This window comes from Amblyomma mixtum, chromosome 1 (assembly GCF_055824585.1).
Source record: "Amblyomma mixtum isolate Tamu chromosome 1, ASM5582458v1, whole genome shotgun sequence".
NCBI lineage: Eukaryota > Metazoa > Arthropoda > Arachnida > Ixodida > Ixodidae > Amblyomma > Amblyomma mixtum.
In genome coordinates this window covers 57,376,416-57,520,286 of record NC_143012.1, presented here as the reverse complement: position 1 = coordinate 57,520,286, position 143,871 = coordinate 57,376,416, and the positions used below count along the sequence as shown (strand labels likewise).

At 47.9% G+C, this 143,871-nt stretch overlaps 1 protein-coding gene across 1 annotated transcript; it reads right to left on the bottom strand.

Moving 5' to 3' along the window:
- Positions 1–38,871: 38,871 nt before the first annotated feature.
- On the bottom strand, positions 38,872–112,009 carry LOC149366369 (uncharacterized). The gene is made up of 5 exons (XM_089570576.1): positions 111,598–112,009; positions 72,794–72,900; positions 71,812–71,922; positions 54,271–54,377; positions 38,872–39,093 (listed from the first exon to the last, which is right to left on the bottom strand). The coding sequence occupies exons 3-5, from the start codon at positions 71,891–71,893 to the stop codon at positions 38,872–38,874; spliced, it is 411 nt and encodes a 136-aa protein (XP_089426702.1). The 5' UTR covers positions 71,894–71,922; positions 72,794–72,900; positions 111,598–112,009.
- Between the last annotated feature and the right edge of the window lie 31,862 nt (positions 112,010–143,871).

Sequence of the window (143,871 nt, the reverse complement as noted above, 5' to 3'; positions counted from 1 at the left end):
TCGGCGTATATTGTCGCGTGCAGGTAAGGTATACTGTTGGTCACTTGTTTGGCCAGCGAGGCTAGAGTTACATTAAATAGGAACGGGGGGGGGGGGGGGGGAGTCCTTGAGGAGTGCCGCGGTTGGGGAGGGAGAATGAAGGTGATGATATAGTGCCGAGTGGGATCTGTTCATTGTGTTAAGAAGGCTTGGATGTTGCGCCATATTTGCGACCCACAGCCCGTGGTGGCCATGTTGCGAAGGTTATGTTCGTAGCTAGTATTGTCTCTGGCTACTTTAACTATCTTATCCATATTGCTAATTACATTTCCCTCTTTATCTCTTAGCGCATACATCTAATAGTTAACCTATGCTTAGGGTTTTCTTCACTGATTTTAGGCTACCTTCGTTTTACTCCTACCTTTATCCCTTCCTTTACGGCGCGTTTCGGGTTGTCCACCGAGATGTGCGAGACAGTTACTGCGTCATTTTCTCTCAGAACCAATTCACAAACCAATTTGGTTTTCTTCAGGGCTCTGTTTTAAACCTCGGGAGTCCGTCTCACATACAGGAAGCATCCAATAGCAGGAAGCCTCAACATGATTGATTCCTTGCCGCGAGCTGCCCCCTTCAACTTTGACAGTATTAATAACTCTTCCTCAAAACACGCTAAAAAAAGTAATGAAACTAGTTCCGAAATACGATGCACAGAGCGATCTCCACCAAAGCGTTGGCTCTCCGAATCGGGCGTTACGCCCTACAACTTTGATAGCGCACACCAAACCCTAACTGAAAGTAAAATAAAAAATAAAAAATCACGAAGTAACTAAACTGACCCCGGAGTCCCTTTCTCACTACATGATCCGGCGCCTTTCTAGAACACATTCATTTATGACCCCCCTAGCGTTTCCCACGCTTAAGGACGTTGCTGTAAAACGGAAGCGTCACTCGTGCGACCTCCCCTCCGTGTGTGTGTGTGGGGGGGGGGGGGGGGGGTCTTTGTTGCGCCCCGCGGCGGCCTCTGCTGTCACCGGCGGCTCCCTGAGGAGACGGTGTCGGGACGAGGGAAGCTCTTCGGTTTGCATGCATAAAGGTAACAGAGATTTAGAGCAACGGAGTCACACAAGCGTAGACGTGTACTGGTTTACCGGACGCCGACTGCGCGGGTGGAGCCACTGCGCTTGCGCAGGTGGCGTCTGATAAATCGGTATACATCTCCGCTACGCTAAATGACCCTGGCCTTATGACGAACCGTTCAAAAACCGGCCACACGATGATGCCTGTCTACGCCGGCCGGTGCGGTTCGACAACCCGGCGCCACCGTAGTAGTAGTACAAGACCTTTATTCGGCCATAATTTAAAGGCCGAGCATGTCGACCGCCTGGGCTACCAGAAGTCGCTGTTCTTCCTCCCCTTGAGCGCCAAGCCAGTCGAGCCTGGTGGTGATGGATAAAGAAGGTGGGGGGTAGGAACCCGACTGCTGAGCAGCCGGGCAATAGAAGAGGCAATGGGCCAGGTCCGCATAGATACAGGGGCAGTTGGGACAGGAAGGGTCTGATCGATAGCGATAGAGAAAGAGGCGAGACGGGGTGATAACTGCATTCATTTGGAGGTGCCGAAGAAGGCGAGCCTCCGGCACCGTGAGCGATGGATGAGGGGGAGGGTATAGTATAGTTCCCCTTGCCACCAGCCGCCCTTCCTACATAAGCAGTTACTGCGACGGAGCGCTGTATTTTCTCCCAACGTCAAACGTGCTTCATGCTGACTCATCGACCCCTACGTGTTCCTTCAAAGATTCGACGAAGGCCCTAATGGCACCTATGAGAATGGTTTCATTCCATGGGTCAATGGTCAGCTGAACGCTACACTAAGGGCGAAATTAGCGGTGCGTCGGGACACAATGACTCACCGGTGGGAGGGCGAACAACACAAAAAGAATGCACGCGCATTCCAACTCACAACGGCACAGGCCATGCACAACAAAACTCGAGGTCCAAATGCTCCACGGGGGCGGCTGCAACATGCAGATGTTGGCGAGCAGCGAGGAGAGAATGAGAGAGAGGCGATGGAGAGCCGATGTAAAAAAACTCGCATTTCAACCTAGGCGCCAAAATGGCCTACCTGTTTTCACAAGTGTGATTTAAGAAAGTAGACATTCGTGATCAATAATAAAAGAAGTAGCTGCCAGATGTACAACGAAGCCGCTTACTAATACATATAAATGAATACAACTCGGTTCTGTCGTGCCTGAAAAGCCTTATTCATGTCGCGTGTGTCCTGCAAAATTTGTATGTTTTCTCATGATTGTGTTTCTTATCGAACCGTTAATATAACACGTCTGATCAAATATCCCTCCAAAGCGATTCCTCCCAACAGGGGATTAGTTGTTGTCCACGTAGAAGCCATACATAAACGCTTCGAGCTCTCATGCCAGAATACCGGCATTTCTTCTTGCGTATACTTTGGGTAGTGTATGCAATGTCGGGTGCAAAAAGTGGCACGCAGCATTAGAGGCTGCATGGCTCGGTGCTTCTGCGGCGCCTTTGGACATTTAGGCCAAGCTGGAGCGGCGCTCATTGAAACGAGCAAAATGACTTACCTCTGGATCACAACCGTCTCCTTAGAACACAGTACACCGCATATCTAATATGCCGTAAGTATTTGTTACCAAGCTTCTGACATGATTTTCGGGGGATAGATTTTTATTTGCCTGCTCAAATTTGTTTTTTTTTTATTTTTTTTTTTTGGAAGTTCGGCATCCGACCTTAACCTCACAATATGAGGTTGAGCTGAGATGTAGTGAGGTCGCTAGTGGCCTCTGCAAAATGCGGTGAGGGCGGCTGAGGACACCTCAACCTCAGATGACGAGGTTGAGTTGGGCATTTGAGTTGGGGTCAAATGCCCACCTCAGCATAGAAACACTTCTAGAACAGCTACCAGAGCCGCATCTGTTAGTCGGAGAACTCCTCTTTCTGGGGAAGTGAAGAAGCTAACCCCAGAAGTCGCATTTCAGAAGATTTTATTCTGTGCAATAATGTGTGCCTACTGAATTCAGGAAAACCCATGTACTGCTGTCCAAGCAGTGGAAAAATGAGCGGTTTATATTTACCGTTTAGTTCACCATCAGCTTTTACTGATATTAAAACGGATGTTGTGCATAACCCACGCGGAAAGGATCACTTGCCAACAATTATTATACCTCAAGATAAAACTGTACAACAGCTGTATCTTACCGGTACTAACCTACAGGGCACAAACGAGGAGGCTAACGAAAAAGGTTCAGCTTAAGTTAAGGACAACGCAGCGAGCTCTCAGGACCAATGCCACTCCGCTAGACCCGACCACTCTGTGGAGGTCGAGAAGAACACACTCAGGTATAGCCCGCAGGCAAATCGTTTATTTGCGGTCTCCCAAAACACGATGGCCTCCCTCGGTCGCGCGCAGGCAGGCAACGGGCACGGGGAATGCTCGATGTCACCTCGAAAGGCCGCGTTTGTCTCATTGCTCCGTCCAACCCGTCACGTCGCTCCTTCAATTCTCTCCCCGTGGTGGGCTGCCCGCGGGGCCATCGAATACTCGAGGGGGAAAGGAGGGTCGCCCACGTGACGACGCGTACGCTTCTTCTCTGCCACTCTGAGAGAGCCGGGAGGGTAGAGAGAGAGAGAGAGAGAGAGAGAGAGAGAGAGAGAGAGAGACTCTTTTATGAAATACAGAGAATTTAGCCAGCGTTTCAATACCGCTGGCATGCTACTCTGCGTAGGGAGGGGGAATTTGGGAGATAAAGGCAGAAGGAGAGCAGCGTGGAAGAGGTAAAAAAAACGAAGATAAAATGCGGCCATGAAATGGTTACTAGGGACGCATTGGCGAGTATTTATGTAACCTATGGAATGATGGAGTACATAGGCCGACAAATGGGCTGACGAAGTTCACTGCATGAAGAATGCATGAAGGTAACGTGCAAGTGAATTTAAAGCTTATCGAGATGTACAAAGTCTTTTAAATATGTAAATAGAAAGTTCATTGAAAGTGTCTGTTGCCTGAAGCAGGCTAAGGGACCTAAAACTTTGTCCATTGTTAGGGGCACTGGGCAGAGCTTCTGCATGCAATGTTCATAGTACGCACATCTGGAAACACTTTATCACCGACTTCGTCTGATGCTGCATATACAAACGGCTTGCGATACTGTTTTGGACAAATTAACAGTCCGCATTGTGACAACTGTGCCTCGATAGAAACTGTGGAACGTATCCTGCTTGAGTGCCGGGAGGGTAAGGGTCGCTGTAGGCCACTAGAGAGAGTTCGAGAGGATATGCGCCGCCTAGGGCGGTCGAAGGGTGAACTGGATGCCCGCAACTATTATCCCCAACCGTTCCCAAACTAGGTCTCCTTATACCTACAGTAACTAGGCGGTGAGTAGCATTGGAAAGATAGTGCCTTCCTGCCTGACATCCTTCCGTATTGCAATTTTATTGCTGTCTTTATGGAGGACAATGGTGATGGGGAAGTCGTTGTAGATATCTTTCAGTACCTTTACGTAAGGCTGTTCTGCACACGGATTTCGTAATGCCTGCATGACTGGTGAGGTCTCGGCTGAGTCATATGCTTTCACGTAATTTATGAAGGCCATGTGTATAGGCTATGGTAGAGAGAGGGTGGGGTAGATGGTCCTTGGCGATCACAAAATGAACAAGGGAGGGGAAAACCTCAGGTTGCTTGAGCCAACGTTTCGACAAGGGGACTTGTCTTCGAAGACAAGTCCCCTTGTCGAAACGTTGGCTCAAGCAACCTGAGGTTTTCCCCTCCCTTGTTCATTTTGTGATATGTATAGGCTGGTTTTCCTCTGCGCATTCCTGATCACCTTATTCATAGTGTGCATATGGTCTATTTTAGGGCAGAATTTACGAAGACATGCCTAGTAATTTGGTTCATTGAAGTCTTAGGTTGTCCTGAATCTATTAGTGATTACCTCCGTAACCACCTTGCAGCACCATGAGTAACCTCATAAGATTTCAAGTCCTTTACTTCTCCTTTCTTATGAACTAAGATGATGCTAGCGTTCTTCCAAGATTCAGTCATTTCTTTCTCTCTTCTTTCACTCCCACCTTTATGGCTTACCTCATGGCGCGGTTGGGGCATCCGCGGGGAACTGAATGCGTCTTTACTGGAAAACAGTTTTCTCCACATCGTCTAGAAGGCTTCTGTTCATCTTGCTCTGCACCCAAAATCCTTGTGCGACGGCCAGTTCTCTTCCTACCCATTTCGGACTTCATAAAACTCCATAAGGACCGCAAGACTGCCCGGCAGCCCGAAGAGCCGATGGCTCCTGCCACAGGCTATAGCATTCCCCACCCCACGATCGACCTCTCTCGAATTATTCCAAACAATCTCTCCCATGCAATCTCTACCCGATCCCTTTCTCTACTCTCGAGCCGCTTACTGGCCCGCTGCTAGCCTGGATGCCACCCTATCCTCCAGCGCCCAGAGAGGCGCATCCGCCTATTGCATCTTAGAATCTCGCTCCCCTACTCCCACCACCCACATGATGGGACCTTACGCTAACCCTCACTCTACCAGGACCCTTGAACATCAACTAGTTGCTCATGCCGTCATCTCATTCACCGGGGCCGCCGCGGTGGCTCAGTGGTTATGGTGCTCGGCTGCTGACCCAAAATACGCGGGTTCGATCCCGGCCGCGGCGGCAGATTTTCTTTGGAGGAAAAATTCTAGAGGCCCGTGTACTGTGCGATGTCAGTGCACGTTAAAGAACCCCAGGTGGTCGAAATTTCCGGAGCCCTCCACTACGGCGTCTCTCATAGCCTTAGTCGCTTTGGGACGTTAAACCCCATAAAACCAAAACCAAACCAATCTCATTCACCGAACTTTCTTCCTCCCTCTTCTTCATCATATACACTTACTCCATCAGTTCGCGCTTTACATTTTACACCCACACCATAGACCTCTACGATAAACTCGCTGACGCCTTCCTCTCCTTCAGACCCGTCTTAGTAACCATTTAGTCGATACCTGGCCGCGGTGGGATTATAGGCGATCAGCTGGTACATAAGCTGAGCCGTGAGACTCAACACCGGGCACCTGCGATCCCTTAGTCAAGTGCACCATCGGAGGGTGAATCCCTCCTCTAAAATAAACAAATCACGCAACATGTGGTACTCTCGCTTGCATGAATCCTTGCACACACTTCTTTCTCTCGACCTCATCCCCTCCATTACTCGCATCCCCATCTCCCTAAAAATTAATCTGAACACACTGCTCTCTCCAGTCAGGTTACAGTCTTTTCGGACGCGTTCCGACTCGTCCTATGGAAACTGCCCCCTTCCATACGCCGACCTAGGACACTGCCACTTCCATTGTCTTATCGCCCTCCCAATCCCTACAATTCTCCCAAAATCCACCTAGCGTGCCTGGCTGGGATCGGCACAGCTGGCCGACTAAGTAGCCCTGGGCGCTCTCCCAAGATCGGGCTGCTCTACTCTCCACCATGCTTTTCATTACAGTAATCCATCCAATATTCCCTTCATAGGCTGTTCTAGTGTGAACGCAGTGGTATTCTTCGTCATTGAACCCCAGTCCTCCGGCTCAATAGCCGAACACTCTTACCACGGAACTAAGGCAAAATGCAATATCAGCCACGGTCCGTGCACTGTCGGGGCGCGTTAAAACGTCGGGTGGTCCAGATTATTGTGCAGATCTTCACTGCGGCGTCTTTCATAGCTCATGAGCAGTTTGGGGACGTCAAACGGCACGCAGCATGCAGCACAGTCACCTTATAAAAGCCGAAGCTGATCCAGGGATTGCCTGGATCTTGCCGTCTCTGTATTCGTTGCCATCGCAGGGACATGAGGCCATGGGGATCTGCATGCTCTTAATTCCCTTACTCCCCCCGGTAACAAATTTGTGCAGGTCACTGCTGTATGCGAGCGCGGGGTTGGATGACCGGAGGAGCAGGAGAAGTTGTCCACGCCGCGGCGCCTGGAACCTTGGACGGCAGAGCTCACCGTCTCCGAGAACCTGCACACGGTGAGCACATCGCGCAATTCAGCCAAAGTTAAAATGCTGCGGAATCATCTAAATGCATAGTCTGCGGGAGCCCAACTGTGGAAAGCGAACTTTTTTGGATGTCTAGAGTATATGAACTCCCCTTACTGTCGCAGTTGTATTGTGGCCATGATGTACAGGTGCGGCCAGAATAATACGGAGCACGCGAAAGGCGGCCAAGCCAGCAGAAACTGCATCTAAGCGCCACCTATCAGCACAACAAATACACCCGTGGCTATCCGCGCGCAGCGGGAGCGCCTGCCGCCGAGCCGACCTCTTTTCTGCAACCCTGCCGTTATCACTGTTCGAAAGATGCTGAGCTGGTTCAGGCAACACCGCCAGGTGCTGCCTTCATCCAGGCGCGCTCACTTCAGCCTCGGTGTCGACTAAACTGCAAAGCGGTGGCCGCGCGGACTGAAGGGCCGAGGTAACACGTAATGCCAAAACGGCTCTCTTGTGCCCGTTTACTGCGCGCGCCGCTCCTCGATGCGAGAAACGGGGTAACGAAGCGCATGGCGCTGTCAGCAGAGTATCAGTCGATCATAGAGCAAGGTACTGCATGCTATATGCTGTGATGTTGATAGGTCTGCTGAAAAAGTGGGTCCGTGCTACCGGCGCCATCTCGCCGCGTCCAAATGAAGATATTTCCGTTCGCAACTGCTAGCGGCAGCGCGCATAAGCACGTTTCCGCTGCTCCGCGACCCTTCCTGTGCTCCGTATTATTCTGGCCGCACATGTACATGAACTGTAATACGGCAGTCGCTTTCGATATGATAACGGACCGGTCATGCTGATGTGTGTGAGTCCCAAACCGAATTTTGTGTGACTGCTGAGCGGTGTCATTGGTGAAGGATGAACATTATGGTAGCTCACAGTGCCACGATGCTAAGGGATACGAAAAAGAGCACTCAAAGAGTCCGCTTTTCTTCTGTTTCGAGTGTTTTGTCTTCCCTGTGTGATCATTTTTTAAAGAATACGATGAACCTCATAACTAAAAATAAAAGGAATCGCGGGTTTCGCGTCTACTACTGATGACACGCGCAATATCGCTTAAGATATTGGCTCACACCAGAATGGGGTGAGACTGATACAAATCCGATACCGGCATGCCTGTGTACTTTCTTGGAGGGCAACTGCAACGCCTAGTTGGTGCGATACAATGCTGTCAAGGTTCGTCAGTTCAACTGCTTGTTTTATCCTCTAATGTGCGTAGTTGGTGCTGCGCCCTGTCTTTTCGGTTCCTTTTCTTTGAGCTGACATGGACTGTCCGATAGAAACGCTCTTCCCAACGAAAGTCAGGCGCATCTATGTTCTCAGGTTCTTTCTTGAAAGAAATAGTCTTTTGTTGCTAATGGAGGCTGAAAAATTGCGGCTGTTAACTGCTTACGCAATTTTTTTAGCTAATGAGAAGGAGCCGTTCCATTACGCAGCCTCCATCAGCGATAACCTGCGTTGGTTAAGTTCCCTCTCGGGCTTAAGGATGGCTATGCTCATGTGAAGCTCACGAGGAGGCTAACGCTGAGTGTCCTACGGTGGTTGTTTAGGCTAGTGGAATGCTCGTTCGGGGTTTTGCGGCCTGTACAGGTCCTCCTCAGTCTTGCTGTACACGTTATTTGGCACCTCTGCACTGCTGCTAGCACACTTCACTCGAACGCATTGCGCACTATAGTAGAAGATATACGCGCAGTGCAAAAGCAAAGCGGTGACACGTCAGTGGGGAAAAAAAAAAGTGTGAATCCATGTGCGAAACTACATATGCATGAAGTATGCGAACGACTGGGCGCTGTGTGAGTACTTGAAGCCCCGGGGCCTGCTGAACTAGCTACAGGTGAAATTAGCGATGACACATTGGAATGATACGTGAGTCACGGATACCCTGCGAAAATGCTGAGAATTATTCAGGGATTGGGTGCGGTGTCGGGCGTCGCAGCAATTCAGCAGTGTGAAGAACCCCTAGGAAAGCACCAATTTGCACTGGCTCGTTCTACTTTGTAGTCGTATGGCTGCGCTTGGATGGATGCGATTTAGTAATTACTACCTTATTAGAAATCTATTTCCCCTTGGGGGATTTCCCTAAATACTGCACTATTCCTGTCTTCTAAGGTTTCTATAGAGGCGTGCTGATTGAATGCATGAATAAAGAGAGAAAAAAAAGCCCAGAAACTGAAAAGAACAAAGAAAATTCCTGAAGACAACCGTAGCAGGCACCGGGCTAACCGTGACGACAGATGACAATGGGCTACAGTTTCAAACCCCCGTAACGAATTTGCGCAGGTCACGACTGTAGGCAGACACGCGGTTGGATGACTGGAGGTGCAGGACACGTTTTCCACGTGAATCTTTGGACGGCAGACCTCTCCGTCTCCAAGGACCGGCACACGGTGAGCACGTCACTTATTGCATTCCGTGCGACAATACCGCAGCGTCAACGAAATGGTCTGTAGAAGCAGCAGGAGTGTGGAAATTGCAAACTTGACTTGGCTGCACAAAGCACGTGCGCTTCCCACACTCCCACAGTTGTGTGGTAGCCAGGGTGTTTATAATCTATCTCAAGGCAACGATGTTCGGTATATGAACGGACCAGTCATGCCCGTCAGTGTGAGTTTCGGTCTGAATTTTCTATGACTGCTGAACTGTGAGCATTATGGAAACACACGGCGCCATGATGTGAGGAGAAAGAGGCCTAGCTTCTCTTTCGAGGGTGTCAGTGCCCGAGCAGTTCGTTTTGTAAGACAGGATGAACATCATAATCGCAAAGGGGGAGAAAAATAAGGAGCGCGTATTTCGCGCTGACTGTTGACGACGCGCAGAGACATTGCAGAAAATCATTTGGAGATAGCGACGGCCCCACGGAAACGTCTTCCCTTGCAATCGGGCTCATCCTTGCGTTGTTCCCGCGGAACAGGAATTCCTTGATGCGGGAGGCAAAAAAATACTGGGGTTTGTAACCGCTTATGAAGTGAATGAACGTAGTGGCCACATTATACGCGGAAAGCTTACAAGAAGGTTAGGCCCTAGCGTCCAATGGTGGCCATCAGGGTGCTGCGTGGTTCCTGGTATCGTGTTCTCTCCGCCTTCTCGGTCGGGTTTTGCCCGTTGTCCGGCGGCTGCCGGCACGGCTCACTAGAACAAATTATTCGCTTTGGGGACCATAGAGGAAGACACGTACAAACTGCGAAAACGAAGTGCCCGCAGTAATGGTTAACTGGCTAGCAAAGCAGCAATTACCACCAACTCGTTCTGCACTGTTTAGTTCACGCGGTTCTACTGCAAAATTATAAGATATCAACATAACGAAAACCGGCGCTGTGGCCGCTGAGTCGGAAAGACGCTGGTTCGATCCCGTGGCGATCACGTTTCCACGGAGGAGGCATTCTAGAGGCCCATGTGCTGTGCGATGTCAGTGCACGTTAAAGAACCTCAGGAGGTTGAAACTTCCGGAGACATTAACTAAGGCGTAGCCCATATCGTGAACATGAAGACAGGAGGGACTCCGACTTACCACTTTGTTTAATGAAGGTATCTTTATATTTCTATATCGATCGCCATACTGCTGCAGGTACCGGGGAAGGCCACAGCAAGGACACATGGACAAGACATCCGAAAGACACCACACGCTTTTTTTTTACTGGACGTTTTGTTTCATGAGCGTTCATGAAACAAAACGTCCAGTAAAAAAAAAGCGTGTGTGGTGTCTTTCGGATGTCTTGTCCATCCCAGTTCATGAAACAAAACGTCCAGTAGGAAAAAAAAAATTCGCTGTGGCGTAGCTTGGTTAAGCCCGGTAATTGCGAAAGCAATATCCGTACCTACGCCATGGTACAGCTGGTAGTGTAGCTGGTGGTGGTGCTTGTGGTTAGACTTGTGGTGATGCATCGGTTATACAATCCAATCCAATCCAATCCAATCCACTCCAATCCAATGTAATCTAATCTAAGCTAATCCATTCTAATGCAATCAAGGTCAAATGAACGTCAATGGTGGTCACCGCCGCGGCACGGCAAAGGCGTGAAAGTGCAAGTAGTATTGCTTTCGCAATAAAAAGAGCGTGCGTGGTTGCTCCGGGCTTCTGCGGTACCTGCAGCAGCGTGCGCACTCCTCCCGCACTTTGTTTCTTTTTGCCCAAACAACTTATATGGTTCCAGAATTTCCTTGGCCCACCTTTAGCTGCGCGATCTTCAGCCACCGAGCGATCAGGGGATTGCTTTACTTTACTTTGGACGAGGACCTATACATGCAGTTTCTATTATCAATAAGATTCCAATTTTCGGTCTATTTCCTGTTGAGATATAGCAGCGCCTTTTTTCCCTCTGTTTCCCTGAAGCCACCCGTCGTTGTTCAACGACCTCCTTAATTTCCTTATTCCATCAGCTTCGTGGCTTCCTCTTCCCTTCCCAGTGGTTTGCAACATTGCTTGTTTCATTTCCATACTGCTGAGTAGTTCTAATTATAATCCCATTTTTCCATGGGGCGTTTCTCTTTTGCTTCCTCAACGCCTGCTGCTATTACAGCTAATTGTTGGACGTTTGATTTTGCGTTCCTGTTTTTTGTACATTTCTCTTTTCATCAGGGCACGCATCTGCAGAATAATACATTTCCACTTCCCAGACTATACTCTCCCTCCTCGACTATTTCCACTTTTGCAAGCTCGATCTGCAGGGTGTTTCACGTAACTTGAACCAAGGATTAAAAAAAAGTAATGTATCGGATCGGGGTGCAACCAAAGACATATTGTTTCCCGTCGTGTGGCGCTCCACAGTGTATCTTTAAAATTCTGTTTAATTAGTTAAGCAGCGAATTAATTAAGCAAATTTCCTAATACTCCCTTTAGAGGCACGTGCGTTCTGTTAAGTTTGTAGAGGGGGTTGACAACGAATCGATTCAGTTTTTTGTAGCAACGTACCTCCTCCTGATCATCAGCAGCCTGACTACGTCAACTGCTGGGCCAAGACCTCTCCCGTGCCTCTCTAATAACCCTGTCTTTTATTGCGAAAGCAATACTACTTGCACTTTCACGCCTTTGGCATGCCGCGGCGGTGACCACCAAAGCAATACTACTTGCACTTTCACGCCTTTGCCGTGCCGCGGCAGTGACCACCATTGACCTTCATTTGACCTTGATTGCATTCGATTGGATTAGATTGGATTGGTATTGGATTAGATTAGATTACATTGGATTGGATAGGATAGGATAGGATAGGATAGGATATGATTGAATTGCATTGTAATGGATTGGATTGGATTGTATAACCGATGCATCACCACAAGTCTAACCACAAGCACCACCACCAGCTACACTACCAGCTGTACCATGGCGTAGGTACGGATATTGCTTTCGCAATTACCGGGCTTAACCAAGCTAAGCCACAGCGAATTTTTTGCCAGCCGCGGAACCCGTATCCCCGCAAACTTCTTAATCGCATCCGCTCACCTAACTTTCTGCCCCCCTCCCTTGCTGCGTTTGGCTTCGTTTGGAATCCGCTCCGTTACCCTGAAAGACCAGTGGTTATCATGCCTTCGCATTACATTCCCTGAAAATGAAAATTGGTTTTGAGGAAAGGAAATGACGCAGTAATAGACGATATGCGAAATTGCTTGGCGGTCTGGCAACACCGCGCCCACAACTTCCGGTTTCCATCTTGGCTCGCTCGAGCTCGTCAAGCTGGTGCATCGTTTGCTATGCGTACTTTCTTCTTGCGAGTGGAATTTCAACAGGCAAGCTTCAGCTGCTGCGTTGTTTTCACAGCTGATCTTTGGCCAAATGTAGGTGCTTTCAATAAGCGCCAGCTTACTCCTACCGCGTCCTCAGCTTCGCTTGAACTCTGGCGCTGATGATCGCAATAATCGGCACTCGAAAGTGGGTTGGAAAGTCGAACCGTGACCGTGTGCTGTTGTCGTTTTAATGCTCGCATTAAAGCACCAGTTCAAGCATCACGCATTATCATGGCTATTTTATTCCCAGGTGGACGCGAATTCGTCTGGTAGGGTAGCGAGCGGTTATTTTGCGGTGAGTGCGCACGTGTGTTGACAAACTTCTGTGACAGTGCGAACTTTCGTTTGCGCCGACGCCAGGAGCTTCGTGCATTGCAGTATAATCACACAAGACCCTCGACCAGCGGCGTAATTCGATTCCTTTACTGTAATGTGCAATGCGCATCCGCGGTTTTCAACGTCACCGTTTCAGAGCCCGGCGTCGGTTGATTTTCGCCACAATTCGTTTAAACCGCGTCCTGCTTAAGACGCAGTCAGTCGACATTAACAAAAGGAAAGTAGGCATGCACATATAATTCAAAATATTGTAAGCAAAGACGCAGCTTTTTTTTTCACATAAGCACTGAGCCACCGCGGCGGCTTGATTAGAGAAAGAGGCTACAGCTGTAGGTGCATGCACGGACTCGATACGCTAGTCAAGCTGTGTGTGCAGGGACGAAATTAGCACGTTCGGTTGCTTCCGAAACTTAATTAGCTTACTCCCAAACTTGGACAAATGGCTTTGTTGCGAAGCAAGTTGTTGGAGCTTGCCACAACGATAATTTAAATCTGATGGCCTGAAGCGTTTTCAGAACACTGTTGCAGGTACTTTCTAGCTTAGAAATGCGTCCCTCCTTCATAATAATGTAGCTATATTATTCGCTTCTTTTTTTTTAGATTTTCGTCGCCGCAGATATCGAAGGTATAGGAATCCTCAAGAAGTAAACATTCGCACCTCAGTTTTTATACGTAGGGTGTACTGCTTCACAAAGACTCCTTAACGCGCATAACATATGCGTATGGTCCAGAGAGTTTGCTCGCCCTTCTAAAACTGATTGAACACGGGAAAAACTTAACTGAACACGTAGCAAACTAAGCAGTAATCGGCATATGGTTCTTCGATTGAACTTATTTCGCCACGGCACGAGCGATTGGCCCGCTCAAAAAAATTACCTTCTCTATTACGTTGTTCAAGTATGCGTCTATATATATTCACACCCGACCGGAGAGTTGATAAATGCACGAAATCGGCTTCTGATTTTGATCAGAGACAACAAAGGCTGTGGGCCTTATCTTAATTTAAACGCAAATCACCTCGAGAGATTTGTCAAAAATCAGCGCACAAAGCGAAAGCTGCGCACTGATCTGCGTACTGACACATGATACCTCGCATGGCGTTTTGTGTTACTAAAACGTTGGGACAGAGTAAAAAAATAGAAAAGCGAAAAGCTGGAACGCACCTAGTTCTGGCACGCATCGTAGTGTCTTTTCACAGTGGAGAGGGTAGCGCAACACTGCATCGGCATTTTACTTTTCAAACGAAGCGCAGCCGTTTTAACCCAACGCTGGGCAGCGGTTTCGTTTTCTGTACCGTACCAACATGGAGGACTTAGTTCTCGGAGCGCCGAGAGATGGCGCTGCGCATTTCGCATATCGTCTATTGTCTCACATATCTCGTTGGACACGCTAACCGCGCGGTAGAGAAAGGGAAAAAGGAGGGAGTGAAAAAATAAAAGTGGTGGTGGTGGTGGTGAAAAGCATTTATTCGGCTATATTTACAGAGAGGTGCTCCGGGAGAGGCGCCTAGTGGGTCTCGCCCCTTACAATACTAGGCGGAGTCCCTCATTATGGGACCCCGTTGGTCATGACCGCTGCGAAGGTCCGCCGAAACAGGGCCTGTTGGACGGATTTTTATTTCATTATTTATTTATTTATTTAATAATACTGCAGGCCACTGCTTGACCCAAGCAGGAGTGAACTTACATTGTTACATAACCAAAAGAATAAAAGTAATATTAGCAGCACACGGATACCAAAAGGATAAACTTATACAATGTCAGCAGCGCACGGGTACCAAAAGAATAAAACCAAAAGAATAAACTTATACAATATTAGCAGTACACAGATACAAAACATACATATAAGCAATATTAGCAGGTAAGTAGACGATTTAGCGCATCAGAAAAATTTTGCGAGGAAAAAACAGATTCCGATAACGAATTGCAATCTTGCACTGTTCTAGTGGGAAAAACTGTATTTAAAGGGACTATGAAACAAATTAATTGAGATTATGTAAAGATAGGCAATTTATGACTCGTCACTCCAGCGGAAGAATTTTTGAGCTAGCATCAATAACAACGAAGTTATAGGCGATTAAAAAACACCGTCCTCCTCTCCCCCCTCAACTCGTACGCGCGGGGCACAATAAAAAAATAAAGAAAACAGCTCCGGGACTGGGCTCCGCACATGAAAACGTCATTCGCTGACGTTCGGTTTACAACTTCCGGTTGTCGCACTCCCGAGGAGCAGCGTGCGTCGGCAGCGTCTCTCCGGTCTCGGCGCTTTCTTGGATTGCGGCGCGCGTCGGGTTTCTTTGCTAGTTGGCAGAATGGACCCGGACCTGTTCCCGGCTCACACAATGTTTTATTTTTTTTGTGCGCTGGTTCGGCCGTCACACCGATGCTGCCAAGTCTTGGCGTGAAACACCGTGCATATACTGAGCCTAGCTATCGAATGATGTTGGACACCTGGCTGCGGGATCGCAAAATCGCGCCGCCCGACTTAGAACACAAGGAACATACGGTATTACGGTCGTAAAACGGACGGGAGAGGGAAAGAAGGTCGGGACCGAGTCTGCATGTCGAAGCAGCAGCCGAGTGTGAACCGCAGCAGTAGGTAGCCGTCAGGCCAAGGCCCTCCGCGACAGCTAACGCTTCGAATTCGTCCTGTGCCCTAAGTAAATGCGGCACCTTTTTTTAAGTTCTCGTAGATAAAATTGTCTTCCATCGCAGATCATATCGTGTAAACGTTCATACCGATCGCTGTTAGCTGGAAACTAACTTTCCCGGCGGGAAGAAACAGTGTCAGCAGCGACTTCGGTCGAAGCTTCAGGTGCTTGACATTCATGCCTGACTGTCGAACGAGCGCTGGGTTATAGTAGTAAGCGTCAGGTGCGAAGTGTCGACCGCAAACGCGGAGTCTTCGGCGGGCGTGCGACGCTGGCAGTCCGATGCGCTCCATCCAGGCTGCTTGCTCACGCACGTCTCTAGGAATAACATGCCTGAGTTCAACACCTCGCCAGTCACTGGGTTTGCAGCCGACGACACAGCAAGGCGAATTCATCTTGGGCGGTCGAAAAAGGCACTGCGAGTGGCTCCCGAACTCGCGACAGAAAGAGGCGGCAGAGGTAAATTAAAACCATATGCGCGAAGGCAATGCCCTCGCTCGCGCTTGCCCGAGGGGGTCGCGCGGCAGCTCGAGCAGACGATTTTCACCGCTACCGGAAGTGTGCCCGTGACGTCGAAGCTGCCGCGGCTCTAGCGAATGACAGCGTGTGGTGGCCTGCCGACGTCATGGGACTAGTGACGTCTGTTTTCCTGATTTTGGTTTCAGAATTGCTCCCTACGAAGACACCAAGCGGCCCGCGAGTTTTAAAAAACACGATTTTTAAAAATTCATAATAAATTGCCGGCTCAGTTCCGAAGACTCATACTTGGTGTCAATGCTTCTGAGCATCACTTCTAACATTTACAAGCGGCTTTTAATTCTTTTCATGGTCCCTTTAAAACTTAGTTTTGGCGAAAAGGGGAGTAAGTGAATGTTCATGAACGTTCCGAGTCCTTCTCACTAGAGGACGCTTAATGCACTCCGGAAGCTTCAGTTTATTTTTACCTGTTAAAATATTAAACAAGAATACCAATATATTAATCTTTCGGCGGATTTCTAGTGTAGGAATCTTATTTGACATCATTAACTGCGAAGGAGAGTCTTCCCTTTTGTATTTTCCGTATATAAACCTTACCGCTTTCCTATTGACTTTTTCAAGGACCATTATGTCCTTTCCACGGAGGACATAGCCGAGCAGGGTCGCCTCCCAGTCCTCTCGGGTAGGGGAACGGGTGATTGGGGGGAGAGAAGGATTTTTCATGCATGCCCAAGCCATGTGGAAGGTGTCGGCCACCTCCCCACAAAATGAGGAGCGGCCGTCAAAAGAAGGATTAAAGTGCTTGATAACCGCCGGGCACAGAAGGGTGTTTGTAAAGAGCCTGAGGAGAGTTCGTTCGCCAGCTTCACCCAGTCCCTTCATAGGAACCGAGAAGCGCCGGCGTGCGGCACGATAGTGCTCAGTAAAATCTTGAAAAGAAATAAGAGGGCTGTGATCTGGGTTAAGGTCCCCCCAAGGGATGCCTGGTGCCCGGGCTGCCTCATGGGCGGCTTCGTTACATGGCATGCCTTGGTGGCCGGCGACCCATATGATTGAGCGAAGAGTTGGATCGCCGTCGCGAGTACTATGGTGAAGAATTTGGTAGAAGGAAGGAAGAAAGGTGCCGTCGTGGTGGCGGAAAAGATCAACAATTACACAATTACACAATTACAGAGATGTGATTCGGGTACGGCCCTATTGGCACCTTCCCCTCACAATACTAGGTGAAGCCCCTATTCCGGTATCGCACTGGCAAGGAACGCCGCCCTCGTCCGTTGAACCAAGGCCTTTTGGGTCTTGAGGTCTTGACAGCCGAACAGGACCGCCTCCCATTCCTCTCTGGTGGGGTTGGGGGGGATAGATGGGTTTGAGTGGCACCCTCAAACCATGCGGGAGGTGTCAGCCACCTCCCCACAGAACTGGCACGCGCCCTCAAAGGATGTGTTAGAAAGTAGACGAGCTCCTCACCCACTGAGCCACCGCGGCCCCGCCCAGGCCCATTTATTCCCCTTGAGTTCGTCTACGATGTCCTTTGCCAGTTGCGCCACCGTATCTCCGCAAGCTTCTTAATCTCATCCGCCCACTTAACTTTCTGCCGTCCCCTGCTACGTCTGCCTTCTCTCGGAATCCACTCCGTTACCCTTAAGGACCAGCAGTTATTTTACCTTCGCATTACATGCCCTGCCCATGCCCATTCCTTCTTCTTGATTTCGGCTAAGATATCATTAAACCGCGTTTGTTCCCTTAGCCACTCCGCCCGCTCCCGATCTCTTAACGTTACACCCATCATTTTTCTTTCCATAGCTCCATTCGTCGTCCTTAGCTTAAGCTGAACCCTTTTCGTTCGCCTCCATGTTTCTGCCCCATAAGTGAGTACCTGTAATATACATCCGTTGTATACTTTTCTCTGGAGGGATATTGGTAAACTACCATTCATGATATCTGAGAGAGCCTGTCATATGCGGTCCACCCCATTCTCATTCTTTTAGTTATTTCATTTTATTTATTTTCTTAAAGGCCCGAAGGCATTACATAAGGGAGGACGTATTGTTGCAACGGCGTAAGGCGATGTGAACATGCATAACAGAAACTCAAACATGCAAACTCACATGGCAAGGGCTCCAACCATAGCAGGATCGGACAGCAGGTGATACACCACTCTTGAAAGACAGATTAAACAATATTGGCTGCAAAGTGCGCTTAAGCGACCAGGATATTTATAAGATGAATTTTTATTTTCTTGCGGAATGTTTTGTGATCAGTGCATGAAGAGATGTCGTTAGGCAGTGAATTCCAGAGCGCTCCCGCGTTGGAAAAGAACGGGTTGTTGTAAGCATACATGCGGGCATACCATGCATGCAATCGGGTTTCCGTGACTGAGCCGTAAGGTCGTTCGTAGTGGCGTGGTTAATAGAGGGTGGCGTGTTCTTGTGTTATGACAAAATGTATGACGTAATCATAAGCGGGAAACGACAGAGCGTGATTCCAGTGTTGAGAGACGGAGGGACTGCTTGAGGGCGGTGACGCTTTTCTCTTGAGTAACATGAAGTAATGAACCTAGCTGCACAATTTTGGATCGATTCCAAGTCAACGGTGAGATATGATTGCCATGGGTGCCAGATGGATGATGCATACTCTAATCTGTCCGTACAAATGTTTCGTACGCCAGCTGTTTTATGTTAGGACATGCAGATTTCAGATTTCTTCTCTGGTAGCCAAGTGTGAGTGAAGCATCGGAGCAAACAGTTGTAATGTGGGTGACCCATGAAAATGATTAAGCAAACAAGGGCAGGGGGTTCGGATCCCACCGGCGGCATGTGTTTGTTTTTTCTTCTGCTTTTCTTATCAATTACCTTTAAGCGATAACATATTCAGTAATGTTCTAAATTGATCAACACCACAAAATAAATAAAAAAAAGTCCCCTGTGTCCGTTGGTTTCTGTCCCATGAAAATGATGGTGTGAGATGTACACCTAGGTAATTATAAGATATTGCAGCGGTGATCGGAACTGATAAGATACTGTTAGTGTGATGCGATATGGTGGATTTGTGAGTGAAGGCCAATGATTTGCATTTAGTAAGATTTAATGGCGCCTGCCATTTTTCGCACTATGTTGCAATAACGTCAAGGTCCTGTTGCAAAACAAGGTTATCCGTAGGGATATTTATTGCATTATAAATGGCGAATCATCCACGAAGAGTCGTAATTTGCATTGAATGTTAGAGGGTAGGTCGTTAAGGTACATTAAGAAAATTAATGGTGATAGGCCGGCACAAGACACACTTAGCATATCCAGAGCTTTCCATGTGTACTATGTTGGAAATAGAACTGAATACGAATGCAAATAGTAGAGCTGAATTATTTTGAGGATCGACTATTTTCACCTAAACATATGCATCCGGGTATATGAACGATTGGTAAACGAAAGGTAATCTGGATGTAGTGTGCATGACGAGACACTCATCTAAGATTTAATGAAAGAGCGGCCGCCGAATATCGCCTTTTCAAAACTCTAGAACTCTATTCATTAGTCGTCGATTGCCTTAGACACCACTCCTGAACAGGAAGGAAAACAGCCCTCAAAAATAGCCGGAAGTCTTATCGACGAATTCTTCGTCACAGCGCAAAAAATTCCGTTTGCCTTTAGAAAGTAAATGCTTCCAATCAGATGAATGATGATGTCGAACTTTGTTGAAGCCCAATATACCAGGCGCGTCACCTAAGACTTTACATTACTTAGACAAATAGGTTTTTCGAGTTACAGGAGCGATTTCTCCGGCACAGCCTTGTCAGCGGTGTAGTACATCAGGATTCAGACAAGACGTGCAAACTTGTAGGCTGGTGAACTTCTACTGCATACATAACTTTCTAACTCTTACCGTTAGAATCCGTATTATTCAGAGGTGTGTAGCCCACCCTAAGTGATATAAATATATATTTTTAGAAGTTAGAAAAGGCGGTTAGCTTCCGCGCTGTGGCCCATCAAATAATGCCTATTTCGCGCCAAAATATGTGCGCTTTCGGAAGCCTGCAGGGAAAAAAATTCCTCTAGTGTAGGTGACTCGCCGAAATAGTCAAATGTAGGGCAGTAAACAGTGGCTTCAAGTATTTGCCATGTGTCCTCTACCCAGCTCAGGTACCTCTGGAGTGTCCAATGGCATTGCTGGATCTTCTAGAATACTTCATGTTTGTTGAATCACGCAGCCGACCATAACCGCGTTTTCGAAATTCCAAAAAGTGATTTGGATAGTATTTTTGGTGCGCTAGACGCCTCTAAGCAATTACGATGTTTAAAATACCTAAAAAGTTAGCTTTTAAATATTGATTAACCAGACTGCTAGTTAGCGGAACACTGCCGATATACCCTCGATGGAATTCAGGAGTTCGTTTAAGTTATTGTCACGAAGAAGACGAAGTTAGCACTGGTGCGGGTAGGATCGCTCGCGCTAAGCCGATCGTCATTAAAATCATCTCTGTCATCGTTCGTCACACCTCGTTCTTCGATTGGTGGCGATGTAACAATATAAACCCGAAGTCTAGCTCATTGCGGCTCGCCTCGATCAAGAAAATGTGGGCTGAACTGCTTCATTCACATAAGAAGCAACAGGCTGTGCAACAAGTTTGAAAGGCCTGAGGTACTGAGGTATGCGAGTGATTCTCGCCGCCGCGCCCTTAAGTCACACCTCGTTAAAGCGGGTGCTTGCAAAACTACTGCCCTCTCACTCACATGTGGAGCTATACGGTGTGTCTCGAATGCTTTATAGACGAACTTTAACCTGATTGTGTAGCTGTTATGCACGAGGGGGCGGAAAGAGTAATGGAGATAGCTCCGTCCAGTACCACTTTAACGCATCCGCAAAAAGAAATTGCTCATATTGAAGCAACTAAAAAAATTTTGTGGTCTTTCGCAAGAAGTATCAAGAATGTAGAAGTTATAGGTAGGATGATAATTTCATAGACCACGACCCCATGCATGCGCTAGATTGACATCGAAAAGCATCTACAAAACAGTCGTTCATGCTCGCTAATTGCCTTTTCTTCGCATATGGTGTCTGATTAAGAATAGACTCAAGTACTAAATATGTGCCATTACCATCATTCAAATTTTTCCTGCTCAAGAAGGGATACTTCAGTCAGATCAAGATCATTTCATTCAGAAAAAAAGTGACAATATTTGCGAGTTCAACACTGTGCCCATTGTGAGGTGAACAAATTATAGGTGCTCGAGAATCTATCTCAAAGCCTACGAGAGTTTCCAGGGGTGCGGTTAGTTGCATTTCCTTTACGGCCTCACCTTGCGACACAGACGGCTAATCAGCTCTGCTACAAGTGCGCATGAAGCTATGCCACAACCGATCACATAGGCGTACATGTAATCATAAAACGGCATGTCAAAGGACATCAGAAGACTTTTGTCCGGGGTCAGCGGAGTTAGCCTTGCAGCTTTCGCAGCGGTGATACCATGATCTTCCAAGGCCAAAATCAGCCGCCGGTGCTGGTGTATGCATGAGAATGCAATAAATTGAATCCAACAAAGTCTGTCTTGAGTCGTTTAGTGAAGGAAAACATGCAGGTGTGGGGAAAATTCGTCGTGAGTGCCGCCCCATGCAAACTGTACCGACATACACTCATTGTGATGTTCCGTTCGAGGGGTACATACATAAATATGGGAATAACCAGTTCGTGCGGTACGAGGGATGTCCCGAAATCATAATCCGCACAGAAATTCACAAATGTTTGGTCACTTGATACGCGATGCATCTAGAATACCAGTCATAGTAAAAAACCTGGGGGATAACGAACAGGGCTCAGCTTATGTTAAGAATAACGCAGCGAGCTATTGTTTGCTTTATGGTTTATGTGGCTTCAACGTCCCAAAGTGACTCAGGATGTGGAGAACGCCGTAGTGAAAGACTTGAAATTTCGACCACCTGGGGTTCTTTACCTGCAATGACATCGCGAAGTACATGCGCCTCTAGAATTTCGCCTCCATCGAAATTTGACCGCCATGGCTGGAATCGAACCCGCGAACTTCGGGTTAGCTGCCGAGCGCCATAACCATGGAACCGCCACTGCGGCTGCAGTAAGCTATGGAAAGGAAGATGATAGGTGTAACTTTAGGAGATTGGAAGCGGGTAATGTGGGTGAGGGAACAAACGCGTGTTAATGACATTCTACTCGAAATAAAACGGAAGAAATTAGCCGGGGCACGGTATTGCGAAGCAACATAACCGCTGAACGGTCAGCGTAACGAAATATATTCCAGCGGAAGGCAATTGTCTCCTCATTAAGGCAAGCGTAGCAGAAAGATAGGCGGAGTGATGAGATTAAGAAGTTTGGGGGATAGGGTGGCAGCAACTGGCACAGGACATGGTCGATCGCAAAGAAATTGGAGAGACCTTTGCCCTTCAGTAGGCGTAGTCAGGCTAATGATGACGGTGAATAACGAAAAAAAAATCCTGTAAAAAGAGAAGAAGCTGAGGACAAAGGCCGAGGCCGTTATCTGGCACCCCATATACTTTTGACCCACCCATACTGTTTGTCGGCTGACTCTTCAGTTCAATTCTTATGCTGGCTGTAAGGTTTTTGAATAGTTTTCTTGTGTTTCCCTCTGCCTTCCGCATCATCTTGGCATGATGATCATGGATACATATATAGAAAATCATTTTTACGATTTTTCATATCTTTTTTGATCTCAGCCTGTAAGACTCCTCTTTTCCCAGAGCTTTCGATATGAGATAATCACGAACACAAAAATTATTGTCAATCATCTTTGCCAGTCTTTGCTTGGTCGGTCTTAGTCGTTATGAGTGTAGATTTTACTATATCAACCAGCGGTCGTCGGGAAGGGAGCTGGGAACTGTCAATGTTGAAGGGGAAAATATTGAGCTGCTTCATGAACATCGCCGCCTGTACCGTGCGATATCTTCGGCGTACGTACGGCACAATGCACAGTGTTCTGCCTCAGGCAAACTAGTTGTCAGGAAAGGAGACTTCTGCAGCGGTTTTTGGACCCAGAACAATTTATTACTTAGTCTGCTAGTCAATTGAGGAAAGGAGGTGTTGCCTAATATGGCGCTATTTTCTACATTTTATTGTTACACTGAGCTACCATTTCAGTTTTCTACAATTTTAATTTACCCATAGCTCACAACTTATACGGGCGGCGCTCAATATCTTTTATCGGGGCAAAAGTTGGAATACCATTCCGTGTTACATGAAATACACGCTAAACTTTGTTTCTAAACTAAAACGGCACTATCTCAACAAGCAATTTGATGCACCATGCTTAACACATGTTGTTGTTCATAACAATGCTGCATTAGGGATTGTTTAACTCTGATAATGTTTGTAATGAATCCATCACTAGCCACAGCAGCTAAGGATCCAGATGGCGACGCAGCAATTTCTGTATCAATTCCACCGTGAATAAACGTTCTGCTTCTGGAGTCCCTTATTCAGGGACCCCATTGGTCTGGACCGCCACACGAGCTCGCTGAACTATTGCTTATTGGTCCATTAGGTCCAGGCAGCCGAACAGGGCCGCCTCCCAGTCCTCTCGAGTAGGGGAATAGGTTGGGGGTGGAACAGAAGGATTTCACTGGCATGCCCAGACCCTGTGGAAGGTGTCAGCCACAACCCCAGAGAAAGAGCAGAAGCCAGAGAAGTAAGGATCGAAGTGTTTGAGTATTGCCCTGCACAGTAGAGTGTTAGTATGTCGGACGCCTCAGTGGAGGGCTCCTTAATTTTCGACGACCTGGTGTTCTTTAATGTGAACTGACATAGTATAGTACAAGGACCTCTAGAGTTTTGTCTCCATCGAAATTCGACCACCGCGGCCGTGATCGAATCTGCGCCTTTTGGTTCAGCAGCTGAGTGTTATAACCACTGAGCCACGACGATGGCTTGCATTGATCTACTGTTCCCAATTATAAACCACGGCGTACAAAAGTATGCGCAGCTATACAAAGACTTGTTACGAAGATCTATCATTTTACTTTTTTTTTCAAATGCAACTGTGAATAAACGATTACGTATTTGTTTTAGTTTTTGTTCAGGGGGAACAAAACTGGCAGATGGTTGGTTCGATTTAGCGTACATTTCCGTCACTGGTCGGTCGTAATCACATGCATAGACGGAATATTGTTCGGGGTGAAACATGTGGATACACTACCGTGGTGGATGTTTCTTGGCTACTTAAGAAGATCCGCATTTCCGTGAAATTTAGGAGAAGACGTTGAAATTGTGCTGTTGCAATGTTTAAATTTTCCATCGTAATAAAATTCAGTTTTGTTGAAAAATATCGCGAGGACTTGTAACGTCTCTTCATTTAGGCGCCTGTCTTTTTTGGCCTGTTACGAAACGAATTTTCGTTTAATAAGTTTTCTTTTCCCGATGGCAATGCTCACTAGAATCAAGTTATTCAAATGATACATATCGTCTATATTATAATGAAATTCCCAGCATTATCACACCGCCACCGGTATCTATAACTGCAACACGAAAAAAGCAAAATTTTTTGCATGCCAATGTTGAATCAGTTAAAAAGGGAAGCAGTAAAAGATAAAGAAAACAGGAGGCTTCCCCATTTCTTTATTTCCCTTGAGCTATTAACAGTTCATAATTTGGTCGAAAATTAAATGATGCCTTGATTTTTCATGCCGCTTTACTTCGGGCACAAGTATCATTTGATAAACTGTTGTTTCGATTACCATTTCAACCTAACGTCAAGACCATATTGTGGAACGTATTCTTACCTCGTGAGAAGCTGGCCATGCGCTGCTGACCAGGGTACACCGGGAAAGAATGTCTCTTCCCCCAACACAAATCGCCTCCTTATTGCGAGGGCTCTCAGATGCTTGTTGCACAAGATGACACCCGCATGCGTTACTGACTGAATTCTCGGAACACACTTATGCCACACATCGTCACTGGCGCAATTTCGGCCACAGCGGTTTAGGGATCTGCGAAGCGCTTCTTAATAGGTCACATTCCAGGGCGCTTTCTGAATGTGATTCGCAATGAACGTGTTGAGGGAAGGCCTTACCTTCTTTCGATCGAGCAACGCTGCGAGCTCGTTCATGTTTCTAACCTTGGCCGAGTACTCTGGAATACTTCGCGAAGCAGTGATCACAGTTTGGGTGAAATTAAAAAAAAAAAAAACACCGATCATCCACACAATCATCAAGACTCTCATGGATGTACTACGCGAATTGTGGCACGAGGGAGTGCTGCGAACGAGGTGTGAGCTCGGAAATAAAATAACGGCAGCGGATAGATCTGAAGGCTCGTTCGGATGAAACCGCTTTTGGAGACACATTAATAGGCTGAACTATTTGCAGACGACTGCGTGCTCTACCAAGAATTCAAAGATAATAACGACCAAATTAAGCTTAATAGTACTCTGAAGAAAGTTGTACAATGGTGCGACACATGGAATATGTGTATTAATGCAGATAAAACAGTGTCAATGTGTGTTACAAAGAAAAAAAGAAACTAGATTTTCCATACTCCCTAAACAGGACCACACTATCCCGTGTCACTTTACATCAATATCTTGGTGTTCTAATCTCCTCTGACCTTACCTGGACAGCGCATGTGCGAAAGGTAACTAACACGGTGATGCAGAAATTGTTCTTTATCGAGAGAGTACGGTGACAAGCGACTACTGAAACCAAACGCCTTGCTTACGTCACACTTATCAGACCTACCTTAGAATATGCAAATATTATATGGTTCCCACACACAAAAGCCAATATCTACTCACTGGAAATGGTCCAAAGAAAAGCTGCACGTTTTTTATTTAACCGCTACGGCCGTTTCCATTCAGCCACAGAGCTTTGCAGCGCGCTGGTCTTCATACTCTGACAAGTAGAGCAAAACGGCAGCGTTTGAAATTACTCAATCTTCTTCTTCCCAACTCATTCGAACTAAATTTTTCAGACTTTCTAGATCTAAGACATACGCGCCAAACCAGAAACATACACTCAAATAGGATACAGGAATTTTCTTGCAATAACAACTCGTTCTGGTATTCTTATTTTCCGATGTCCGTACGCGAATGGAACGCTTTGCAACCATGTATTACCGCACAGCCAACATTCGAAAGTTTATTGCCCTCGCTGAAAAGGCAGTTCTTTTTTGTTATACGCATTGTTGACCCTGTTTCATCATGTATATTTGTATTCTATTTTTTTCTCTTTTTCACCCCACTCCTGTAATAACCGCTCTGGGGTTCGCAGTATTCCAAATAAATAAATAAATAAAGAACAGCACACGGGGCCAGCAAGGCGGAGAGCTGGAAAAATGAGCGCCAATTGCGCACAAACGAAGGGCGTACGGCTCACCATCATACAGAGCGAGACTGGTGGGTATGTAGCGTAGGCGTACTGAAAACAGTGAGATGGACAACAGGGACCCCGTCCGAGAAGCACAAAATCGACACGCCTGTCCACAAGCAGAGAATTACTGTCCGATTTATTCTTGCATCGCTCAACCAGTGTGTTGTTTAAAGTTTCGTAGGCCTCTTTAGCAGATAAAACCTTTTGGTCCTGAAATTTTATACATGAGACGACAAACTTGTCAAACACTGTGTACTCAAATTTTCTGCGCTTGGGATATATGCCAGCCGGCATTAACGATCTGGAAAAGGCTGCTTTCGGACTCAAAAATACTTTCCGCATTTCGCATGTCTTGTGCCCTTCGGATGGCGCGTTGATCTCTCCTTCGGTGACCGTAATAGACCCTTTACAAAAGTTAGCGCCATCTAGTGAGAAAAACATGAACAGCGCACGGCGGCCATGTTTGGTTCAGTCCGTCCGCGCCGCCCGGAGTACTCGGAGGACAGTTCACTGTACCCGGAGAGTACGCGCCAACGTGAGCCCTCGTGGAACTCGTGCACGCACAGCGAGCTTCATTGGAATTCCCGCAAGTGATTGCGTCATTTGTTGGCATCACAACAGTCGGTGCTAGCACCAAGCTCCATTCGGAATGCCAGCATGTTGCTGCGTGCCTTTATGCAGCCAACGCAGCGTCGTAGACGCGCACGGAAACAAGGTGTGTATACGACCGTTCGTTTGCATTCTTGATCGGCTTTACAAGTGTCACTTGCAGCATGTCAGGCATTACGGCATGTACCTCTGACTGGGAGATAGCTCATAGAACGCGATCGCGATCACCTGAAACAGCGAGGTTGTTTTGCGTGCAATGGAGCCTTGTGAACTTCACGAAAGCTTGTGCAGAGATGGAAAATGACACTGGAGAAGGAGCAATACATGTGTAACGAACGCTAAAGCTCGAATAGATCCGTTGGAGCCTTTTGTACGTGGATTGCATTCGCCATTCTCTATTTGACTTATTACAAGGGCATGATTACCGAAGCTAGTTCTCAAACCATTGTGTGAAATGGCCGTGCATTGTGCAGATGGCAAAATGGTTGCCTAGGGCGCCCAAGCTGCCTGTTTCACGCTACAAAAGCGCCTGCCAAAGCCGCGGCGTCCTGTAAAGCAGGAAAAGATGAGGCATCACACGTGTAGCGTCATGCTCACATCCAGCCCGTTTCAAAAGATGTTATCGCCTGATGACGCGTCGAAGTCCGGTACGCGTCCAGAGCGCGCAGCTCAGGTTTGTAGTCTGTGCCTATGAATACTTGCCAGGGCGATCTACAAAATAACAAAGCTTGCGTTTCACTCTAGTGGGTTTTCTCGAATCCCATGACGGTTTCTTAGTTGACAGCCACCGGAAGAATCAGTTGGTTTTGTAAAGATGACGATTTCTTGTTTATTTCCTCTTTTAGTAGACATTTCAAGCTTTAACCTCATATGCAAGAGCTGAAATGGGCGGCCTCGGGAAAAGGGAACTGTGCTGAAATGATAAGGAATTTTAAAAATCAGCTATCACCGCGCCATGCCTCCTTCGCGCAAGAGTTCGTGTGATCAGATTTTCCAGTATTGCTATAAAGTATAGCATCCACAGCTATAATGTGGTGCTTGTTGACAAAACCTGTTTATTATTTGTGTAGGTCACCTTCCATGATTTCCCAAGCAACCTGGCTTTGAGAAAGAAGTGGATTATTGCAATACGCAGAGATGCCGGGAAAGACTTCACTATAACGCATCACACCACGCTTTGGCTCTCAAAATATGCCTCTAGCCGTCGCTGGCAGAAACCGTCAGGGACAAAAGAGAGGGCCCTAGACCAGGAAAGGACCTCGCTTGACATTGAAAATCCGTTCCACGCACAGTACTCTTGGCGACAACGTTACAAGCACGGATACAACGGCGGGCACTGACGGACGGACACGGAGCGGACGGTCGAAGCGATCCAAAGATGGCCGCCACCGCGGGGTCAGGCGAGGTCAGCGTGCCTGTCACTGTTGCCAGACCTACTTTTGTAAACCCTCTATTACCTGGCACGAATGACCAGGAACTTTCTGTAGCACGTCCTTGTGGTTCTCACCTGAAAAGACCCAGTGAACATTCGAGTGGTATTTTTTCAATCGCGCAATCTCGTGATATATACGAGTCGGGAGTGCCCTGTTCCAAGGTATGAAAACTAAGCCTGGTCTCGGAAACTGGACGGGCTGAGTTACGTATGACAGTGTGACAGGTACGGGGTTGGCTGAAATAAGCTTGCCGATGCGCTGAGTATCATCGCGACCACACAGTAAAGCCACACGGTATGATGGCGAGCTCATAGTCTTCATAACGTCCAGCATTAATGGACCAATCTCTGACTTTATCACAGCCGCCGAAAGGCAGAGGAAAAAGACAACCTTTCCCATACGCGTGCAATACGGACCCCATTCGTGCGGTTGTGGCTCACGACGTGCCCAGAGGGACTAAAAATGTCGATCGTATCCAGAAGCAAAAGATAAAAGCGATTCCTACCATAAACTTGCTTCAAAAACCGGATCATAAAGCACTGCTAGAAAACTAAAACAGCCTAACAGGATCCATGTTATGTGAGGTAGCGGAAAATGGGACAAGGGACAGAGCAACAGGAGACAGGAAAGCCTACCAGGAAAGGCAGATAGGTACTGACGACTACCTCATGAAAAGATGCATGCCGCAGAGGAGGGTCTGTGGCGTGTGAACAAGAACGAGTCTCATGGATGACAACAATGCCCTCGCATTGTGTCTTATCGCGTTTAACGGACCGTCGATCGCTTTCTGTATGCTTTCGTCACAGGGAGGCTGTTTTCAGGTCCCCTAAGCGCGGAGTTGTCAATAGCGGCTTCGCTTAGGAAACTATTGCCGAGACAAAACCATCTTTTCGATCCACCACTGAAGGTGTTCGCATGTCATGTTTCCTGAGGCTGCCAGCAGTCCAAGAAAGCAATTGCGCCATCAGCCTATCATGGAAAGAGTGCAAATAATGGAAACGGTTCAGTTTGGATCTTCAAACAATGATAACGCTAGCACAAAAACATGTACTCGAACATGTGGTGCTTAGACGGTTCTCATTTCTGTAAGTGGAGCGAAGAAACTTCAAAAGCCCGTCTCGATCAGCGCGTTGAGTAGTTTGAGGGCAAGCATCTATTTTTTGTCCTCTAAATAAGATAGCATAAAACTCTTTATGTCCCCTTAAGTTGGCACAAGTCGCCAAGGGTGGAGACGGTACTCGCTATGATTAACCTTATAATTATGTCCTTCTTCTGCGTGCCGGCCCGATATGTGAAAATGGCGCTGCTGAGCGGCCACTTCTTCAGTTCATTCTATTACTAAAAGACGTCAGCCGTAGCCCTTAAGGTTGCGGCTATGTGAGCTTCTCATTTGAAAGAGAAAAGGGCGAAATAATGTAATGAACGGCGCCAACGCCGGCGCCGGAAAGATTTTTTTTTCGACATGTGGAACTAACGCTTTTATTTTAAAAGGAAACGGCTCACATCAATAAACGACCGCGTTTTTGTACTAGAAAAACCTGCGACCTGTTGTTTTTCGAAGCCTTCATTTGTTCTTTGCGCCGTTCACCACGTAGTGTAGCCTTGACAACTGCAGCTGCGCCCAGAAAACGGAACTATGGTCACATTTGCGTGTAACCTTCTGAACACATATTGGGCAGTCTGTGCACAAATGACACCTACACTAGTCTCGCCTCTGACCCTACAGGTGTTCCTCTCGGAGCTTTGAATTTGTGTCTAACCCATTTTTACCAGGCGCTCAGCAACACATGGCACTGTGCTAATTAGCTAGCGGATGATATGAAGTCGCATATCTTATATGGATATGGTCATCTTAGACGAAAAGTGTTTTAACAGGACGCTCTTTGCATCTCCCGAGGTATCCATGTGTAGTATGTTGGAAATAATACAAAATTATAATGTAAATACTACGACGGAAGGATTTGCTGTACATCAGAATGTAACTAAGGATTACTGATTGCAGGATGGTTAACAAATATCGATAACATACATTTTCAACAATTTTTGTTCCGGTCCTCAATTATTGAGAGGCCTGTAGCCTGCTGTAACATACAGCGACATCAATTTTAAGAATTTTGAAAACGTAGTTACCCCTGGCATTGTGGCCCAACAAATTTCGCTGTTTTGACGAGCTGCGTGCGCTGGAGACATTTCTTTGCCTGCAGGCTTCTCGAAAGCGGAAGTATTTTGGTGAGAATTTCATATTCAATTCAATTAGAAATTCAAAAAAACTGATATGGATATTATTTACTAGGTGCTACACTCCTCTCAATAATTAAGAAGCATAACAGTAATAGAGTAATAGTTAAAAAGTAAACTATTCAGTATTAGTTAACCCCCCTGCTAGTTAGCACTTCATTGCTATACTCCGATCTACTACACCGCTGATAATACCATGCCGAAAAAAGTGCTCTTCTAACTCAGAAAGCCTTTAAAAAATGTGTATTAACTTAGGTGAGAGACCCTGCATATGGGCCAAATATATGTATAATTTATTGTGCCTGCTCGGGGCCGGAATACGTGTAGGACGAAAGTGTAACAAAAAATTGGCTGTGGCTTAGCTTGGTTAAGCCTGGTAATTGCGAAGCAATACGTGGTTCTGCTGCCGTTCTTCGTCTGTCTCCGTAGCTCGCTGGTGCTTTCTCTTTGCAACCTGCCGAAGCGTATAGGCTGGCGTAGTGCAACAGTTATACTTTCTTCAAATGATTGTGGAAACAGATAAACTGTGTTAGAGACGTTTACACTAATTGCATTTTGCATTTGGGAGTTTGCGTCTGAGAAGCGGTAACCGTATCGTCTGCGCAAAACCTAAGGAATGTTCAAGTCTAGCAAGCGAACAGCAGTTCACAATTTGTAGCAGGGTTCGGTAAGTGGTGATGTAATACGTGTACTTAGGGCAGGTAGTAGCTGCTCACGAAAGGGAAAGGTAAATAACTAGAAGAATAAGAATGGGGTGGAGCGCATATAGCAGGTCCTCTGATATCATCAACTGCAATTTAACATTTGATACCGCACCAGAAAAGCGTTCAGCTTAAGTTAATTAAAAGGCGACGAGCTATGGAAAGAAAAATGACAGGTGTAACGTTAAGACTCCTGAAGCAGGAAGATTGGGTGAGGGAACAAACGCGGGTTAATGACATCCTAGTCGGAATCACAAGGAAGAAATGGGCTTGAGCAGAACATGTAATCCGAAGGATAACCGCTGGTGCTTAAGGGTAATGGAATAGATTTCAAGAGGAGGCAAACGTAGCAGGGGGCGTATGTGATGACCGCAACTGGCAAAGGACAGGGTTAATTGGAGAGACGTGGGAAATGCCTTTGCCCTGCAGGGGGCGTAGTCAGACTGGAATACGTCTATAGCAGCTGCACAGCTACCATAGTCCTCCACAAAGTCAGAAATAAAATTCTAATAAGGAAGGGCGTCAGGCAGGGAGACATGGTTTCGCCAATGCTATTCAGGGCCTGTTTACAGGAGGCATTACCAAACCTGGATTAGGAACAGTTGGGGATGAGAGTGAATGTAGCAGACGTAAGTAGTCTGCGATCCCCAGATGTCACTGCCTTGCTAAGTCACCCAGGAGATGAAGTGGAAAACATGATCAATGAGTTAGACAGGCAGTATAGAACGGGTCATGAGTGGGTAATAACTAGAAGAATAAGAATGGGGTGGAGCGCTTATGGCAGGTTTTCTCAGACCATGAATGGTAGTTTATGAATATCCGAATTGGTACAAGGCGCAAGGGTGGACAGGACGAACGAAGCACGAACACGGACAAAGGGGGGAGATAAATGAGAACAGAAAAAAAAAACTTTATTGTACGAGAAATTCGTGGCACGCCTCAGGGTCCCCGCACGACCCCACTGCACTCAAGTGTTATGATCCTAAGGTCCACAACATTGGCAGCCCGGCCGGGTCCTCCGAGCGGAGCAGGGTCTCTCAGTCCTCCCATGTCTTGAGGTTGTCTAGGTCCCGCGGGAGAGGGTCCGCCTGGCAGAGGGAAGGAGTGAGTCTGTACCAGAATGTTGCTTGTTTGTTATCTAGGGAGGGGGCAGAGCTGGCGTGAGGCCCTGTAGGCCTGCTTCAGCTCGTTGAACGAGTGCATGCGCTCCTTCGTGAATCCCCGATCCGAGGCCACCTGAGCCTGGGCTAAATGGTTGGCGGCCTCGTTTCCGGGATTCCCGGAGTGCGCAGGCACCCATATCAGCTCCACTTGGCGGGGTGGGGGTGCATCGGGCGTGTCCAGTATGTCAAAAGCAGGGACATGAACACGGCCTCGAGAAAAATTTTGTATCCCAGTTTTAGTCACTTAATTTATACCGGGCTTCCATGCGAGTGATAGCAAGTTAAATGGCGGCTTCCTCTGCAGCCTCTGGGGAGGTGTCTGGAGGGTGGATAAAGAGGAGTCCGTCGCAGCTGCTGTCGCTTTATCACCCGTGCAGGCAGCGTCCACCCATACGGCGTCCGGCTCGGAGCCGTACGCTCGATGGAGTGCCATCGCACGGGCTCTGCGGCGCTGCTCATGGTGGGACGGGTGCATATTCCTCGGAGCTTCTTTCGCTGTTACTTGAGGCAATGGGACGGTTTGGTTTGTGAATTTTCGAGAGGAGGTAGAACCGCCCGGGGTCTGGTCTGGCCAGTTTCGTTACTTTAAACATATCCTGGGATCCTGGGGCATCTTTTGTTTTTGAAGGAGAGATCTTATCTGATTGCTGACGTCGATTTCGAAGTCTCCTATGGGGCCGCTAGTGAGTTCAGTGTAAAAATGTTTATTTTGGAATTGTCAGAAACTTTCCTTTAAGTATTCGGTCTTGTCCTTAACAACGATAGAGTCGCCTTTGTCCACAGGCTTTAAGAGTTAAGGGTTTGGCGTTTGTTGGATAAGAGGTTGTTGTGGACTGCTTTTGGTTTTGATTTTGAATATGATGATAGGATATGCTGTTGAATGCCAGTGATGTACATAAGTAAATGTTTACCTCTGTGTTTGTTTGGAATCCATGATTTGCCGGGTGTCCCTGGTGCGTTCATTTCACGGTCTGTTTCGCGGTTTTGGAAACACTCACGCAGGCGTAAGTTCCATGCGAACCTATCTGGTTCTTGGTATAAATGAAACTGACTGAATTTCTCCCGTCATGTGGTTGAAGGTTAGACCTGTAGAGAGTAACTCTCATTCCGAATATTTGAGTGGCAGACTGGATACGTTCACCACGTTATCAGATCTAATGGAAGACTGGCTAGTAATAGTCGTGCAGTTCTTCTCAGGACTGACGTGTTTCTAGTAGGAGGCAGGGAACGGGCACTGTTGTGACACCAGCCTGCCTGGGTTTCCTAAGTACTTTCGTTCTTCGAATTTCTTTTGCTTAATTATTTCTCTCGTCGTGAGATCCGGTTAGCGACGGGTATGCTCCAATTCGATAGTTTTTCGCTGACTGTGTCGTATAAGTAGGTCTGCAATGCATACTGAAAGGTCGCATAGAATACCTCTCTACACAGGCTTCTCGTCGGGATTAAGAGTGGTCATCGCCGCGGTTAGTTGCAACCGCAAACTGTTTGGTACGTTTCCCTCTCATCATCATCATCGCTCATTCTCGTCTTCGGAGGTGTGGCCGCCATTCCTGCAGATTGTGAATAAGGGTATTTCACCTAAGACTCTACACAGCTTTTAAGAATATGCTTGTTAAGCTAGAGGAGGGCTTATACCCGAAAACACCTCGTGTCGGTAATAATCGGGGGTTGCGTAAAAAAAAAAATCTTGTCATGCCAGACGTTTGCCGCGGAATGTTCCGGACGGTGTCATACGATTCAGAGTTTCGTGCAGCATAAATTCACTATTATTACTGTTAGTATTGATCGATTAAGTAGTTGAAACAATTTAAAAAAATTCAAAATGTGTTCAAAGGCGCCAAACTGTCCAGAATGGAAAGCCTAACCAACTATATGCTATCGCGCCACCTTCAAGGTGGAGCTCAAGTGTCCTCTGCAATTTTTTATTCGGCATAGCGGCTTTTATCTTGCAGTATCAACCGGCATGCTGCTGCAGGTACCGTAGAAGTCCGCAATAACAACCAAACACTGACAAGAAATCCGAAAGGCATCACGAACACCTTTTTTTTTTCTACTGGACGTTTTGTTCTTCATGAACGTTCATGGAACGAAACGTCCAGTAAAAAAAAAAGAGCGCGTGTACGTGGTGTCTTTCGGACGTCTCGCCGGTGTGTGGTTGCTGCGGACTTCTGCGGTGCCTGCAGCAGTGTGCGCACTCGTCCCGAGAATTCGGAACGATGAGAAAGAAAAAAAGAAACTTCCTGCCCCGGGGACCCCTCCGCAGGAGCAACGGGCATCCGCCCTCTGGATACCCGGGGGACAGCGAGAAGAAGAGCTGTGCTTAAAAGCACAGATCCTCGCCTTGTCCTCCACACACGGCGGCCGAGCTGTGACGCTGGTGGGATCACCAGGCACCGTTTTTTTCTACAGCCATCCGCTGTGCCAGCGCTGGGAATCGAACCAACGTCGGCGGGGATATTCGCCCAAGCATTGCCAACTGGCGCGCTAACCACTCGGCTACCGTGCGGCTCTGGTTTTTGACGGCGTCCGCGAGTGCTGATAGAAGGGAAGCAAAGCAGACCGAAACTGAGCGTGCGCGGGGGACGCGGTTATCTCGCGATCGGGCGTGGCAGCAGCCGCACTAGCGCGGAAGTGCGATAGCGCGTGGGGCACCAGCCCCGTCATGATATTTCGTCCGTGCAGATGAAAGAGTTGGGAATGCGAAAGCCGCAACTTGAAACTCGATCGGTGCCATGTAAGCGCTGATGGCACCAACATGGCACAGAGTATATCGCTGTACACATTCCCCCAAAGCATTGAAGCACTGTGTACGTATTTGTGCACTGTTTATTAAATATAATACAGGTTTCTGGCCCTTGAAGCCGGACCGAAGGGGCAAAAATAGCGCGAGAAATGAACGCTCAGGCGGAATCGTGTTGCACTAATCCAAAGAGACAACGAAACAGGAAATGGGCAAATTGGTCGAGAGAGACCAGTTACGCTGTCTAGTGTCTGAAATGGAAAGTGAGCAGTGTATACTGATCGAAAAAGATCAGTTATACTATCTAGTGTCTGAAATGGAAAATGAAGAGTGTATACTAAATACAAGAAACCCACTACATTGTATCGTTCCTGCAATGGAAAGTGAACAGTGTATCGAAAGAAACCAGTTACACTGAATACATGAAACCCATTACACTGTCTAGTGTCTGAAATGGAAAGTTAACAGCGTATACAGAATACAAGAAACCCACTACATTGTATCGTTCCTGCAATGGAAAGTGAACAGTGTATCGAAAGAGACCAGTTACACTGAATACATGAAACCCACTACATTGTATCATTCCTGAAATGGAAAGTGAACAGTGTATCGAAAGAGACCGGTTATACTGAATACAAGAAACCCACTGCAGCTGTTTAGTGTCTGCAATGGAAAGTGAACAGGGTATCGAAAGAGACCGGTTATACTGAATAAAAGAAACCCACTGCAGCTGTTTAGGGTCTGCAATGGAAAATGACGAGTGTATACTAAATGCAAGAAACCCACTGCAGCTGTTTAGTGTCTCAAATGGAAAATGAAGAGTGTATACTAAACACAAGAAACCCACTGCCGCTGTTTAGTGTCTGCAATGGAAAGTGAACAGTGCATCGAAAGAGACCAGTTATACGGAATACAAGAAACCCACTGCAGCTGTTTATTGTCTCAAATGGACAATGAAGAGTGTATACTAAATACAAGAAACCCACTGCAGCTGTGTAGTGTCTCAAATGGAAAATGAAGAGTGTATCGAAAGAGACCGGTTATACTGAATACAAGAAACCCACTGCAGCTGTTTAGTGTCTCAAATGGAAAATGACGAGTGTATACTAAATGCAAGAAACCCACTGCAGCTGTTTAGTGTCTGGAATAGAAAGTGAACAGTGTATCGAAAGAGACCACCTATACTGAATACAAGAATCTCGCTGCAGCTGTTTAGTGTCTGCAATAGAAAGTGAACAGTGTATACTAAATACAAGAAACCCACTGCAGCTGTTTAGTGTCTCAAATGGAAAATGAAGAGTGTATCGAAAGAGACCAGTTATACTGAATACAAGAAACCCACTGCAGCTGTTTAGTGTCTCAAATGAAAAATGAAGAGTGTATCGAAAGAGACCAGTTATACTGAATACAAGAAACCCACTGCAGCTGTTTAGTGTCTCAAATGAAAAATGAAGAGTGTATCGAAAGAGACCAGTTATACTGAATACAAGAAACCCACTGCAGCTGTTTAGTGTCTCAAATGAAAAATGAAGAGTGTATCGAAAGAGACCAGTTATACTGAATACAAGAATCCCACTGCAGCTGCTTAGTGTCTGCATTGGAAAGTGAACAGTGTATCGAAAGACACCGGTTATACTGAATACAAGAACCCCACTGCAGCTGTTTAGTGTCTGCAATGGAAAATGAACAGTGTATCGAAATAGACCGGTTATACCGAATACAAGAAACCCACTGCTGCTGTTTAGTGTCTGCAATGGAAAATGAACAGTGTATCGAAAGAGACTAGTTATACTGAATACAAGAAACCCACTGCAGCTGTTTAGTGTCTCAAATGGAAAATGAAGAGTGTATACTAAATACAAGAAACCCACTGCAGCTGTTTAGTGTCTCAAATGGAAAATGAAGAATGTATACTAAATGCAATAAACCCACTGCAGCTGTTTAGTGTCTGCGATGGAAAGTGAACAGTGTATCGAAAAAGAGACTAGTTACACTGAATGCAAGAAACCCACTACATTGTATCGAAAGAGACTAGTCATACTGAATACAAGAAACCCACTGCAGCTGTTTAGTGTCTCAAATGGAAAATGAAGAGTGTATACTAAATACAAGAAACCCACTGCAGCTGTTTAGTGTCTGCAATGGAACGTGAACAGTGTATCGAAAGAGACCAGTTATACTGAATGCAAGAAACCGACTGCAGCTGTTTAGTGTCTCAAATGGAAAATGAAGAGTGTATACTAAATGCAAGAAACCCACTGCAGCTGTTTAGTGTCTCAAATGGAAAATGAAGAGTGTATACTAAATACAAGAAACCCACTGCAGCTGTTTAGTGTCTCAAATGGAAAATGAAGAGTGTAAACTAAATGCAAGAAACCCACTGCACCTGTTTAGTGTCTGCAATGGAAAGTGAACAGTGTATCGAAAGAGACCAGTTATACGGAATACAAGAAACCCACTGCCGCTGTTTAGTGTCTACAATGGAAAGTGAACAGTGCATCGAAAGAGACCAGTTATACGGAATACAAGAAACCCACTGCCGCTGTTTAGTGTCTACAATGGAAAGTGAACAGTGCATCGAAAGAGACCAGTTATACGGAATACAAGAAACCCACTGCCGCTGTTTAGTGTCTACAATGGAAAGTGAACAGTGCATCGAAAGAGACCAGTTATACGGAATACAAGAAACCCACTGCCGCTGTTTAGTGTCTACAATGGAAAGTGAACAGTGCATCGAAAGAGACCAGTTATACGGAATACAAGAAACCCACTGCCGCTGTTTAGTGTCTACAATGGAAAGTGAACAGTGCATCGAAAGAGACCAGTTATACGGAATACAAGAAACCCACTGCCGCTGTTTAGTGTCTGCAATGGAAAGTGAACAGTGCATCGAAAGAGACCAGATATACGGAATACAAGAAACCCACTGCCGCTGTTTAGTGTCTGCAATGGAAAGTGAACAGTGCATCGAAAGAGACCAGTTATACGGAATACAAGAAACCCACTGCCGCTGTTTAGTGTCTGCAATGGAAAGTGAACAGTGCATCGAAAGAGACCAGTTATACGGAATACAAGAAACCCACTGCCGCTGTTTAGTGTCTGCAATGGAAAGTGAACAGTGCATCGAAAGAGACCAGTTATACGGAATACAAGAAACCCACTGCCGCTGTTTAGTGTCTGCAATGGAAAGTGAACAGTGCATCGAAAGAGACCAGTTATACTGAATGCAAGAAACCCACTGCAGCTGTTTAGTGTCTCAAATGGAAAATGAAGAGTGTATACTAAATACAAGAAATCCCCTACATTCTATCGTTCCTGCAATGGAAAGTGAACAGTGTATCGAAAGAGACCAGTTACACTGAATACATGAAACCCATTACACTGTCTAGTGTCTGAAATGGAAAGTGCACAGTGTATAATGAGTAAATGAAACCCTTCACACTCCGTCTAGCTCGTGCAATACTACGCACTCCTGCAAATTTGAAGTGGTCTCGCGCGATGGCACTGCCGTTGCAGCCTTGTGTTCGTAGAAGTCCCTTATATCCTGCTCTCCCTTCATGCAGGTGTGGAAAAGCACTGCAGGCTGAGTAGGAGTCCACGCACCTCCTTGTCCTCGGCCTGAGACTGCATTCTCCGCTCCTCCCATCCGTGCCACGGCCTGCGAGGGTACAGATTACATATGGTCGTTACAACTCCGATGACGCATACCTCATTTAATGCGCGTGACACTGTCATTATTAGTATGGCATCATCTCTATGCGTTAGGCCATGCACATGCCAGAAAATGTCTGCCGTGCACGCATCAGGAGGTTACATACGTTTCGCACACAGAAAGAACACGCTTTTGCGGCCGCCATTATCGAAAGGTCCCTTCCCGACTTTGTCAATCTCTGCGATACGGGGCGCCGGGAATCCCAACGCTGTTGCGTGCTACTGTATACGTGCGCTAAAGCATCCCACAAATTTTTGGCTTGCGCTTCTACACCTACAACAATAAAGCCGTCCCTGTTCAAAAGGTTCTTGGCCATCTTGCCTCGCCGCGCGGACACTTTTTTTCACCGCCGTACATCGCACCGATCGAGTTTCAAGTTGCAGCTTTCGCATTTCGGACTCTCTTTCATCTGGACGGACGAAATACCATCGGGGCTGCTGCCCCACACGCTATCGCACTTCCGCGCTAGTCCGGACGCTCCACGGTCGACGCATAGCACGTTTCTGCTGCCACGCCCCATGGCGAGATAACCGCATCCCCCGCGCATGCTCAGTTTCGGTCTGCTTTGCTTCCCTTCTATCAGCACTCGCGGACGCCGCCGAAAACCAGAGCCGCACGGTAGCCGAGTGGTTAGCGCGCCAGCTGGCAATGCTTGGGCGAATATCCCCACCGACGTTGGTTCGATTCCCAGCGCCGGCACAGCGGATCGCTGTAGACAAAGCGGTGCCTGGTAATCCCACCAGCGTCACAGCTCGGCCGCCGTGTGTGGAGGACAAGGAGAGGATCTGTGCTTTTTCGCACAGCTCTTCTTCTCGCTGTCCCCCGGGTATCCAGAGGGCGGATGCCCGTTGCTTCAGCGGAGGTGTCCCCGGGGGAGGAAGTTTCTTTTTGTTTCTCATGGTTCCGAATTCGCGGGAGGAGTGCGCACGCTGCTGCAGGCACCGCAGAAGTCCGCAGCAACCACACAGCGACGAGACGTCCGAAAGACACCACGTACACACGCTGTTCTTTTTTTTTTTACTGGACGTTTCGTTTCTCAACGTGCATGGTAACCAAAACGTCCAGTAAAAAAAAAATCGTACGTGGTGCCTTTCGGATGGCTTGTCGTGTTTGGTTGCGGCTGCGGACTTCTACGGTACCTGCAGCAGCCTGCCGATTGATACAGAAATGCATCCCAAAAACGAAACGTACGCGCTTTTTTTTGTTCCTATAATTTTTTTCACAACACCGCTCTCATATCCTGAGGTTCCATAAAAAAAAAAGAGATAAAAGGGACGTACGCAGTGTCTTTCGCATGTCTGTGCTTGCTGCTGTCTTTTACGGCACCTGCAGCACCGTGCCCTTTCGTATAACAATATCTGGCACCTTCATCAAAGTACGGAATATACAGCGGCTGCGCTCCTCATTGTCTTTCTCTGTACTGTCTACATCTTCGTGTCTTGTGTTGCTGCTGTATTACCGCGCACACTGCACAACATACACTTCACTAGCTCTAGTTATTGCTTTCCCAGTACGTCCATATCGCCTTCCTACAACTGAGCAACGTAAGTTGAAGGCGGTTATCTCACCCCTTCCAATTATCGCAGTCCATTGCAACTGCCGAATTGCTGATCACTTGCCGCAAAGGTCTGCGACAATCCGGTAGGTGGAACCGTTAACACATAGCGAGTCTTCTCTAATTACTGGCCCCAGACTTGATTGCGCTACGTAGTTGTACATTGTGCAGTTTACGCGGTGCTACAGCAACATTGCATGTCACAAGCATAAGGAAAGTGCAGAGAGAGACCATGAGGACCGCAGCCACTGTAAACAATTTTCCTTTTGTAAAGATGATCTTATATCGTTATACTTATAGGCATGCCGCTGAAAATACCATAATAGACCGCAGCGACCACACATCCGAAATACACTACACATAGACCTTTTTTTTTTCCTTACTGGACATCAGGATATAAGAGCATGCCAAAAAATTATCCAGGAACAAAAATTACACGCGTACGTCGCGTTTCCGGATGTTCGGTCGATGTACGCTCGCAGCTGCCTTCCACGGCACCTACAGCACCGTGGCGCCAATCAACGTCCTACGGTCGCAATTAGTAGATCCCCGCTGAAACTACTCATGCAGCACAGTCGTCCGTATACGCCGTACGTTTGGTTTGTCCCGTGGAAACTCGTTTTTCTCCCGCCGACGTTCCGCCGCTTCGATTTTGCAGTTTCTGCATATTTTGATCTCCATAGCGATTACTTCGCTCTAGAGAAACCTGCAGGCACCTGTGCGCACCTAGAGGAAAACTAGCAAAACCCGACCGCGAGGGCTGTATATAATGAGTGTTCACCTTCAGACTGTACACGTTTTTTTATATAGAATAGGCTTTCTGTCTTCGAAGAGCGCTTTTTTCGGTATAGCACTGTCGGCGGTTTAGTAGAACAGAATACAGCTGCGGTGTGCTATAGCAGGACGGTAAACCAATATTCAATAGCTGTCTTCTGAACTATTGCTCTTGCAAGCCTTGATTATTGAGAAGCCTGCAGTCCACAGTAGCATCTAAAGTCTTTATAATAACAACGGCTTCCCTCAGCGCTGTGGCACAATTAACGTTGGCTGTTTCGACGAGTTACGTGCACTAGGAAGTTTGCTTTGCCTCCAAAGCTTCCTGAAAGCGCATGCATTTTGGCTCGAAATAGCCAGAATTTGTTGGCCCACAGCGTCGAGGGTAACCGTATCTTCGAAATTATAGAAACTGGTATAGAAGTTACGATAGACTACGGGCGTATCATTAATTAACCAGCCCACTTGTAATGGTTAAGAAGATAGCTAATGGATATTTGTTAATCAGCCAGTATTAGCTGCATTGTGATGTACTCCTCAGCTGTCAGTTCTAAGCGGAAAAAAGTGCTCTTCTAACTCAATAATCTCATTTTTTTTAAATTCTGTACAGTCTTCGGTGAAACGCCCTGTATACAGGCGAGGACACCTCCAAGTCCAGAGTCGCACACCACACTAATGGCCTAGCCTTCTAAAACGTTTTCTGCGTACAGTCGTCCACACACCTGTTGAGAGCACTTGCATCATTTACCTGGGGCCTATGACTGAAACTTCACCTTCCTTCACCTCGTAAATGCTCTTTATCGGCAAATAATTCTTTCTCCGTGGTAAGTACCCGAGCATGTATCATTAACCAGATTGCTGGAAGGAACGTGCACAACGGCCCGTCGATGTCTATGAACAAATCGCTCGAAAGGACACACTCGAACACCAGCTACCATCTTCAGTTGTAGATGATAAAACAAGCAGCTGACTTACGAATCTCTGGCTTTACATCTCGCATACTAGGCGCTACAGTTATTCCTCAAAGAGAGCATATTTCGTACTAGATTGTTCTATTTAGGCCTAACAGTTTCGCAGTACCTTCCGCCCTATACCGGTCTGTGTGTCTCCGCCACAGTCAATGCAAAAACCACGCTCATTTCTTTTTTTTTCGCTAAAGTTCATCCTGCCTTCGACAACGACTTGCTCAGGCAAGGCAACCCTCGAAATATAAGGTAGCCCTCTTGTACTTTTCATAATATTCACTCTTCACCGAAAGCACAGCTGTGCACTTTTCGAAAATTCAGTTCGGAGCTGACATTTAGACTGACCCGATTATTCGGGCTAGTTGCTATAGCATTTTCGAAATCGAAACACCGACTTTGACCAACGCGCACTTAGTTACAGCTATTTTATTCTTCAGGCGGGAAAGGCATTTGTAGCATAGCGTTACTAACAACTTTATTTTCAAGCAAACAACAAACGATGCTCCTCAAGGATGGGCTCTTATTTGTGGAACACACTATGATTCTGGGCCTCACGGAGAGTTCCTTCCACTGGCCAGGTAGGTGGGCAAACACTTTACTGGTGAACCAAGTGAGGGAAAGCGTTAGGGGAGGTTTCATTGCCTTGGTACTTATTCCCGGGAGGCGGTCATCAGTCCATGAGTTCTGGCGACCTTCTCCGCGCATTCTACGAGCCTCTGCTGTGAGACCGCGATCTCCTAACCTTCTACGTCTGTGAGGTTCCAGCGAGATGGTGGTTGGAGTTCTCGGCATATATAGAGTATGCGTTCGAAGTTTTCTCTAGGAGCCACACAAAGAGAGCATTCGTGTTTGTATTGACCCGGGTTTATTAAAAGCGGAATGGATATGGGCCTTTGAGAAACTGCTGATTGTGGTTTTGAAGCCGATGCTATGGCCGCCTCTTCGTCTTCGAGGGAAGTGGTTGCCCTTATCGAGCCCGAGGCTTTGTGTTTTAGGTCATATGACACCACGCTTAGGGCGTAGGATAGGTTGCATGTATATTCTGCGTCTTCGTTGTCCGTGTGTTCTTTATACAGGACTTTGGCGCGTGCTGCGCATCCTTCCCGGTTGTGAGTTGGGTGGATGATTAGGTTTTCTTCGATTTGCTTAGGAATGCTGTGGGAGTTGTCCAGAGGGGGAGCCGTTGGTTGAATCTTTAATGCGGCTAGGATGTGTCTGCCCGTGTTTGTGGCGGATAGTCAGTCCGACTGTGCTGTGCGGTGGGCTTCAGTCAGTTCTTGTGGAGTGTTATGGATCCCCATGCGGAGGAGTCTGTTGGTTGAGGTCCCTTCAGGGAGATTTAGAGCCGATTTTTAGGCCTGTCGTATTAGCACGTTTGCTCTTTCCTCTTCTATCTTTGTGAGTTGAAAAATAAGGCAGTGAGTATAACATTTTCAAGGGGTTTCCATTTTTGTGGCGGTCCGCGGTCTGGTGGAGCAGCGGAATTCGGTCAGCGAGTATGCAAGGCCTATACAGGCCGCACACTCCGCTGCTGCTTTGAGGGTTTCATCCATTTGCCGCGGACGTCTGCGTAGAAGTGGGATCCGCTCTAATTTTCCCCCCATGGGTATGAGGGCGATGCCGAAGAGTAGTGGGGATAAAACTGAGCCTTGAGGTGCGCCCCCGATTTCTAGGGCTAACGAGGGGGATTCCGTGGACCCAAACCATGTGTCCGCCGTCCTGTAATTCAGAAAGCCAGTTATATACGCGTGTGTTCTAGTTCTGCTCTCCACGATTTCCGTTTCCCGATTGCTCGGAACTCGGGATGTGGCACTTCCGACATCCTACGTGAGTGTATTCACCCAGTGTGCAAGGTTCACTATCCCAGTAAGGGATTTCTTCCGCACATTACAGAATTTATCCCACTCTGTGCTTTTCAGTTGCCTTTTCACACAGGGTGAGATTGACTTCAGTGCGAAGGTTGTTTGAATGATGTAGTGGTCGCTGCCTAGGGAGATCTGCGTGTTGGTTCACCGACACTGTGGGATTTGGTTGGTGTTTAGCTGCGCGTGTGCTGTTGCCTATCGTTAATGGGTTAGGCCCTCCTTTCGCATAAATGTCCAGAGTTGCGATTCCTTTCTGCAGTTGTGCTTGACACCCCAGCTTACGTGTCTTGCGTTAAAATCTCCTCGGGCTTTTCGCACGGATAATCAGCACTTTTGTAATGACCGCACGGCAGGGGCTTCTTCCGCTTTGGGAAGGAGCTCTATCAAGGACGGAGGGGGAGATGCAGCGGTTTGTCTGGTGTTGCCATCAGGCCTCGCTGCATTTTGAATCCAGTGTACGTTGAGGTGGAGGGAGGCTGAAGCGTGTGTTTTTTAATAAGTAATGATTTGATGGTATATGAGTAGAGCCCACATAGCTTCCTATGCAAATTTGGATGTCCAATCTTCACAAGCACGGGAGAACAGTTCTCAGGACAGCGCATGAGCGCGCTGTTTGCCAGGTATCGAGGCATGCTCGTGAGGATTACTTCCTTAGTAAGCATGCACCTTGATGCGAGAATGCATCGGGCGGTTGGTGTGTGTGTGTTGTGTTTTATGGCACATAGGCAACTAAGGCGATCATGCACCTAGCACAAGGTGTTACGAAAATTTTTCCGCAGAATTTTATAGAAATGTGAAGAATCAGAGGTGGTGTAGGGGGCCTAAATCTTTAGTACTACCTAGTGATCACATAGGGAAGAACTATTAGAAATGACTGATAGTAAAAGCTTTAAAGGTGGTTGGTAACATCAGCAGCTATCCTTGGCTGGGCAAGATTCTCGAAGCTCTCAACGAATTAAATAAAGACCTTAGCCTTCTTCTCAGCAATGAGCAAGTGGCTGAGTTTTACCAAATAGAAAACCAACGAAGCATTCCGTGAGAATTCTTCGCAAACAGGTTTGTCTTGTTTTGTTAGCAGGAAGTTGTTCGTAAAGTGGGTGTGGCCTATTCGGAGATGACAGAGCACCACTTAGTTGCAACATTCCTAGTGCACACATGACTTCCACTCACATAATGTACTTTGTTATTTACTTCGTTGTTCCAAAATGACTGCCATTGTTTTCTTAATTTACACTGTACTAAATTCATGCAACCCTTAAATGGTGTACAATGTTTTTTTTTTCCACGAGCTTCAGCAGTGCACAAATCTGCTCTGTCGTTGCCTTTCATTCTGGTATAACTCGGTACCCGGCAGAATTTTATGTTTTGCCCTTGAGCTGTGGCTATCGTGTGTCACCAAGTAACAGAGTGATTGCACTTCTCGAGTGAGGAGAGGTAAGTACCTTTCGGGAGCCTGTGTAAGTAATACTGTTCGTGAGATTCTCGTTTACTATTTTTCCGGCAGTGAAAAATGGTTACGCACTGAGGATGTCTTAGGGTTTCTTTCCAATTTCCTCGTACAACTGCGCTTCCTATTTAACCGCCCATTTATGAACCATAAGTATAAAAAGCTACTGTATTTTTTCTTGGAGTGCATGGAATTCTTATATAGTATGTTGCTGCGGAGTTTCTTTTTTACAGAGTGAAACTGCAAATTGCAGGAAAGCTGTAACAGGGAGGTGTGCATCTCATCTTTGGGCAATGTCAGGTAATGTGTCCTGTATATTGAGATTCTGGCATATCTATTCGAATTGCAATACCAGTGGCCCGGTAGCTTGCGGTTTGTTGGTGAATAATACTCAACAACGAGATTTCCTTACAACTGGATAGTAGATACGTTTTGGTAGCGATCTTACATTAAAGACATATGCACAGGTTAAAGTGGTTCTTCTGTATCAACGGAGGGTTCATTTGTTTCCGCATAGAGGTTGACTATGGACTATGGGAGGTGTCCTGTATGCGCCACATGAGAGCCCTAGGCCTGAGTTTTGTACTCGATCTAATTCTTTAGGGTATGGCAGACATGCTCAAGCGTACAAGATGAACCCACAATGTAATGAGCAATGCACCAAACTGACAGTTGCAGGCGGAGTGCTCAGGTGGTCGCATTTCTGACAAGAACATCACCTTTTTCTTGTTGTGTTTTGAAGAGCAAGTGGTAGGAAAGGTGATAACTCAATCGGCTGGTGATTAGGGCATCTGTCATGTTAGGGGTTCCCCTCTTCAAAAGGCCGTCATTGAATGTAGCAAATCTGCGAATAAAGCCAGCCGTTAATTTCGGTTTTCTTGTCTAGGAGTTCTATATGAAGGTGGCGCCCAAAGTGTCTTGTATATTGTGGGAATTTCGGAATGCCGTTTCCTTCCCTGGCCGGCGAGGCGCCGTGGAGACGGGGGAAAGCGGACGCTTCCCCCCCCTCCTCACGGGTGAGTCACCAGATGGTCCGCTCTTCCCCAAACTGGTCGCAATGGCACGCCGCCGAAGCGGTCGCTGATTGGCCGAAAGTGACAACGGACAAGTGCGCCGAGATCGGCGGGGACCGGCTGCGGCCGGAGAGAGAACACAGCGAGGGGACGTCAGGTGAATACCTTGCATTTTTCCCTCTGTGTTGTCGTCATCAAGCCCCGTCAGCCGCACGGCCAAGCCAGACGGCAAGGGTCGAAGATCAATCAGCCAGCGATTAGGGAGAACACAATAAACGTTTGGCTCTGGGCAAACCATCCTGTTGTGTGTTGTGTCTTCATTCGCATTTCCGCTGCGCCGCCGTGAGAACGGTCGCGCGTGGTGTGCGATACCGGGAGCTCGGTGTTCACGGCCGAGCAAGAACCCCCACAATATATAGAGGCCAGGGGTGTCTCGTCGTCTTACTTTCGAAGGTGTATGCGTGGGACCCGAGGAAGTTTTCTGATCATTTGAGTGGAAAACACTTAAGGCCCATATTGGTCAGTTTCGAAGTGATAATATCAACTGTCTATTGTAAAGTATCTTGTGCCTCTCCGATGGAGTCTTTTGTCGTCGGTGTATAGTGCCGCGTGGAAGTCCAGTATGTTAGTGAGTTGTTTGGCCAGTGAGCTGACGCTATTTTCAGTAGCAGAGAGGAGAGAACTGCACCTTGCGGAGTGTCACCTTTATTAACCCTCCCCATCCAGAACACTCCACAAGGTGCAGTTCTCACCTTACTGGAAATAGCCGTAGCCCTTTCCTGGCCAAACAACTCACCAACATACCTCACCTAGATGGGGAGGGATGATACAGGTGATGGTATAATGCCGGCTTGGATGTAGCGCGACTCACAGCCAGTGGTGGCGATGGTGCGAAGGATATGGTCGTGGCTAAAAGCCTCCAACGCTTTTTAAATATCCAGGGCGAGAATAGCATGTGTGCTGGCTGTGTGCTTCTTAGGGTGGAATATAGTTTCCTTATGGGATAGTGATATGTCTTGAGCCAAGGGAGTGGGATGAAAGCCAAATAGGTTGTCGGATAGGGATCGTGAGGCTTCTGGAAAGGGTTGCAGTCTGTTGAGGACGACATGTTCAAAGAGTTTTTCCCACGCAACTGATGAGGGATATAGGGCAAAGCATTCGGAGGATGACTGTCTTGCTGAGTTTGGGAATAAAAGTGGTGTGCGCATGTTTCCAGGTGGAGGGCAGGGGTCCATCAATTCCTAAAGTGAGGTGTCGTCAAGGTTGCGGACGACTCTATGTCATGTGGTCTGGTCCGGGGGCTGTAGGGCGGGGTATGGTAATCAATGATCATTCGACTTCATCAAGGGTGGTGTCTTTGTCGAGGTTCGGGTAAGGCGAAGGGCGCCCAGGGCAAGTGGTTCCGTCCCAACTGATAGAATTGTTTTCGCAATGCATATGTCTTGTAGTGTTCGGTTGATGTCAGTGCCCTTTTTCTAGATCAAGGTAGAGAGACGGTTCTCGCAATCACAAAGAGAACACGGAAGAGGAAAGCCTCAGGGTGCTTGCCAGCGTTTCGACAAGAGGACTTCGTATGGCCTAGGTGAACACACGTCCTTTTGTCGAAGCGTTGTCGAGCACCCTAAGGCTTTCCCCTTCCTTGTTCACTTTGTGTCTTTTGTAGATCAAAGTGGATAAAACGTTGGATGTTGTGAGTTTGGGTTTGGCGGTGGTGGGGTCTAGGAGGGCTTAGAGTGTGGTCCAGGTGCGTTTTGAGGCTACTGTAGTAGGAATCCCAGCTGTTTCAAGCGAGGGTGGCTGCGTAAGTTTCCGCGACCTGTGTGTAGACGGAGATTCGGTGGCAAAGTTTGCGGTTGAGGCGTTGGCGGCGTCCCAGAGATGTAAAATGTGTGAGTCTGCCTGTGACGCCGTGGTGAAGGGCTCCGGATATTTTGACCACCCGGGGTTCTTTAATAACCTTTAAATGGGTTAGGACACCATTTTTCAGACTCAAGTTGTTCATTACATTTCGTTCGCTATGCATCTCGGAACAACAGGACAAAATATGGGCTCATTTGGTGCAGCGAGTAATTTGTAATGGAATTTTTGAAACTTCTGCTGTACCGTGTGGTAGTCACTTAAATTACCCATGGAATGTCCGGTCGTGTAAGTGAAGGCTGTGTGAGGTGTCAATGACGCTTCGGCGATGCAGAATCGTCCACCTAAATTTCTACTTCTGCAGATGGGGGCTCACTGCGACACGCCTTTGTGACTCATGTGGAGAAGTTGAAACAATAGAACATTCTCCCCTCTCTTGCCGGCGGTTCGAATTTCAGAGAAAGCAGTATTTAGAGGTCCCTCTGTCTCTACCAGTTCTGCTCTCGTTCGGCGCGAGCGCCAAGGAATTCTAATTAGGGAGTGTTTGCGGCTATACCTTCATGATTACATTATTGCAACAGGTCGGTTCTCTTGTTTACTTCATATAAAATTCTGCCGCATGTCGGAAAAGTCATCATAATCATCAGCAGCCTGACTACAACCACTGCAGGGCAAAGGCCTCTCCCATGTCTCTCCAATTAACCCTATTCTTTGTCAGTTGCCGCCACTGTATCCCCGCAAACTTCTTAATCTCATCCGCCCACCTAACTTTCTGCCGCCACCTGCTACGTTTGCTTTCTCTTGGAATTCACTCCGTTACCCTTAAAGACCAGCGGTTATCTTGCCTTCGCATTACATGCCCTGCCCAAGCCCATTTCTTCCTCTTGATTTCAACTAAGATGTCATTAACCCGCGCTTGTTCCCTCACCCACTCCGCCCTCTTCCGATCTCTTAACGTTACACCGGTCATTTTCCTTTCCATAGCTCGCTGCGTTGTTCTTAAGCTGAACCCTCTTTGTTAGCCTCCACTTTTCTGCCACATAGGTGAGTACCGGTAGGATACAGCTTTTGTATATTTTTCTCTTCAGGGATATTGGTAAGCTACCATTCATGATCTGAGAGAACCTGCCATATGCGCGCCACCCCATTCTTATTCTTCTAGTTATTTCCCTCTCATGATCCGGATGTGCGGTCACTACCTGCCCTAAGTAGACATATTCTCTTACTACTTCCAGCACCTCGCTACCAATTGCGAACTGCTGTTCCCTTGCTAGGCTGTTGAACATTACTTTGGTTTTTTGCATGTTAATTCTTAGCCCCACCGTTCTGCTCTGCCGGTCGATCTGATTGATCATGCTTTGCAGTTCTTGTCCTGAGTGGCTTAGCAAGGCAACGTCATCAGCGAATCGCAAATTACTCAGGTATTCTCCATTAACTCTTATCCCCAACTGTTCCCATTCCAGTCCCCGGAATACCTCCTGTAAGCAGGCAGTGAAGAGCATTGGCGAGATCGTGTCTCCCTGCCTGACACCTTTCCGTATTGGAATTTTATTGCTGACTTTATGGAGAACTATAGTAGCTGTGCAAAAGTTATAAATATCTTCAAATATTTTCACATAACACTCATCTACACCCTGATTCCGCAATGGCTGCATGACAGCTGAGGTTTCCACTGAGTCAAATGCTTTCTCGTAATCAATGAAGGCTATATATAGGGGTTGATTATATTCTTCGCATTTTTCTTACACCTGATTTATAGTGTGAACGAGGTCTATTGTCGAGTATCCTTTACGAAAGCCTGCCTGATCATTTGGTTGCCTAAAGTCCAAGGTTGTCCTGACTCTATTAGCGATTACCTTAGTAAATACCTTGTTGGCAACGGACAATAGGCTGATTTGTCTGTAATTCTTCAAGTCCTTGACGTCTCCTTTCTTATGAATTAAGATAATGTTATCGTTTTTCCAAGCTTCTGGTACTCTCGAGGTCACAAGGCATTGCGTATACAGGGTGGCTAGTTTTTGTAGCACAATCTCTCCTCCGTCCTTCAACAAATCTGCTGTTACCTGATCCTCACCAGCTGCTTTCCCTCTTTGCATTGCTCCTAAGGCTTTCTTTACTTCCTCCTTCGTTACTGGCAGGATGTCCCATTGCTGTGCTCGACTGCCTCCCTCAGAAACTAGATGATTACATTCCCTACTGTATAGATTTGTGTAGAACTCTTCGGCTAATTCAGCTATCATATCCATATTGCTGATGACATTGCCCTGTTTGTCTTTTAGTTCATGCATCTGGTTTTTACCTATGCCCAGTTTTCTCCTCACTGACTTGAGGCTACCTCCATTCCTTAGAGCATGCTCGATTTTCTCCACGGTAAACTTTCTTATGTCGGCTACCTTGCGCATATTTATTAACTTCGATAGCTCTGCTAGTTCTATCCTGTCTGTGGAGATAGACGTCCTCATGCTTTGGCGTTTCATAATCAGATCTTTTCTCCTTAGATAGCTTGCTGGTATCCTGTCGAACCATCCCGCCACCTACTTCTGCGGCGCACTTTGTAACGATAGCTGTAAGATTATCATTCATTGTTTCAACACTACGGTCGTCTTCTTCAGTTAAAGCGGAAAATCTGTTTTGCAGCGACATTCTGAATTCCTCTACCTTCCCTCTTAATGCTAACTCGTTAATAGCCTTTCGCTTCACCATATCCTCCGTTCCCTCTTCAAATCTAAGCTAACACGAGACCTTACCATTCTGTGGTCGCTGGAACGGACCTTACCGAGGACCTCCACATCCTCTACGATGCCAGGGTGTGCACACAGTATGAAGTCTATTTCATTTTTAGTCTCACCATTGGGGATCTTCCACGTCCACTTCCTGTTTGCTCGTTTGCGGAAGAAGGTATTCATAATCCGTAATTTATTTCTATCTGCAAACTCTACTAATAACTCTCCCCTACTGTTCCTAGAACCTATGCCATAGTCACCTACCGCCTTGTCTCCAGCCTGCTTTTTACCTACCTTTGCCTTAAAGTCGCCCATCAGTACAGTGTACTGTGATTTTACTTTGGTCATTGCCGATTCCACATCCTCATAGAAGCTTTCAACTATCTGGTCATCATGGCTTGATGTAGGCGCGTAGGCCTGCACCACCTTCAGCTTGTACCTCTTATTAAGCCTAATTACTATAGCTGCCACTCTCTCGTTAATACTGTAAAACTCCTCGATGTTGGCAGCTATATCCTGATTAATGAGGAATCACACACCTAGTTCTCGCCTATCTGCTAATCCACGATAGCACAGTACATGCCCGCCCTTTAGTACTGTATACGCGTCATCTGTCCTCCTAACCTCACTAAGCCCTATGACATCCCATTTAATGCCGGCTAATTTCTCGAATAACACTGCTAAGCTAGCCTCACTTGATAAGGTTCTTGCGTTAAACGTTGCCAGGTTCAGTTTCCAATGGCGGCCTGTCCGGAGCCAGAGATTCTTAGCACCCTCCGCTGCATCACAGATCTGACCGCAGCCACTGGGGACTGAGGGCCGAGGGTTAATTGGTTTGTTAGTCATGTAAGACTAACGCGCTCGCGATTCATGACGCCGTAGACCAACGCTCACGTGCTCTCTCTCAACTGACCGAGTGAACTGCGCACTCCTCGTAACGAGCGTAGGGGAGTGGGTGGCTCACTGTTCGAGATAGGAGTGCCGAGGGCTGAAGTCACGACAGGAGAACAAAGGCGACAAAGGTCCGTGTCCTTCCCTTTTCTGCCTAGTGGCGATCTCGGCGGCTTCACCGTAATGTGTAAAGGTTGATTTGCAGCGGTTTTCCAGCAGACGGCGGCGCTGTCGGCGAAGCGGCTTAGAGCCGTAAACTTCAAATTGCAATTTTTAGCTAAAATGGCGCACGTACACTCCTGCTTCTTTTTTAAGTATGCATAACAACGGTCGTTGCTAGAAACCGCAATTTGTTGGGAGATCATGTCATCACCCCTTTAATGTACATGCTGCTTGTTCCTGCGTAAGTGCGTTCGGTGTGGAATTCTTTTGTCTGAATGTATTGTTGGACTCCTTGGTGAGTGGTATATGGTGTACGTGAGGTTGGAGATGAGCCTGTGGGTTGTGAATGGCCTTTGGGGTGGGGGTGGGGTAAGCTGTCTGGACCACGTATACCTTCGTGCGTGTCCCACTGACATGCACTGACGGATGAATATGTGAGCAGCGCATCCGTCAAACTCACCAAGAAAGAACACGCCCATACGATATCACAACAGCAATAGCTGTGTGTGCCCAACCTCCGACATTCCTACAAAAGCTTTTCCCGCCTAAAAAATAAAAGAGTTGAAAGCAAGCGCTCGTTCGGTTTGTCGTCTCTCTGCTCCAGGCCTTTGTGTCAAAGTTATCGCTTCACTGCAAGAACCATAATCAAGCATGATTGCTCTCTTATCATACCAAAAAACAGGTTTTCTTGTGATACTTCACAGATATCATGGCTGCAACACAGCTGTGACAGTATGCATGAGGAGCACATACTATAGACGTATAAAAAAACTGCGCTTTCCGCGCTCCTATCGCTACTCGCCCCACTGTCAGAGTTAGTGCTTCGACTACAGACCATTCAGTAAACGCTGCTGCGTTCTCGCGCGGGCTGAAGAGAGTGAGCTGCTCACCGTGTGCCTGTGTTCGGTGAGCGTTGCCATCCGAAGCTGCACTTGGAGCTACGTGGAGAACACGTCTAGCCCCTCCAGGCATCCAACGCCGCGCTCGTGTACAGTCGTGCCCTCCGCAAATTCGTTACGAGGGCTTCAAACAGCAGCCTCTTGGCAGCCCTGACGTCACACTTTTCCACAGCACGTGACTAGCCCGGTGCGAGCTACAGCGAGCGCCTACTGGAGCTGCGTCGGCGCGTCTTTTCAGTAATGCAAGTGTGGATAGCATCGTCGCTTGTATACTACACGGTAGCACTTGAGAGAAAACGCTAGTTCTGTTCGTCGTCTCTCTGCCCCTGGTAATCGTAGTTCCGTGAAAATTATTTATTCCATTGCAAAATCACACTGACAAGCATGATTGGTCCATTAATACACCGAAAATGGCTGCCTTCTTAAAGGTCAAAAACGTATGGTTACAACACAACTGTGACAGTATAGGGAGTGCATACTAAACGCATCCCAGAAAAAATGACAGGGTTTTAACTTGGTTAAACCTACTGGTGCGAAATCTCCAGCTTTTGGCTATACCTGCTTGTCTTAGATCCAAACAGGCTAAGGTCAAATTTCGGGGTGGCCGGGGTCATATTTTGGAACTGACCCGATTCGAATTTGGAGGTCGCCATTGTGTTTGGCCCGGTCAATTATGGTTGGACATCAGTTTTCGCGCAAATCAGCCAAGGTTAAATTTCGGGGGTGGCCCGGCCCAAATTTGAGCTCACTATGTGTTTTTATGCTTAGTTTGATTTAACTTGGCGTCGCTGTTTCTAGGAAACGGTCCAAGAACGAACGTACGTTCGGTGCTGGCAAGCGTATGAGTTTCCGCACTAAAAGTTCACTCTACGCAGTCCTGCTGTTACTCGCCCAACTGTCCGCGCTCGTGCTTAGACCGTACAGCTGACGCTGCGGTATCCTCGCGCGGGCTGAAATGAGTGAGCTGCTCACCGTGTGCCTGTCCTCGGCGACGGTGAGCTCTGCTGTCCGAAGCTGCACTTGGAGAACCCGTCCAGCACCTTCAGTCACCCAACGCCGCGCTCGCATACAGTCGTGACCTGCGCAAGTTCATTAGGGGGGCTTGAAACAGCAGTCTCTTGGCAGCCATGACGTCACACTTTTTCACAGCACGCGGTTAGCCCGGTGCCAACTACGATGCGTCCTTCTAGTAGTGGAAGCACGGATAGCACAGTCACTTGGTGTACTATATGATAGCTTGCGAATTCAATCTGCTGCATTGCAATCTGTAGTATGTAGTATACTTTTGTGACCAGCGAAACAGGACGCCGGGTATTTGCTCGGGTAAAAGTTGTTGTAATAGTTCATTAGAGTGTGGCGCTGACGAACTGTGTACTAGCCTTTGGAAAGGACACCAGTAACTACAGGGCATGGGTCCGTGCGGCACAGCTATCTCGGTCGACATGGACACTTTCCGAGACCGACTTTCTTTGCTCGGGCTATTTCGTCAACGTTGGCTACAGGACAAGTCTCACACTGTTGAGGACTCTCGGAACATCTTTGAAACAAGAGCACTTCAAACCTGATGCTGGGCCTTCCATGTTCTCAAGAAGATTCAAGCGACTAGTAGTACGCTTCCGAAGAACAGATGGAAAGAAGTGCATGTTATTTCATCCCTTAGTGGGGTACCAGCGAAAGATTTGTAAACAAGCGTTGATTCATTTGCCGCAGGAAGCGCAGGGGACACTGCAGTGGGCGATGATTTATTGTTGGACACGTCTTCGAATCCTCTCGACGGCCATCACACTTTGCTAGCAGCCTGCTTCCTTGATAGGAAATAGATTGGATACCATGCTAGCGCAACTAAGTAGGGCGACCATTGGTCAGATGGCTTGGCAACTCTTTGGCCACCGTGTACGATCACATATGTTCCATTCGCTGAACACGCAACATATCCCGGCTAAATATACATGTATGCTGCGTGGGCCTACTTTTGCGACAGTTTTGTGTTGGATATAGCGTTTTAAATGCTCACGACGTGCTTCCGACGATTGACGCCTCTCGCGGCGATTGTTTTTGGCCGGGTCACCACAACGAAAAAGCGTTGGCGTATTCTGCTCGACCTGCGGAAGGTAAGCCCCAAATTCATCTTAGTGTAAGCACGCCACGTGCAAATTCTATTTATTTTAAGCTGGAGTACAGGTTTGGAAGCGGCAGCCAGCTTATTTCTCCTGGGCTGGTGAAGTTTGCAATCGCCACTTTTCGGACTTCCGTGCGCATGTACTTTGATTCATGCTTCCTGCAAGAGCATGCAATATGGTGACGAGCCAACACTTCTTTTTCCCCGTCCAATTACTTTTCATATTTATGTGCCAGATTTTTTTTTAATCCTGTCTATTTGCCTGCGCTGTTTACCAGGGATCGAGGCATGCTCGTGAGGATTACTTCCTGAGTAAGCGTGCACCTTGATGCGAGAACGCATCGGGCGGTTGGTGTGTGTGTGTTGTGTTTTATGGCACATAGGCAACTAAGGCGATCATGCACCTAGCACAAGGTGTTACGAAAATTTTTCCGCTGAGTTTTATAGAAATGTGAAGAATCAACGGTGGTGTAGGGCGCCTAAAACTTTAGTACTACCTAGTGATCACATAGGAAAGAACTACTAGAAATGACTAATAGTAAAAGCTTTAAAGGAGGTTGGTAACCTCAGCAGTTATCCTTGGCTGGGCAAGATTCTGGAAGCTCCCAACGAATCAAATAAAGACCTCAGCCTTCTTCTCAGGAATGAGAAGGTGGATGAGTTTTACCAAATATAAAACCAACGAAGCAGTCGGTTAGAATTCTTCGCAAACAGGTTTGTCAAGTTTTGTTAGCAAGAAGTTGTTCGCAAAGTGCGTGTGGCCTATTCGGAGTTGACAGAGAACCACTTCCTTGCAACATTCCTAGTGCACACATGACTTCCACTCACATAATGTACTTTGTTATTTACTTCGTTGTTCAAAAACGACTGCCATTAATTTTTTTAATTTATATTGTACTAAATTCATGCAATCCTTAAATGGTGTACATTGTTTTATTTTTCTCCCCACAAGCTTCAGCAGAGCACAAATGTTCTCTGTCATTGCCTTTCATTCTGATATAACTCGGTACCCGGCAGAATTTTATGTTTTGCCCTTGAGCTGTGGCTATGGTGTGTCACCAAGTAACAGAGTGATTGCACTTCCCGAGTGAGGAGAGGTAAGTACCTTTCCGGAGCCTGTGTAAGTAATACTGTTCGTGAGATTCTCGTTTACTATTTTTCCGGCAGTGAAAAATGGATACGCACTGAGGAAGGCATAGGGTTTCTTTCCAATTTCCACGTACCACTGCGCTTCCTATGTAACCGCCCATTTTTGAGCCATCAGTATAAAATGCTACTGTATATTTTCTTGTAGTGCAAGGAATTTTTATATAGTATGTTGCTGCGGAGTTTCTTTTTTACAAAGTGCAACAGCAAATTGCAGGAAAGCTGTAACATGGAGGTGTCCATCTCATCTTTGGGCAATGTCCGGTAATGTGTCCTGTATATTGAGCTTCTGGGATATCTCTTCGAATCGCAATACCAGTGGCCCGGTAGCTTGCAGTTTGTTGGTGGATATTAGTCAACAACGACATTTCGGTACAACTGGGTAGCAGATATGTTTTGGTACCGATCTTCCTTTAAAGACATATGCACAGGTTAAAGCGGTTCTTCTGTATCAACGGAGGGTTCATTTGTTTCCGCATAGAGGTTGACTATGGGAGGTGTCCTGTATGCGCCACATGAGAGCCCTAGGCCTGAGTTTTGTACTCGATCCAATTCTTTAGGGTATGGCAGACCTGCTCAACCGTAGATAATGAACCCATAATCTAAGGAGGAACGCACCAAACTGACAGTTGCAGGCGGAGTGCTCAGGTGCTCGCATTTATGATAAGGATATAACCTTTACCTTGTTGCGTTTTGATGAGCAAGTGGTAGGAAAGGTGATAACTCAATCGGCTGGGGATTAGGGCGTCTGTCATGTTAGGGGTTCCCCTCTTCGACAGGCCGTGATTGCATGTAGAAAATCTGCTAATAAAGCCTGCCGTTAATTTCGGTTTTCTTGTCTAGGAGTTCTATATGAAGGTGGCACCCAAAGAGTCTTGTATATTGGGGGAATTTCGGAATGCCGTTTCCTTCCCTGGCCGGCGTGGCGCGCCGTGGAGACGGGGGAAAGCGGACGCTTTCCCCCCCTCCTCACGGGTCAGTAACCAGATGGTCCGCTCTTGCCCAAACTGGTCGCAATGGCGCGCCGCCGAAGCGGTCGCTGATTGGCCGAAAGTGACAACGGACAAGTGCGCCGAGATCAGCGGGGTCCGGATGCGGCCGGAGAGAGAACACAGCGAGGGGATATCAGTTGAATACCTTGCATTTTTCCGTCTGTGTTGTCGTCATCTAGCCCCGTCAGCCGCACGGCCAAGCCAGACGGCAAGGGTCGAAGATCAAGCAGCCAGCGATTAGGGAGAATTCAATAAACGTTTGGCTCTGGGCAAACCGTCCTGTTGTGTGTTGTGTCTTCGTTCGCATTTCCGCTGCGCTGCCGTGAGAACAGTCGTGCGTGCTGTGCGATACCGGGAGCTCGGAGCTCACGGCCTAGTAGAACCCCCACAATATATAGAGGCCAGGAGTGTGTCGTCGTCTTACTTCCGAAGGTGTATGCGTGGGACCCAAGGATGTTGTCTGATCACGTTGAATTTTAAGTTGAAGTTTATTTGTGAATTGATCATTTGAGTGGAAAACACTTAAGGCCAATATTGGTCAGTTTCGAAGTGACAACATCAACTGTCTATTGTAAGGTATCTTGTGCCTCTCCGATGGAGCCTTTTGTCTTCGGTGTATAGTGCGGCTTGGAATTCCAGTGAGCTGACGCTATTTTCAGTAGGAGAGAGTAGAGAACTGCATCTTGCGGAGTGTCGCCTTTATTAACGCTCCCCATCCAGAACACTCCAAGAGGTGCAGTTCTCACCTTACTGAAAATAGCCGTAGCCCTATCCTGGCCAAACAACTCACCAACATACCTCACCTAGATGGGGAGGGATGATAAAGGTGGTGGTATAGTGCCGGCTTGGATGTAGCGCCATATGCGCGACTCACAGCCAGTGGTGGCCATGGTGCGAAGGATATGGTCTCGGCTAACATCTTCGAACGATTTTTGAACATCCAGGGTGAGAATAGCATGTGTGCTGGCTGTGTGCTTCTTAGTGTGGAATATAGTTTCCTTATGGGATAGTGATATGTCTTGAGCCGAGGGAGTGGGATGAAAGCCAGACAGGTTTTCGGATAGGAATCGTGAGGCTTCTGGAAAGGGTTGCAGTCTGTTGAGGCCGGCATGTTTAAAGAGTTTTTCCCACGCAACCGATGAGGGAGATAGGGCGCAGGCTTCGGAGGATGACTGCCTTACTGGGTTTGAGAAAGTGCTGGGCAGCGGTCCATGAATTCTTAAAGTGAGGTGTCGTCAAGGTTGCGGAGGAACCAACTGAAGTGGTTTTCCTGGCTTTGGAATAGAGGTGACCTGAGCGTGGGTCGATTCCGGGGGGGAGGGTGCTCCCTTCCAGTGTTTATCGAAAATTTTGGTTTCGGATTGAGCCAAATTTTCGTCCAGGTTCCGTAATGTTTTGTTGGTAATTTTATCCGCTCCCGGCGCTGACATGGCGCGAAGCTAGTGCATAGCTGCTCTCACTTCCCACGTCGATATGTCTTCGCCGAACACGCGGCTCGGAGGGCTTGAGTATTTGAGGGGTGGGGATATAGCTGTGGTTGTGAGAGACCTTTCTTTTAAGTTCTGGATCAGAGTGCTGTCTTCCACATTTAATTTGTGGACGATGCGGATTCCATTACGTTGTTGGGAGAATTCAGTGTTTTCTGGTTCTAAGAGGCAACGTAAAAGTTTCCACGTGTCTGTCACTCGAAGGTTTTCTTCCATGCGGTTGCAAATCTGGCCCAACTGTTGACGGGTTAGGTGCACTGCGTGCGTTTCAATAATTTTTTCTAAGGCCGCTATCCTTAGTTTGAGCCATTCTTTTTTGCATACTGGAGTGTGCTTCCCACATGTGGAAGAGTCTGCTGTCCACGATTTCCGTTTACCGATTGCTCTGCACTCGGGATGTGGCACTTCCGACGTCCTATGTGAGCGTATTCACCCGGTTTGCAAGGTTCTCTATCCCGGTAGGGGATTTCTTCCGCAGATTACAGAATTTATCCCAGTCTGCGATTTTTAGTTGGCTTTTTACAGAGGGGGAGATTGCCTTCAGTGCGAAGGTTGTTTGAATGATGTAGTGGTCGCTGCCTACGGCAGTTGTGCTTGTAACCCCAGCTTACGTGTCTTGCGCGGATAATTAGCACATTTGTAATGACCGTGAGGAGGGGGGCTCCCTGCTTTTTGTCGTACTGTACGCGTTAAGGATGAACAAGCTGGGGTTTCCTCTGTTTCCAGAAGGAGCTCTATCAGGGACGGAGGGGGAGATGCAGTGGTTTGTCTGGTGTTGCCATCAGGCCTCGCTGTATTTTTAATCCAGTGTACGTTGAGATAGAGGGAGGATGAAGCGTGTGTTTTTTTAATTAGTGATGATTTCATGGTATATGAGTAGAGCCCACAGAGCTTCCTATGAGAATTTGGATGTCCAATCTTCGCAAGCACGGGAGGATAGTTCTCAGGACAGCGCGCTCATGCGCTGTTTACCAGGTATCGAGGCATGCTCGTGAGGATTACTTCCTGAGTAAGCATGCGCCTTGATGCGAGAACGCATCGGGCGGTTGGTGTGTGTCTGTAGTGTTTTATGGCACACAGGCAACTAACGCGATCATGCACAAGGTGTTACGAAAATTTTTCCGCTGATTTTTTTAGAAATGTAAAGAATCAGCGGTGGTGTATGGGGCCTAAAACTTCAGTAATACCTAGTGATCACATAGGGAAGAACTATTAGAAATGACAGATAGTAAAAGCTTTAAAGGAGGTTGGTAACATCAGCAGCTATCCTTGGCTGGGCAAGATTCTCGAAGCTCCCAACGAATCAAATAAAGACCTTAGCCTTCTTCTCAGGAATGAGCATGTGGCTGAGTTTTACCAAATAGAAAACCAACGAAGCAGTCGGTGAGAATTCTTCGCAAACAGGTTTGTCTTGTTTTGTTAGCAGGAAGTTGTTCACAAAGTGCGTGCGGCCTATTCGGAGATGACAGAGCACCACTTAGTTGCAACATTCCTAGTGCACACATGACTTCCACTCACATAATGTACTTTGTTATTTACTTCGTTGTTCCAAAATGACTGCCATTGTTTTCTTAATTTACATTGTACTAAATTCATGCAATCCTTAAACGGTGTACATTGTTTATTTTTTTCCCACGAGCTTCAGCAGTTCACAAATCTGCTCTGTTGTTGCCTTTCATTCTGATATAACTCGGTACCCAGCCGAATTTTATGTTTTACCCTTGAGCTGTGGCTATGGTGTGTCACCAAGTAACAGAGTGATTGCACTTCTCGAGTGAGGAGAGGTAAGTACCTTTCGGGAGCCTGTGTAAGTAATACTGTTCGTGAGATTCTCGTTTTCTATTATTCCGGCAGTGAAAAATGGTTACGCACTGAGGATGTCTTAGGGTTTCTTTCCAATTTCCTCGTAACACTGCGCTTCCTATTTAACCGCCCATTTATGAACCATAAGTATAAAAAGCTACTGTATTTTTTCTTGGAGTGCATGGAATTCTTATATAGTATGTTGCTGCGTAGTTTCTATTTTACAGAGTGAAACAGCAAATTGCAGGAAAGCTGTAACATGGAGGTGTGCATCTCATCTTTGGGCAATGTCAGGTAATGTGTCCTGTATATTGAGATTCTGGCATATCTCTTCGAATCGCAATACCAGTGGCCCGGTAGCTTGAGGTTTGTTGGTGAATAATACTCAACAACAAGATTTCCCTACAACTGCATAGTAGATACGTTTTGGTAGCGATCTTACTTTGAAGACATATGCACAGGTTAAAGTGGTTTTCTCTATCAACGGAGGGTTCATTTGTTTCCGCATAGAGGTAGACTATGGGAGGTGTCCTGTATGCGCCACATGAGAGCCCTAGGCCTGTGTTTTGTACTCGATCTAATTCTTTAGTGTATGGCAGACATGCTCAAGCGTACAAGATGAACCCACAATGTAATGAGGAATGCACCAAGCTGACAGTTGCAATCGGAGTGCTCAGGTGGTCGCATTTATGACAAGATCATCACCTTTTTCTTGTTGTGTTTTGATGAGCAAGTGGTAGGAAAGGTGGTAACTCAATCGGCTGGTGATTAGGGTGTAAGGTATCGGTAGCGTTCGCGGGGGTCATCGGAACGCGGCTGGGGGCACTCAAAGCGGAGCGTCTCCTTTCTTGGAACGCGGCCGCTCGCGAACGCGCCGGGAAGTACGGGTGTCCACCCGACACGCGTACCGAGCACGAATGTATATTTGTGTTTATTTTCATTTGACACGACCGTGCGTTTGGGTTTGTGGAAAGGGCGTTTTGTCCTACGGAAGCTGGAGGGCTGGCCATGCCCTGGATGAACCAATGATGTTAAGGCCGCAACATGATTGGAAGTTACCGAATGTGGGCTGGGCCTTTAGGGCTTTAAAACTGGGCCCCGGAGCCGGAAGCAAGGTTCTGGGCTAAGGTGAGATGCAACGCATCTTCGGCAACGCCGTGTAGGGGCCTCCCCTAGTATTAGCCAGATCCACCTTTTTGTTGTTTGGTTTGTCCTTTTTGCTGCTTAATGTGTCTAGTGCCTTAACTTGTATCTATTGTAAATACTGTACATAAAATTTGAAGTGTTCGCCTTACCCCTGCGTCTCAACTGAACACAAGACCGTCTCTGACGGGCACCCCTGGTGCGAAGAGCTTCAGTCTTCCAGTTGGAACAAACCGTCTCTGGCGGGGCACCGCTGGTGCAATAAGGAAGACGAAAGAACCTGTGAAACTTTACTGGCGCAGTCGACAGGATCCTGCGGCCATCGGAAGACGGCGCAGGAAGAAGGCTGACGGCAGGGAGAAAGGCGACGATCAGGCAACAGCAGCGTTCGAGAAAGGACCTGCGGAGAGACGGCGGCAAGGATGCAAGGACCACGGCAGTAGTCCAGCGACGCGGGACTGCATACGGTCCAGAAAAGCAGCGCGTCGATAACTTGACGGTCACCGGCGGCGGACCAGCGGCGTGCCACAGCTCATCGCAGCGTCCGGGTTAAGTGGCGGTGGACTCCGACGCCAAGGAGCAGGCAATGCGGATCGACGCATCGAAACCGTGAGTTTCCTTGGTCGCATTGTTCACGTCCCTGTGTTCGAGCCGGTAGGACAGTTGAGGAGTACAGACGGCGGTATGGAGGGCTATCCATGCCGGCCCTCACTCGATGTGAGGTACCAGGTTGAGTTAGCGAAGGCGCGCTTAGCGGACCTTCAGGCTCAACTCGCGAAAGTGAATGGCGGAAAGGCGGTGCTTCGCGAGGAAGAACCTCAGGATGTAAAGTATGTCTTGAAGGTTATAGAAGCAAGACGCCAGCAGGTAGAGCTCGAGATCTCTAAGATCAAGGAGAGCAGAAGAGCCAGTGAATCAGCCAGGGAGAACTGCTTCGAGTCCCGAGAGGTGAGGCCGCCTGTGCTGGAAGACAAAGACTTATCCTGCTCAAGCACAGGTGGAGGAAAGAGCAGCCAGGTCGCTGTAGGTAATCAGCCGATATGCGCGGACGCCTCTTTGTTGGCAAATGCCGCAGAGAGCGAAAACGAGATTTCTGAAGGGATCACAGCTTTGCCACTGCGGGCGGCTAGCAAAGAAAAAGAGCAGAACAATTCTGATGGTCTAGGGCCAGTCGAGACCAAATTGTCCGAAACCAAGCAGGAGAGTGATCTAATTCCTGCAGGCTCTATGACTAAGATTGTGACCTCCGACACGGAGCTAGTAACCGGTGAAAATCTGGCGTTGCTGCAAACACACACTGTGTCGGCCTTAGGGCATGAAGTGCCCCGTAGCGTTCCTGGTGACAACAGCTCTACATCCGAGGCAGAGAGCGGAGGTGGGCCCGCTGGGCCGACCGGGCAGAGCGCCGCGCAGTTGTCGAACGCACCCGGTGTGCGCCCGGCCAGGTCAGTCGAGGACCCGGAAATGAGTGGCGACTTGCCGCAAGGCAAGCTCGGGTCAAGTGACTGTCAGGGAGCTCATGGAGCCTCGGAGTTAGACGATGCCACGAAGCCGGCAAATGCCCATCAAGCAGGGAACGGCAACATCAGTGTTTGCTCGTGGAGGAACGGGGCAAATGGTTCCAAGCGAGGCGAAGTAGCAGGAGGCAAGGGCGTGGCTTTCAAATTGAAAGTCGCTGCGTGGAGAAGTACGTTCCGTGCTGCAGTATGCCAGATCAAGAGTAGCAAAACCGGCGTCAGTGGTACGGTTAGACAGGGCAGGGGCTATGCTCCTTATGCAGCGCGCGGCTCGTACCGGCGCGCCAGAGAGAGCCGTCCCTCAGGTGCGTCGTGGGGTCAAAGATTTGGACTTATCGAGGATCAGGACGTTGTTTTCGATCCTGGAGGGCAGCAATTTTTGAATTCTTGCCCTGCTGTGGCACCAGCCTAATGAGCCGAGTGGCAGTTAGGCGTTAATTGTGTTGAGACGCGTAGTGGCTCGAACGCACACAAGGACTCTCGGTGCGACTAAGGAGGCTCACGTGGCCACTTACGGACGTCGTGCGAGTGCTACTGAACGCTCAAGTTGCGAGTGTCTGTGTGTGTGCGTGTGCTCGTTCGCGAGCAGGAGGAGGGTGTCTACTTGGTGGTGGTGAACTGGGTGCAACCCACCAACTTGGACGCTGTGTTACGGCGCACGGCAGGCATGCCACTGGGTGTATTTTAGTGTGCAATTTGCTTGTTTTCTTGGTGCCCGTAAGCATTTTCTGTAATGTGTTGGTGCGCGTGTGCATTATTTTGCTTTTGGTTTTGTCGCTGCCAGTACTTGTGTGGCTGCGGTATGTCACCCACAGGGTGGTTTTGTGACCCGTACCGATCCCTTCTTTTTATAATTCTAAAAGTGGCATTTGAGCCCTTTGTAGAATCTTGGGAAGGGCGTGTAAGGTATCGGTAGCGTTCGCGGGGGTCATCGGAACGCGGCTGGGGGCACTCAAAGCGGAGCGTCTCCTTTCTTGGAACGCGGCCGCTCGCGAACGCGCCGGGAAGTACGGGTGTCCACCCGACACGCGTACCGAGCACGAATGTATATTTGTGTTTATTTTCATTTGACACGACCGTGCGTTTGGGTTTGTGGAAAGGGCGTTTTGTCCTACGGAAGCTGGAGGGCTGGCCATGCCCTGGATGAACCAATGATGTTAAGGCCGCAACATGATTGGAAGTTACCGAATGTGGGCTGGGCCTTTAGGGCTTTATAACTGGGCCCCGGAGCCGGAAGCAAGGTTCTGGGCTAAGGTGAGATGCAACGCATCTTCGGCAACGCCGAGTAGGGGCCTCCCCTAGCATTAGCCAGATCCACCTTTTTGTTGTTTGGTTTGTCCTTTTTGCTGCTTAATGTGTCTAGTGCCTTAACTTGTATATATTGTAAATACTGTACATAAAATTTGAAGTGTTCGCCTTACCCCTGCGTCTCAACTGAACACAAGACCGTCTCTGACGGGCACCCCTGGTGCGAAGAGCTTCAGTCTTCCAGTTGGAACAAACCGTCTCTGGCGGGGCACCGCTGGTGCAATAAGGAAGACGAAAGAACCTGTGAAACTTTACTTAGGGCATCTGTCATGTTAGGGGTTCCCCTCTTCGACGTGCCGTGATTGAATGTAGCAAATCTGCGAATAAAGCCTGCCGTTAATTTCGGTTTTCTTGTCTAGGAGTTCTATATGAAGGTGGCACCCAAAGTGTCTTGTATATTGTGGGAATTTCGGAATGCCGTTTCCTTCCCTGGCCGGCGATGCGCCGTGGAGACGGGGGAAAGCGGACGCTTTCCCCCCTCCTCACGGGTGAATAACCAGATGGTCCGCTCTTCCCCAAACTCGTCGCAATGGCGCGCCGCCGAAGCGGTCGCTGATTGGCCGAAAGTGACAACCGACAAGTGCGCCGAGATCGGCGGGGACGGGCTGCGGGCGGAAAGAGAACACAGCGAGGGGACGTCAGGTGAATACCTTGCATTTTTCCCTCTGTGTTGTCGTCATCTAGCCCCGTCAGCCGCACGGCCAAGCCAGACGGCAAGGGTCGAAGATCAATCAGCCAGCGATTAGGGAGAACACAACAAACCTTTGGCTCTGGGCAAACCGTCCTGTTGTGTGTTGTGTCTTCGTTCGCATTTCCGCTGCGCCGCCGTGAGAACGGTCGCGCGTGGTGTGCGATACCGGGAGCTCGGAGTTCACGGCCTAGTAAGAACCCCCATAATATATAGAGGCCAGGGGTGTGTCGTCGTCTTACTTTCGAAGGTGTATGCGTGGGACCCGAGGAAGGTTTCTGATCATTTGAGTGGAAAACACTTAAGGCCCATATTGGTCAGTTTCGAAGTGATAATATCAACTGTCTATTGTAAAGTATCTTCTGCCTCTCCGATGGAGCCTTTTGTCGTCGGTGTATAGTGCCGCGTGGAAGTCCAGTATGTTAGTGAGTTGTTTGGCCAGTGAGCTGACGCTATTGTCAGTAGGAGAGAGGAGAGAACTGCACCTTGCGGAGTGTCACCTTTATTAACCCTCCCCATCCAGAACACTCCACAAGGTGTAGCCCTTTCCTGGCCAAACAACTCACCAACATACCACACCTAGATGGGGAGGGATAATACAGTTGATGGTATAGTGCCGGCTTGGATGTAGCGCGACTCACAGCCAGTGGTGGCGATGGTGCGAAGGATATGGTCGTGGCTCTAAGCGTCCAACGCTTTTTAAATATCCAGGGCGAGAATAGCACGTGTGCTGGCTGTGTGCTTCTTAGGGTGGAATATAGTTTCCTTATGGGATAGTGATATGTCTTGAGCCGAGGGAGTGGGATGAAAGCCAAACAGGTTGTCGGATAGGAATCGTGAGGCTTCTGGAAAGGGTTGCAGTAGTTTGAGGACGACACGTTCAAAGAGTTTTTCCCACGCAACTGATGAGGGATATAGGGCAAAGCATTCGGAGGATGGCTGTCTTGCTGAGGTTGGGAATAAAAGTGGTGTGCGCATGTTTCCAGGTGGAGGGCAGGGGTCCATCAATTCCTAAAGTGAGGTGTCGTCAAGGTTGCCGACGACTCTACGTCATGTGGTCTGGTCCGGGGGCTGTAGGGCGGCGTATGGAAAACAATGATCATTCGACTTCATCAAGGGTGGTGTCTTTGTCGAGGTTCGGGTAAGGCGAAGGGCGCCCAGGGCAAGTGGTTTCGTCCCAACTGATAGAATTGTTTTCGCAATGCATATGTCTTGTAGTGTTCGGTTGATGTCAGTGCCCTTTTTGTAGATCAAGGTAGAGAGACGGTTCTCGCAATCACAAAGAGAACAAGGAAGAGGAAAGCCTCAGGGTGCTTGCCAGCGTTTCGACAAGAGGACTTCGTATGGGCTAGGTGAACACACGTCCTTTCGTCGAAGCGTTGTCAAGCACCCTAAGGCTTTCCCCTTCCTTGTTCACTTTGTGTCTTTTGTAAATCAAATTGGATAAAACGTTGGATGTTGTGAGGTTGGGTTTGGCGGTGGTGGGGTCTAGGAGGGCTCAGAGAGTGGTCCAGGTGCGCCTTGAGGCTACTGTAGAAGGAAGCCCAGCTGTTTCAAGCGAGGGTGGCTGCGTAAGTTTCCGCGGCCTGTGTGTAGACGGAGATTCGGAGGCAAAGTTTGCGGCTGAGGCGTTGGCGGCGTCCCAGAGATGTAAAACGTGTGAGTCTGCCTGTGACGCCGTGGTGAAGCGCTCCGGATATTTCGACCACCTGGGGTTCTCTAATAACCTTTAAATGGGTTAGGACACCATTTTTCAGACTCAAGTTGTTCATTACATTTCGTTCGCTATGCATCTCGGAACAACTGGACAAAATATGAGCTCATTTGGTGCAGCGAGCAATTTGTAATTGAATTTTTGAAACTTCTGCTGTACCGTGTGGTAGTCACCACCTTAGCACTTAAATTACCCATGGAATGTCCGGTCGTGTAAGTAAAGGCTGTGTGAGGTGTCAATGACGCATCGGCGATGCAGAATCCTCCACCTAAATTTCTACTTCTGCAGATGGGGGCTCACTGCGACAAGCCTCTGTGACTCATGTGGAGAAGTTGAAACAATAGAACATTTTCCCCTCTCTTGCCGGCGGTTAGAATTTCAGAGAAAGCAGTATTTAGGGCGCCCTCTGTCTCTACCAGTTCTGCTCTAGTTCGGCGCGAGCGCCAAGGGATTCTCGTTAGGGAGTGTTTGCGGCTATACCTTCGTGATTACATTATTGCAACAGGTCGGTTCTCTTGTTTACTGCATATAAAATTATGCCGCATGTCGGAAAAGTCATCATAATCATCAGCAGCCTGAATACACGCACTGCAGGGCAAAGGCCTCTCCCATGTCTCTCCAATTAACCCTGTTCTTTGTCAGTTGCCGCCACTGTATCCCCGCAAACTTCTTAATCTCATCCGCCCACCTAACTTTCTGGCGTGCCCTGCTACGTTTGCTTTCTGTTGGAATCCACTCCGTTACCCTTAAAGACCAGCGGTTATCTTGCCTTCGCATTACATGCCCTGCCCAAGCCCATTTCTTCCTATTGATTTCAACTAAGAAGTCATTAACCCGCGTTTGTTCCCTCACCCACTCCGCCCTATTCCGATCTCTTAACGTTACACCTGTCATTTTCCTTTCCATAGCTCGCTGCGTTGTTCTTAACTTAAGCTGAACCCTCTTTGTTAGCCTCCACTTTTCTGCCCCATAGGTGAGTATCGGTAGGATACAGCTTTTGTATATTTTTCTCTTCAGGGATATTGGTAAGCTACCATTCATGATCTGAGAGAACCTGCCATATGGGCTCCACCCCATTCTTATTCTTCTAGTTATTTCCCTCTCATGATCCGAATCTGCGGTCACTACCTGCCCTAAGTAGACATATTCTCTTACTACTTCCAGCACCTCGCTACCAATTGCGAACTGCTGTTCCCTTGCTAGGCTGTTGAACATTTCTTTGGTTTTTTGCATGTTAATTCTTAGCCCCACCGTTCTGCTCAGCCTGTCGAACTGATTGATCATGCTTTGCAGTTCTTGTCCTGAGTGGCTTAGCAAGGCAATGTCATCAGCCAGTCGCAAATTACTCAGGTATTCTCCATTAACTCTTATCCCCAACTGTTCCCATTCCAGTCCCCGGAATACCTCCTGTAAGCAGGCAGTGAAGAGCATTGGCGAGATCGTGTCTCCCTTCCTGACACCTTTCCGTATTGGAATTTTATTGCTGACTTTATGGAGAACTATAGTAGCTGTGCAATCGTTATAAATATCTTCCAATATTTTCACATAACACTCTTCTACACCCTGATTCCGCAATGCCTGCATGACAGCTGAGGTTTCCACTTATTCAAATGCTTTCTCGTAATCAATGAAGGCTATATATAGGGGTTGGTTATATGCTGCGCATTTTTCTATCACCTGATTGATGGTGTGAATGTGGTCTATTGTCGAGTATCCTTTACGAAAGCCTGCCTGATCATTGGGTTGCCTAAAGTCCAAGGTTGTCCTGACTCTATTAGCGATTACCTTAGTAAATACCTTGCAGGCAACGGACAATAGGCTGATTGGTGTGTAATTCTTCAAGTCCTTGACGTCTCCTTTCTTATGAATTAAGATAATGTTAGCGTTCTTCCAAGCTTCTGGTACTCTCGAGGTCACAAGGCATTGCGTATACAGGGTGGCTACTTTTTGTAGCACAATCTCTCCTCCGTCCTTCAACAAATCTGCTGTCACCTGATCCTCTCCAGCTGCTTCCCCTCTTTGCATTGCTCCTAGGGCTTTCTTTACTTCCTCCTTCGTTACTGGCAGGATGTCCCATTGCTGTGCTCGACTGCCTCCCTCAGTAACTAGATGATTACATTCCCTACTGTATAGATTTGTGTAGAACTCTTCGCCTAATTCAGCTATCTTATCCATATTGCTGATGACATTTCCCTGTTTGTCTTTTAGTGCATACATCTGGTTTTTACCTATGCCCAGTTTTCTCCTCACTGATTTTAGGCTACCTCCATTCCTTAGAGCATGCTCGATTTTCTCCATGTTAAACTTTCTTATGTCGGCTACCTTGCGCATATTTATTAACTTCGATAGCTCTGCTAGTTCTATCCTGTCTTTGGAGTTAGACGTCCTCATGCTTTGGCGTTTCATAATCAGATCTTTGGTCTCCTTAGATAGCTTGCTGTTATCCTGTCGAACCATCCTGCCACCTACTTCTGCGGCACACTCTGTAACGATAGCTGTAAGATTATCATTCATTGCTTCAACACTACGGTCGTCTTCTTCAGTTAAAGCGGAAAATCTGTTTTGCAGCGACATTCTGAATTCCTCTACCTTCCCTCTTAATGCTAACTCGTTAACAGCCTTTCGCTTCACCAGTTTCCTCCGTTCCCTCTTCAAATCTAAGCTAACACGAGACCTTACCATTCTGTGGTCGCTACAACGGACCTTACCGAGGACCTCCACATCCTCTACGATGACAGGGTGTGCACAAAGTATGAAGTCTATTTCATTTTTAGTCTCACCAGTGGGGCTCTTCCACGTCCACTTCCTGTTTGCTCGTTTGCGGAAGAAGGTATTCATAATCCGTAAATTATTTCTATCTGCAAACTCTACAAATAACTCTCCCCTACTGTTCCTAGAACCTATGCCATAGTCACCTACCGCCTTGTCTCCAGCCTGCTTTTTACCCACCTTTGCATTAAAGTAGCCCATCAGTACAGTGTACTGTGATTTTACTTTGGTCATTGCCGATTCCACATCCTCATAGAAGCTATCAACTATCTGGTCATGATGGCTTGATGTAGGCGCGTAGGCCTGCACCACCTTCAGCTTGTACCTCTTATTAAGCCTAATTACTATAGCTGCCACTCTCTCGTTAATACTGTAAAACTCCTCGATGTTGCCAGCTATATCCTGATTAATGAGGAATCCCACACCTAGTTCTCGACTATCTGCTAATCCACGATAGCACAGTACATGCCCGCCCTTTAGTACTGTATACGCGTCATCTGTCCTCCTAACCTCACTAAGCCCTATGACATCCCATTTAAGCCGGCTAATTCCTCGAATAACACTGCTAAGCTAGCCTCACTTGATAAGGTTCTTGCGTTAAACGTTGCCAGCTTCAGTTTCCAATGGCGGCCTGTCCGGAGCCAGAGATTCTTAGCACCCTCCGCTGCGTCACAGATCTGACCGCAGCCACTGGGGACTGAGGGCCGAGGGTTAATTTGTTTTTTAGTCATGTAAGACTAACGCGCTCGCGATTCATGACGCCGTAGACCAACGCTCGCGTGCTCTCTCACCTGACCGAGTGGACTGCGCACTCCTCGTAACGAGCGTAGGGGAGTGGGTGGCTCACTGTTCGAGATAGGGGTGCCGAGGGGTGAAGTCACGACAGGGAAACAAAGGCGACAAAGGTTCGTGTCCTTCCTTTTTCTGCCTAGAGGCGATCTCGGCGGCTTCACCGTAATATGTGAAGGTTGATTTGCAGCGGTTTTCCAGCAGACGGCGGCGCTGTCGGCGAAGCGGCTCAGAGCCGATAACTTCAAATTGCAATTTTTAGCTAAAATGGCGCACGTACACTCCTGCTTCTTTTTTAAGTATGCATAACAACAGTCGTTGCTAGAAACCGTAATTTGTTGGGAGATCATGTCATCACCCCTTTAATGTACATATTGTTTGTTCCTGCGTAAGTGCGTTCAGTGTGGAATTATTTTGTCTGAATGTATTGTTGGACTCCTTGGTGAGTGGCATATGGTGTACCTGAGGTTGGAGATGAGCCTGTGGGTTGTGAATGGCCCTTGGGGTGGGGGTGGGGTAAGCTGTCTGGACCACGTATACCTTCGTGCGTGTCCCACTTACATGCCCTGACGGATGAATATGTGAGCAGCGCATCCATAAAACTCACCAAGAAAGAACACACCTATATGATATCACAACAGCCATAGCTGTGTGTGCCCAACCTCCGACATTCCTACAAAAGCTTTTCCCGCCTAAAAAATAAAAGGGTTGAAAGCAAGCGCTCGTTCGGTTTGTCGTCTCTCTGCTCCAGGCCTTTGTGTCAAAGTTATCGCTTCACTGCAAGAACCATACACAAGCATGATTGCTCTCTTATTATACCAAAAACAGGTTTCCTTGTGATACACTTCATAGATATCATGGCTGCAACACAGCTGTGACAGTATGCATGAGGAGCACATACTATAGACGTATAAAAAAACTGCGCTTTCCGCGGTCCTATCGCTACTCGCCCCACTGTCAGAGTTTGTGCTTCGTCTGCAGATCATTCAGTAAACGCTGCTGCATTCTCGCGCGGGCTGAATTGAGTGAGCTGCTCACCGTGTGCCTGTCTTCGGTGAGCGTTGCCATTCGAAGCTGCACTTGGAGCTACATGGAGAACACGTCTAGCCCCTCCAGGCATCCAGCGCCGCGCTCGCGTAGAGTCGTGCCCTGCGCAGATTCGTTACGAGGGCTTCAAACAGCAGCCTCTTGGCAGCCCTGACGTCACACTTTTCGACAGTACGTGACTAGCCCGGTGCGAGCTACAGCGAGCGCATACCGGAGCCGCGCCGGCGTGTCTTTCAAGTAATGCAAGTGTGGATAGCATCGTCGCTTGTATAATATACGGTAGCACTTGAGAGAAAACGCTAGTTCTGTTCGTCGTCTATCTGCCCCTGATAATCGTAGTTCCGTGAAAATTATTTATTCCATTGCAAAAATCACACTGACAAGCATGATTGGTCCATTAATACACCGAAAATGGCTGCCTTCTGAAAGGTCAGAAACGTATAGTTACAACACAACTGTGACAGTATAGGGAGTGCATACTAAACGCATCCCACAAAAAATGACAGGGTTTTACCTTGGTTAAACCTACTAGTGCGAAATCTCCAGCTTTTGGCTATACCTGCTTGTCTTAGATCCAAATAGGCTAAGGTCAAATTTCGGTGTGGCCCGGGTCATATTTTGGAACTGACCCGATTCGAATTTGGAGGTCGTCATTGTGTTTGGCCCGGTCAATTATGGTTGGATATCGGTTTTGGTGCAAATCAGCCAAGGTTAAATTTCGTGGGTGGCCCGGCCCAAATTTGAGCTCACTATGTATTTTTATGCTTAGTTTGATTTAACTTGGCGTCGCTGTTGCTAGGAAACGGTCCAAGAACGAACGTACGTTCGGTGCTGGCAAGCGTATGAGTTTCCGCACTAAAATTTCACTCTACGCAGTCCTGCCGTTACTCACCCAACTGTCCGTGCTCGTGCTTAGACCGTGTAGCTGACGCTGCGGTATTCTCGCGCGGGCTGAAATGAGTGAGATGCTCACCGTGTGCCTATCCTCGGCGACGGTGAGCTCTGATGTCCGAAGCTGCACTTGGAGAACCCGTCCAGCACCTTCAGTCACCCAACGCCGCGCTCGCATACAGTCGTGACCTGCGCAAGTTCATTAGGGGGGCTTGAAACAGCAGTCTCTTAGCAGCCATGACGTCACACTTTTTCACAGCACGCGGTTAGCCCGGTGGCAACTACGATGCGTCCTTCTAGTAGTGGTAGCACGGATAGCACAGTCACTTGGTGTACTATATGATAGCTTGCGACTTCAATCTGCTGCATTGCAATCTGTAGTATGTAGTATACTTTTGTGACCAGCGAAACAGGACGCCGGGTATTTGCTCGGCTAAAAGTTGTTGCAATAGTTCATTAGAGTGTGGCGCTGACGAATTGTGTGCTAGCCTTTGGAAAGGACACCAGTACCTGGAGGGCATGGGTCCGTGCGGCAGAGCTATCTCGATCGACATGGCCACTTTCCGAGACCGACTTTCTTTGCTCGGGCTATTTCGTCAACGTTGGCTACAGGACAAGTCTCACACTGGTTTGGTTTGGTTTGGTTTATGGGGTTTAACGTCCCAAAGCAACTAAGGCTATGAGAGACGCCGTAGTGGAGGGCTCCGGAAATTTCGACCACCTGGGGTTCTTTAACGTGCACTGACATCGCACAGTACACGGGCCTCTAGAATTTCTCCTCCAAAGAAATTCTAGCCGCCGCGGCCGGGATCGAACCCGCGTCTTTTGGGTCAGCAGCCGAGCACCATAACCGCTGAGCCACCGCGGCGGCTACAAGTCTCCCACTGTTGAGGACTCTCGGAACATCTTTGAAACAAGAGCACTTCAAACCTGATGCTGGGCCTTCCATGTTCTCAAGAAGATTCAATCGACTCGTAGTACGCTTCCGAAGAACAGATGGAAAGAAGTGCATGTTATTTCATCCCTTATTGGGGTACAAGCGTTGATTCATTTGCCGCAGGAAGCGCAGGGGACACTGCAGTGGCCGATGATTTATTGTTGGACACGTCTTGGAATCTTCTCGATGGCCATCACACCTGGCTAGCGGCCTGCTTCCTTGATAGGAAATAGATTGGATACCATGCTAGCGCAACTAAGTAGGGCGACCATTGGTCAGATGGCTTGGCAACTCTTTGGCCACCGTGTACGATCACATATGTTCCATTAGCTGAACACGCAACATATCCCGGCTAAATATACATGTATGCTGTGTGGGCCTACTTTTGCGATAGTTTTATGTTGGATATAGCGTTTTAAATGCTTACGACGTGCTTCCGACGATTGACGCCTCTCGCGGCGATTGTTTTTGGCCGGGTCACCACAACGAAAAAGCGTTGGCGTATTCTGCTCGACCTGCAAAAGGTAAGCCCCAAATTCTTCTTAGTGTAAGCACGCCACGTGCAAATTCTATTTATTTTAAGCTGGAGGACAGGTTTGGAAGCGGCAGCCAGCTTATTTCTCCTGGGCTGGCGAAGTTTGCAATCGCCACTTTTCGGACTTCCGTGCGCATGTACTTTGATTCATGCTTCCTGCAAGAGCATGCAGTATGGTGACGCGCCAACACTTCTTTTTCCCCGTCCAATTACTTTTCATATTTATGTGCCAGATTTGTTTTTAAATCCTGTCTATTGGCCTAATCGGGAGCAAACTTCGCTGACAAGGCAACGCGTTATGATCTTCCTCTTTGAGATGAAATTAAACATAAGTTATTTTATCCCCCCTGGTATTGCATTTATGGTGCAAGAACAGATATGCACCAATGAGCCATGCTATTAAAAATGAGTAAAAGTAAGAATGCCCTCATTAGGTTAATTTACAAATAAAGCAAACTGCGTGTTAGAACGACTAGACCAATGGCCCCTGAAAAACCCATTACAAAGGCGAAAGTTGTGATTTTCCGATCTAAAAACAAATTAGTTCACTCAAGCAAAACTATCTTTAAAGTTCTGTCCTTTACAAGTAGTGCCAACGTTCAAAACAGTTGTCTTTAATCAAAATATTTCTTGGGGCGACCATATATTGCACATAACTACAAAATTATCCCAAATTCTTGGACTTCTCTACCGTAGTCGGCAAATACTCCCGACGCTGCGATGCTCCTAATTTATCATTTCCTATTTAATTTCCGCCTTATTTGCTGCGGTTTGGTCCGGGGCGCTACAACTCAGGCGAACTTACGCAAGATACATATAATACAATCCAACTTTCTGCGTCTTCCTGAAAACATCCGGCGGTTTTACCACACCTCTGAAATTTTCCCCTAGCACGGAACCGTTCCCGTACCAAAAATGTTTCCGTATCGTCTGTGTCGAGCTCTGATACAAGAATTGTCTAATCACACTTCTTTTCTTCAAACACTAACTAGATTAAAAAGAATTCCGACATACGCAACAAGAAGCGGGGATCAATGGAAAATACAAATCAACTGAACTACCTATGGCCTGCACCCGTTAGAAAATAGGCTGCCACAAATACTTATTCAAAAGAAAATATTAATCTAGAGGACGTGTCATACAAATGTTTAGTGGAATTGGTTTTCTCGCACACACAACCTTGCTTTCTTCTATTTTTTTAATACCAAAATTTTTGAACGTTGTTATATTGCTTTCCGTTTTCTGCTCTGCCACCCGCCGTTTCATCAAAAAGATGTGGATGGCTGGCTGCACTCTATGCTATTATGTAGTGTCTTTTGATGGTGTAAGTTTCACCTTGAAGTGCTATTTTATGCTCACTTGTGTTGACTTTTTTACCTTTCGTTTTTTTTTTGCATTGTAAAGAACAGTCCTTCTCAACCTATTGTGCTGCTGTCAATGGTCCGCTTTTACTTCGGGTCCCCATCATCATGTCCGACGTGATGGTCGAATAAAGATTATTATTACTTACAGCTCTTGTGTTATACCCGTGCCACACGGGCGAATGTAATGGCATTGAGTACTTATTGCCATAAGTTTCAGTGCCATTTGCGCGGTGTCACACGCATAAGTTTAATGGCATAAGCTTACTGCCAATCGTGACCTACTGAGTTCGCCACAACTCATCGCCTGACCAGTGCGTACTGTCGTCCCCATTTCACATGCAAAAAAGCATGTGACTTAGTTAGTAACAACTTTCTAACCAGTAACAAGAGGTTAACTGATGACTTTCAATCATATGAGGCATCTGCACTGCATTTTTGCTGACAAGGGTGCCGCAAACAACAAATAAGAAAGAACTGTCTCTATTTTCTCGCGTGCCAAAGATATTGATGTACTTGATGTACTGGAGAGCTCATTTTCTACATTTCCAGTTGTGTGTACCAAATGAACATTCAGTTGATGACCTGTGGTGCTCCTTCAGATGAATGCCTTAAAATGTGTGCAAAAATTTGTTCCGGTTAAGCGAAAAGTGCTGCGGAAACGGAATCCCTGGGTAACAAAAGAAATCATGTGGTTAGAACGTAAGCAAAAAAAAGCTAGAAACAACACAAACAACGCCCCACTATTTCAACCTGTAACAGGTTGCTTGACCTCCGTGTATAATTCGCTGAAAAATTAAAGATCTCGTTATTTCCAGAAAATAACGCTAACAAACTTTCTGATGTCTTCCCCTAGGAAGTTCTGCAGCACTTATCGCCGAAAGCGAAAGTTGCACCCAAAATCAGCATCTGTGGTACTCTTATCGCTGACAATTCAAATATCGCAGATGCGCTCATCGAGTATACTTCTTCTCGGTGTTTACGCATGATGACGATATCAGCTCACATTTCCCAGTCTATGAGCCCATTCTGATAATTGGTGACGTCACGATTACTCAGGAAGCGGTGTTAGCATTTTTACTCCACCAAAGTGACCTGGAGCTCATGAAATTCCGAACGCATTTTTTTTCCGGTACGCCTAGTGGCGTTCAAAATATCCATCTTTAATATTCAAGAAGTCATCGTCAAGTGCGGAGCTCCCAACCGAATGGAAGTACGCAAAGATCGTTCCCATACCAAAAACAGAAAATCTGTCCCTCCTCTCGTCATACACGCCAGTTTCCATGCACATGTGCTAAATTGCTCGAATACATAATATTCAAACACCTCCCTATCTAAAATACAAACTTAGTGCTCGAAATGGCAGATGACTATTAATCTTTAAAAGACCGTTGCAATGACTGCTATACGCAAAAAGAACCCCTTAACATTTGGTCATAACATTAACAACCAGTGCTTATCTGTCGTTTCCAGCTACAAATTCTTGGGAGTAATAATTTCATCAGATCTTAGGTGCAAATGAACATGTAACACACACCTACAATAAAGCAATGAAGAAACTTTGCTCTTTAAGGGGTGCGTTAGGGAACGCTTCGCCTGAAATTAAAATTTTGGCCTACAAAACATTTATTCGACCCGTCCTAGAGTATGCCACGATTGTCTTTGGATCCACATACACAATCTAATATTACCAAACTTCAGAAAGTTCAAACAAAATCAGCTAGGTTCATCTGTAACTCGTACAGCTGGCGTACGTCCCCATCATTACTTCTAGAAGCTGCCGAACTCGAAAGTCTCACATTCAGACGTTACCAGGATAGGATGAATTTTTCTATTTACTCTATGATAATCAGTTGGGAATAGACAAAAGTTTATACAATCTGCCAGCTAACCGCCGCTCTACGCGCTCGTATCATACCAAAAAAGTTCTAGATTGTTCGTGCAGGACTAATACAAAATTCCTTCCTTTGAGCACTATTTTCGATCGGAATTGTTATCCGCCGACACGGTCAACTGCACAACGGTTTCGTGATTCCTCTGCGCACTTGTGCCTCCCCCCATCAAAATGACATTAATGTTGTACACAGTATCTTGTATTTTTGTGCTGATTTATCATTCAGCGTCCTGTATCTCTTTGATGTTTTTGAAATTGTTGATTTGTATTGTCCACTCCTGCCTAAGGCCTGATAATAAGGCCTGTACCTGTACAATAAATAAACTTTTACCAGCATTTCTGACAGATTATCTCGGCTTGTATGTGGACGCGCGAGTTTACGGCTACTTTTTCGATTTGTCAATAAAGAGTAGCGGTATTTTCTGGAAAAAAGTTTATATTGCATTTGAACAACATTTCAGAGATAACTCATTAGCAGTGTTTATACTCGGACAAAATTTTAAATGCCTTGATAGCGTTATCGTCATCGTGACTTTTGTAAAATTACGTGATGTAACAGTTCTTGAACTTACGGTGTCTCCCCACATTTGAAATGTGCTGTCAACGCGAAGCAAAAAAAAAAAAAGAGGGATGCGTGTATTCTTAGCCAGATTTACAAAAACGTGCAATTCTTCAGATGCCTGACACAAATAGTACTTTTCGCCTTTCTTTGCAGAAGACTTTCAGCAATGCTATCAGCTGCTTACTGCTACATTTCACACCATCCGGTCAAGGGATGATATTGGTGTTTTTTTGAGACCGTGATCTTCTAGAAGGGATTGTATATATTTGATATATTTGGCAAGTAGTGGCCCCAAACTGCTCCTGCACACTTAACAAATCTCACAGAATGGTCCAGGGAGCTAGAAGCAGCTGAAGTTACTGAAAAAAAAAGGTGCTAGGAAAAACCTAAAATATTAATTGACCAACATGATTGGCCAACAATCAAAGAAACCGCTTCGATTTAACGTGGTGTCAGAGTGAAGGCCTTATGATGACCCAAGGCATTTCCAATGATTGTCCATGCTTGGCCTTCCTTAGAATGGCCAATGGTTGGCTTGTCACCACATCCACGCACAAAGTTTGATTGGTGTTCAGCATTTTGCCAATTATGGAATCATTGGCCACTGATGATTTTCCTTGCTTGGGCCAATAAAATTCTGCTGCTCGGGTGAAACCGCAGTTTCCAGCGCGGTGCACACAGCTACCGTTGCAACATTGCGGGCTGCTTTTCTTCTCTTTTATTGATTTTCTGACGGCTACCCTGTCTGAGGCAAATTGTTCGAAGGACTGAAGGGGCAATAAATCAAACGTGCTTTGACATGCTGCAACCTATACTTTCATTTTAGTGTCAGAGTTAGGTTTGGGGCTGTGAATAACGGAATAAAGTTTTTTTTCTTTACAAATTATGACTTTTTCGAAGGTTTATATTTTCCCTTTAGGCGCACGATCTTTCTGATGGTCCATTCTTTTTGATATGCAAGCCCACGAGCAGCTGCCGGAAGACCCTATGAAACCAGCAACGGAAGAAGCAACATTGCCTGTATTCGTGTAATAGTGGTTCCCTCTTGGCATGTGCACAAATAAATAGAAGTATGCGCTGCATATTGTGGTTGTCTTGGTTAGTGCATTTCCCGCTGCCCAAGGCTGTGAGGCAGTAATACGTCAACTGTAAATATTCAAGTTCCAGTATTTCCCGATTCAGACAGTACAGCTGTAACGGAGGTTGCTTTGTTATGCATGCATAGCTCGTAGCGAGGCTTTGTACTTTCAGTTACTCTTTGTAGCAGGCAACGTCGTTATCTGTGAGCATGTCTCCGAACCTAGCACCACACTGAAACGTGATGATGAAATAAAACTCATTGCTTAATAGACTGCAAACAACAGAAATTGAAAAATGAGGAAAGAGTTTCCTACTGCTGGCTGGACACTGAGAAAGAAACTTCAGCAGCGTTTGTAATTTACTAAGGCGACCATGTTCAGGAAACCAAGAGAAAATCCCATTCATAGAATTCCTCATCAACGCATGGCACGCTTACCAATAACAGAACGCCTGTTGCTCATAAAACGCAGCATATTTTGCACTACGCCCGTGGACATCAGCTGTCTGGTTTCTGACTCCGTGCACTGAATACGTTGTTTGTGCTTTCTACGTGACGTAGCGGTCCTATTTATATTCCTTTTCGTCACTATCAACACACCCACAATACATCCTGGCTCCACGGCTGTTCCCTGCGCGAACGCAGCGACAAACGAATGCTATGCCGCCAATGTTGAAACTTGCTTTCAGTTCCCCAAAACAAATTTTACCGCTCGGTAAGTTCTTTTAACACGTTATGCACGCCAACGTGGACGCACCTGTAGGACACCTAGGGGCTTTTTTCTGGCTCGTAGAGCATTAACAGGCGGGTCATATAACAGTAAGGCTGCGTATAGTCCGGCGTCTTTTATTTATTTAGTAAATAATCTAATAGTTATTTTTGCGTGTTAGTTTTCTACTTTAAATTATATATTTTTATCTACAAACCAATAGCGCCAAAGGCATTATAGTGGGGATGCAGGAAACAGAAAAAAAATATTTATGAATGCACCTTCGCAAGAGTGACACGAAAGCATTATTTCATGTAACCCACAACGCATCTTGAACGTCCCTCTGCCATACAAGATTCTGTGCTTTCTGTAGCATTGAAAGCTCTCTGAGAATACTTAATCAGCAACTTCACTACCTAACCATTATCCCACGGCCAGATTACCGGACGGCTTAACCATATCAACCAGTGCACCAAATTTATAAATCCTTTTATTTTTAATGCTTCGGAAATTAGTTTCGAGAAAAGAAATCACCGCTTCATTATCCTAACTGTGCCGTGACCGGTGCGACCTCGCTTCTGTTACCGCCGTACACGTACTTCTTGCCGTTTATGAAGCATCGCGCGTGAGATTGACCCCGTCGACACTGATTTCTGCAAATTCGCGAAACTCCATACACCTTATTTTTTCTTGCGTACCCCTTGGCAATAATCCTCTGAAACGCTAACTTTGCTTTCTTTTTGTTAATTAACAATCCTTAAAATCTTCTGCTTTTCAGTATAGGAAGCAAAAATCTTTATTAAAGGGCGATCTCTGCAAGATCTGGACTTGTCCAGCCTACGAGCACTTGCCATGTTTACCGATTCAACACTCAATCTCGATTTACACGTATAACTGCTACAGATATAACGAACGCTCAGGTATTACGAACGAAGGTGGTGCTACCAGGGGCAGGAAACTCCGGGTGGTTTCGGTTTTAACTACTGCAACGCCCTTGGCGACTGGAGGTAAACTAATGCTTAGAAGTGAATGATTTCTGCTCACGCACGTAGCGCGATAAAGATGACGGCCTTGGCGAATTGTCTGAGTGACCGTGATACGAAGCTGCTCTTTTTTTCGATGGCAGCGGTGCGAATCCCGCTCGGAGATAGTTTTTCTTTCCTGCTGGATACCGCTGTCACGACGACGACATGACGCTTTAGTTGGCTTCCCACCGGCCGCTATATGATCAACTGGAGCTGATGTTTGTATTTACTGGACAGTGGTGTATATGGAAGTTTCCTGGCGCTACCGTGAAAATAGGCATTAGGACACTGGCAGCGCATCTCAGAGCGAACTGCGGCCGCACGACTCGGTTATAGCGAACGAGGAGACGCCGTGAACTTGCCCCGGAGTGAAACTCGCACTTCCGCGAAGTGCGGAGACCGAAAAGAGTCGTCATCGGGAACACCAGCTCGGAAACAACAAGGTGACGCGAAAAAGCTGCACAGAAGGCGGGATGGAAAATATAGGTAACACCAGCCAAGCGCACGCCGGTGACCTGCAAGTCAGTCGCATACGTGTAAGGAGAAGTGTGAGGTGGGAACCGAACCTACCCTGAGCAAGGTCGAGGATCAACCAACGGGTGCGATTTGAAAAGCCTTGCTGGCACCGCTATTCAGGTTGTATGCGACGCCTGCCCAGTCGGCTGTCCTCCTTTTCTGCTGTTCCGGTGTGCCGACAGCGCGCATACAGCAAACAGTGCAGCTAATACGTTCTGTGCCTGCGTGCACTACACCTCCTCCTTAGGTGCTTGAGCCCAAGAACTACAGATGTCGCTGTCGAAAGTAAACGCGATTAGACGTAGGTCTAATGTTTCTCAACGCGTAGTTGATGTACGATCAGGAACCAAACTCTCCAGGACGCGGAAAAAGCGATCTAGGTCTATAGGCCTGTCAACAAACACCTGCTTTCACTTCACCACATTGGAGCATGTCAGTAATCACACCAGCAAGTTTAGCTTTAATCATCATCATCACCATCAGACTGACTACGCCCACTGCAGGGCAAAGGCCTCTCCCATGTCCCTCCAATTAATCCTGTCCTTTGCGAGCTGCGGCCTCCGTATCCCCGCAAACTTTTTAATATCTTCCGCCGCCCCCTGATACGCTTGCCTTCTCTTGGAATCCACTCCGTTACCCTTAAGGTCCAGCGGTTATCTTGCCTTCGCATTACATGCCCTGCCCAAGCCCATTTCTTCCCCTTAATTTCGACTAGGATGTCACTAACCCGCGTTTGTTACGGAATACTCCTTCCTTTTCCGCGAGAATCTTTCTTTTGGGAAGCTAGTTACCACGCTCTGACTGATTCAGAAAACAGCTGATAACCCTTAACTTCCCGCGTAGGAAACCTGTGCAGTGCCCCTATACGAGTAGCAGTCTGTTCAGGCACATTGATCACCTCAGCAACTTCGTTACTTTACTTATTTGGTCCTCATCCTCACCATCAGTTTTATGGAGTCCATTAATCTCTAGGTTCATGCACCTTCCTTGCCTTTCCGGCTCAACAGTTGCACAAAGATCAGCTATATCTGCAGTACTTGAGCACGTCTGCAGTGCCTTAAGTATATCCGCATTCTCATTAACTCGCCGCCCCTCGTGGCAAAGAGCACCCATGTTACTTTTTCTGCTCCATTGTCAAGTAGACGCCTTGAAGAGAAGTTTATTGGACTGATTATTCATACAAAGCGACCACAGTCCCTCACAAAGACAAAAACAACAAGGCAGCGACTAGTGTCGCTCGGTACAAACAAGCTATGAAACAAGAACACGACGGCGACTGCTGTCGCCGTTCACACAAAATCATTCACAGCACAGAATGTTCAAAGGTTCATAACGTCCAGGCATCGCGGGGGGAAGCACGCTCACTAAATACGATGAACGCGCACCGACACCGCGCACCACACACTCAATACGGCAGGAGCCGCACCGTCACGCGGCCCCGCTGGCGGCGATGAAGCGGGTGCAGCACCGCCGCAGGAACTCGTCTTCTGGGAGGGTCACATGATCTAAACACGCCTGCTGAAACAGGCGCGCCCGAACCCTCTGCAGCATGGGGAACATGGCGCGTTGAGGCCGGCCCCGCAAGGAAGCAACGCCTCTCTGGCGCCACAAAACAAAGGCCCCGACGCACAGCAAGAGCCGCACAAATGCGTCGCGCGGCCTGGTGTGCGAGTCGAGGGTAACAAAAAACATGCGCGACATCAGCCGCCAAAAAGTGCGCGCTACGACGCACTCAAAAAGTTCGTGTTCGAGGGTCTCTGTCGCACCGCACTGGGGACACCGAGAAGAAGGCACCACAGTTTAAATATTTCTCCACTTTACGCGCCGACTGACACGCATTATCACAGCATTATTACAGCTTCTTCCCACGTACCATCGAGTGCTGGAACTCCGGGCCCGGTGAAATTCGTTCATTTCCATTTCCGCAATATTCGGCTGCCATTGAACGTGACTGACAGCGTTTTGTTCATTTTATATTGTATTTTGTATGCACTTTTTATGTTTGCACGCTTTTATGTATGAATATTGCCACGCGCCTAACGCGCCGCGCGGCCTCCGCGCTGAGTCGAAGACGACGACGAAGCGGCGGTGGGCTCTCGTGGCGCGCTGTTCTGTTCTGTGTCGTGGAAGCTGGCTCCATAATTAAAAAAAGGCTCCCGGTCTTGGGTCCTTCTCGACGTCTACCTTCACGGCTTCTCTGCTCGTGACACTGGTGGAGGTGCGGCCGATGCTCCCTACCCCTGAGGACGACTCGACACGCCCGCCTCTTGTGACCACCCCTGTCCATCGTGCCAGCCGGAGGATCCGAGGCTTGTCCCCCGAGGCCCTCCCTTTTGTCGGTGAGCCCTCGACTACCCCTACACTCATGGCGACGCCAATACCCGCCCTGCCACCGACTGTCCCTGCAGCCAGCCCTACCTATCTCACTCTTAAGACCCCACGAACGCCTAAGCCCTTTCACGGTGACCTGTTTGAAGATGCAGAAGATTGGTTGGCGCACTACGAACGGGTTGCGACCTTCAACTGCTGGGACGCCGCTACAAAGCTGCGTAACGTGTACTTTAGCCTTGAGGACTCTGCACGCACCTGGTTCGAAAACCGTGAGGCTACTTTCTCGACGTGGCAGGACTTTCGACGTCAGCTCCTGAGTACGTACGCCAACAGCGACCGCCGGGAGAGCGCGGAGCGTACCTTGTCCTCTAGAATTCAGCTCCCCAATGAGGGTGTTGCCATGTACGTCGAGGATGTGACGCGTCTTTGCCATCGCGCCGATCCGGCCATGCCTGAAGAAAAAAAGCTGCGGCACCTCATGCGCGGCGTGAAAGACCAGCTCTTTTCCGGCCTCGTGCGGAACCCGCCCAACACCGTCGCGGAGTTTCTGGCCGAGGCCGTCCACATGGAGAAATTGCTGCAGCAGAGATCCCAACAGTACGCCCGGCAACTGCGTCCGTCGTCGACACTGTCAACGTTGGACCGATGCGACCATGATCCCAGGACGAATCCGGACTCCCTTCGCGAACTCATCCGTTCAGTGGTCCGCGAGGAGCTGCAGCACCTTCAAGGAACCTTTGCCCCTCGCGTCGATTCCGTCACCAGCGTCACCCGCGAGGAAGTCCGGCAGGCCCTCAGAGCACCAGACGCTGCAGTTTGCCGGCGCCGCAACCGACTCCATACGATCCCGCGCCGTACCCGACTCCGGTCCAGCCAGTCACGTACGCGGACGTCGTGCGCCGCGCGGCCCCATCTCCTGGGCCTTTGCCTTACACCGCACCATTGGTCGCGGTGCACTCTGCTCAGCCTACTCCTTACTGGGCGGATCGGCGCCAGGCACCGCGGAAGACTGACCTCTGGCGCACTCCGGATCAACGCCCGCTCTGCTACCACTGTGGTGAGGCCGGCCATCTCTACCGGCGGTGCCCCTATCGCGAAATGGGACTACGCGGTTTTTCTGTCGACAGCCCCCGTCCACGCCCTGGAGAGCGCCCTCAAGACATCGCCGAGTATGTCACCCGCCAGCGTAGTTCACCATCTCCTCCGCGCCGCGAGTCGCGATCGCCCTCTCCACGCCGGTCTTCGCCCTCTGGGTCCCGTTTCGCCTCAGGACAACGTGGTTCCTCGAGCCCTCGTCGGGAAAACTAGCTCCGGCGGCCTTTGGAGGCGAGGCCGCCGAACGCCGTTCCGACGTAAAGCTTCCACCGCCGCAGCAACTGAATCGCCCCGACGTCGGATGCCGCAACGCTGCGCAGTTTTCCCCGACGCGCCTTTCGACTCGCCGCGATGCCCTAACCCCAATCGCCGACCCGCTTCCGCCGCCGCACGTACCCAATCGCCCCGACGCCGAACGCCGCATCGCCGAAGAGTTTCCCTCAACCCGCCGCTTGAATCGACCCGACGACGCAACCCCAGTCGCCGACCAGTTTCCGCCGCCGCACCGTCTGAGTCATCCACAACAGCCATCGACGGGCCGCGCTGAAGGAAGGGTCTCTTTGGATATCCCTGTTCTTGTCGACACAAAGGAGGTTAGCGCGTTGGTCGATACGGGCGCAGATTACTCTATCCTTAGCGGACGGCTTGCGACGGCCCTGAAAAAAGTGACGACACCCTGGGACGGTCCCGACATTCGCACGGCAGGCGGACATCTTGTCGCACCACCCGGCATGTGTGCGGCCCGGGTTACGGTTCGAGGCTGCACATTCGTTGCCACGTTTCTCGTTCTCCGCGAATGTTCTCGTGATGTCATCCTTGGCATCGACTTTCTTCGCGAGCACGGTGCGATCATAGACCTCCCGAACCGCTTGGTGACGTTTTCTACCGCAATGGCCACAGAAGAACCTGCGCACCAGGGTTCTCGGTCCGCCCTGCGAGTCGCCGACGATAACGTTACGGTGCCACCACGTGCCAGCATTCTCACGAGAGTTACCTGCGACGAGCCACATAGGGGACTGCGGGTTGTCGAGCCTAATGTCTCCCTCGTACTCACTAAGGGGGTTGCGATGGCACGGGGCCTTGGATCCTTTCATGAAGGTTGTACAGAGGTCCTTGTCACCAACTTCTGCAATGAACATCGACATCTGTTCCGTGGCACAGCCATCGCTTACGTCGACCATGTTCAGGAAGTGGCCGAATGCTTTGCTTGTGCGGAGGACACACATGGAGCTGACGCCGAAGCGGTCACCAGCGTAGACATCTATCCTGGCCTTCCACCCACTGAAAAGAGGCAACTCCAGGACCTCTTGCGGGAGTTTGGTGCGTGTTTCACGTCGTCGTCCAAAGTGCGCCAAACGTCGATCGTTAAACACCGCATTATCACGCATGAGGGAGCCCGACCCATCCATCAGCAGCCCTATCGTGTGTCCCCTCGTGAGCGAGATGCTATTCAAACACAGGTCGAAGAGATGCTCACAGACGGCGTCATCCAACCGTCAAGCAGTCCGTGGTCGTCTCCTGTCGTCCTCGTGAAAAAGAAAGACGGGACACTACGGTTCTGCGTCGACTACAGGAAGCTGAACAGTGTGACCAAGAAAGACGTGTACCCGCTCCCGCGTATCGACGACTCCCTCGACCGACTTCGTCAAGCCAAGTACTTCTCTTCGGTCGACCTCAGAAGTGGTTATTGGCAGATAGAAGTTGATGAGAGGGACCGTGAGAAAACCGCCTTCATTACACCGGACGGGCTGTATGAATTTCGCGTCCTCCCATTCGGGCTCTGCTGTGCTCCTGCTACGTTCCAAAGAATGATGGACACCGTTCTCACCGGTTTGAAGTTGCAGACCTGTCTTGTTTATCTTGACGATGTCATCATTTTTTCCGCAACGTTCACGGAACATCTGCACCGCCTCAGGACTGTCCTCAAAGCCGTTCGATCCGCCAACCTCTCCCTCAAACCAGAAAAATGCCACTTTGGGTTCACCGAACTGAAGTTCCTCGGGCACGTCATTAGTGCTGACGGAATCCGCGCTGACCCAGAGAAGCTTGCTGCCGTTGCTGCCTTTCCGGTCCCCTCCCACAAAAAAGCAGACCGACGTTTTCTGGACCTGTGCTCCTATTATCGCCGCTTCATTAGAAACTTCGCCCAGCTCGCCAGCCCTCTGACTCTCCTAACCCGGGATGACACGTCATTTTCCTGGGGCAACGAACAACAGACTGCCTTCGACGAGTTACGACGCCTACTCCAATCACCGCCCATCCTGGCACATTTCGACGACGATGCCGATACGGAGGTGCACACGGATGCGAGCAACGTCGGTCTTGGCGCCGTTCTAGTTCAGCGGCAAAACGGTGTCGACAAAGTAATTGCCTACGCCAGCCGCGCGCTGTCGCGTGCTGAGTTGAACTACTCTACCACGGAAAAAGAATGTTTAGCGGTAGTCTGGGCCGCCGCCAAGTTCCGCTCATACCTCTATGGCAGACCGTTTCGTATCGTCACCGACCACCACTCGCTGTGCTGGCTGAAAAATTTAAAGGACCCTTGCGGCCGCCTAGCACGTTGGGCATTACGCCTGCAGGAATTCGATTTCACCGTCACCTACAAGTCAGGCCGCAAACACACCGACGCTGATACCTTGTCACGCGCTCCCGTCGAACCTCCTCCGCAAGACACCACCGACGATGATAGCTTCCTTGGAGCGGTCAGCACATCTGAGCTCGTTTCCAGACAGCGTGCCGACGCCGAGCTCCGTCTGCTCATCGAACATCTCGAAGGTGGGTGTCCTGAGATACCACGAAACCTAGCTCGTGGACTATCGTCGTTCTGCCTGCGGAGAGGGGTGCTTTATAAAAAGAACTCTATTTCAAGTCCGACAACTTACCTGCTCGTCATACCGTCTGATCTGCGGGATGAAGTCCTCCTTGCCTGCCATGATGAACCGACTTCCGGCCACCTTGGAGTTACCCGCACCTTATCCCGAATCCGGTAGAACTATTACTGGCCCAACCTAACTTCAAGTGTCAAGCATTATGTCCGGACATGCCGGCAATGCCAGCGGCGAAAAAAACCCGCGCTCAAGCCTCCTGGACTGCTTCAGTGCATCGAGCCGCCACAAATACCATTCGACAGAGTCGGCATGGACCTTCTGGGGCCATTTCCTCTCTCGTATTCCGGCCACAAGTGGATCGTAGTCGCCACAGACTACTTGACCCGCTACGCTGAAACGAAGGCCCTTGCGCGAGGTACTGCCGCCGAAGTTGCCCACTTCTTTATGCACGACATCGTGCTTAGACACGGCGCCCCATCGGCCATCATTACTGACCGAGGCAAGGCGTTTACAGCCCGACTCCTACGTGACATCTTAGCGCTTAGCCATACTGCTCATCGACCAACAACAGCGTATCATCCCCAAACCAATGGTCTAACGGAACGGCTCAACAAAACATTGGCGGACATGATCTCGATGTACGTCGACGTTGAACACAAAACCTGGGATGAGGTATTGCCGTACGTCACCTTTGCATATAATACCGCGACGCAGGAAACCACCCAGTTCACCCCGTTCCGTCTCGTGTATGGCAGGGAGGTCCGCATGATGCTAGACGCCATGCTGCCGTACGGCGACGCAGAGCTTCCCCCTGAAGCTGGCCACTTCGTGGAGCAAGCAGAGCAGGCCCGTCAGCTTGCCCGCTTGCACATCAAGGACCAGCAATCCGCCGATGCCCGACACTATAACCTTCGGCACAGGGACGTGCACTACGAGCCGGGCGACCACGTGTGGGTGTGGACACCAGTGCGCCGCAAGGGATTGTGCGAAAAGCTTTTAAATAGGTATTTTGGCCCGTACAGAATATTGCGCCGCCTGAACAGCGTCAACTACGAAGTTGTCCCCCATGGAACTGTGGTCGCCAAGCCTCAGCCTCAACGGCCTGAAATCGTGCATGTAGTGCGCTTAAAGCCGTACTTTTCGCGTGACTGAGCGCTGTGTTCACGCTGTTTCGTACCTTTTCCGCGGGGGGGAATAATGCCACGCGCCTAACGCGCCGCGCGGCCTCCGCGCTGAGTCGAAGACGACGACGAAGCGGCGGTGCGCTCTCGTGGCGCGCTGTTCTGTTCTGTGTCGTGGAAGCTGGCTCCATAATTAAAAAAAGGCTCCCGGTCTTGGGTCCTTCTCGACGTCTACCTTCACGGCTTCTCTGGTCGTGACAATATATATACGCTCTTCATGTACTCCATAGACCCCGCGCAGCTGCAGTGTGTAAGAACAAATAAATAACCTTTTTTTCTCTTTGTTTTAGCGAGGAACCTGAAGTGAAACGCTTGCCCTTTTCCCTGTTCTCAAATGACTTTATTGTGTGTTCTTGATGCATTTGTTTTTTTTTTCTTCTTTTCCTTTTACATTTTTAAGTTCCTGTTATGTTTCTGAACAGGCAAAAAAAAATTTGCCGCCTGCTGCCGGGTTGTGCCCAAAAAGTCACTGATGTCTTTGGCATGCCCGGAAATGTGTACTGTACTGCCTGATGAAAAATATATTATTGTTATTATTATTGTTATTATTATTACTGATGTCATGAGGGAGCAATGCCTGGAGCTTGACGTAATAGAACAGTCAAGCACTGACGAACAGATGACCCTTTTCACTGCAAAAGTCCCCGCAAAGCAAGTCGAGGCCATAGCGTGTTCAAGTTTTTGTTCGGTGTAGTCCTGATGGAATGGCCTGCGACTTCGAAATCTATAAAAGCAATCTATAAAGGTTCGGTTCTCCACCGAGTTGACAGGGAATTACTGCGTCATTAATTAGCGAGCTGCAGGTCATGACTACGCTTAGGCTTCGCTGTGGTTAAGCGATGTAATGCTACCAATGATTTACTTGGGTAATTTCTGACGTCATCAAACGGATGACGGGTGTCCACAGAGATATGCGAGACAGTTACTGCGTAATTTCCTTTTCTCAAATTCATTTCCTTCATTACGGCCCCTCTTTCTGTTTCTTCTTTCACTTTCACTTCACTCCCTCCCTTCCTCTACAAACGGATGACGGGTGTCCACTTAGATATGCGAGATAGATACTGCGTATTTCCTTTCGTCAAATGAAGGGCTCCGCAAATTTCGGCCAACTGGGGTTAAAGAACCCCAGGGGGTCGAAATTTCTGGAGCCCTCCACTACGGCGTCCCTCATAGCCTGAGTTGCTTTGGGACATTAAACCCCAATAAAACAAACCAAACCTACAATTTTCGGTTTCTTCATTACGGCCCCTCTTTCTCTTCACTCCCACTTCCTCCCTTCCTGTACGGTGCGGTTCGGGTGTCCACCGCGGCGGTTGCTAGGCAACGGCCCAAGGCCGGTGCGACCACGGCGAAAGTGCGACCATACTGAAGAGGCGAAGCGGCTGGCGTAGCTACAGTAGTGTAGCTATCGCTACAAAAGTCTATAAGAGAGGAGGCGACACGACAGTTGCGAAATAAATAAGATAGGAAAGTGAAAGATGGAGGGGATGACAGGAAAAGGCGACTGCCGATTCCTCCCGGTCGGGTCAGGCAGGAGGTGCCGCGGGGATGTCCGTATGGATATTTGAGAACCCGTGGTGTCGCCACTCACAAATACCTGCATGCTGCAGAGACCCCTACGGGGGTGCGGCGAAACATGATATACTTTAGAGTAAGTAACTCCGATTCATTGTTTATTAAACAACCTCTGGTACCTCCCTGTATTGGCAATAGCAAATTTGCAGAATTCTACGTGGTAGCGGCAGCTTTCTCATCGAAACGGCCCGCCATCGCTGCGTTCAGTGCATCCGAGCGGGAGAGTATAGGACCCGACATGCCGCCGTCGAGAGCGGTGTCCTCACCCTGAAAGCGGAAGCACGGCCGTCAAGGCACCTAAGTGCGAGCGACGTTGCCCTTGCCTTTATGGTGCAAGAAAAGATATGCACCAATGAGCCATGTTATTAAAAATGAGTTAACGTAAGAAAGCACTCATTTAGGTTATTTGAGAGATAAAGCAAATTGCGTGTTAGAACGATTAGACCAATAGACCCTGAAAAGCGCTTTACAAATTAATTATTAAAACTGCGAAGGTTGTGATTTTCCGATCTAAAAACAAATGATTTCACTCAAGCTAAGCTGTATCTTTAAAGTTCTGTCGTTTAGAAGTAGTACCAACGTTCAAAACAGTGTATTTAATCAAAATATTTCTTGGGGCGTCATATATTGTACATAACTACAAAATTATCCCAAATTCTTGGTCTTCTCTACCGTAATCGGCACATACTCCCAAAGAGTGCGATGCTCCTAATTTATGATTCCCTATTTAATTCTCGCCTTAGCAGCTGTGGTTTGGTTCGGGGCGCTACAACTCAGGAAAACTTACGCAAGATACATATATTACAAAAGAACTTTCTGCGTCTTCAAAACGTCATGCGGTCTTACCACGCCTCTGAAATTTTCCCCAAGTATAGATCCATTTTCATACCTCCCACACTAGCTAGATCGAAAAAATTCCGACGTACGCAACAATTTTAATAAATTGTCAATAAATTGTAAAGCACGGGGTAGGAATTCAAAGTTTTTCAAGTACATTGGCTTCTTTCAAAAAGTTAAAAACGCTTGACTTATCAATAAGAGCTTCTTCACCTAAAATCAATGACGGATGAAAAGGGATGTGTTGGTTGTAAAACGGGGTAAAAAACTTGTTTCTCAGTGTTTCAAGTTCTCTGCACGAGATTAAGATGTGAGTTACTGTGAGTTCATCTGCGCATTTTTCACAGGTAGGTTTGTCTTGTTTTGTTAGTAGAAAGTTGTGGGTAAGGTGTGTGTGTCCAATACGTAAACGACATAAAATAGCTTAAAAAAAGCGTTCCTGATGAGTGCATAATTTCCATTGTCCTAATATTGGTTTTATTAAGTGTAACTTGTTATTTATCTGACTATTTCATATGCTCTGCCATTCATAGAATTCCTCATCAACGCATGTCACGCTTACCAATAACAGAGCGCCTGTTGAGAATACATAGCATATTTTTCATTACGCCCGTGGACATCAGCTGGCTGGTTTCTGACTCCGTGCACTGCATACGTTGTTTGTGCTTTCTACGTGAGGTAGGGGTCCTATTTATATTCCTCGTCGTCACGATTTAGACACCCACGGTTGTTCTCTGTGCGAATGGAGCGACAAACGAATGCAATGCCATCAGTGCCGAAACTTGCTTTGAATTCCGTAAAACAAATTTTAGCGCTCGGTAAGTTCTTTTAATTCGTTATGCACTTTTGGTCCAGCACGCCTACGTGGACGCACCTGTAGGGCATCTAGGGTTTTTTTTTTTACAGAAACCCATAGCGCCAAAGGCATTACATGGGGGATACAGGAAACAAAAAAAAATATTTAAGAGTGCAGCTCCACAAGAGTGACAAGAAAGCATTATTTCATGTAACCCACAACACATCTTGAACGCACCTCTACCATAAAGGTTTCTATGCTTTCTGTAACATTGAAAGCTATCTGACTATTCTTAATCAACAACTTCACTTCCTAACCATTATCCCGTGACCAGATTAACGGAAGGCTTAACCATATCAACGAATGCACCAATTTCATAAACCTTTTTTTTAATGCTTCAGAAATTAATTTTGAGAAGAGAAAAGAAATCACCCCTTGATTATGCTAACTTTCACATCCCCGGTGCGATCTGGCTTTTATTGCCGTCGTACACGTATTTCTTGCCTTTTATGAATCATGGTACGTGAGATTGACTTCGTCGACATTGATTTCCGCAAATTCGCGAAACTCTGTACACCAGGGTGGAAATTTGGGCAAGTCGGTATTGATCCATAACGTAATCCATGCATCCTCTCTCCCCTTGTGTCCGTCGTCCTGGTTTTGCGCTACTCTTACGTTATGAAACTCTGTACACTTTATCTTTTCTTGCACACCCCTTCGCAAAAATCCTCTTAAATGCTAGCTTTTGTTTCTTTTTGTTAATTAGCAATCCTTAGAATCTGCTTTTCAGTGTAGGAAGCGAAAATCTCAATCAAAGGACGATCTCTGCAAGATCTGGACTTGTCCTACCTACGAGCACTTCCCATTGTTACCGATTCAAAACACAAGTTCGATTTACACGTATAACTGCGACGGATATAACGAACTCTCGGCTCTTCTGCATAATGCACTGAGCTAGAAGTGTTTGCCTAGTGCATCTGCTTGGTGTTCAAATGTATCGCCAGCAGTGCTATTAAGAGGAATTGTACTTGCACTATACCCTCCAAGTGCTTTTAGTGTACGGTGCACTTTATGCGTACCTGCGTAAGAAGTTACACAGGAGAGAAACGACTGATAACTTTCAAGTTTGGATATACGTCGAGTACGCCCACATTTGCTTCAGCTCGCTCAAAGTTCAAGTTGTCAATCGTAGGATAATAGCGAAACTTTTACCACGAATTATTTTCGTTCTCACGGGCTTTTCTGCAGTGTGCATCCTGCCCTGGTCTACGTTTGTTTTGTATTTTGCCTGGTATCTTTGGGATGGATTTCTGTGCAGCGCCTATAATACGCAGTGCGACCAAGAATTGAAATTCATCTGTACCTAGTTATGCAATTGATAAAGTGGACAATGCAGCATATTCCGGTCAGCAATCCGTTCTTTAAACTTTTTAAAATATAAAATGGTTTAAAATATAAAATGCTGAGGGCCGACCAGCTATACTACTATAAACTACTTCAGTTCGTACAGCTTCGGAAGCTGCACATTTGCGACAGGGAAGAAAACTCTACTTATCCTTTCCGACACAATAAAAGACGCATGCCAAAAACCAGAACCAATTATGGTAAACAAACAGTTCCTTATCAAATGGCTTCGATTCTTAATAAACTTGAAGGTAACTTGAATTTCACATCTAGTACTAGCACATTCAAAAAGCACGTTAAAGATGTCCTAATAATATCAGGTGTTTTGTGCGGGGAGTGACGAGTACTTATGACATGCATACACAGGATGTATCCTTCTCTTGTACCATGGTTTTTCACTTTATTTTTGTTGTAAGTGTCCTTCAATGCATTGTATAATGAAAAAAAAATCCCTGTATAATATCCTTGCATACTATTGTACATACTGTGTTAATGTTGTGATTATAATGGCATAATTTATCTACATTTGTTTTAATTACGTGACTTACCTTCTTGTTATGCTCAAATTTGTATTGCACTTCCGTCGACTGCAGAGGGACAGAGGCCTCGTCAGGAGCCACAGCCTTCAGCCTCTGCCCCTGCAGCAGATTCTGTAACTGCTCTGCTCAAATAAATCTTTTCAATTCAATTCAATTCAAAGTTACTAGGATTATTTACACTCGGGTTAATATTTTTTGTGCATTTTAAAGATACAGGAAAGTGGTCACTTCTACAGCGATTATCTACAACAGCCCACACAGTAGCTGCAATAGCAAGGTCTGGTTTGGTTTATGGGGTTTAACGTCCCAAAGCGACTAAGGTTATGAGAGACGCCGTAGTGGAGGGCCCCGGAAATTTCAACCACCTGCGGTTCTTTAACGTGCACTGACATCGCACACTACACGGGCCTCTAGAATTTCTCCTCCAAAGAAATTCAACCGCCGCCGCCGGGATCGAACCCGCGTCTTTCGGGTTAGCAGCCGAGCACCATAACCACTGAGCCACCGCGGCGGCAATAGCAAGGTCTACCGCTGGGTGTGAGCTGTGTACTGCATTAAAGTATGTTGGCTCTCTTCTACTGAGTATGCATGACCCTGACAACACAAGGAATTTTTCGACTAGCGCACCTCGAGAATCGGTTCTAATACCTCCCCACAATGGGTGGTGTGCGTTAAAATGGCCGACCAACAGGAACGGCTGCGGGAGCTGGTCAATGAGTTTTTCAAGTTCATCAATGGAAAGTTGATGTCGTGGTATATACAGGCAACATACGGTTATTACTCTGCCACATGTTAGTGCTCGTATTGCCACTGCCTTTAAATCAGAGAGGCCATTGAATTCTGAAACACAACAGCAACGCTTCGACCCCGGCCGCGGCGGTTGAATTTCGGTGGAGGGGAAATTCTAGAGGCCCGTGTACTGTTCGATGTCAGTGCACGTTAAAGAACCGCAGGTGGTCGATATTTCCGGAGCCCTCCACTACGGCGTCTCTCATAGCCTGAGTCGCTTTGGGACGATAAACCCCATAAACCAAACAACAGCAACGCCACCTGATGAGGAGGTACTGTCTTTCCGGTACACGACATGATTTTCCAGAACGTTTCGTTGAGTTTACCGTAGGCAAACTATGTTTGTTCAGCAGGATGCGTTGTTGGGCAAGTTCTTTCTTGTGATTGTTCCATGTGCGCATCCCATCTTTCTAATGACACTATGTTTGGTTGATACTGCGCGAGTATTTCATACACCATCCAGCTTCTCTGTAGCCCTCGACAGTTCCAGTGGATAATGCTTTCGACAACCATAGTTGTAAGCGAGGACGCGAAAACTAGTCGGAGTTATTCGCATTTATCATACTGGTATTACCTGGTATTACCTCCACTGGAGACGCGGAAGCAGATGTGGATTTATCAAGAGGGAGAGACTCCTTCTCGAGTACTTGTATTTTCCCAGAGGTTGTGAAAAGTTGACCTCTGGGACAGGGAATGTTGGCGCAGCCGAAGGCGGCTTGGCGAGGGGGCCCGAGATCGGCGCGCATCAGCGATGATGTATTGCTTGGTTGGTTGGTTGGTTTATGGGGTTTAACGTCCCAAAGCTACTAAGGCTATGAGAGACGCCTAGAATTTCTCCTCCAAAGAAATTCAACCGAGTATGTTGGACATGTTTTACATTCCCGTCAATGAATAATGCACCCTGCCGTTAAGATGTACACCCAAGATTAGTTACTGATATAATTGAGGCCAGGTGGACTGACTAGGCACTATCCGGAAGGGCGGAAGAAAGGAAGGAAGGAAGGAAGGAAGGAAGGAAGGAAGGAAGGAAGGAAGGAAGGAAGGAAGGAAGGAAGGAAGGAAGGGAGGAAGGAAGGAAGGAAGGAAGGAAGGAAGGAAGGAAGGAAGGAAGGAAGGAAGGAAGGAAGGAAGGAAGGAAGGAAGGAAGGAAGGAAGGAAGGAAAAACTATTTCTACTAATGCTTACACACGCCACCTTTTCTCGTAATAGGATCAATAATGCTTTCGCATTTAACAAAGAATTAACCAACCAGATAACATCTCTTTAGTGTGTGGTAAATGTTTATTGGTTTGGTTTGGTTTATCGGGGTTTAACGTCCCAAAGCGACTAAGGCTATGAAAGACGCCGCAGTGAAGGGCTCCGGAAATTTCGACCACCTGGGGTGCTGCACTGACATCGCACAGTACACGGGCCTCTAGAATTTCTCCTCCAAAGAAATTCAACCGCCGCGGCCGGGATCTAATCCGCGTCTTTCGGGTCAGCAGCCGAGTACTATAACCACTGAGCCACCACGGCGGCGATGATGTATTGCGTGCCCAGACGGCGCCCGCCCCGGCACGCTGCGTCAGTGTAGGATCTTCCGGAGAGAAGCGAGAGCTTCGTCTCCGGACTTCAGAGAATGTTGTTTTCTGTAAACTTGATCTGGATTACTTTTTTTTCTCTTTCTGAAACGCCTCACGTGTTCTTGATTACGCGGCGTGTGTCCCGTGACAGTTGCGACATTCTGCTTGACCGGCACTGCAGTTATCAGTTAGGCGCTCATGGGCACCGCACTTCGCACATAGCAGTTCCGTACTCTTGGCAGTTGAAATATCTTCTCGGGTTTGGGATATAGGGACAGACTTTGGATGATTCTGGTTTCACAGTATCTGGTAGAAGCACTGTTCAAATGTTAGGACGATATGGGATGCCACCTCCTCTTCCTCATTTTGCCTCATAGTGATGCGGCGAAAGGCAATGCCACCTTGATCTCGGTAGCATTTCAGGAGATCAGACTCTGTTTCGCGGGTCGGATGGCATTCTGATATGGCACCTTGTACAATGTTTAGATTCCGTTTGGTGGTGGCTGTCACCAGAAGGTGAACAAACTGCTCTTGCTTGAGAGGATGTCAGAGTGATCTTCCTGCGAAACTTCAACCAGAAGGTCATTGGATGAAGGTTTTTTTGTTTTGTAATTTTTTCCTATCGTTCTGTCAAGGGTTCTAGCAATAACAAAAACCGGCATTGCAGTAACTTTGTCGTTATCTACTAGGGAGTGAATAAGAGCACTTACAATGATTGTACCGGTATTGATAAAACACTTTTCTAAAGCAGCCGTATTACATTTCGGAGAGACTAGACAACACGAAAAAGATTAAGAGTTTTCAATGCCGCATTAATGTATTTAAGTATTCGTTTTCCCTACCACAATTCAGGACTGGAATAAGCTTCCGAATGATGTGGTTTGTGCACCTGATTTCCAAAGTGCTGTTAAAATGATAATCTGATGTATTTCTTCCGGGTCTCATGCGTTTACCAGCGCTTTGCCGATGTGTTATCATTCATACTACTTGTGAACTCATTTAGTCTTCTTATGTTGTGTTATCCTTGCTGACATGTTTCCCAATATCTTCTTTGCATGTGTTATTGTATGTAGTAATATCCCCCCTAGAATAATGCCTCATGGACGCTGTAGGTACTTGCAATAAATAAATAAATAAAAAACCACGAAATGAGGAAAGTGTTCACAATGCGGTGGAGTTCTGGTGGAGCCTTCTACGGTGCAGTTCCTTTTCAGGAATTCATCACGCTTTTTGGAGGAGGAGGTGCTCATGTGATATAAGTATGCTGAAGGTTCCTAAAATGTCACCTGCGTTGCACATTCTGGCGTACCACTCTTGTGAATGGAATTGATACATGCGCAGCAGTAAGGATGCATGTTGTGTATATTCCATTGATTTAATCTCTGCTAAGATTTTGTAAATTTATGTTCTCCAAACAGGCTTTTCCTCTAAACAATGCCCAGTCAGCTAAATGTAGCTTCCATCACCGTGGAGTTGTCGGGGTGTCTGCTGGCAAGGTTGACCGTGTTATTATGACTGGGAGATGACCGCTTCCATATGGATCCTCTCGAACATCCCATTTAAAAGCGCTCAAAAACCAACGGTGCACTAAAAGGCAGGTTTAAACAGCTCATTTTGACCGAGGTTGGGGAGCAATATGTGGATTCGCCAGAGCTGAGCAAACAACCATTACTACACAGAATAAAATCTTCTAACCTGACCTCTGGTATCGGTTTTCTCACTTCCCCAAGTAGAGGAATGTGCATTAAGTCAACAACTACCAGGTAAGGCTCAGGCTGTTGTTTTGAAAGGTTTAACTCGCTGTGAGTTTCGCGTCTGTTCATTCAATCTTTCCTCTCCCATCTTTCAAATCTGCTGTGTCTGTCCGTGGCAGGATTGTGTCTCAACTCGAGACAGTAGGCAGGCCCGTGTACTTTCCTTTTCATCCTTCCTACAGTCGCAACAACGACACAACAGCTACTTTCAGATGAGGTTCGAGGCACACTGTTATGGTTTTACTATATGTAAGCCAAAGGACAGGGTTAATTGGAGAGACATGGGAGAGGCCTTTGCCCTGCAGTGGGCATAGTCAAGCTGATGATGATGATATGTAAGCAGCGTGGCTGCTACAGCCTCTAATACAGATTTAAGTTGTACTTCCCGAGCTGCGACTCCATTTTGTACTATAATGGCGACTCCGCCCGAAAGCCTCTCGCCTGCTGTCGATTACGACAAAAAACATTGTACTTCTTAAGAACACTTGCGAGCGGGAGACTTAGGTTTGTTTGTTTCTTTCTTGTGTGCAAACAGCGACAGGATACAAAGAAGCAAATATTTATTTTGTGCCTCTTACCTTGTCTAAAAGTCTTCCGCCATTCCAATGTACTACGAACGCCATTTTTTTTAGTTGTGTCAGGTGCAGAAAATAAATCAGATGTTTGTTCGACCCGTGACTCAGAGCCTCCCATTTTTTGACCCAGCCAGGGATCCTCGCCGACCGTCCGACGTGAACGATACAGAGCTGCCTAGGGTCGTTGTTGTGTGTTGTGTGTCTGGTTTAGTGGCGCATAAGCATCTCAGGCCATCGTGCGCCAAGCTGAAGCTGTAGGAAAATTTCTTTCTGCGGAATTTTAGGTTTGGTTTATTGGTTTATTATGATTTAACGTCCCCAAGCGCCTCAGGCTATGTGGGACGCCGTAGTGAAGGGCTCCGGAAATTTCGACCACCTGGGGTTCTTTAACGTGCACTGACATCGCACAGTACACAGGCCTCTAGAATTTGGTTGGTTTGTTTATTGGTTTATTGGGGTTTAACGTCCCCAAGCGACTCAGGCTATGAGGGACGCCGTAGTGAAGGGCTCCGGAAATTTCGACCAACTGGGGTTTTTTAACGTTCACTGACATCGCACAGTACACAGGCCTCTAGAATTTCGCCTCCATCGAAATTCAGCCGCCGCGGCCGGGATCGAACCCGCTTCTTTCGGGCCAGCAGCCGAGTGCCATAACCACTGAGCCACCGCGGTGGGTCAACGGAATTTTACAAACAAGTAGAAAACCATTACTGGTGTAGAGGGCACAAAACATTAGTTCGTAAATCTTAGTAATGACAAAGAAGTGGAACTTTAAAAATAGCTAGTAGTGGACGTTTTGAAGGTACACTGAAGAGATAGATTTTTCTTCTTCACATGCGGATATTTCTGTTCTAATACCTGTGTTCAATCAAGAGGTGTGCCACAAGCATCTCGTCTGTCACCGCTTCTTTCTAACTTATTGATTCGGGACATCACCATTCATCCTAATATTAGTTTTTGTATACACAGATCATATAGCTTTTTTCGCATCAATAAAGGATATTCACGCTCTTTACCAGTCTTTTCAAGCATACCTGAAGGCTCTTGAAGATTGGTTGGAGCAAATTAATTTATCACTTAATGCAAGCACATGTGGCGTGCTGTTATTTCCGCCAGACATCCCTTTGTACATTTCGCTAGTCTACCGCTCCACCCCAATTCCGCAGGCGGACTTTGTCAAATACCTAGTTGTTACTTACGACCCAAGCTTTGACTGGCGCCTACATATTGGGAATAATGTGATTAAAAGGGAAAGCGCTCTGAGCCGGTTGACACGAATAGGCAATAAACTTTGGAATTGCGCCATGACACGTTACTGTTTCCCTACAAGGCTTATATGAGGCCGATTCTGGAATTCAGTGGCGTCCTGTCCTCGGGTAGCGCAAACTACAAGCTGCAGCCATTAGTCTTAATGGAACGGCATGCCCTACGGTTCTGCCTCGGGCTCCCAAAATCAGCTTCAAACGCTCTCCGTTATCTCGAAGCCCGTATCGCCGAACTATGTTCCCTCTACCAACTGCCCACTTCAAGTAACAGCGCAAGAAACACACAGACGGGACACATAGAACAAGACCACACAACGAGCGCTGACTTAACTTTGTCCCATCTGTGTATTTTGCGCTGTTATTTAAAGATGAATAACCAACAAGCCCAAGCTGCTGTTCTGGCAACTTCCCACGGTGCGCGCTTTACTCAGGTCCTTTTGCCCGGCCCTCGGCGCTGATCCTCCCACCTTTCTAACCCAACCATACCTCCACCTCTGGGAGGCACGGCATTGCCTCGTCCGTCGGTGGCGCCGGCAAAAGCACAACCGAAAACTTAAAAGCGGGCATCGCCGAGCTCACTTAATTAGCGGCTGAGTATGCGGCCCAACTCGCTTACTCCAACTGGGTGGCCCGATGCAATACGGCCTCGCGGCAAATGTCAAGCCGGAACACGCGGCGACTCTTTCGCGCCCTAATTGACCCAACGCAAACACGCACGGAAACCCCAAAACACCTCCAAAGAGCAATACACAGCTTTCAGGGCAAAACAACTCAGTTGGCGCACAAGCTCCGGGACCAGTACTTGTATTGCTTCCGCAGGACTCCCGCGGGCCGGCGTACTCTTATGCAGGCTCTGAGGACGTTGAGCTGGATAAACTGTTCAAGCTCCATGACCTGAGGGCGGCCCTGGCGGTCGGGACAAAATTACAGTAAAATTGTTAGCCAACCTCCCCGACCCGGCATACCCGTCTTTATTGAATTACATTAACTCAATATGGCACGGGGAAGTGCCACTCCCCATCGACTGGAAGACCGCCCTGGTCACTTTCATTCCTAAAGCTGGCAAGGCCATCAACACGGACAATCTCCGCCCCATCTCTCTGACTTCCGGTTTGGGCAAACTCATGGAGACGACGGTACGCGACAGGTTGTCCGAGTTCATGGAATCCAAACACCTTTTCGAAGACGACATGTTTGAGTTTCTCCCACACAGATCTGCATAGGATGTCCTGCTACAACTCAATCGGGCTGTTCTCGACCCCGTCGAGCGCCCACACAATGAAAAGGTCGTAGTCGCCTTGGATTTAAATGGAGTATTCGACAAAGTTACCCACGCGATCATTCTCACCCACCTCTCTCAAACTAACTGCGGCAGAAGCGCCTTTCAATACATTCGGCAATTTTTGACGGACAGAAAATTTTACATTCGAATCCAGCATAAGGAACATGGGCCTTTTCATTTAGGAGCCAGGGGTACACCACAGGGCGTGGTGCTCTCTCCCCTGTTATTCAATCTGGCTATGATGCACCTACCGGCCCAGCTGGGCGCTGTCGCCGGTGTGAAACATGCGCAGTACGCCAATGACATCATCCTGTGGGCCATACAGGGTTCCCTTGGAGACATTGATGCCAACCTGCAGGAGGCGACGACCATAGTGGGCCATTATGCTCGCCGCTGCGGCCTCCCATGCTGCAACTAAAAGTGAGTTTGTGCACATACGCCCCTCACCGAAGTGCAAAGCCAAAATTTCATTGCCTCTTGAGACAGGTCGAATCTCTGAATATATCGAAGTCCGGGTACTGGGGGGCTCCTTATACATCAAGACAGACGGTGAGAAACAACATTGGCCAAACTCCGTCAGGTGGGGGACCAGGTGGTCCGCTTGGTCCGCCGGGTTTCTAACAAGCGCGGGGGTTACGATGTAAGGACGCCTTGCGGCTGGCGCATGCATTTGTAACCAGCCGAATTCTATATTCGACTCCATACCTCCACCTGCGGAAGCAAGACGAGGATTCACTCGAAGTCATCCTCTGCAAAATTATTAAGTGCGCTCTCGACCTCCCCACGAACACCTCCAACAAGCGCCTCCTGGGGCTGGGCATGGTGAACACATTCCGGGAGCTCCGGGAAGCCCACTTGACTAACCAATATACACGTCTCTCGGACATCGTCGGAACGTCGCCTCCTTGCCCGACTACACATCCAACACACCACTCTCATGGAAGAGCGCGTACGTATTCGATCCCAGTGGAGTTGCGCCCTCTTCCCGCGAATCTGAACCGTGAGGACCATAATGGTCGGCGCCTGGCGCGGGCGGAGGCCCTGGCCCGCCACTATGGATCGAAACCCGGCGTATTCTACTTGGAAGCCTCCGGCCACCAGCATGGGGGATGGTAGACGGCTGCAGTTGTCCACCAATCCAAAACAGTGAACGACCTTACTTTTCGAGCCCGTGACATAACACACGCGGAGGAGGTCGCCATTGCGTTGGCTGCATCTGACCCCACTTCAAAAACTATTGCCGACTAGCGAGCGGTCTGCCGGAACGTCGAGCTGGTCTGCATGGGTACCGTATCTAGCCTACCACATTCTCCAAAACAGCGTTTACACCGGGGACCCCGCTCACCGGCGTTTATTTTTATGGGGGGGGGGGGGGGGGGGGGGTTTAACGTCCCAAAGCAACTCAGGCTATGAGGAACGCCGTAGTGAAGGGCTTCGGAAATTTCGACCACGTGAGGTTCTTTAACGTGCACTGACATCGCACAGTACACGAGCCTCTAGAATTTCGCCTCCATCGAAATTCGGCCGCCGCAGCCGGGATCGAACCCGCATCTTTCGGTTCAACCATAACCACTGAGCCACCGCGTGTGTATGGTTTGGCGCCTTTGAATTTAATGATTATATGAAAAAATTGCGTTAATGAAAGGTTTCGTGCTCAAAAATGCTTTTGTCCACAATTGTTGGATATGTTTCTGGCAGTTGAATCAGCGTCGGGGATTTCGGACAAAGGGTCGCACAGTTGTTGCTTTCAGATCTATTCTATCGATTCTGGGAGCTGGCTGTAAGTAAACGTCAGGACTGTGTGTTTTGTGTGCATTCCGTTATCATCTTTAAGGATGTTTATTCGGCGGAATTCAGTGTTCCCTAATTAAGACCCTTCCAACATTTCTTCCTCGGTGAGATTCCGGCTATGGTATTCTGAAATGGCGCCTGTGACTGCGTTCAGGTATCGGGGTGCCTTAGTAGAGACAGCAATGCTTCCCTAGTTTTTACATTTGGGAGATACGAATATTGCGCTTAGTCGCGGATATTGAGGGAAATTTCACGGCTGGCTAGTTTTGTCACCTTGTAGCTAAGGCCCAAGGAATCAGTCAGATTTCGAAACTATGAAGGGGAGTACTTTTCTGGTTCTTAATTGTGTATCACATAATACTTCAGGAACGTTTCTGTTTTTTTTTGCGAATTAAGCCGTTACTTCGGTCTGCACTCTTTTGTGAAAGCGATCCTTTTGTGGGAGAGGGGGGAGCCATAGAATGTATGTGTTTTTCGGCCTTGGCGCCAGCCACCGACCGAGGAGTCCAACGAGGGGATGGGGCAGGAACTTGAAAAAAAGCCCTGCCCTCGCCAGCTGTACACCCCAACTATAATCCAATAAGACGAAAGGCATGGTAGTTCGCCACACAAGGTTAGTCCTCGCTGCCTGGAAAAAAAGTCTATAAGAGAGGAGGAGACACGAGAGTCGTAAGAAAGATGATAGGAAAGTGAAAGATGGAGGGAAGGACAGGAAAAGGTGACTGCCAATTTCTCCCGGTCGGGTCAGGCAAGTGGGGCCGTTTACAGGAAACTGGGGCCAAAGGGCAGTGTTGCCTCCGACGAGAGGCCATAAAATGCACAAACACTCGGCATCGGCTCAACCACCAGGATCCCCTTTTCCCCGGCTAAGCCACGCACGGCTAAGCGCGAGTGCTCGGGCCCATGGTGACGCACTGCTCACTATCATCCCCTTGCAGGGATGTCCCTATGGATATTCGAGAACCCGTGGTGTCGCCGCTCACAAACACCTGCGTACTGCAGAGGCCCCTACGGGGGTGCTGCGAAACATGGTATACTTTCGAGTAACTAACTCTGATTCATTGTTTATTAAACAACCTCTGGTACCACCCTGTATTGGCAACAGCAAATTTCCGGAATTCTACGCGGTAGCGGCCGCTTTCTCATCGAAACAACCTGCCATCGCACTGCGTTCAATGTATCCGAACGGGAGAGTAGGACCCGACATGCCGCCGTCGAGAGCGGTGTCCTCACCCTGAAAGCGGATGGGCGGCCATCAAGGCACCTAAGTGCGAGCGACGTTCCCAGAATCCTCTAGATTATTCACTCATATATTTTGATCCAACACATTCAGACCCCCTCCGCCTTCGCATTATGCTGATAGATATTTTGCGTATGGCATTCAGGTATCCAGCAGAAAACGGAATGGAAAGAAGGGCTCGTTAGCACCTCCTTCGGAGGTTGTGGATTCGGGTCCCACCGGCGGCATGTGGTTGTTTCTTCTTCTGCTTTTATCAATTTCCCACTGATAATACCTACAAAAAAGGTATCCTCTATGATCCTTGGTATCGGTGACTGTTGGCTCCCGTTATGTATTCATGTGTATGGTATCATGTGTTCAACGTGTTATAGAAAGAATGCAACCTCGACCTGCGTAAGTGCAACCCTGTGCGGTATCGGATTGCATTGTAATCTGTATGCCATTTACTAATCGTTATTTTAAAACACGACCAAAGGGTCCCTTCGGAAAATGTTCATAACCACCGTTCAATTAATTATATTTTAAAATGTGTACGCCACACTTCCCGACTAACAGCCGACTTTGTATTTGTGCTGGATGTTGCGGTTCTTTTAACAAATCCACAGGAACACTGTGAAAACGTTTTTTGAATTAGCGTGCCCCCCCCCCCCCCGCCTTCCTAGCCGATAGTTACAGGCTCTCCCTTCCCACTTTGAGAAGTGCCCACAGCGTGGCCTCTTTTGATGACCTCGACAATACTGTCTCATTCCCGTCAGTGCCAACTTAAATGCACATACCATCCAGGCACAAGTGGATACCGTCCTCATTAGGGTCTACGGTAACGTGAAAGTTATCACCCTTAACATTAACCGCTAAGTCGGAATCGCGTAAAGGCCACGGCCACAAGATGCGAGATGATGAACGCGTCCTTGTTAGCGAGGTAATGAACGTTAAATTTTTTTCTTTCCGTTCTTTGCAAAAAAAAGTCCAATCTATTCTATTTCAATCCAATCCAATCCACTGTAATCTAATCTAATGTAATATAATGTAGTCTAATATAATGTAAGCTAATGTAATCTAATCCAATCCACTCGAATCCAATCCAATCCACTCCTATCCAGTCCAATCCACTCCTATGCAAACCAATCTAATCTAATCCAATCCAGTCCAATCTAATCTAATCGAATCTAATCCAATCTAATGCAATGAAGGTGAAATGGAGGTCACCTCCGCGGCACGATGGTGGTCACCGGCCGCGGCACGGCAACGGCGTGAAAGTGCAAGTAGTATTGCTTTCGCAATAAAAGCGCATAAAAGTAGACGTGCCATGTGAATGAGCCCAGAATGCGAAAATGGAAAGGCAATGAAAGAGCGCTCCGATGATCTGTGCTGTTGCGGTTGCGTCAACGTTCAAGGCCGCTAGAAATCACTACAGCGCCTGGCAGCATCGCCCTGGCCACCGTGTTCACTCGCGCAAAGCGCCCTAGCGCGGCGGCCGCAAGACATGGACGCAGCAGGCAGAATGAACGCCGCACTATAGGTGTTCACTGTTATCACTGACTACCCGAGGGCGAGCGGCATCTATTAAGGCGGAAGCCTTTAATGCCGCATCGTTGTAAGCAGGAGTTGTCTACAGAAATGTCGCGATTTTCAATTGGTCGCAATGGTCGTGACGTCACAGCACGCGAATTTCAAATGGGGCCAATTGTACTTTGGCTAGTAACCATGCAACCAATTGAAGGGATCGTATAGTGATGCTCCAAGTTAGTTTTAATGAGTTGAGTTAATTGCTTAATTACCTAATTAGCCTAATCAACCTTTCTAGTCAGGTCAGATAAATCAATAAAACCGAGTAGGAAACTGGTCGAGCTCAGGAATCGAACCCCGGTCTCCGGAGTGCGAGACGAGCACGCTACCACTCCGCCATGCCAGCTCGATGGTTTGCAATGAACAAAGGCGCGTCTGGTGAATACAGTGTCTTCGTTCACTTCCATCTTCCTCCCTTCCCGTTACGGCGAGGTTCAGGTGTCCATCGAGGTATGCGAGACAGATACATTCCCTTTCCTCAAAAACCAATTTACCGACGAGCAAGGCGCAAACCCGAACGGGCGACGGCGTTCTGTGGACTCCCTGGCAGCGTTGCAAGACGCTGTCGCGTTCCACTCTTAGTGGCGAAGCTCAACATCTTAACCACACATCAGTTACACAAGCAGCAACACTGCGTCTTTCGCCTCACCGCACGTTAGGTCAGCAAAGTGCCCCCTGCATTTTTTAGAGCGCAGCTCTTTGGCGTCCGTTCCTGGGTTTCGCGTCGTCGTCGGCGTCGGCCTCGTAACCAGCTCCGCCCCCAATGTCACGCTTTTCAATTGGTCGAAATGCTCGTGACGTCACAGTGCGCGAATTTCAAATGGGGCCAATTGTACTTTGGCTAGTAACCATGCAACCAATCAAAGGGATCGTATAGTGATGCTGCAACTAAGTTGGACTGAGTTTAGTTAATTGCTTAATTAATCAATTAGCCTAATTAATAGAGAGGAGAATGAAGACGTCAGAAGAAAATAAAAAAAAGACGCGCGCCGCAGCGACAACAGCGTCCGCGGAAGGAGACGCTGCTGAAAAACAGATAAGTACGAAGCCGCGTTCCCTCCACCACCACGCACTTCCCCACTCAGTAAGACGTTGCTCGTTTCATATACGTTGTGTCGAACATCCTAGACAGTTCCAACAATAGACAGGTTAATGACAGAACACGATGGATAGAAATACAATAATATAAATATGAAATAGCCTAATTAACCTTTCTAGTTAGACCGCATAAATCAATAAAACCGAGAACGAAATTGGTCGAGTTGGGGAATCGAACCAGGGTCTCAGGAGTGCGATACGAGCACGCTAGCCACTCCGTAATGCCAGCTGAATGGTTTGGAATGAGCAAAGGCGCGTCTAGCTAATACGGCGTCTTCGTTCACTCCCATCTTCCCACTTTCCCTTACGGCGAGGTGCAGGTGTCCACCCAGATATGCGAGAGAGATACATTTCCTTTCCTCAAAAAATAAATTTACCGTCCAGCAAGGCGTACAGCCGAATTGGCGATGGCGTTCTGTGGACTCCCTGGCAGCGTTGCAAGACGCTGTCGCGTTCCACTCTTACAGGCGAAGCTTAACATGTTAACCACACATCAGTAACACACGCAGACAGCCAATGGACGCGTCATTCGCTGGCAGCACTTGATTCATTATTCACAACCACATTCGTGACAGAATGCTGTACTAAGGCTTTCGCCTTGCACCACTTTAGTCGCCTAAGTGACTCCTAATTTTAGAGCGCAGCTCTTTGGCGTCCGTTCCTGGGTTTCGCGTCGTCGTCGGCGTCGGCCTCGTAACCAGCTCCGCCCCCCTTTCATCCCCCCAGCGCTAGCAGCGACCGACTGATAACGACCGACTGATACCGCTGGATGCCGCTGACGCCGCTAGAGAGTCAAGATAATGTGACTGCATAGAACACCGTCGCCGCCATGCGCAAAGAGGAGGAAAGGGTCCCCCCCCCCCCCCCCCCTGTTCTTGTGTGGCGGATAGGGTGCTCTTCAGTTGCCGACGCGCCGGTTATTTCACGTAGGCCCCGGCACGTCGACGAATACGTGACCACCTTCCCACGGCTAGACCTGGTTCTTAGCGCTGCGGAAGCGAGGGTATCATATTGTTTGTGTCGGCATCGGCGGCGTTGTCCCTGAAACCAACTCCGCAGCTGGGGTTGACTCACTATCGAAAAGGTGAAACAGCTTATTTGCTGCGCTCAAATTTCGCATTAGGAAGTAACGTAATCGTCGGTAATTTTTTTATTTTTTCTCGCCCTCTATCCTCGGCGCAAGCGAGCGGCAGTATCCGCCGGAGCTGCTCGTGGCCCATTCAGAGCAGCCTGAAGCATCCTGAAGCATCCTTCACTTGGACTGCATACGAACCGCATACCTTGCGGCACGGTTCGGGTATCCACCGAGATGTGAGAAAAGCGCTGCGCCATTTCCCTTCCCGGAAAGTGAACCAACCAAGCGCATGCCACTTCATGGTCGCGACGCCGAATGCACGCGCCGAACACCATGTTGTACTACACAGACCGGCGCTAGCCGAAGATGATTGCTCGAGGCCTAATCCAAAGTACTCTAACACGGTTCAATATCGCAGGAAGACTGACCAAGACGCAGGAGCTTAGCTAGCCGCTAGACCATCGCTCCACGCTCCGCACTATCCTGCAACGTCATTTTTATTGAAGAGCTTAAGAAAACCGCGATTCTAAATTTTGCTCGAGGCCGAGTCCATGTCCCTGCTTTTAGCATGCTGGACTCGCCCGATGCACCCCCGCCCCGCCATGTGGAGCTGATATGGGTGCCCGCGCACTCCGGGAATCCCGAAAACGAGGCCGCCAACCTTTTAGCCCAAGGTTCTTTAAACCGGGCTCAGGTGCCCTCGGATCGGGGATTCACGAAGGAGCGCATGCACTCATTCAGCGAGCTGACGCAGGCCTACAGAGCCTCACGCCAGCTCTATCCCCCACCCCACCACTCCCTAGATAACAAACAAGCAACGATCTGGCGCAGACTACAGACACACTCTTTTCCTTCACCCCTTACCCTAGCCCACTATCATCCCTCCTTCCCCACTCCGGTATGCGCCCTATGCCCAGAACCTTTTGCCTCTTCCCTCCACATCCTTTCCCTCTGCCCGGCGGACCCTCCCCCGCGGGACTTAGAGAACCTCAAAACCTGGGAGGACTGGGAGACCGTGCTGCGCTCGGAGGACCCGGCCGTGCAGACCATCGCCGCCAGCCGGGCTGCCAGTGTTATGAACCTCAGGAACATAAACACTTGAGTGCAGTGCGGTCGTGCGGGGACCCTGGGGCGTGCCCCGAATTCATTGTACAATAAAGTTTTAGAGCGCAGCTCTTTGGCGTCCGTTCCTGGGTTTCGCGTCGTCGTCGGCGTCGGCCTCGTAACCAGCTCCGCCCCCCTTTCATCCCCCCAGCGCTATCGGCGTCAGCGGCATCAGTCAGTCGCTGCTATCTCTTCCCTCCTCCCTTTATCGTGTTGTCCGTTTGCTGCGCGCGCTTCTGCCCCCATCGTTTGCCGCTGGGTGTACACGCCGCCCCCCTCCCCCCTCTTCCTGCGAGTCTCCGGTTGTCAAAGCGCCGGCTCGAACTTAATTCCTTTCTTCGCTCCTCCTCCAATGCAACCCCTGTGCGGTTGCAATCAGAGAGCCAGATCGGTGGCGGCGGATCTGCATATGTGCACCGCCCGAGCCGAAATTGCGAATACGTGTGAAAAATAAAAAAAAATTCTGTGATAGCGCATACATGTGTTGCTCGATTTCTTTGCCTCAATCTATCGAAAAGGTGAAACCGCTTATTTGCTGCGCTCAAATTTCGCATTAGGAAGTAACGTAATCGTCGGTAATTTTTTTCTCTCTCTCTCTCTCGTAAGTGAACATCAAAGCAGTAAAAATTTATTGGTGCAGTTTGGCCTGAACGGCAGGGAACCCTCATGATTCGTTACACTGTACAGCCGTCGTCGACGAATACACAGCAGGAAAGGTGCGCTTCTAAGCCGAGCAGTGGACCCCCTAGCAATCCAGGAAAACCAGAAATGCGGGTAGATGAAGCCGAGATTCCTTCTTGGCCAAGAAAGATTTGGATCGCACGAGCGATCCAGACTGCGTGGCTAGGAAGCAAACCCGTTGGGGTGTGCATTTTGGAGGAAGGCTCTACACCTTCGCGAACAGTCCCGAAAAAAAAGCTAAATCGCCTGCGAAGAACTGCGATACCTTGCCAGCCTCCTGGTTACTTCTGGCGGGCGCATGAAAGGCGTGACGGAATGACAACGCAAAGGTCGCACACGTTTGCAGCGGTGAACAGGAATGCCGAGGGTAAAGATAAACGCTGCAAAGCTTCTCTGTAATCTAATGATTCCCAGTACCATTGGCAGTCCATCGCATCTACGATAACATGCATGAATGCAGCTCTGCTTCTTGAAGTGACCGAACTCAAAAGGAATAAAAAAAATTACGAGCTCAAAAATCTTTTCTAACACGACGATTCAATGCCACCTAGTGCGACATAGGATACGGTAATGTACAGCCGCCCACAGACTTTGCGCGAATGACGGAAAGCGTGGCCTGGACTGCTGACGACAGCTGGTGCGCAGCTCGCTTTTACTGCTTTTCCTCTTCTGCCTGATCGCCGCGTGGACAGCGCGCTCGTCACGGGGGCGTTTCAGAGCTTTTTGCTCGCCGATTCGGCCTCCACGGCCCCGGCGACGCTCTTTGCAGTTTTCTTATCGCGGCAGCCAGGAACTGCCCGCTAAGCTGCCGCGGTTCGCACCTCCTATCGTCAGACACCGCAAACATTCCGAGAGCATCATCTCGCACCCGATGACTATCTCTTCATGGCGCTGACGGCAGTCCAGGCCACGCATTCCGTCATTCGTGTTAAGTCTGTGGGCGGCTGTACGCCAATGCCTAACTCCTGGAAATTTCACGACAAGGGCTTAACTGGAACAACGCCGCGAAGGCTCTCTGCGTGTGCATACTAATTATTTGATGATAAATGCGATGCGTCCTCAGCGGCGTGCACTTGGAATCATACATCAGACTTAGGCAGGTAGTCAGCAGTAACATCAGTACGCTCAAGTCTCGGCGAAACGAAGACTCTGCTTCTCAACATATTCGTGCAATTGCGAGCGATATGGAAGAAGGAGCAACAGAACGCATGCAGATGCGACTCGATCACGCACCGGTGGTTGAACTTAACACTGAAGGCTTCTTCGATGTGGATGAAAATTGCTTTCGAAAACACCATCCTTTCTCCCTCAACCTCAGTACCGGATAACAAAACAACTTCTTCACACGGTTAAAGCCTGTTTCACATGCTAGCGAAAACGCTTGCGAGTTCTGCCCCCGCAGCGGAAAAATGTGTTTCGAGCGGCCGCGGCAGCAACAGCGACCATTGTGACGATGTTCCCAAAAGTACGAAAGTTTTCGCGGCGTAGCGCCACTCATTCGCTTGAAACATCCTTAACCCCCCCGGTGTTGATCACCGGCAAGAAGAGTGCTTGTAAATCGAAAACCTGCAGTACTCGCTGAGTGAAGAACTACGGCGCTTACTTCCATCCTTGCTTTCTAGAAGAGGCGACCCGTGATCGCGTCAAGGCCTGACTTTCACTTCTACATCGGCCACAGCCACGCGACCACCCCCAGCGAAACATGACTGTACCTGTCACTTGCTTTCAACAGTGCTTCCGCGATTGGGGCAACAAATCTTTCAGGGTCAAATATAGGTCGTTACGGGTTCTTCGCATGACCGCTCAAAGAATTCTTGACGCTAATAAAAATCTCGACTGTTGCAAGACTCGCGAATTCAGCAATGCCAATTACAGAACTGACCAGATGCCATCGCACTTACCGCTCTTGCTGCTGAGGTTGAAGCTTTGGGGAAGGCTTAGTTCACGCAAGCCGATCGTGTTCACACATTGAAGATATCCCGCCAACAGCACCGCACTTTGAAGTCAAGCCGGCATTGGCACGTTGGTGAGAGCTCTTTCTTCCGCCGCAAAAGAGAATGTCCACCGTGAATGGCGACGGTCAGGCGAGCAGCTCACACGAACACGACGTTGTCAGGCGCCGGTGGTAGCTGGAGCTTCAGAATTTTCCAAGCCATAACTTGACAGAAATGACAGAAACAGGTCTTCAGCTGGGGTCACATTACGACGAGAGAGGCATAAAGGGCTCATTAGTCCAATTAATTAATGCCAGTTTCGAACTACGTCCCGAGTAATTAACGAAATGACATCCGAACACCGCTGTAACGGCGAACCGCCGCCTTGTCTCGGCCAGGAAGGCTTAGGCCTAGTCTCGCTAATTCTCGTCCGCCGGGCGGGAACAAACGGGAGGCTTGATAGCAGAGTTGATAGCGCGTGCTTCAGCTGAGGCCGCGGCGACTCTTTTGTTTTTGTGTTTTTTAGGTGTCAGACTGCAGTGGTTTATCTCTGTTTTAAGCTCGCGTTCAGTCGCGCTCGACTGCTTTGCTTTTTAGCAGACGAGAGCATACCAGTGCCACGTCGCCTTTTCGCCGCGATTGGAAAGACGGCAACAGAGTATGCTTGGCTGTCGCCGAAACTGCTAGTCCGCTTGACTGGGGATTCCGTAGCGTTACCATACTATCACGAGAACATTGCAGGAAGGTTGAAAAATATCCATTTCGATCTTTGGCAGACCTCTAGTGGTCGAACTACTTTTTTCTAGAGTGAAGATCTCTTTCCTTAAACAATGCAATGAAGGTTAGGGGTACGAAGGGGCCAGCTACGCGCATATATTTTTCCGCTCTTCTTGCAGAAATGAATTGCGGTAGAGCATTTGAATATGTTAACCCCAAGAAAGAGAGAGAAAGAACATTACTGCGCGCAGCACCAAACCTTGAGCAAAGCGTGTGTAGACACGTACGTGGAGGCCGCACTTTTTTTATCGGGATTTTGACGGGGTGCTGTTCCTGCACGAAAGCGTAATTTTTCTACTCATTTTTAACGATTAAAGCGCAGCCGAGATTATGCATGCGTATCCTGTTTGGGCGGCCACCCGTGTTTTACAACGATTTAGCATGGGTCTGGGGGACCCTTAATATGGAGAGAGCCCATTGAAATTATGGGTTATAGGCGACGTCCAGCGAGAAGTGCTTCCAATAAATTAACCAGAGTGGTAGATCCCTTTATTACCAAAAATCTCGCCACCTCAAGGTATTCTCAGTTAGAATTAAAGTGAAGGCATATGCGTATAGTTGTGGGATTTGGCGTCGGACCGTAATCACGGTTTGGCTGACGGTTCGAAACGGTGCTTCGCTCGCGAGACCCACGGCCGTCGGTGAGACGCGGCTCTCACCTGGCCCGGTTTTCCGCTCGCTGATGAAGGAACTCAGCCACTACTTTTCAACGTGGCCATGATCGGACTCGCTAGACAACTCGAGAAGATCGAAGGCATACAGCACGCAATATACGCTGACGACGTCACGGTCTGGGTTACCACTGGGTCGCTCGGCCAGAAAGAAGAACGACTGCAAGCAGCGGCTACCTGCGTGGAAGAATATGTCAGTGCACGAGGCCTCGCCTGCTCCACCGAAAAATCAGAACTCCTGCGAGTCCACAAAGGGAAACACAAGGAAGGGTCCCTCAATGTCTCCCTCGAAGGACAGCTAATTCCCGAACGAGACAAGATACGAGTCTTGGGAATGTGGCTGCAGAGCAACCAGCGATGCGGCCATACGCTCGGCCTTCTCAAGCAATCGACCACTCAGGTCGCCAGAATGATCACGCGCGTGTCGCAGAAGCGGAGCGGCATGCGAGAGGGGGATACCCTGCGCCTGGTTCAGAGCCTGGTGGTCAGTCGCGTGGGTTACGCCCTCCCGTACTTCTACCTCAACAAAGGAGAAGTGGATAGTGCAGATACCATACTCCGCAAAGCTTACAAGACAGCCCTGCATCTACCAATGAACACCTACAACGCAAAACTACTTGCTCTTGGAATTCACAACACCTTCGAAGAGATCGAAGATGCCCAACTGGTCACGCAGTTAGCTAGGCTCCAGCAGACTCCTACGGGGCGCTCGCTTCTTAGGCGACTGGGGCTAGGCGGAACTGCGGAAATCGAGAATCGTGCTGCGAGCACACCAGACGCAATTCGCCAGACGCTAAAGGTTCGCTGCCTTCCCCGGAACATGGACCCCAACTTGCATGCGGCCCGTCGGGCAGCCCGGGCGAGGTATGTAAAACAAAATCTAGCTACAAAATCCACAACGGTATACACGGACTCGGTTCCGTATACAGGAAACTCACATAACAGCACAGTGGCGGTAGTTATTGATTCCAACCTAAACGAATTAGCTAGCACCTCAGTGAGGGATTGCACGGTAACCGAAGGGGAGGTGCTGGCCGTAGCTCTAGCGGCGGTAGCCGGTTATCGAAGCAGCATGTCCCTTACCATCCTTACAGATTCGAGAGAAGCATGCCGTTAATACATGAACGGCGGCATAGGTCGCGCCGCGCTCCGGCTCCTCCAGAGCGCGACCCCACCAAAAGTCGCACACAGCATTTACTGGGTGCCAGGACACACCGACATAGCGGGGAACGAACGCGCCGACGAGGTAGCTCGAGGGTATACGAGCCGAGCTTCCTCGCAATCGAACGATCTACCCGACCGAGTCGGCCCTACGTACTCAAACATTCTCGACTACTGTAAGGGGGTGCGGATCCGCTATCCGCCGCCTCATCCTGATCTAAATCAACTAGAGGCAGTGTATTGGCGAAGATTGCAGACAAGAACATTCCCAAACCTGCATATCCTTAGCAAGATTTACCCGACGCAAAATCGGTCACTTGCCCCTGGTGTGGCAGCAAACCATCGTTGTACCACATCACGTGGGAATGCAGTAAGAACGACAGCTTTCGTAAAGAACCGAGTGCAGAACAGTGAGCCGGCTCTCCAGCGGCGATCTGGGTTTCCAACAAGGTCTGAACCAGCACGCCCAACGAGCAGCGAAGCTCAGCGGGGCCCTGGAATAGGGGCACCGACCCTGTGAGAAGAAGGAAGATTGACCTCTTCTTTCTCGTCTGCTACTAGCGCCTTTCTAGAGTAATAAAAGTCTTTCCTACCGACCTACCTCAGGAAATATGGCACCTTCATCATATTATGAAGTCAGGTGAGTGCGTTGTTTGCAGTCCCACGCGGAATGTGCTTAACTTGGAAAATCGTACACAAGGTCAGCGCTGTATGCCTACTTTCTTTTTTTCAGTGGCCCGGGTGTCAGGTTGGGGTGAAACATTCATCCACTCTCGCCATACTATCTGAACGTGGGTGGCGCTGATGAACACTCTCAAGGTTAGGTTACTTGTAAACATAAATACCCCCGAAAGCAGAAGATTGGACAGCCGTAGCCGTAGCTCAGAGGTAGAGCACCGGACGCGTAATTCGGAGGTCGTGGGTTCGGATCCCACCGGCGGCAGTGGTTGTTTTTTCTTCTGCTTTCAATTAGCTTTAAGCGATAACATATTCAGTAATATTCTAAATTGATCAACACCACAAAATAAATAAATTAAAAAAAAAATCCCCTGTGCCCCTTGGTTTCTGTGGCTGTTGGCTTCTTTCATATTTATAACGAGCCCCTCATTCCCCTTCCCTTGTTTGCTTTATCTCCTTCCACGGTGACCATCCTCCTCCGCCTTTTTGCAGAGTGACTGCCTTCCAGGCGGTTCCCGTGGCAACCACTCTCCGCTTGTGCCTTACGGCCACGCTTTTCCTTCCAAGGTTTTCATTCATCTTCGCGGCACAATTGGCACAAGGGTTCCCAACCTACGTTAACGGAGTGCGACCTTTGTTTATTCGATATATGAAAATAAGGAGTTTCGCATTGGTTTCACCGAGCAGCCGGCAGTAACTGGTTGTATTGCGTGCGGTGCACATGGGTATGCACCAGAGTAAGTTGGAAAAGATTGCTGCGGAAAGCTAAGATATGAAAGGTTCATGAAACGACTGGTAACTGATGCAAACCACAGAAAAGGAGCCTGAAAAAATCGAGTGCAGCGCATGGATGGCTGACATTTGCTGAGTGGGCTTCAAACCTTGTTCGTTTTTTCCGCTGGCGAAGCACGCGTGGAATCTTCTCGATCTTCGTAGTTTCTTCAGGCATAGGTAGAAGCCACGCGAGGTAGAAGCCGCGGCTTATCTTTGAGCGCCCGGGACAGATTCGCCGCTCGGACCGTGCGAGCCCGCTTGGAATCGCAGGTCAAAGGTCAGTCGCCACTGTGCATCGATGCAAGCGCCCTCGCACAGGCGCTGCGAACGAAGCAATAACGCGAGCGCCGCGCTTACTGTTGCCCAGCCAGCGCGACTCAGACTTCCTCGCTCGCCCAAGAGCGAGCAAGTCTTTCACCCTCACGCTCCATACCCTCGTGCCAAGTGCGCGTGGGAGACGGGCGCCACCATCGGCCCCACAGCCGCTCCGCGGCGGTGCGCGGTGGGCTGCATATTTCTGACAAACACTGTAGGTATGTTGTACATGAAGAGGAGGAGGAGGAGGAGGATATAGAAGACGAAAGGCAGGGAGGTTAACCGAAAGAATAATCGGTTTGCTACCCTACACGGGGGGAAGGGGGTGAGGGGATAAAAAAAATGAAAGAGAAAGGAGAGTAACCGAAAATTGAAGTCACTCTAAAACGTCACGTTTATGAAGAACTCTTCGGCAGGAAAGGACGCCACTGCTTTCCGTCATTCCCTGCGAAACGGTGGTTGGCTGGAGTCTCGGGGTGAGAAATCGCCACCTTCCACACGCGTCATCCACCCACCCAATGGCGTGGACCGTGTGCTGCCGAGGCGTGAGCAAAAAAGTAGTGTGTTTGGAATGGGGTCAACTATGGGATCATGCCCACACCGTATGATATAGTAGCTTACCTCTCCCGAGTGTGCGTCCTAAAATCCAAAAGACGGATCACAAAAGCGAGAAAACGTTCTGTGCAAAAGTGAAAGAAACAGGAGGAAACGAAAATGAAGTCTTAGGCAATAGAACAGACAAAAAATGTGGTGGAAACGTTCCGCAACAAAGTGGAGAGAGCGCACGATGGAGCCACATCGAATCGGGAATCAGTGATAAAGATTTATGAAAAAAAAATTGCGCCCCTCCCGTAACCGAGAGTAAAGTAAGCATGAAATGTTTACGGGCCTAACACAGGCCTCATTGCTCGGCTTAAGCAGCTGTGACGGTGGCGGCATTGAAATGCAGGACGATGCAGAAGCGTACGCGGACACGACGAGACGCAGGCCTGACAAGAATGTATATGCAGCGCGTTCGAATACTCCGCGAGCGTGTATACATCTGCCATAGGGGGAAAGGGCTCGAAGGCCAAGCGGCCGGTATTTTACATGCGTTAGTGTGGGACCGCAGCGCCATCCTTGGGGATGGAGCGAAAGTTTTCCGCCGAAAGCCCTTCTCGCCCTCTTTCTCTAAGCGGCCTTCTCTCAAAGCCCCTAACAGATCACGTATGACAACGAAGTGCATTGTGGCATGTATGTGCTTTTATGCGAAGCATACTACTTTAGCTACCACTTCAGCCCTTCACCGTGGTTATGCGCCTCCAAATCACGTGATACATGACGTCACACCACTTGACACCATGACGTCACGACAGTAGAGAAACGGGGGCCCACCTCGTGCCGTCGCTGTGGTTGTGCGCCTCCGAATCACGTGATACATGACGTCACACCACGTGACACGATGACGTCACGACAGTGGAGAAACGGGGGCCCACCTCGCGCCGTCGCTGTGGTTGTGCGCCTCCAAATCACGTGACACGATGATGCCACACCACGTGACACGATGACATAACGGCGGTGGAGAAACGGGAGCCCACCTCGCGCCGTCGCTGTGGTTGTGCGCCTCCAAATTACGCGACACGATGATGCTTCGCATTCTCCAGGCTTAACCAAGTTAAGCCTCAGCCATTTTTTTTTCACGCGTTATTAGAAATCGGAAATTATAATTCCGTGCGTTATCACATGCACAGCTCGACTGATATCTTGATAAACTTTGAGAAGACACTAGCAGCAGTTATTTTTTGTCACTAGTTTGGAGAGCAACCGGCGCTTGTATGCCGGTCCCGTAGGAGGGCTTAGAGAGTCTCGTTGAATCTCGTTAAGTCTCGTACGGTGCCCGGATGTTCTCGTTTCAGAGCCCGGATGAGTGGAATTCAGTGCCCGGATGAGCGGATTTCAGTGCCCGGATGATGGCTCTCGGTCTCGGCGTGACGTCACCACAATGCCGACAACGGGAGCTAAAAGCATTTCATGCTTAAAAAGTATTTCTAGACTGTTTTAGTCTAGCATAAATACCGATGGATCTGTATTATCTTGATGAGCAAGGTTTGCTGCTTTTGCTTATTTTTTTACAGTACTAGCTGTCTGAGCCTAGTTGACCACTTACCTAATAGTACGGAGAGTGAGCATTTCTGATTGCTTCTGGAAACGATGAAACAAAAGACGTAAAGGCTTTTGTTATAACTATTAAATGACAAGAAACCGCATTACAGCATGCGTTTGGCCATAGTTCATTAGCTCTGCACAGTATCACTTTCTTGCCTCCCGATTGTGTAGCCTCTGTGGTCAGGGGAATACCTGCTAGTGAATGAAATCTCTCTTTACATAGCAGGCGCTTGATACACCGTGAAAGGGAATGGACAAGGAAAGACAGCGCACTGAAGACAGAACAGTAATATGCATTACCTTTAGAGTAATTTTCACGTACAGGAAAGCGAACATTGAATTCAAGGAAGACGTTTTGATATAAAGCGGCTCTAAGTATTCTAGTATTCCAAGCGTACTCCTGCAAGCAATGCGGGAGTTCAATAGGATACCATTGCGTAAAGAAGTATACCCCCCCCCCCCCCCTCGGCTTATATTTTCTAGATGGCCTTCTTAACCAGATCATCGTGAACGCTAAGATAGGCGCCGCGATAATGTGTGTACTCTCTATATGCTACGTAAATATGAAATCTAATGATGTACTGCCGCAAAGCAGTAGAAAAGTGTCAGTGAAGCAAGTCATGTGGAATACCGTGTGTCATCTGGCTCTTTGCGATCCAGCTGTGTGAATGTTGTCAATAGCGCTATCGTATAGGGTGATATTATTGCGCGGGGACCAATCGATATCACTCATGAGCCTGCATGCCAGCATGCTTGCGGCCCAGGCTGGCGAATATCTGGTCCGTCGTGGTGTCGCTGGCGTAGAAGAGGTGAAACTTGTGCCGGAGTTTGATGGCAATCAGTCGGTCGAACACCTCGCAGAAGCCGCCGGGCGGCAGCTCAGAGATGCGGAACTCGAGCAGACCCTCGTAACAGCGCACAAGCTCGCACGTCGGGGAGTTGTCCATCATGTCAATGGCGATGACCCGCTGGTGGTCCAGGTCGTACTTACGGTCGGGAAAGGTGTTCACGGTGATGGCGATGCCGCGGCAGTACTTCTCTCGCAGCTCCTTCACCGAGCCGATGCACTCGATGCGACCCGCGACCAGGATGGCGATGCGGTCGCACACGCCCTCGAAGTGGTGCAGGTGCTCGCAGGTGAGTACCAGGCTGCTAGCATTTCCAAGACCCGACGCACGACGGCGCGCGACGGCGCGTCCAGCTCTGGAAGTTCGAGCAGGTAGAGCTTGGGGAGCGCCATCAGGGCCAGTGCCAGAGACAGCTGGGTCTTTGCACCCGCGCCGTAGGAAGAGACGGGCGCGTCCGGCTCGACCAGTCGCAGCAGGCAGGCCGTGGTTCGGGGCACGTCCTGGATGCCGCGAAGCGCGGCGAACACGCAGATGGTCTCGCGGCCCGTGAGCGGCTCCAGGAGTCCCGAGCCCTAGGGGACGTAGCCGACCCCCTGCATCCACTAGCGGTAGTGGCGGGTGAGGGACAGGCCGTTGCTCAAGTAGGCGTCGCCGGACGTCGGGACAGCTCGCCGCCAAGCATGCCGAGCAGCGAGGACTTGCCGGTGCCTAGCACTCCGACGAGACCGAAGCACTCGCCGCGGCGTACGGTGAAGCTGACGCCGTCGACGGCGACGCGCGACTGCACGTAGCCGTACGTCTTGCTCAGTCCGCGCACGACCAAGGCCTGCAGGCCGAAGTTGCGCTGCTGGCAGATGTAGTCGACCAGCTTAGCTTCGTTGCGCACGTCGGCGTCGATTTCGGACTCGAACTGCGGGTACCAGTAGCCCGGGGTGGTGTCGCTCTTCTGGGTGCGGGACCACAGACGCTGCAGCAGGGTGGAGTCTAGGAAGCTGGCCGCAGCGAAGCAGAAGCAGGCCTCCAGGAACAGCGCCGACACCTCAGAGAAGCCCGAGTACAGGCCCATGCTGAGGGGCTGCTCCACACTGCCATGCCCACGCATGGGATCTGCGCCATAACAAACGCTTCGATTAATGCGTATCGAATCGCTTCTGTTCCGAGTTTTACAGTGTCAGGTGCTCGAGGGTGAGCTACGGGAGCTTGCAGCACACAGCACTGGAATGTTTGTCCCAGCAGCAAAATTCACGTCACCAGTGTGGATGAACAAGGTAGAAACTTGGGCTTGTTTGTTCCCACCTAAAACCACCGTTGTAGCGCAACACACGACAGGACACAGAAGTGTGTGTGTCTTCTCGTTCTGTGTCCTTGTCGTGTGTTGCTCTACAACAATGGTTTTAAGTGTGGAGGATGGAGTGCGAATGAAGTAATCGCTTTGTGACCAATGAAAGTGCGCCATCTATTATCGACGTAGTTCGGGTCTGCAATCTAAGTGCATTTATAAGTGCATGGGTGCATTTATAACAAGATTGGTTGGCGGCGGAGATACGGCTCCTCAGTAACAGATGAGTGAGCGGAGGAGGTGGTGTTGAGCATCTAGTCGCCCTAAAAGCAAAATGGTAGAGCTGTTGCAAAAGCTTCTTTGCATTGTAGGGACGCGACTCGTCTCCTGTGGTTCGCTTCCCCACAGTGCACCCTCAACTCGTCCCCGGTAGTTCCCTTCTCCGCAATGCAAGTAGTTGGGTTACTTTAACTAACAGGGGAGGGCGCTCGCGTCGCAGCGACACGAGCGCCACACGTGTTCGCTGCGCGCGCGCGGGGATCTGTTCGATCCCGGGAAAGCGCGCGGACGTGTCGCGCGCCGCCCCGCTCTTCGTCGGCGGGCGCCTCCTGGTCGGAACATGCTCCCGCTAGCCCGTGCCGTACGGCCTCGGAGTTTTCCCTTGCCCTAGTGCGGGCGAACATTCGCTCGTAACCGCACTCGGACGTCGGACGTCCTCGATTCCTCAGCGTATTTTGTTCATAGCTGACGTTATTGTTGTAGCAATAAATGCCTTGTTTGTGTCAGACAGTGTGTCGTTCCTTTGTTCCCGCAGAGCAAGGCCCGCCGCGTGGTCGGCGTACGCGACCACGGGGTGGGGTCCGCGCTGTTTTGAACTGTGTCAGCCGCGGTTAATCTGGAAGAACGTATTTATCTCCCCAAGGAAAACACCACAGTATCAAAGACTGCAAATGCACTAATGAGATCCAACTCAAGAGCAAAGCGGCAGGTGCCCCTCAAAGAGGCCTTGCAGCCAATGGCGTCGCCAGATTTGCATGGCGTCGCAATATATCCGTGGTGAGTAGCCTCTCGCGCTAGCATAACAGCGGATTAACCTTGTGTGACTTGGGAGTAACCATGATGTATTGATCATGGCGTAATAGAAATCGGTAGACGCCAGTGGCTGGAAGTCCTCCGCTTTGTTACCACTTCGTTCTTGAGTTGGATACGACTAAAGCAAATTTTTTCTGTCCTAGATACGTTGAAGGCCGACTCCAGCTTGTGTCACAAGGAAAGCTTAAGGCCAAAGAACTCACCGGATATCTGCTTGACTACTGTGCCTGTACCAAACTTTTTGCCAAAGGTCTTAATAACATGAAGGAATACTTTTTAGCAACAATGTTAACATGCCATCAGTCTCCGTCTCGGCGCGCTGCCAAGCCCTTTATCGAAGCTCAGCACTTGAACCCGCACGTCCACTGCGGCTATCCCCCATGCCTGCGTTCATGCAAGAGAGATTTTATGTGCCTTAGTCTGCTTGGTGGCACTATTTTTAAAAACACTACCAGCATTAGCGCCGCTGCCTCGAATATGTCGAGGCAATTCCGGTGTCTCTCACTGGTTTTTGCTGGCAAAAAAGGTGACCTAATAATAAACTTCGAAGAAGCAAAACCGGTGCCTCATCCGGTCTGCGTTCTTTCCTCGGATATCCATGGAGCAATCTAATAGAATGGTTTAGCATCCCGCAGAAGCGACCACCAAATAGGGTAAAGCGCCGGAGCGGCTCTGCACACAACACGAAGCCGCTTGCCAACGCTGTCCGGTTGTATAGAGGCAAGGCTAGTGCGAAAGTGGCGTAAAAAAAGGACGTGTACAAACCAGCGAGCCCGAGGAAGTACGGTAAACCAACAGCTGGTGTTTTATTTCTCTTTTTAGTGTTTAATATACACTGCTCGAGTGCTGTACACAAGTTTGGATCTGGCGGCTGCTTCTCACTGTATAAAATATCCTATGCATCGAGCGCAAGCATGAGTGCTTTTAATTCGATTTTAATGGCGAAACATTAAAAATCTGCTTGGTAGAAAAACATGCGCAGTCAGTCATAAGATTCGCCCTTAGCTGGAGGAAAGTGACGTCACCAGACCGGATAATTCCCAGTGGCTAAAGGGAAGTGACGTCGTGAGAATGGAAATGCAGGTGACGTCACCAGACCGGATAATTCCCACTGGTTAAAGAGAAGTGACGTCACCAGACCGGATAATTCCCACTGGCTAAAAGGAAGTGGCATCACGACAACAGAAGTGCCGCCACTTTCGGCAAAGGAATCAACAGCTCTTTAAAGGGAAACTGCATCGGTTTTAGTAATCAACGAGCTTAAGAGGGTCGAATGTGTGAAACTTGCAGGTAAAGCATGCGAAGTCTTTTTGGGCTAACACTAGAAATAATGAAGTAATCGCCGATTAAAATCGGGACGCCCTTCAAGCTTCTCCGCAGCGCACAACGTCAAGTGGGGGGCGCATGATGACGTCATCGAAGGTATCGGTGCATTTCCAACGCACGAACGCCTGCTTTGAAGGAAAAAAAAAACAACGCCACCGAAGGCGAACCCTGCCGAAAGTGGTTTGGCAGCGTCTAACGCGTCAGGGTGTGGCTGACGACAGCGGTAATTTGAAATCATACCTTCTGTGACGTCATGCTGAGTTTTCCTGCACTCCTCCGGTTTATTGAGGAGAAGCGCAAAATTGAATCGTCGATGGCGTCACTATTTAAAATGCTAGTGCAAAAACACTTGGCATGGTTTACCTACGGCCTACATAGATTTGAATCTTTGAATATCACGAAATTCTCAAAAAGTGCTGCAGTTGCCCTTTAAGCTCAAGCTCTGCCAAAATATAACGTAATCCTGTGTCTGTTTTCTGGCGTTTTCTAGATGTTGCGATGGCCGGCCTACGTACAGGGCCCCACGTGGTGCGGGCAGCTTTCCTTGCGAAGCAGGATCATCTTGGTCTGCGAGGCAAACACGACCGCTTGAGCTCATGGGTGCTATAGAAAGCGAACACAGCTGCAAGCGCACACAGTCGCCAAAACTGATCGACAAACAAAAGTCTAACGCCGTACGAAAACTGCGCTGCTAAGGTCTTTCCATAATTTGCTCATGAAATTTGTGCGCAATGAGGCGGAGCAGCTCTGTAAGCTGCATACAATGACTGCACCTTCGGGGTGGCTTCGGTTGAAGGGGAACACGGTGACATTGGCAATATTTCATGGACACACAGCCTCAGCGGCCACAGATCTGTTGTCGAGTAAAACATATGCAACAACACTGGATCATTCCTTGTGTCTGGGTGACTTTTTCTGCCTCAAAAATAAGTGCGTATGGTACGGCCGTGTTTTATGGTGCTCTGTGCGTAAGCTTATTGAATTAAGGTTATTTTTTATTACATTTCAAACTGAGTAATTTTTGTTAGTCGGCAAGGATTCTTTTCCACTGGCTTCTACTTATTGCTGACACCAATCGTGGTGGCCGGTCCTACGTTTTCATGAAACTTATATAATCAAGTGCCATGACCAGTAAAACCATCGGATCACCTTGCAACTGAATCTAACGCGTCCACATTTCTCGATCTCATCCGCAGCGACGTTGGCATTTGAAATATACTGTTTATTGAAATGTATGTGATTGCGTTCTGTTATGCCTTATTGTTTTCCTAAACCTATTGTTCTATTGCTTTCTATTAGCCTGTTTCTTTATTCTCTAGTGCTTAATTATTTTCACATGTTATATTTAGCCTATTTATTGTTAATTTGCTTGTTAACAATGTTCCTGTGGCATGTGACCCCCCCCCCCCCCTATGTAATGCCCTCGAATGAGGGCCTTTAGGGGTATGTTGAATAAATAAATAAATAAACTGCTTCCCTGTAGCTTCCTTATTTCTAACGCCAACAACTACTTTGTGTCTTATGGTTTTATCTGGGCTTTAAAAAAGAAAATGAAAATACTCTTTACCAGGAATTAACACAGCTCCTAGCTATAGCGCCGCTAAGTTTTGTGGCCCACAGCGCGCTTCATTGGGAGAAATCGGACTGGATTTTTCGACAGGAATTAGGCTCTACGTTGCCTCCTACACTCGTTATAAGAAGCGATGACTAGATGCCTCGCCTTAAGTTAATCCCAAAACGATTTAATGTTTAAACAATGGGAATCTACGAAACGCCGACTATTTAATGTACATTTAATTAAAGAAAACGCACAGAATCTACAGCTTCACTCGCATTTGTTGTGAGCCTTCAAACAATGAGATTTGTTTTTAAATGTTTAATGCGGTGTTTATCGAAACAGGGAAACTCACCAAAATTCACTAATTAAAAGGAGTGGCATCAATCATGGCGGAAAAGGTAAGTGTTCTGGTGAGTGCAACCTGTGTGCTCTGTAGAGTAAGATAAGGCAGACAATGTACTATCAATAAATGAACCAATCTTCCTGTATCTGGGTAGGTATAGTCAAGCCATTGTGAAGGGGCCTTTTCTGAACTAGTACTTCAGGTTGCTATTATTACAGGCATGAGTGTGCAACACTTTATATACCAACCTTCTGCTCTGCTCCAGATAATACACACATTAACGGATACTGTCAGCCAACTGGGATGAAGTTCGCGTTCTTATTTCTGCTTTTACAACTTGTTCCATGGGAACCAACATTGAGTAGTACCTGCTCATGCGACTGACTACAGATGTCACGTGCGAAGAAAGACCTGCCAGCTATGAACACGAGGTACACTGTAGGGAAGATGGTCCTACTTAATTCCGACCCCCCGGAGTCGAACAATGGGTATCAAGATCTCAAGGAGTGATTGACTTTTTCTTTATATCAATTACTCCCGCGGCTCTAACTGCACATCTAGGTGATCGAGCTCACCAGTCCCCGGGTGAGGATGTACGTGGGAAGCCAGCGGATGGGCACCGTCATCAGGATCTCGATGCACACCTGCAGGTCCGCCGCGGTGGCCACCAGGGCGCCGATCACGCCTGCGTCAGTCGCGGCACCATGAAGGGCAACTTTACCGGGCTCTCGACGAGTATGCACGGCGTGTTAAGCATTAAAATCCTCACCGAGAAAAAAAATGGGCCCTCGGTCATATAATTCAACCAGTGGATGCAAAAGAGTGACGTCACCATACCAGGTCATTCCCACTGGTTGGAGGGAAATGACATCACCCTACCGGATTATCCAGATTGGCTGGAGGAAGGTGACGTCACCAGAGCTGATAGTGTGACGTCACTTCCGGTGAAGGAATCAACAGCTTGTACCGCTATTTTACTGCCAACACACAATATAAATAGGTATCCGAGTGAATTTTGTGAGTACACGTGACCCAGCGCCTGAGCGCCTTTCTAGAAACGAACGTAGGCAATCTCACGTTTTTCGAGCAATGAAGTGCAAATAAACAGAAAAAGAAGCAGGATTCCCTCGAAAAAAAAAAACGTACATTGGTGAAAACCGACCACCCCAGCACAGTTAGTTTCTTTTTTTTTGCTTTTTTTCACGTCTTGTACACGTCCCTACTTGTATACATTCTTTATCTGCAGCGAATGCGTTCCTTTCTCTAGCTGCTCGCCGTGCTCACTTGTTCGGGTGCGAGCAACCAGAGAACTGCGGGGGAAGTAAAGATTGACTATGTCGATTAGACGTAAAAAAATAGCAATGCGTAGCATTGCGTAAAACGTTTTACCCTGACAGCATCAAAGTTCAAGTTAGGCGCAGAATGCGCCTTGACCGATAGACGGCCCGTGACCGTGTGATGTCATTGCAAACAGCCATAATGTGCCAGCCTAAATGGACGAGAGAGGTCACGTGCGTTGTGTCGTCATCAGAACCGGACCACCGGGTTGTGAGCAAACTAGTTCGAGATAGCATTACAGTTCACGTCAGGAGCTACCCGGGGCCGTCTGGTGGCACAAAAGTCGTTGACTGGTCGTGAGAGGTACGGCGTCAAATGATCACATGACCCCAAAGAAGGTATAACGTCACAAGGACACATGACCCATATGGAACCACTCGCAGGCCGCCACTAAGGAGAAAAATGTGAAACGTAATGTTATCGCATTCCACTCTTAAGGTTACTTGAGCCTTCCCATAGGTTTTTTTTTGCTGAAGACGACTGGAAGGCGACGCATAACACAAAATGAACAGAAAGGAAGGCTGAGGTAGCGGAGATGACATGGAAAGTAGAACGGCAGAGGCAGCAGTAGAAGCAAAACGCAAGCAGCTTGCATTGTTCAAAACCAAGTTTCAGAAAGGCTAAAAGGCTAGAAAAGACAAAGGCAAGACACATTATTTCGCCTCTCAGGGGATTCCCTCGAAAAAAAAAAACCTCACTAAAACCATGTAGGCAGATGCTACTGATTTCTGCTCATTGCCAAATAAAATCGGCAGATATGCAAAAAAATAAGGGTAGCCCCTGCTCCGCTTATTTTTTTTCTTGTTTTCCGGGCAAAAGGTGGTTGAACAACACAAACTCGATGAATCCAGGTAAGGACACCGGGATAAGCTTACAGAAAATATTGCACCCAGAAAAATTAATGATGATGATAGATTTTAAAGGCGCAAGGACATCTAAGACCAAGAGTGCCACAGCAAGAGTGCCACTTTCGAGTTCGGCAAGCAGGGTTGGAAACCTATTTCTCTAGCATATTTCACCCTACATATGCCAAACACCAGGTCAGGAGAAAACATGCACCCATTGTATCACCACTGAGTACCCGGTGACGCGAGGATCGAACCCTGCCCCTCCTGCATGCGAGGAGGATGCCCAAATCACAAGGCCACCGCTGCCGTAATATGGAAGATTGAACAGCATATTATAAAAAAAGCGTAGCAACAATTCTTTTTTTCGTTCCATACCGTCGAATCAAATTAAGTTGTAATAAAAGTGCTTCCCGAAGCCATGCCTTGCTGCTCTAAAGGGCAAGGGGCTGACGACTAGCCGTCTTCTGCGCTGTTTTTGTGATGTCTAATACAAACCAGAGCTAGAAGATTGCAATGTGGTCAGCTTAGAAAAAGAAACACTGCTGATTGTTGCAACCTATTCGTATATTGTACACTAAACTTAATATAGTCAGACGGAGTCCTCAAGTTTCGCTCGGTATGGAACTATTTCCACCACAATTTCTGAATTGCACACCCAACATCAAAAGAAATTGAAGATGGAATTGTCCGTAGAATTTCATTGCGAGTCTTACTAATATTATTACTACCGCGAAACACCTGTACGCTGTCCGAGTTGATTCAACCTGAATCACCGCTTGACCTGGCGTCTTCGTCCTCGAAATAATTCACACCTTTTATTGTGTTCGTAAGCAAACCAGCTGGAAAATCACTCTTCTTGCCTGCCGACAGTGAGTGCTCATTCCACTTCCAGAAACCACGAGGGACAAAAACTGTAAGAAATCTAAAACTAGTCACAGAGGGTACAAAATGCGTCCGGGTAGTCTCTTTGTTTCCATGTGGCAGCTTCAAGAGGAGATGTCCGTCCGAGGAACGACTAGCCCCGCCATGCGTTCGCAATGAATTTCCCCTGGGAGCTTCCCGAGCGAGAACAGCCCGCCAGGCATGGCAGCCGGTTTTTCATTTTCTCGGTCTCCTTAGAAAAATTCGGGGATGAAAGAAATAATTTCGAACTTTTCAGAATAGCAATAATCTATGGCTGTAGTCTCTTTTTTCTTTTAGGCACCATCTCAGACAAAAGTCACTTAGGTATTCCAGTTATGGTTCTTGTACCTCCATTTGCTCCTAGACAAACTAAACTATTCTGAGAGCCCACAAATGACATAAAACAGGGAGTACACAGGAAGCTTCGAACAGGAGCTCTACTTGTCTGTTAGCAAAAAAGCAACCATGAGCCTGAGGTCATGCTTTGAAAACGGTGCGGCATCCAAGGACTTTGAGTAGCAAATATTGCTCGATTTTTGCTGTTCCATCCGCAGAACATCGTGATAGAAGGACAGCTTCAGCTATATGAACAATTTTCTGCAGCAGTCGCACCTCTCTAACGCTAAAATAAAAAAATACTTTCGCATTAGAGATGCGGTCCCGGAGCAAACAAAATAAAAACATACGAAACACAGGCATTCAGAACACACGCAGCCTACGCAAGGGGAAGGCCGAAACCTCGGCAAAATGCACGCGTTGCTGAACTTCGCACCAGCTGAATGCAGCATTTCACGGCTCCGAATTGTGTCGTACACGACGCGACATTAAAGCGGTGCCTAACGTGTACATGTACGCCCTAGCTCAAAACTTATGCAAGTACTTCGCATCCGAGGTGTGTAATGCATGGCGCAGCGAAACGTTTCTTCTGTTTCTTGCGAACCCTTTGCATGCGTGTGCAGAATGCAAAAGAGCTTTCGCCAGCGCCATGCGAAGCACAGCGCCGCGTCTTCACGTTTGCGAAGGCATAGGACCGGAAAAAAAATGAGTGGGTTGCTGTGGCGGCAGTTGACGCTGACGCCGCGGCTGGAGCTTGCTGAACTGGAGTTGTCATCATCCTGCGCAAAATTGTGTGCTACCTACCATGGGCAGTGCTCGCGCAGAGCCCTAGCGTCCTGATATGCTACTACGGTAGAGCGGTAAAGTCAGAATATATGCATTAGTCGGATGTTCTAGCTTCAAGATACATGCTACTGAAACAGCCTATCATAAAGCTCTGGCGCTCTAACCACATTCGTAGAATTGTTATTTCAAAATCACCAATGTCGCTATTAACAGTTTTTTTTCCCCGGCAGAAAAACTTCATGGAATGCCGTATGAAACTCAAAATTAGGAATTATTATGCGCCAAACTTGAGTGATTTTCGAAACACGTAGAAATTCTGCTGCAGGTTTCTTAAACCTCCATTTACTTTGAACAGAGAAACCTCTCATGTCATCATTTTATCATGTATTTTGCAGTGGATATATTCCCCTGGGTACTTTATTTTGCATTGGTTTCATTTCTCGCAGTTACTTTTTACTTGTATTGTGTCTGTATTACTGGGATTTCCATTAATTGTAGCCTCTTCTAATATTATCTCCTGCTGCCTTAAGGGTATTAAGAACAATATGCCACGAAAATGTCTGATTTTCTACAACTTGTTCTTTGCCGGTCCCTAAATTCCAGAAAAACATCTAACAGTGGCATTCCCTCATTATTAATTTCTTTTCCATCTTTTGATCTCCTTATTATTATCAACTGCCACTTCTCACGTCGCGGCTTCAAGCGAGCAAGCAAAATCATATCCTGACAGTTGCATCAAAAATATGTTTCATTAAGGGCAAAGAGATTAGGAAATAGAACAGATTAAAAATTCTCGCAAAAACGCCAGCTGAGCCCGATAATTATGCACAGAAATACACTGACAAGGTGCACTACAGTTTTAGTGTTCAAGATGATGGAACTTCTTTGTTGACTGTTCCAATAAAATAAAACTGAAATGTCAAAGAAGGCTAGTATGCTCTGGGAACGTAACTCGCTACAAGGTCCTCCGTGACTCAAGTTCTAAAGAGTCATGGCCGCAACGTCAGAACCACAAGGGAGCGCACACAAACAAATATAAGAGCTGGGAGCAACACAAAAATTCAGGGGGCACTTAGGCTCTCTGAAGTGCTGCAAGGTGAAAGCCTTTCCTGGCGCACTGTTTGGCATTGACTGCGAGACTGTTTGTGCTGTATTAGTGGTTTATTTGACTACACACTTTGACTACACATTACAACTACACACTTTGACTGCTTCTTTAGCACGACTCTCTCTCTGCTTCGATGAGTTCGGTTGCATCCATGGCTCTGTTCGCAGTAATGAGGTATGTAACGTGGTCACCCTCGGACGCCTTACGCCCCCTGTCGGAACGGACGACAACTTTTTTTATTAGTTGTCATCTGCTCCAAAAGGGGGCGTCAGGCATCCGTGGGTGACCTCATTACTGCGAATCCGCGCACTCTGACGTCATAACCATTTCGACCAACCGAAAATCGTGACACCTCTGCTGACAACCTCCTGTTGACAACCTCCTGCCGGCAACGATGAGGCATTAAAGGCTTTCGCCTTAATAATCGCTGTCATCCGGATTAAATGTTCGATGGTGCCTTGCGGAACAGGGCATTCTGCGTGCGATAACGGTACACGGAAGGCCGCCACAGAGATATAGCCACAAACATGTTTTGTTTTTACTTCACGTGCTCCTACTTAGTGCAGATATTCCTTTTTTTGCCATTCTTATCTACAACTCCACAACCGCTGTTCACGCACACAGCAAGGAAGCGTCCCCGGAGGAAAATGTTTACGAACGCTTCAGCAACGGAAACTAAAATAACGCGTTCTGGATGAAGAAACAAGAATGCCAAATTATATTACCAAGAGAGTTCTCGGACGAGGGACCCATGAAACGTGCCTACTCTTGCCTCTCAGATTTTATTCTCTCCTTGAAGGACCAATGTTATTATAGTTGTCTGAACTGTCTTCCAAAGCCTCAAGTTGGAAGAAAAGTTGGCGCTTGAGAAGAAAAAAAAACAGAAGCGAAAGTGTCAACATCGATAGCGCGAAAGCGTACCACAAAAAAAAAAAGATCGGAAAAAAATGACAAAAAATACTGAGGGCTTCCTTGTAGACTATATGCTGAAAAAAAAGGAGCTGAAGAAGGGGAACTGAAGAAGCCTTTTCGAAAATAAAAGGCTAGCGAAAGGATAAGTGGTTGTTTTGTATTCTCTTCATATATGGCATAGGATCTATCTAGCTATGTTTTGCTACAGAGTACCATAATTTACATAAATGACTGTTTACTAGCCCAAGTGAGCCTAGTGGCGTCAGCAGCTGTAGCTGAGAGCTACTTTATTTCCTTGAAAAGTTTTTGGGTGCGAAAGGTAACACATGGCTGCGTCATAAGGCCTCCGGTTACATTCGTGCAAAAGAAGGCTATTGTTCAGGAAGGAAAATGGCGCTGCGCAAGCATACGAGAGTATTTTCATTTAAATATCCCGGATTCATTCCTGGAACACTCACCGCGGGTTACCAAAACTACGCTATATTTTCTTTTTTTTTCTGTAACTCCGTGCTTCGAGACCAGTAGTATGCGGTACTGTCTCTATTTTTAATGAACCACACAGAGACCAACACCCTACACAATAAATGCGAGGATGATCAAGTCCCTTCCTCATCCCAGTCACCACGATCAACGAAGTAATTGTAACTCCGTAGTTACGTTTTACAGGTTTTCAACTTAGTTCTATATACAAAAGTGAAGTATCATGGATGGAAGATAAACTGTAATAGCGTCTATTCCAGCATGTATGAGTTACGAATCGCTTTGGAAAGGAGGCACAAGGTATTTGATACTGCTCTTGCCCTTTAAAGAAGTTTTATGAAAGAAAAGCTCAAAAGTAACCAAAAAATGGCGTTGCTTCTTTCTTTCTTCGCTAAAACTGCATTGCACATTTTAGTTGGGCGCTCTCGAAACAATTAGCTAGGGACACATTTTTTAATGCATAAAGTACTATTGTTTTTAGTTAACCTTCTAGGATTGCCATTATTTCTTTATTTTAATTATGTAAGTGGAAAGGTCTATGCTGCCTTCGGAGATCCGCTGTAAATGTACATTACTAAAAATTTCTTGACTCACACTGGAACGAGAATCACGCCAAAGAATGCAAAGAATGCTTAAAGAAAAAATACTAAATTTTATCCACGCAATTAAGCATCGCTGGAAGTATGAAAACTGCAGCTAATAATATGGCAGGAAATGAGCAGCAAATTTCAGCTTCGAAGGATGGCACTAAAACACGACCCTAACCTACAGTTACAGTACAATGCGCGAATAATTTCTTGCTTCAGAGAGAATTCGGTAGCCATGCCTCACAGGACTGCGAAAGAAGCAGAAAGCATATTCTGGTCCAGTAATTAACTTTACTTTGCTTCCATCATCTTTTCTTTCGTCAGCAAACGGACAGCTGCTTGATGGTTTGGTTTGGTTTGGTTTATGGGGTTAGACGCCCCAAAGCGATTCAGGCTATAAGAGACGCCGTAGTGAAGGGCGCCGGAAATTTCGACCACCTGAGGTTCTTTAACGCGCACTGACATCGCACAGTACATGGGCCTCTAGAATTTCGGCTCCATAGAAATTCAACCGCTGCGGCCGGGATCGAAACCGCGTCCTTCGGGTCAGCAGCCGAGTGAAAAAATATTACTTTACAGCAGCAGTGAGATTAGAAATTTTGAAAAACCTGGATGCAGCAAACAGACCGCTCTATGCGGTAAGAAGCAAAGTGCCTGAACGGGAAAAACCCACCAGTCTGAACACTTTCAGGCCTTGGGTTTGAATTTAAAAAAAAAACGTCAAGTAATTTATCTTAAAGAATTATATTTAAAGTCCTGTCTCAACTACTTTCGTGAGCTCACTGCAGCTTAGGATGTAAGGTCGGAAATCTGATCGTCTCTTTAGAAAACTGAAAGCTTGTTTAGTTTGGATGACTAAGTTGAAGATATCCGGCATGGATGCTTGCACAGATTGCAGCATCTTAGCAGCCTTTTAAAAGTTAAGGTTAGACGGCTGCAATTATCATTTGCGTTCCTTTTACCGGACATGAAACGATCTCTATTTAGATGAGCACTCTGTGAGCTGTGAGGAACTGTATTAAAATTTTGCTTCTCACGGACAGCCTCGTAGATTACAAACTTTTCCAACCTCCAAAAACGGAGCTTTGATGCGTACAGAAAAAAGTTGCAGCGAAAAATTCCGGAGGCCCTGCGTTCTAGACGCATTCTTCTCAGTGCACTAGAATTCAAAAGGATCTCGACGTGCGCCTATTTATTGGCTTATTTTTTCCTTCGCTCCCATCATTCAGAGGCGGACAAAACGCCGAGAGGCCTGCCCTGACCGCGCCCTAACCGGATTTCTGAGGTCTTGTCGGATGACGGGAACGAAAACATGAAACCGCTGTTGTGCTTGCGCGAATAAAGTTGAAAGCCATGATGTTCCCCTCCTGAGTGACAGAAAAGAAGGCGGGGTATCGTGGCATAACGCGTACGCGTACACTGACGGGAGACTGCCTATTCAATCTTCCTCCTTATAAAGAAGCAACGATATTCAGCAAGAAGGTTAGAAGAAGACTTGAGCTGTCTCTAGGGGCGAGTGGTACGCATGTCAGAAAAAAATAACAGCGAAAAGTTTGGCGACATTAGTTCACGGAAAAGAGAATAGGCTGGCGAGAGCCGAACGCATAAAAACTGGTCGTGTGGTCGAGACGTGCAAACAGAAGTCACATTGAATTACCAACGGGGGGGGGGGGGGGAGGAAGTGGGGGGGGGGGGTCATCAGAAAAGTCGACATGCTCAGACGTCAGCTTGTGTACGAAAAATGGCGTCGAAGTAGAACACAAAAGCAGGCAATATCTCGGGGACGGGTTCCCGGAAACTACGGATTCAGGAAAAAAAATAAGCGAAAAGGGTTCGTCGGTCCATTCGTCTGCCGACGGAGGGAACAAAGGAGGCATCAATCCCCTGTCCAGAATAATAAGAGCAACAGAATGCCGGTACTCTCCTAATGTTTGAAAGCATCTCAGCAGGCACTATTTGCATGTTCTGGCCAAAATAAAGATGAAAAACGCGCCACTGCTGCCCACAAAATGTTACACAAGAACACATATAGTTGGTAGCATGTGGCCTTCAGGCTTCAAGACACCGAGAATGACCTCGACCCCAAGTAAAGGTATTGGGCAGGGCCTGTGTCGCAATCAATGCTGACAAAGACTGATCCGAAGCCATAGTGCGCAAACATGGCGAAGAAACTTGTGATCAACTGTACAATGGTTGCGGCAGCCACAGAAAAATTACGGTGGGCCCTTAGGACAACTCACGAGCTCTCAATTGGAAAAATATCGTTCTGTGTGTTAATTGATTTTTATTTTTTCCTTCCTTTCTATGCAACACGTGTTCATTAGCAAACAGTCGTGAGGCAACTCATATAGTACGTTCACCTTTCTTCGTCAAGAACCAACGCGGATCTGTAGCCAAAGGGTTGCGTGCGCTCCCCGCAATCTGAAAGCCCTAGATTCCATTCCCCGCACCTTCGCAACAAATTTTAGCTTTATTTGCCTGATTCCTCTGTTTTTAGGAACCAAAGATAATAGAGCATTTAACAACCGACAAGGACTGAAAAATTAACTGCAGGACGCAAGCAGGGAAACTATAAGTGCAGACGCCCAGGCTACATATTTGCTGATAAAACGCAGCAGCTGACAAGATTTTATTCCCGCTAAGCTTTTAAACGGGTAAAATGGCTGAACACAAATTATAAGGCTTTATCAACACTTTGGAATCGCGCACGAGAGGAAATAATTTTTTTTCTTGAATCCTCTTTAGCGTTTGTTTCTGCTCTAATGATGTGAATAGATAATCATTATATGCTGTTAATCATTCGATGATGTTCGAGGGTTGTGGGAAAAGCGTTTCTTCACTAATTGACTGCAGTTGAAGACAAATACAGAGAGCGCACAATCTTCATCTACGAACGAAGAGAAACTTTGTTGACCAGATGGAGTCAAACCTATCAAATAAATTTTCAGCGTATTTAGTACCGGGAACGCTGTGCCCCGGCCGCCGCGGTGGCTCAGCGGCTATGGTGCTCGGCTGCTGACCCAAAAGACGCGGGTTCGATCCCGGCCGCGGCGGCTAGAATTTCTTTGGAGGAGAAATTCTAGAGGCCCGTGTACTGTGCGATGTCAGTGCACGTTAAAGAACCCCAGGTGGTCGAAATTTCCGGAGCCCTTCACTACGGCGTCTCTCATAGCCTTAGTCGCTTTGGGACGTTAAACCCCATAAACCAAACCAAACCAGCTGTGCCCCGTTACGGGGACAAGTTCAAAAAGGTGATTTTTTTTAACTAGCTTGAGATACATTAGTACAATCTGCGGAGCTGAATTATACAGCAAGGCGAACATTATGCACCTGATATTGATTTTAACAACTATTAAACATCTTAGTTTTGACTTTAGGACGCAAGGCTCTTATGCGAAATTCATGGAGATCAGCATGGCAGCTCACACTGTTTTAAATGTTTTTATTGACAATTTCATTAAAAATTCAAAATTTCGAAATTTGATTCCAATGGCAAAATTCCGCTTTTGAAGGCTTGTTGAGTTTGCTTTTCGGAATTACATAGTTACGAAATGGCACCGCTTTGTCTCGTATCGGTGCCGAAATAAAGTTAAATTCTCCTACACGATTAAGTACAGTGACTGCGCCAGTATCTCGCGCATTAGAAAAGCGAGAGACATTATTAGATTGATATGCCATGAGGCAAAGCCAATCGAATGAGCTTTTAAACGCGTATTTTTTGCGGTATGTAGTTCAAAACACATTGCCGAATAAGAAAATGTATCAACGGGGCTCTACCTCGACGTTGACGGCCATCAATTACACTATATTACCTCGCCTGCTAAAATAGTTTATTAGTTAATTTAAATTAATCAATCGTATAAATATTGACCTATGTGAGCCATATAAAGGCCGCCTTAGTGTGCAATGCAGCTTAATAGACCACACCTAAGTATCCTGCATATTTTTAAAACAAAAATCTGTAAAAGTAGAAAACAATCACCTTGTATATCCGGCTTACGTTCCGGGTAGACCTAAAGCCGTCAATAAGCTATAGACACATCTTGTAAGATGCTGCAATTTAACTATTATATTGATGATTAATGACTATAGATGATAAAAGCTCTAGATTAACGGTTTCTTAACTCATGGAGCAGGCGGAAACAGCTGCATAATAAAAAAAAAGATGCCCAGGCTTAGCTTGGTTAAGCCAAGAATGCGTTGCATATTGCGCGGTCTTTTTGCGCGAGGTATTGCTTGGCGGCACTCGATTTTCTCAGCAGCTTTTCCTCCGTGACGTATGGATGGATGGATGGATGGACGGCAGCGCCCCCTTTGAAATGAGGTGGTGGCAACCGCCACCATGCTCAGCCGTCCTTTTTTATTTTCTTTTTATTTTTTTTTTATTTTTCCTTTCTGTCTTTATTATTTTTCTTTTTCCTTTTTTTCTGACGTGGTTTGATGACGTCATGTCACCACGTGACGTGACGTCACGTCACGTGGTTTGGTGGCTGCCCGGCTGAACTGAGTGATTGCAATATGCTACGCATAAAAACTTTACACGTAGGCTTCCACTTTTGATACAACATGATGTAACGCTTTGAATACACCAACACCCTGGTTAAATACATCGCTGCGGAGAATACATATTACAGGTGTCGAAAATGGAACACGAAAAGTGGCAGACGACATTTCACAGCAGAGCCAACCAGAGAGGTTCTTGGTTGTATCCGTCCGCCCTCGACCGGAGGCATTTGCAGAATTTGCATTCGGTTGGCCGGTTCAAGATATAGATGAACACAACTTTGAAATATTTGTCAATACAGTCACCTCCATTTTACCTTCGGAATAAAGCCACTTACACTCTGCGTTCATACGCTGCAAGCTACCAGCGTGAACTCCGCAGGAGAAGAGAAGGAACACAACTGAATCACTTGTTAACAGTGTATCACCAACTCCTCCGTCTCGGCATTGTGTTAGGCCTCATCCACAGAACAAAAAAAAGCGTGTTTGACTGACGCCTTGTTTCAGACTACAAACCCGCTTTGAAACGTCAAATATAAAATTTCGAAAAAAAGAATAGAGGAGAACAGGTGTTTTTAAACTCTGGGCACAAAAAAAAAACCACGCGGAAATTAAATCCGAGTACACAAACAGTAGACATAATTATTTTTAACGTTGTTAGTTATGGAGAGAAAAGTTTCATCGTGCAACAGTATTAGACAACACATAGCATAAAGGATGCAAAATTACGCGGAACAGCGTGCCGTCCGATGGAGAAGAATCACCCAAGCAGCACAATTAGTAGGCCCAATATCGGGAAAAATATTGGCAAAGTCTTGTCCTACAAAGGCACAGAGAGAAACCATTCATTTGCAATATTGGGCCCATTACATGTGTTGCTCGTCAGCGGCTTAGACATATCGTTTGTGTCGTTGCATTCTACTTTAGCGCCCCTTCGGTAAACCAGGAGGTGCCATACCGCCCTATGAAATTGCAAGTGGCGCGGATGAACTCTCTAGCGGTTAGAGTGTCCTTAAGGAAAATTCGTTCAAAGGTAGAGGACAAAGAAGCCACCCCTGTAACTTCGTTTGCTGAGGACATCATCATCATAATCATCGTTTGCACAGCAGCGCAAGTCGCACGCAGAGGTAGTGAATCCGTCTTCTGCCGGGGGGAAGCAATCGTTGTTTCTTCTTTCCACGAAATAATAATAATCATCATCATCGTCAACCTGACTACGCCACTGCAGGTCAAAGGCCTCTCCCATGTCTCTCTAATTAACACTGTCCTTCGCCAGTCGCGTCCACCGTTTCCCAGTAAACTTCTTAATCCCATCCGCCCACATAACTTTCTGCTGCCGCCTGCTACGCTTGCCATCTCTTGGAATCCACTCCGTTACCCTCGAGAACCACTGGTTATCTTGCTTTCGCATTACATGCCCTGCCAAAGCCCACTTCTTCCTCTCACTTGGCTCAGAAATTTCGAGGCAGCACTTTGGTGATCTATAGTGCCACGAGGTGAAAGCTTTTCCCAACGCTGTCCAGCGTCCTAACGCTAGACAACGAGAGTTGCGTACGCGTTGGCAGGAAGTAGGCGTAGCGTAGCCAAGGCTGGAATCCTTGACAGAGCACAAGGAATTTTAGCGTGTCAAGGCTTGCCTCGCGGGGTTGAAGGCTACTTCTGCGCATGTGTCTGTACATCTCTATGTTTTGTTTTGTTCAGTGTCTCGAAAGCCAGACAGTAAAGGGGAGGAGGAGGAGGAGGAGGAGGAGGAGGAGGAGAAAACATTTATTGTAGCACTGTATTGAAATGGGAAGGGAAGCTGTGGATGGATGTTGACCTGGGTGGCAGTCCCTATTCCGGGACGGCATTCACTGCCGCCGCTGCCCGTGCTCTCTGGACCAGGGCCCGCTGGGCCTCCAGGTCCGAGCTGGACAGGGCCGCCTGCCAGCCCTCCCTAGTTGGCTGACTTATAACTGCTACATTTGTATTTGACTGGCAGGCCCACACCATGTGGTATAGGTCAGCATACTTCCCGCAGAATTTGCACCTGCCCGTGAAAGTCGGGTCTACGTGTTTTAGTACGGCGGGATTTAAGAAAGACCCGGTTTGGAGCCGTCTGAGGTGGCACTCCTCGGTTCTGTCGAGACCCTTGGCGGGTCCCGGGTAAATGGTAAATTTACACCTCCTGCAGAGGTGTAAATGGTTTGTGATATCCGCGTAAGAGAATAGCGGAATCGGTATGATTGCCGCGGCAGAACCGGGGAATTGAGTGGAATCCGGGGGAAGAAACGCTCGGGCAGCCGCGTGAGCGGCCTCGTTTCCCTCAACTCCCTGGTGACCGGGCACCCATACTATCTGTTTTTTATTCATAGCCCAATTCAAATTGCTCTCAAATGCCAATAGTATTCTGCGGGCGAGCGGCGCTATGCTACCCCGCACGTAATTTCGGCAGGCCTACTGGGAGTCCGACATTATGTACGCTGCGTCGGAGTGGGTGGCGGCCAGTGCAATCGCCACTTCCTCCAACATTAGCGCGTCGCTACTTTTTACCGAGAGCCCGTTGACCTGCTTTCCCTCGTGCACCACCGCAATGGTTCAGATGCCGTCCTTGGTTGGACCCACTGCATCCACGTAGTATATGCCTCCACGTAGTATATGTCTTATTTCCGTAATAATTTTGAATAAATTTCACCCTGGCTTCACGCCTCCCCTAATTATACACCCAATTCATGTTTTTGGGGAGCGGCTTAACCGACAAAGTATTTTTCCATGCCTCCGGGATGTCGACTCTGCGTTCAGTGGTGGGAAGCAGCGCGAGATTGAGGTCCCGAAGGACTTGTCTGCCGGCGCTGGACACCGACAGCCTGGCAATTTGGTTTGTTCTATGGGCCTCAATCAGCTCCTCCACCGAATTGTGGACAGCAAGTTGGAGCAGGCGCTCAGTGGACGCTTTGGCAGGGAGTCCTAGCGCTTTTTTAACCGCCGCCCGAATCATCGCGTTGAGGTTCCCGCGGTCGCTCTTCCTCAGCTTGAGGTAGGCCGCCGCATAAACCACGCGACTGATGATGAACGCCTGAACCAGGCGAACGGTTTCTTTTTTGAGAAGTCCACCATGCTTGCCGGATATCCTGCCAATCATCCTACTAATTTGTTTCCAGGTGGACTTTATTTTTTGCAAGGCCGTCACATTGTTACCCCGGTTATAAATTCGTAATGCTTTCCGGTTTATTAATGCGCGCTTCAGTTTGGAATATCTTTCTAATGTCACGCGTAAGAAATTGTTAAAAGATTTGCTTGACTCTGTCTTCCCGGAGCCAATCTATCGATCTATGTATAGTGGAGGCCAAGCAGGAAATGTTTTAAAAAGAGTACGAAAAATGGTGGTGCCAGCGGGTGTGAAGACGTTTCTCTTCAAGTTACACACTGGGACGTTGCCGGTTAAAACATGGATGGAGGAGAAGGGATTGTTTCTGCCATAGGGTGCTGACTGCTTGTTGTGTCACAAACCAGAGTCAATAGAACACGTTTTTATTGATTGCTGGGATACGCTGCTCTTTTGGGACGTGCTCCAGCGTACAATAAAGAAAGACTTACCCTTGACGCCGTATGGGATACGATTCCTGGACGTTGAGCCGGATCTTTATAAATATGATGTAATTTTCCTGCTTGGCCTGCACAGCATTTGGCGAAGCAGGATGGCTGTACGACACTGTGATGAAGATGCGCGTTCTGTCCGCGATTGCTTCAAAGAAAACATATTTAAGCTACGTGAAGCGTACAAGGAGCTATGTTTTGGAGATGAAGTTATCGAGTTGATGGGAGAGTTGTGTTCCCTGAAACAGTTTTGATTTTCTCACGCGAGTGATACACATGTCCGCTCTTGATGTTTGAGAGTGCCGCGCAGGAAATCTGTTTATGATCTGTTGTAATCTGTCAAAACAGGCAATAAAGACAAAAAAAAATGTCGGCGCAGCGTAGTGGTTAGCACGCTCGGCTATGAAACGGAAGGACGGAGCTTCACATTCTCACATTTTTTTTTTTTTTTTTTGGGGGGGGGGGGGGGTTTCATTTCAGATGTAACGGGCGGAAGGGCGGACAAGTCAAGGCCGCGAGTATGAGCCATTAAAGGCTTCCGCCTCCAGATCATTTACTCATCATTACCATGTTTTGTTTAAAGGGCAGAAGGATAGCTTGACCAAAGGGCTAATGCTATCTTGCGTCATCTTATTGGCAATACTTTACATCCATTTTCACAAGAATTTTTTCTTGTGCTCTGGCCCTTCCAGTAGGAAAAGAAAAGGCAAAAATAAAAGCAAAGGGCGCCCGCAATTAACAGAGTCGAGTGTGGAGAATTTATGCCCGATCGCTTGAGTGGAATTTATTCGTTCTTTCATAGGCTTGGCGCGTCGCCCGGATGAATTTGTCCCTAGAGTTATTATTGGGCTTCCAGGTGAATAAGAACTCATAATCATGAGTTTGAATTATTAAGGAACGTTCTTGGTGAAACAATGCCACGAGAGTAAAATATTCATTTCAAGCACAAATGTAAAATGCCGAAGACAGCTAGCACGACAAGACTGACGAAAGTATAGCTTAAATTTAGGATAAAAAATAATGTATGAGAAATAATGTATTCGCCCGGATGAATTTGTCCCTAGAGTTATTATTGGGCTTGCAGGTGAATAAGAACTCATAATCATGAGTTTAAATTGTAAAGGAACGTTCTTGGTGAAACAATGCCACGAGAGTAAAATATGCATTTCAAGCACAAATGTAAAATGCCGAAGACAGCTAGCACGACAAGACTGACGAAAGCATAGCGTAATTTTAGGATAAAAAATAATGTATGAGAACACAGTTGGGGATACAAGAGTTGCAGGCAGAGCCTTCTAGGCATAATGTCATGAGAGTATAAAATAAGATTCAGAAGAAAAATATTGCATTCAGCAAACCTATAAATGAAATGTGGGGGGGGGGGGGGGGGGGCAGTAAGCGGTTTTTTTTTTGTGTCTCGCAGCAAGCGTTCTACACGCGGCCAGATAAAGGCGCGTTTGTTTTTTTCTCTCTCCTTCGAGTACCCATTGCAGTAATCCGTCTGCTCTTATTATGCTTATTTTCTCGGACGCTGAGTAGCGCCCTAGAATTACCATCAGTTGTAAAAGGAGGACAAAATAAGAAAAAACAAGCGCTCGTTGCATTCAACCCACATTTCCGTCCACTCGACCAACTACGGAAAAATAATGCAAAGAGAACAGCTGCGCGAAAATTGCGTGAAGCGAAGAGCGTATTCGACCAAAACGCAGACCGTTTACGTTGAAGCCCAGCTCTGAGTGTTATCCTCCAGCGTGCCTGTAAGCGAGCGTGAAGTCCTTAGTGCTCTACTGCCGACGCAGCTGGAAAAATAGCGGTGGAAAGACGAATTCTCTTGGGTACCTAATGTCGATACGTCAGGGAGGAAACGAATGAACTCAGAACCTCTCCTCGTATTCAGTACAGAAACACACTGAGCGTTCTAGAGTTGCTGATTTCTTCCTGCACGGGCTATTTAATACGGGCCTAACGATCTGTGAGTATCACCGCCGTTCTATACGCCCCATCAGCGACAACTAAGGGGAACAGGCACTGTGTATACGCCAGGCGAGGTTTCGAAAGAACAGCTTTAGCACGATGCCGTCACTACAAGCCTAATAATAAAGGCGGTTCCTCGACTGACTACAGTGTTGACGAAATCGGAGGGTGCTATTTTGTAGCTGCCGATTGTTGGAAATGCAGCGAACACCAAAACATCGTAAGTGACGGAGATTTCAATGCTTTTTCTGGCAAATGTAGAGGTCGAGCTGAAATGATCCACGTCAGGAACAGTCGAAATGGGGTTTGCGTTTGCCTAAAAGAATAAAAAAAAATGGTTTGCTCATAAATGTATTGTGGGAAGCCAGATTAAACTGGTTTCAGCAGAAATCACGGCCCGACGTTATCACGTCGTTTTCACGTTGCAGTAGGAGCTGCATTGTTGTCACTACCGGCTAGGAACAAACCACTGGGTTAACTGAGGCTGAAGAATAACATGTGCGGCTCGATAAACATTTAATTTTTTGGCATAATTTAGCAATAAGAGCGCTGTTAACATTCAGGATAGGACACTGCTAGCAAGAAATCCATACTGTCATGATGGTGAAGGTCGACCTATAGCTAATATGCGGCACCTGTTCCACATTATATTTCCGACCCTCATAAAAATGCAGCAATATATCACCGCTTACCTCGTGTGCCCGTAATCACAGAAATAACCTGAGCTTAGTGGCGGGATAGATAAGATGGTGAGGAAAATGAGGCGGATGCCAAAGGGAATTATTAGCTTATCATGAATACGAGTCCGAGATTTCTGAACATCAATTTCAGTTGTGAAGAAACTGTGGAATATTGTGAGATGCTGTTGTGAAAATATAGTAGTGACCCATTTTTCCGACGGGTATAAAAAATCGTTCATTTAATGTCCATCGCTCGCAGCGTGTAGTTAGGACCACCACAGAAAACCGACGGGTAAGGTTTTTGACTATAGCAAGAAAGCAAGCCTGTCTAGGGGTGATCTGTGATTACGTTGATGGTTACAGCGGAATGTCGTGATATGAGAGAAACTTTGCCATAAACAACTTCCTGCTCAAAAAATGCGATTGCGCAGAAATTCTGGGTATGCAGAGTCACAAACGGGGGTGGTAACAATATGACTATACGCATGAATGATACTTACATATTTCGGCAGGATGGGGAAGGGTGGGGAGATGCGATTAGATTTTAGCCGGAGGTGTTTTCTTGACTGCGAAATATATGTAATACGCCGCGTTAAATAGAATACATCATATGGTCTAAATGCAACATCTAAGTGGTTTTAGTGGTAAGAGATTTAAGAAACTACGTGAAATGAAGGAAAACGTGTACAAACTTATAATAATAACAAGCAGATAATAGAAATGAAGCAGTAAGTTCCAAAATATTTGCCGAAACAAAAAATACATTTCGAATTACTAGATACGAGAGTAAAGCTACTAAAAATGAGGAAGGAAAGCATTTTTACCGAAGAATAAACTTCTCAAGAAAGAAGAGGTGCTTCAAGTTTGCGTGTGAAAAGATACGCCCGTATCTTTATGGCCGCCGCTTCCAGGTCGTGAGCGACCATCATTCTCTTTGCTGGTTGACGAACTTGCGCGATCCCTCTGGACGCCTTGCACGCTGGAGTTTACGTCTACAGGAGTTCGACATGACCATCGTGTATAAGTCCGGGCGCCAGCACAACGACGCCGACTGCTTGTACCGTTCGCCTCTCCAGTCGGCGAATAAAGACGAAGAGCCCGACTTCCCTTTTATCGCAACTGTCGACGCAGTCACTGTTTCACAGCACCAACGTGAGGACCCGGGGCTCGCACCACTCATCGACTTCCTGAAAGCGCGCACTACGGTTGTACCCAGCACCACCACCAGTGTTACGTAGCCGTT

Coding starts and splice junctions, on each gene's coding strand:
- LOC149366369 (XM_089570576.1), bottom strand. CDS start 71,893: ATGCCTGGAGGGGCTAGACGTGTTCTCCATGTAGCTCCAAGTGCAGCT. Junction 54,378..71,811: donor TCACCGAAGACAGGCACACG/GTGAGCAGCTCA, acceptor GAACTTGCGCAG/GTCACGACTGTATGCGAGCG. Junction 39,094..54,270: donor TCGCCGAGGACAGGCACACG/GTGAGCAGCTCA, acceptor GTACCCTCGCAG/GCCGTGGCACGGATGGGAGG.